General features: G+C 34.8%; 5 protein-coding genes and 1 long non-coding RNA gene across 8 annotated transcripts; 5 read left to right on the forward strand and 1 right to left on the reverse strand.

The window, feature by feature from the left end:
• Positions 1 to 12113: 12113 nt before the first annotated feature.
• On the forward strand, positions 12114 to 36051 carry LOC123525938 (very low-density lipoprotein receptor-like). Of its 3 annotated transcripts, none has more exons than XM_053537778.1 (7): positions 12114 to 12522; positions 19317 to 19448; positions 23127 to 23240; positions 26132 to 26263; positions 26690 to 26803; positions 29151 to 29408; positions 30797 to 36051. In XM_053537778.1, the coding sequence occupies exons 1-7, from the start codon at positions 12450 to 12452 to the stop codon at positions 31435 to 31437; spliced, it is 1464 nt and encodes a 487-aa protein (XP_053393753.1). In that variant the 5' UTR covers positions 12114 to 12449; the 3' UTR covers positions 31438 to 36051. The 3 variants fall into 3 exon arrangements, with proteins under 3 accessions (XP_053393753.1, XP_053393754.1, XP_053393752.1); XM_053537777.1 differs by lacking the exon at positions 12114 to 12522 and adding an exon at positions 13000 to 13319; XM_053537779.1 differs by lacking the exons at positions 12114 to 12522; positions 19317 to 19448 and adding an exon at positions 12998 to 13319.
• An 807-nt stretch (positions 36052 to 36858) lies between these two features.
• Positions 36859 to 38913, forward strand: LOC128555445 (uncharacterized). The gene has a single exon (XM_053537722.1). It carries the CDS (start codon positions 36859 to 36861, stop codon positions 38911 to 38913), a length of 2055 nt encoding a protein of 684 aa, XP_053393697.1.
• A 1317-nt stretch (positions 38914 to 40230) lies between these two features.
• On the forward strand, positions 40231 to 41574 carry LOC128555446 (uncharacterized). The gene has a single exon (XM_053537723.1). It carries the CDS (start codon positions 40231 to 40233, stop codon positions 41572 to 41574), a length of 1344 nt encoding a protein of 447 aa, XP_053393698.1.
• Positions 41575 to 47985: 6411 nt separating this feature from the next.
• On the forward strand, positions 47986 to 64081 carry LOC123523684 (uncharacterized). The gene is made up of 3 exons (XR_008370086.1): positions 47986 to 48110; positions 48578 to 48759; positions 63940 to 64081. It is a non-coding gene; the product is annotated as an uncharacterized LOC123523684 (long non-coding RNA).
• A 15680-nt stretch (positions 64082 to 79761) lies between these two features.
• Positions 79762 to 80518, forward strand: LOC123523683 (uncharacterized). The gene is made up of 2 exons (XM_045301333.2): positions 79762 to 79926; positions 80121 to 80518. The coding sequence occupies exons 1-2, from the start codon at positions 79762 to 79764 to the stop codon at positions 80319 to 80321; spliced, it is 366 nt and encodes a 121-aa protein (XP_045157268.1). The 3' UTR covers positions 80322 to 80518.
• Positions 80519 to 98159: 17641 nt separating this feature from the next.
• Positions 98160 to 104291, reverse strand: LOC123523682 (uncharacterized). The gene is made up of 3 exons (XM_045301332.2): positions 104024 to 104291; positions 103086 to 103226; positions 98160 to 98954 (listed from the first exon to the last, which is right to left on the reverse strand). The coding sequence occupies exons 1-3, from the start codon at positions 104223 to 104225 to the stop codon at positions 98782 to 98784; spliced, it is 516 nt and encodes a 171-aa protein (XP_045157267.1). The 5' UTR covers positions 104226 to 104291; the 3' UTR covers positions 98160 to 98781.
• Between the last annotated feature and the right edge of the window lie 39888 nt (positions 104292 to 144179).

Below are 144179 nucleotides of genomic sequence, written 5' to 3' on the forward strand. Positions count from 1 at the left end.
CTCTCCAATAAACAATGACCCTTGTTTCCTGGAACCATATTGTGATTGTCATTAGCCCCCAACTGTGCAGGTGAAGACAGAAATCCCTTGGCCCATTGCCAAAATCTAGGCCTTTAAGAAGCGCTAATATTTGAAGCAAAGAACATTTGGTGCGAATCAGTCATGCAGTTAAGTCATGTGATATTTGGCGGGTATTTGATGGATAAGCGATGGTCTTTAGTTTTAGGCTAGACTTTACGCTTACAGTTTCTTTCTTTTTTTTTTGTTGTTGTTGTATTTGTTGTATATTGTAAATTTACTTCTAGAGAAAATGGAGGAAGACACGGTGGCAGCTTTAGTTCAAGATAAGATTCAGCTGAACAATGAAGAATTGTCACATGTAATTAATCCATTAACGGTGGCTTATAACAGAGTAGGTTAACCCAAACTAGTTTTAGATTGTAGGCATATAAACCCACATTTATATTTGTTTACAACAAAATTTGAAGATATGAAAGTTGCAGAAAAATTATTTGATTGTGATAGTTATCTTTTTACATTTGATCTTAAAAGCGCATACCATCATTAAGATATATTTGAACAACACAAAACATATTTAGATATTAGCTGGACAGAATATGGGAAAGAAAATTTTTATATGTACAACTCTCTCCCACTTGGTCGTAAATTGTGTTTTAGTTCTTAAAGAGTTTATGTATATACATTAACATCACTTTGATGACTTTATATGAATTAAAAGCCTCGTCTCTTTCATTAATTACTGGAGAATGTCAGAACTTGTTCAGAATTCATTTCTTCGTTGGTTTCTAAAAAGTAACTGCTTACAAATATTCTATGCTTCAGATGTAGTGTCACTGTGTAGAAAATCTTCTGCTGAGTTCTTACGTTAACTGTACCTAACTAAGAACTATTTTTCTGTCAGAAGTAATTGTGCTACCTCGTATAACCGTATATAATTGGTTTAAAAGAATATTAGACAAGATTCTATGGGTTACCTGTTGGCAACCGTAAAATCAAAGTAGGGATGTCATGAAGAACATACATTTAAGCTGGAACAACTGATACGTATTAGACCTTCCTGATTTAAGGTTGCATTTTGGAATATTAACGGACTTAAACGGACATTGGTAAATGTTGACTTTACAGAATACTTGCAACAGTACGATTTATTCTTTTTCAATAAAACCTGGATTTCATCAAACGAAACTTTTAATTTAGATGTACATGGTTATCTGTCCGTTCATATTTGCGGAACTAAGTTTAAGGAATATAGTATAGGACGATTTAGTGGTGGAATATCTGTGTACCCTAAGTCAAAATGGAAAAACTATATTACTGTTATAGATAAACATTATGCTGGTATTATTTGGTTAAAACTGTCTGCGGAGTTATTTGAATTTAATTCTGATGTTTACATAATTATGTCATGTTTATATTCCTCCGCAAGACTCACGTATTTTACAAAGAAATGATTTTGATTTTTATGATCACACAGAAAGAGACATTTTGAAATATGAAACTTTAGGACAGTATTCCTTTCTGGCGATCTTAACAGTAGAACGTCAAACGATTTTAATTATTTGATTTTTGACAAGTATTTAGATCAAAATCAACTAGAGCTGCTTTTGAGAAAAGCGAATGTCTCCCACAACTGCCTAATCATCTAAATAGCAAGTCAGTCTTTAGATACTGTTTACTCACTACAATTCAAGGGCCAGAACTCCAAAATGCCTGAACCGCTTTAGCTCGTTATCGAAGTTGGTCGAGGTCTCATGGTCAAACACCTTTTGTTCAAGTTTGGTGAAGATCGGATGAGAAATGTTCGACTTAGAGTGCGGACAAGAGTAAAAGGGCCGATTTTTGGTAATTCAAGGGCCGTAACTCCAATATGCCTGGACCGATATGGCTAGTTATCAAACTTGGCCGAGGTCTTTTGGTCAAACACATTTTGTTCAAGTTTGGTGAAGATCGGATGAGAAATGTTTGACTTAGAGTGCGGACAATCTTTGTGACACACACACACACACACACACACACACATACATGTAAACGCAACCAATCGGGGATGTAAGCTATAAACCTACCAACTGGGAACTTCTTTATTACTGTAGCTACAGTTATCATATTTCTATGAACTCTTATTCTAATGATCTTAAAATTATCCGAGGCTTTAGATTAAAGCTATCTTCAATTGTTAAGCAATGAGATTTTTCACATTCAGAGCGGGGAATTTTGTGTTTAAACCAACTGAGGTGAATGTGTAACAAACCGGGTGTTTGTGTATAGACGAAATGTGGAATTGTGTGTTTGAACAAAACGGGGAGTTAGTGTAAAGACTTAATGAGGTACAAGTGTATAACTAACCGGGTACGTGTGTAAAGTTGAAACGAGGAACTAGCTATTAAAATGGTGAATGCGGAAGCTCCTGTTACATATCATATATATAAGAAAAGACAACCGAGGGACATAATTTGATTTGATGGGTTTTACGCCATTTAAAAACACTATTTGAGTTAAGTCAGGTGGACAGTTTACCCAACATTCCTGGAAAGATCAAGTACTAGTACTCAAGCTGTCATCTTTCTTACATAAAGAGAGCTAGTCGGTAGCAAGGATTGAACCCATGCCCCGTAATCAGTGAGTACTTAAGAGTGATTTTAAGTCAGCGATTCTAACCACACGAAAACAGAGGCGGTAAGACAATAGAGAAAGTTCTATATTCTGTATGTAGGTACATGTAGCACGTCAATCATTCGACATTCAATCAAAATTGTCTATGTCAAATGTTAACATTAAAATAACTGTTTATGACAAGACATAGAACAATCGAAGAACAAACCAGACTCATGATGCAGAGACATAATAAAGCACAAACAGTATCTGGTTTTATCAGTTGTTTTGTGCTTAAATCACTTCTATTGCCTACAGCTACTTTTGAACTTCGATATTTAAGATTCTTTCACTTGTTTGTAAGTGCAGATGGAATTCGTGGCTCGAGCGATAACGGTTTAGCGCGGTAACGAGGCTCTCTGCCGAGTTACCGCTAAACAGTTACGCCAGAGCCGGATATTTCCATCTGCACCTATACAGTGGTTAGAATCTTTTTTCGTACATACCGCTTTCATGAAATATATAATAAAAATAATATCAATTGAACAGCTTTCCTTTTTAGGAACTTTTTCTTATGGCAGTGGTATTTAAACAAAGGAGGGAATAACCACGTCTGTTAAAACGGAAAGAGTCATGACGTTTCAAAACAAACAACAATGTTAGTTCCGTGTTTTGTTTTACCAGTTGGCAGCGTAACGTTGATGAATTTTGGATAAAATAACGTGATTTGAAACGAGGAAATATACTATCAGGAACCAATAGGATCTGTCAAGGTATTGAATTTTCATTCCGTTTTGTTTTAAAATATAGAATATAAATTACTACACAACTCTTTCACTTATATGTGTTCTATACGTCATTTACAGCAACGAAGAGGTCATCTTACCCACGGGAGTAAGATGGACATTCTCCAGCACGGGTAAAGATACTGGAAATTCCCCGTTAATTTGCAAGAATAGAAGTAATATTGTATGTTTTAGTTCCTTCTTTATGTTTTAACTAAAAACTTTAATTAAGCATTCACAAATTCTCAGGGCGGATACAGGATTTGGTGTAAAGGGGTACAAAATATTTGTCTGTAGGAACATAGGGAGGGTCCCCCGTGGGCATGTCCCATCTCCCATCTCCCATCCACTCCACCGTAACATTTTGGTTAAACAATAGATCCATATGGTGCATTCTTGGCCGTTCTGAGGTGCTTTTTTGGTATTGACAAAAGGAAGGTTTTATGGATAAATCAACCTAAATAAACATGCTAGTATAGTCCATGTTTTAATGACTCGTCAGACTTATTCTGCTTTTGTATCTCGGATGGAATTTCTGAAGCCCCGATTTCTGAGGATTTTATGGGGAGGGTTACTAAGTTTATTAGCGTAAAAATAAAAAAGCTTTAATTAGAGTGAGCCATGCCAAACTAGTCGGACTTTTATTCTGCGAGCGTAAAGCGGCAAGAAAAAAATTGCATGTTTAACCCAAACAAAAGAACAAAATTGGCCTATGTGAGCATAGCGAGCGAGATAAAATGCATATTTATATTTTCACACCAGGAACAATGTTGAATAAACATATGCAAGCGTAGCGAGCCGAGAAAATGCCCCATTCCCTGGGATCCGACTGTAAGGCAGACAATTTATTTTTCTCAATTCTACTCGTTCAAAGACAGAATTTACAGTCAAACTATTAGTGTGGTTCCTTTTAAAATCATTCGGAATTAACGAAATCATGCTTAACAACAAAAACACCGACAACTTATTTGGTAATCTCCCAGTCGGCGTAATATTCAGGTTTATTGTTCAGTTTGTGTGTTCTACATTTAAATGTTGTATTATTATATATACATTGTTATACATTATCTTGATTTAAACTATAGTACCGTTGCTATTTGTTATTGATAAGTTTCAAAATGATTTAGGCATTACAAAATGACGTTTCAGAGTTGGGGTATCAACTCATGACTCAGAACTTGAGACGAGTGACAATCGTAGTAGTATTATAATTTGTATAAGATAGAACCGAAGGCAAACACATGACTCTAAATCAGGAAGGGAATGACAGAACCAAAACATTTATTTTTAATTGCGCTTTTCTCTCCGAAAACAGGGTTAACGAAAACTTGATTTCTTAGAAAAAAGAATTTTTCGCTTAATTTAAATGCAAAGTAAAATTTTAGGTTCGTTATGCAGAAACAGGAAATAAAATATTCCCCCCCCGGGAATTCTAAATTCAAACAAAGCAATGACTCGCAGTCCTGATTTTGCATGAAAATCGTTATTTCTTGCACGGGAAAATAGCAATCAATTTTAAAAGACTCAAAACAAATTTACAGCATTTCCAGTCATAGTTATTTTGTTTCCAAAACTTTTGTCCATATAAAGGTTTTGTTTTTATCTTTTTTAGAAAAACCAGGCTTCAGTAAAACGTTGACTTTACATAGTTTAATCTTTCAAAATTTGTGTAGGTCGTGTATACCCTGTGTCCGAATTCCCACCACTCAGAACGTCTTTTTCCCATTTTTGTGACGATTTTTCCTTTAGAAAGGACATGATTTAATTGCAAACAAATACTTATCTGGAGTTTCGATCACGAAAATGTATATTAAAGTAAAACATTTACAAAGGTAGGAGAATGAAAACTGAAGCAAACAGCTGGAATTTACGCAAAGTTTATCAATCTCTTTTAAAACAAAGTACAGCAGATACGGAATGCCCGTGTCTCAAATATCGTTCTGATCAAGGTAGATTAAAATAAAATCAAATAAGGCAGTTTAGTATTTTAAAATTTATGATATTGTTTTGTTTTATCCCCAAACGTTTATATCGTAAGGATTGTTAGATTAATTATATATTTTTTTTTCCTCAATTGCCTTTAATACAGTTAAATCATACGATATGCCCGTGTTCAAAACTAAAGATAAATATACTGCACCCATCAAAAAATCAGATCAAAAAAATAAAAAAAAACCCCCTTTGGGCGTTTTTTGCTATTTGTGTCCCCCCCAACCGATTTGGAAATTGTCTTGTTTTTGTTCCGGTCAGTTACATGACGTGAAGATGAAATAACCTTTATGTAACAAGAAAAATATCGTTATGTTTTTAAAAGCTTTTATTTCATAAAAAGTCCTTCAATCCGCCATAAAAATAAATTTCTTGTTTCAATTTTGACTATCAAACGATGTCGTATTTGCTATGTTAAGTAGTTGTTAATGTCATACGAAGACCAAGACGTTACTATATTATTGTATTTTCTAATACTTCGGAACTATCTGAGAATACGGGTATTGTTCTATTTCACCAGCATGTCAATTCTATCTTCAATAATTTGCGTTCCTTTACGCGTCCCCAAAATACCACATAATATGCTACGCAGTAACGCACGGTGTGATAAATCACTTGACTTGAATAAAACTGATAATGCAGCTGTGACGTGAGGTCGTTCCCACCCCGTCTGAACAGACAACATTCTTAAAAACGTCTGTTTTGATCAAAATTGCAACTTGCTACGCGACATGACAGCTTGAAGAAATTATCAGCGTGCAGATATAATTTCTATGCTCATTACTCGTACTTATTGTAGGATATGATAGGAATGCTAGTGACAGAGAAACAACTCCTTTTGGTTAATGAGCAATATGCATTGTAAAAATTACTCCTTGGTTATTAGTCAGTAACGGCATGAGAGCCTTTGAGCTTTTCAATACTTAACGTCAATGGTTTTGTGTAAAACTTTATATCTTTTTAAATATGCTAAAAGCGAGTAGTGCTGAGTAAGATGAAGACCGCTTATTAATAATATAGACAATTATCATGACATAAGTTTTAAAATAGTGTGCTTCAGGTTGCAGAATTGGGGACCTATAGTTTCTGTAGGATATATCTTTTCGTTATGTGAACATCAAATTTAACGCTTTATTTTGATTTTTGCATGAGAATTGTTTTGCTGTGATTCCCATGTGTATAGTTGATGGGTCTCACAGGTTTCTATTATTTTTTTTGCAAATGATCCTAAACACGTGCAGCCGCAGCTGTGAATCATTTTATTTGAACACGTTCACGTTAAACTACAATTGATTTCGGACATGTAAACACACTTTAGTAGCCGATGCTTTGTTGAGATAGTTTTCTATCATGAATTCTATACTTGGCGATCGCATATGCAAAAATTGCGCAAAAATAGATGAATTCACGTCTGTGTTAGGTAAATCGCTCACGAGGTGGCTGTGATCTAGGCTTTAGAATTTCCAAGGTTTTAAACAGTTTTTTAAATATGTTATTGGAGTCAGATGCTTGTGTCATTTTCTTTGATGTGTAGCTAGATAAAATCAATCAGATAATGTATAATGTTAGTGATTAATGTGGTCTCTAACATTTGATCGAAAGAGACGCTAGATAGAAATTTAAACTGTATTAGAGACTATTTTGGCTTTGTAGTATTCATAGGCTTCAAACAATTTTAGATATTGCCGTGAGTAACAAGTTAACAGTGCTTATACATGTATATACATTCGTAGGGAGGTAATGAAATAAATATTGCTGTTTCAAATGCTGCACAGGTTTGTGAGAGGTATTTGTATCTTTTTTTACTTTTGGACATTTTTACATCATTTGCGATTTTCTCACATAAGCGATTGCTGAAACAAAATTAAGCGCGGAAAATCGCATGAAAATCTGTGTTAATATTATTGCATGAGTTAGCTCTGTATGATATTGGTTTTGTTATTTTCATGTGTTCTTTAATCGTATTTTAAACGTATGGAGTAGATCCTCTTATGCATTTCTTTGTTGTGTAGTAATATCAATAAGTTAATGTACAACAACAAATGTTGATGTGTTTTTTTACAAATACGAAACTGTATAAATTCTCTGGCTTGCTGTATTATTACTGTTGAATTTTACATAGGTATTTGCTTTTATGAGGCTGAATATATGAACATCTTTGGAGGTAATACTAATTTATTTTTTCAAAGCAGCACGGTAATTCAAAAGGAATTAAGTATTATTTCTAGACCGCGCCTGCTGTGAAGTTGAAAGTTTGTTAAATGCGATGAAATATATATAGAATGTATATTGCATGAGTAGTGTTCCTGTGTATTATAATATTCACGTTTAACATAAGTATAGATCATCCATTCAACCGTCATTAACATTAGAAATAAAAGCGCATAACACAATAAGCCGGACTCTCGCCTCCGCACGCCCGGTACATAATATGTAATACTGTCTTGCTGACTCTCGTTAAAGATATTTAATTGGTAATTGATGAATTAATCAATACATAAACTTTTCACTCGTTAGTTATAAATGACAAAAGCATTATGTTAAAGTTGGTGTAACTAATTTAATTAAAAACCTTTGTGTGTATGTATACGAGTTGTTACGCTCAGGTAAACTGGCAGAGGAGAACTGCAGTAATGCGAACGCGATATACACACCGTTGTAAAATTCGATGTGATGTGTGAGATATGTGTGGACCAGACCGGCCCGTACCGGGGATAAATTTCTATCGCTAAGAATCAGGTCAAATTTTCGGAGGTATGACTAATTTGAAGGTCAGGAATAACGTGGTATTGTTAAAATAAACTGGGGAATTCCCCGGTTCGAGGCGTATCCCCAGTACGTTGGTGTGTATTCATACGAAATTACCCAGTTGGCAGCGTTTACACACACACACACACACACACACACACACACAGAGAGAGAGACTGGAGTAAATCAATATGTCTCCCACACCACTGTGTGGTGGGAGACATAATTACTCATAGATAGTATTTAAATACCACCGCGTGTAAACAAAGATCAGGTGTTAGATTATAGTGGGTGGCGCTTATTGGATACCTGTCGAACAACAAACTTCTTAATAGCCAATGGCAGATTAAGAATGACAATTCAATAGGCGAGTTCACTTTTTGTTCCAGTAGGGGGGTTAGTGTAGTAGACTATTTACTACTGAAACATTCAGATTCAAATAAGGTGTTTAACTTTACCGTACATGACTTTAATGAATTTTCGGATCATGCGTGCATTTCATTTGAATTATTGTTACGTATCTCCAGAAATAATACAGAAAATGAAATTTACTCAGGTTCACATTACTCTGATTCCCCTTCAAGTAAAATTGTATGGGACAGCGATAAGGTACCCTTGTACCGAAACAAGCTAATAAATAATCATAACATGTTAAGTCAGCTGACCAACATGTTAAGTCAGCTGACCAATAATGCGCGGCATGAGCCGATTGACGAAGAAGTACAAGATTTTACACAATTTATTTTCATGAATGCGCATGCCATTTTCGGAACATCCGAGCGTAGTAATAGAAATGATAAAAGTAAACAAACCAGTAAGCCGTGGTTTGATGAAAGCTGCTATAATGCAAAACGTTCGTTTAAAATGCATCGAAACCAGTATAATAGGGATAAAAATGATGAAAATCGTTCAAATTTTGTAAGAACACAGTCACATTATAATAGAATAAAACAGAAGTCCAGACATGCCTACCGGTTAAAAGAAGAATTAAGAATAAACAATTTAGCATCCTCACAACCCCGGAAATTTTGGGAAAATACTAAAAAGACATACAAAAAGAAAACAAATTTTGCAGATTCATTGACAATTGAAAAACTATTTACCCATTTCAAGGATATGTTCGGCGGTACATCCTCGAATGATAATGACCAAGAAATTGGGGAAAATTCTGACTTAAATAATGAGGAAATGGACATTGAAATTTCAGAAAGCGCAATTCGGGAGGCTGTCTTTTCGCAGAATAATAATAAAAGCCTAGGCGTCGATAACATTCCAGCTGAAATCTTTAAAATATATTCACAAATATTATTAAACTGGTTGGACAAATGGTCAAAAATGCACGACAAACTTTCAAAAATATCAGTTTGGTTTCCAGAAAGGTAAATGTATAACTGATTGTATTTTTATTCTTCAAGCAATTATTTCCAAAACACTAAGTGGAAAACAAAGGGTATACTGTGCATTTATTGATTACCAACTGTGCTTTGATTCCATTGATAGACACCATTTATGGCATAAATTAATAAGAGACAATGTCAGTGGAAAATTTGTTAAAGCACTGCGTGCTATGTATTATACAGTTAAGTCATGTATAAGGTATAAATCAATCGTCTCGAACTTTATCTGAAACTGGATTGAAGCAGTAATATGCCGAATGTATAATGACATTTATTGAAAATGTATTCAGATTTGCACTAGAGTCTAGAAGAAACTTGCAATGAAATCGAATGAAAAAAACAACAAAAAAACAAAAACAAAAAACAACAACAACAACAAAACATTATTCCTTTTTGTTTAACCCTTAGCCTGCTGGCGGTGGATTATTCTGCCTTTGCGACCAGTGCAGGTACATCCGTGCAGGCTAATCATGGTCTGCACTGTTCGCTATTCAGTCAGTAAGTTTTCAGTGAACACCCCTTTGAATAATAAATGATACTGTCCATATTGAATTATGGACAAGTCCATTTAAGAAACATAACAGGGTAAGGGTTAATAAATGCATACTGTTTGTTTTATGATTGCATTCATTATTTTTGTCTTGCAAGTTTTCTTGATTAGAAATGTCATAAAATGTTAAGTTCTGCATAAAGATTGTATTGCACACCCCAATATACAATGTAGTAACTTACAAAATAGACATTTATAACCCAAAACCATGGACATCTACCTTTTGATTTTGTTGACAAATGTGTGCAACGTGCAAAATGCACCCTTTTCAGCTGTACCCTGCCCTTTTTAAAGCTCTAGAAAAATCCCTATAAATTCAATTTTTTCCGTTTCAAAGAGTCTGTTCTGTTGATAATTTTTGTTGTGCATCTGCATGATCGATATCAAATATGGATTCTGCAGCATACTCCAAAGTCTCTGTAAAGTCTGTTAAAAACGTTTGCAAAAGGACCAAATATGCAAGATTCCATGACATTATTTGATAGGGCGTATTTTTAGAAGATGAACATGTTCTGATCGGACAGGTTTCCAGCGATAATTTTGATAATTGAAATCGATACACCTGTTGAAGCTATTCATGTTTTTGGGTAGGTGCATAGCTGCATAATATATTCTTGGAGTAGCAGGAGATTGAGTAACAAACCTCCAGCCTAGATGAAGCAAGTCATGAATATCACTAGAAATGTTTTAAAACTTATCCAAAAAGGGAAAAAATAAAACTGTAGAAAATAAGTAGAGAAGGGAGCAGAAACTGTAAAAAAAGAACGTTTCTTAAAGAAATGTGCTGATATTTGGGGCACTTAAAAATAGAAAAAAAAATGCCATTTTGGTGCTTTTATTTTTTTATCATCTCGACTGGAGGATTTGAACACTTTTATTTTTATTTATTTTCTCATCCTACCCAAGATCCTGGGAAAAATCTCTCGAGAACCAAAAAAAAAAAAAAAAATGTGGCCTTAAATGGATAAAATTATATGTTTGCGACATTAGATATTATTTTATTAATAACACTTTGGTCTAAAGGTTTACTAAAATTTAGTAATATTAAACAGTAATTGCAAAGATATTTGAAAATTAGCAAATGGTGCTTAGTGGTTTTGTTCAGTATATATTTACCCTGTGACCTTTAACCCTTATATATGACCATGCAATGTGTTTTTGAAAAGCGAGTCTATGATTTATCAATTGGATACAAGTGTATGGCTGTATGGCTTATTCAAACCTAAAATTGTAAATCATATCAAGTAAACTGTAAAATTATTCATAAATCATTGCACCAGTACCGCAAAATTATGTGGACATATCAGCTTTGACTCCTGACCTTTTGACCTCTTTAATGTGCATATAAAGATCATCATTTTTTTTTGGAGACAACATCCATAGGAACCGGGGATGTTTATACTTTAATAAAGTCTTTGTCTCCAAGCATTAATAATCCGGCCCTCATTAACTTTTTTCCGGAGCAAAAACCACCTATGTATTTCTCATCAAGGAAACCCTTCAGCTGGTATACAGATCACCAGTGCTTTCGTCTAGGTGCCTGTCTGTGTATGCGGCACCTGAGATCTTCCACCATCAATCGCATTATGGCCTAAATTGTATGGTTATGACTTTGAACTTAACAAAACATCTATTGAATGCAACGGAACAAAATATCGGTTTGATTCAGTCTGTGCATGAAGTCTGTTCATAAAACTAATTTATAAATCAAAATGTCTCTTATAATTTTATGAAAAAGGACATGTTTATTTTAACCTTGTTTATCACGCTGTACGGCTGTACGTACGGAAGACATAAACCTGACTAGATCCGACTTGAGTTTATTAATACATGATTCATATTGCGCACTGTAATTTCTGACCTTTTAAAAGACGAAGTACATTATCATTATGATTATGTGCATTTACATCCATAATGATACCGCATATCTATCTTTTGTATGCATTTTGGAATTGTTTAAGGAAACTTAACTGTAGCATGAACTTTACGTCCTTCACATGTTTTGATAAAATCAAGATTCTGATTAAAGCTTAAAGCATCCGGTATTACACAACATCTGGTAACATTTCATTACCGCTTCACAAAAGCAGTTAAAATAATCATTAACACATGAAATCATACGTTTTATATATGTGACACGTCTACTAGTTAAATTATAGTTTGTTTTCTCCAAAATCATCAGTTTTTCTAAAGTCACTCTTATCTAAAATTATTTGTTCTACTTATCTACAAAGTACAAGAGTTTGAGATGAAAATTTCGGATTATATTTTAAAATGAAAATAATCTCATAGCCAGACCAAACGCGTATATGATTTGTAAATGAAAAACATCTTACGAGTTGTAATTTGGATACGTACTTTATAACAAAAATGGAGAAATGTACTAAATTTGTCGGACTGCTTATTCTGTCGATTTGCTTTCGATATGTAACTCTTCTTAGAGGTAAGTGTCTATTTTTTCCATTTCTCTTTAATCAAAGATTTTTACTGCTTGACTGGCGCAGAAGATAAATTGTTTAGTTGTTATATAACTTACACATACTATTTCTACAGATAAATACTACACAGAAATCCCAAAATTGCACAATTTCCTCTAAACGTGCAATAACATGATCGTGAAAGGTCAGTATCAATACATTTGATCTAAACCTGGATGTGTTAATCTTTAAAAATCCAACGTTACACCTTTGAATTTTATTTAAATTTTCTAGATCTTATGGCAACCTGAACTCACTAAATCGCATGTTATTGTAAAATCAATATTGATATATCATGTACGTATTACCCTTTGAAAAGTGCGCGATCCTTAACAGAATGTGAAACCATTTATTTTTCATATGCGTTCATAGAAAAATGTTCAATGTGTACATAAAACATACACGTAGTTTTGTTTGTTTGTTGGGTTTAGAGTCGCACCGACACAATTTTAGGTCATATGGCGACTTACATACATACACGTAGTGTGAACATGTGTGTTCACTGTTGTTTAAAGTATTTGGTTACAAGAGTTTGATGAGAACTTCCGATTATACTTTAAGACAAAAAAAATCTTATTAGTATTTTGTTTAACTATACAAAACGCGCTTGAAATTTAGGTACATGATTTAGAAATGATAACAATACCAGTCAAATTATAATTAATAAAAAAAACGTTCTTTATAACTGAAATGGAGAAATGTTCTATATGTGTCGGACTGCTTATTCTGTCGATTTGTTGTGGATATATAACTCTCCTCGGAGGTAATGATATATTTAGTTTTTCCATTTCACTTTACTATACATGTTTCACAGAAGATACATTTTCTTCATTTTATACAACCTACACATGTCATTTCTAAAGATAAATATTCCGCAGAAACCACAAAATTGCAGTTTCCTCTTAACGTTCAATAACATGATCGCGAAGGTCAGTATGGATACATTTGACCTAAATCTGGATGCTTTTACTTATAAAAATCTAGCGATAACTCATTTGAATTTTATTTAAATTTTCTAGATCTTATGGCTACCTGAACTCACTGAATCGCATGTTATTGTAAAATCAATATTGATACATCATGTAGCCCCTTTTGAAAAATGTGCTTTCCTTAACACATGGTATACTTATTTATCAAACATGTTCAATGTGTCGCAAAAAAACACGTGGTGTTAACATTTGTGCAAATTTGATATAATATTCTGTTTACAGTAATAGGCAATAAAAAGAATCAGTCGTCATCAGGTTTGATAAGCAAATGCAAAGAAAGAGTTTCAATACGCTCATGTGCATTTAACACATAAAAATGGAATATCAAATAATTTCAATGGATACTAGTTCCGATGTGAGCCTTCGTGAATTAGAAATCAAGCCTACAAGAGACACATGTCTAAAACATTCTATAAGAATAGTATAGAAAACACACACACACACACACACACACACACACACACACAAATAAATGTAGATACATAGGATATGATTTTATTTAAATCGTTTTTAACCAATAAATTAGCAAGGCGTGTTTGAACAATTGCATCGGATTCCAAACTTAAACTCAAAGACTTGAAGAACTTAAACACTATTAAACACTCTTTAATAAATCGAAACTACTCATGGAGAACAATTAAAAAGGCGATCGAATAAGCTAACAGTTTACCAAAAAGAAACTCTTCTCAGACCGGTTGCAAACAATTTAAATGAAATCGCACCCTATGTATCTACATTTGAAAAATGAAAGGTAAGGATATATTTCCTGGAAACAAAGAGCATCCCAAAACAGGATAATAGAGCCATGCATCGTCAAGTAGGCATACAACAAAAAGAAGCTGTAACGGAAAAATTGTTGTTGGGGGGTGGGGGTAGATAAAAGGGTCGGGTGTTGGGAGAAGTGAAAAATGCTAGGATGAATATTTACATTCTAAGTAAGACAAAAACACAGTTGGACACCGCCCAAGACACAAACACACACACACACACAAGCAGGAAAAACAACACTCGGACACCGCCCAAGGACGACTGGCGGCCAAAATATGGTGGGCACGACAACTCGCTCATATGAAAAGGAGAGGGCGACGGGGATAGTGGTGAGATAGAGGAAGGAAACGCCAACAACAAACAAGACAACATACGCAACACGAAATACGAGACCGAAAACAAGTTGAAAGTAGGGGCACCGCCTCGGAAGGTCAGTAACCTATATAAAGGAAACTGGGGGCTGAAATGCGTTAAGGGTATGCCAACCTCGCACTTATCCTAGTTTCAACAAGTTAGACTTGTCAGTGTAAATAAAATCAATCCCCGGTGAGAAAGAAAGATTCTAACAGTAGTGACAAAATACCAGATCATATAACGTAAAATATATAAATAGGGTCAATCTAAGGTATGGTTACACCAATGTACTCAACAACTTATTAGAATTCAAAGCATCAAGAGCCTAATATTTAAGGACTGCAAGATAAAAATCCCTCTCCGTCCGTTTTTGTAGGATTTAGGAGAAAAAACATCAAGGTGTCTTACACTTTATTAGTCATTGCACTATCAAATAGAAAGCGTAGCGACTAAATGTAGATGGATCAGTCACCAAACATGCACTGTGCTTAACGATTTTCGCATAATATCCCTTTTGATATTTTTTACTGAGCTCAGTCAGAACAACCAAGTTGAGAACCTGTGAGTTACAAGGAGAAAGTCACCATCATCAAGGCACTAAAGAGACCAAGGATGGAGGAAAATGCTTTTCATCTCCTTGATCGGTCTGAACAAGTGATGATGGTCAGGCTCCGCTCAGAGCACAACAAGCTCAATGCTCACATGTACAAGAAATACAGACTGACATCATCGCCAACTTGTCCATGGAGCATATACTTCAGAGATGTAAAAGGCATGACCAGGAGCGAGCTGCGACTTGGCCGACAGATACCTCAATCCACCAGAAACTGTATGGAGGCATTGAGGATCTGCGGCAAACCGCAAGTTTCATCGAGGCTACTGGTCTGACAGTGTAGTCGCGGACGACAAGAAGAAGAGATATTTTTAACAATTTACAAAATTTGATTAAAGACTCGTACAATTGTATTTTTTTCTCAATAATAAAATCTGATGAAATTTCTGTATTAAAAGATCATTATGATGTATTGAAATGAAATAAAAATATACTAGGTCACAGCTTGTTTCAATTATTTCCCATCCACGAAGACATGGGCATGATTTTGATTGAAAGAAAGGAATACTTGTTCAAGAGACCCAAGGGCTATTTTTGCATATTTTTGTCAATTTTAAGTTGGTACAAATGCCATTTTATCGAGTTTCACATAATATAATTAAATCAAACTCTGCACATACCTTTGGTTATGTCTACCTGATCTTAAACAAAAAGAAAATTGATAGGTCACCATATTATATTTCGCTTAAATCAAATTACATCGAGGTGGGGTGTGGCGGGCATATATACAACGCAGGTTGGTACGAAATACATTATCAATTTTTATTTCTAACAAGGGTGTATATTCAGCCAAACTCTTGACAGTATTCTTTATTTGTCCACAGCTTAAGGCAGAGATATTTAAAAAGAAGATCAAATGGCCCAAGGTCGCTCACTTTAGGAACATTTGGAATAAAGTCGCTGAAAGTGTGTTTGTAGAAACTTTTTTTTCTGGATTTCTTTAGGAAGAAATCATTTCATCATTTCGGCTGCCGCATCCTTTACCTTTAACATATAGATATTAAATGCAATAGGTGTTATCCATTCCATTTAGCCAATCATCCCACTAAGTTGAAAGAGTACAGATTAAAGGCTTCTCGACAAATGCCACGGAAACTCTTTCAGTGTTTGAGCAAATGACTTGGAGATATATCAAATTATCAATCGGCAGATTTCTTACTAAGCAGATTTTAACGTGTTTCTGAAGTATTTTGATGTCATAGAACGATGTAAGTTTCCACCTTTCTCCGAACAAAACCTACAGTTTACGAATACGGATGTACGGTATGGGTACGGTACGGGATTAGAAACAAGCTGTGACTCAATGCAGGGTTGGAACGTCGGTATAAATTACAGACTCCAGTATATGCCGAACTGAAGCAATTTGAACTAAAAGTACTTTAAATGTATATATTTTTTAACCATGGTAATACTAACCATAAACTCTTGTCAGTATATCATACATATTATACACTAGATGCGTTTTGCCGTACGCGACATTAGATAATCACTTCCGGGCATGCACAGAAGACCGCTCCAACTCTGCAATGAGCTACATCGATTTGAAACTACCAAATTGGCACGGTGTTGGGGTAAATGTCGAGCCGTCCGGAAAAACTATCGCGAGCACCTTTAAAATAAGTATTATGTTTAATTTTCCGAATTTTATAAACTAGATCCCCATAGTATACCGGGTGTGTAAGACTAAGTTTTAAAAGCGTTTTAAGGTTTGTATTATATTTCTTTACGACAATAGTGAAAGTCTCCCATAGTTTATGACGTAATAACTTTGAACAAGCCCTTGCAAAACGAATTTTTTGCGAAATATAAACACCGCACTTAATTAACGTTTTCTTTTGCAAATGTTTCCTCAATTAAAACTACCAGTTTTTCTTTTATGAGATTTTTTGGTAATCTGGTATAAAGAGTCGAAAATTGGTAAATACTTATAGTCGGACATTTGTAGTGTTTGGTTAATAACATTTTGATAACCCAAATAATAAAGAGAGGTGTACTTGATAATAATATACCAATTTTAGAGACATGAAACGAAATGTCAAGCCAGTAATATCATTAAGAGCAAAAGACAATCTAATCTTAAAGAAGCTTGCAACAAACTTGAAGAAAATATGAACTCTCACAACATTTTCTGAAATCTATATCCAGACAAATAACAGAGTTTATAAATGCAAAAGACCACCAAACTGCAACCTATGTAACTAGATACGAGTGAGAGTTGTTAATTAAACTTTAATGGAAAAACATTTTATGAAAATGAAAGCATGTCATATGATGTGAAAAATGTACTTTATGTTACGACATGTATGGCTGCAATGAATACTATGCAAACAGGAGACAAATTAAAAAATAGAAGAACAATTCTTTCTCAACAAATTAGAGACCCAGCAGTAAGACAACAACCTGTAAGTTGTCATATAGACAATTGCTGAACAAGAGAACCAAAATTTAAAATATTTCCATTTTATAAAATGAAATGTAACAGTTAATCAGACAATTCACAGGGTATATAAATAAAGTTATTAAGTCATGAACTCCCCTATTTGACGTCACAGTTATGTCCCTTGTTACTTCGACGTCAGAACATTTGAATTACTTCCCCTTCTTCTAGTCCCCTTCTTCTATTGTTGTATATTTAGTATTCAGATATTATCGTTATATGTGTTAAAATCGCACTGTAGAATAATATTTTCGAAATATATGGCCTCCTAAGTATCTATAATTTACATGGTTTCCTAAAATCTTAACAGCTTCTCTACGTATTTATGATGGATGGACTGGGCGTAATAGTTTTGAGCCTGGAAAATGACGTACCTTATTTCATGTATTTAAGATCTATATAACATACGAATATGATGAGCTGGGCATAGCTTTATTTTAAACTGTAAGTTTAAGTATATTTAATTCATACAAACTAATTATCAGGCAATACGATTATCTTAAAATCATTTTTCCATATACATGTACCAGGCAGGTAAATTCCAGGAAAAAGATTATCATTTTTTCTTTGCTATCTTATAATAAGGAATATATACCTTTTAAACTGAAATTATCCGCCTTCAATTTTTCTTTGCAAAATCAAGAACGTATAGTCGTTAAGGTCTACCTTTAGGCAATCAAAAATACCAAAGCTTATGTTATTACCTACTTTCACTTGGAAGCATATAGCGTAAATCAGACATTCATCTTTACAATTAAGCAGCTGTAAAGTTTATATCTGACATCTTTACGGGAAAATGACACTATATACTGATATGAACTACATTCCAGAAGACCACGAACGCATATCCGGCGAATTACTACCTAATCGTACCAAAATGTTGTAGTTCACATCTACACTTTGTTTAGCGATTCATGTATGAAGTGTGTAGTATTTCAAACCTAATGCACAGTACCGTTGATACGAATAATACAAATAACATGATAGTTTGATGTTTACGCAAACTATATGTAATATTTTTTTCGTTTTTCCAAATATGAATTTTGTGTCTACTATACCTTCAAGTCAGACATTTATAACCGGGAACGTTGATATTAACGCAGTTAATGATACTTAATTATCAAGCACTACTCTCGACGAACTTGACTTTTGGAACATCTAAATGTCACAAAATGATCAGCTGAATTTTTTCGCTCGATATCGTGATCGATGCTGACGTCATTCTGCGTTACACATTATTAAGCTGTACATTTCATTGTATGTTAACCGCGGTGGCTGTAAGAGACACTACATTTATTGTAAAGTACTATATCAAATACTGTCGTGAAACACTTGAAAATGTAATATAGAGACACAACATTTTAAACAATTATATCATGGCACTGCAAACAATAAAGTTTGCACTTATCAAATCATCTAACGCAGCCAATATCTTTCAAATCGCTTAATTAACACTTTTAACATTTCTACTGACATTTAGGCATGCACATTAAAACACCTTTACTTGGAAGACTAAACTGCATGGCAGCTAGCGATTTGAATATAACATAGTCATTCGCACACAATGAATTTGATAATCATGCACGTTTTAATCAAAAGCTGAAGACCTGCTTAGAGAGGAATGCCCACCAGGAAAATTGAAATGCAGAGGATCTGGAGTGTGTATTCCAGAGGCATGGAAATGTGACGGTGACCCGGACTGCGGAGACTCATCCGATGAAGAGAATTGTAGTAAGATATAAATCCAAATGATAATGGGTTCGATTCAGTTGTTTAAAAATATTCAACGCGGACAGCAATGACATTAGAAATGAAAACTTGGTGCAGAAACATGTATTTTATTTAATATATTTATTTTCCTGGTGTTTACCAGAAAAAAAAGTTTCAACCAGCTACTTTGTTAGCTCCCCAGAAGTTCCTTATATCAGAATAAATTATGCCATGAATAGGACTTTATTTGTGTAGGTCCACAATACTTTAGTATTCTAGTAAATATGGACTGTTAATGATTTAATAGCTGTTTTGACCATTATCATGCTGGACATGATTGATTCTGCCTTTGCGACCAGTGAAGATCATGATCAGCCTGCACATCCGTGCAGTCTGATCAAGATCTGCACTGTTCGCTATTCAGTCAGCATCCTTTCGGTTAGCACCCCTTTTAACAATTAATGGTGCTGTCCAAATTGAAAGATGGTTTTAGTTCATTATAGTAGCAGGGTTAGAATAGCATTGACACAGTTCAAGTTATATGGCAACTTCACAGCTTAAGTGATGGAAAAAGTCATTGCATTATATCAGGAATCGTACTTGTACCACCGACAATCAACCAATCTGCTGGACATGTGCCTCTCAGGACGAACCGGATGAATTTTCATTTATAGGTTATTATAGGCATATGGATGTGCACTCTTTGAAAAGATATTACTAGCCAGTTCAAACGACTTTAACAGCAGGATATTATGCATTCTCAAAAATAGTAAATTTAATCAGTCATGAAGCATAACAGAGGGAAATAAGCGCAACCGAAAGGTCTTAGTGAATCAGTTTGTCACAAGATTAAAACATGACTGCGAGAAATTTGAGCAACAGATTTGTACTCAGGAAGGTGACATTTACGCAACATGGAAATCTAAGCGCAAGAGTGGGGGTGGGGGATTTGTGAAACATGGAAATCTAAGCGCAAAATGGGTAGATTTGTGCAACATGAAATCTAAGTACATGAGGGGGAGATTTGTGTAACATGGAAATCTAAGCGCAAGAGCGGGGTGGGGGGGGGGGGGGTGAATTGTGCAACATAGAAATCTAAGCGGCGCAAGAGAGGGAGGTTTGCGCAACATGGAAATCTAAGCGGCGCAAGAGGGGGAGATTTGTGCAACATGGAAATCTAAGCGGCGCAAGAGGGGGAGATTTGTGCAACATGGAAATCTAAGCGGCGCAAGAGGGGGAGGTTTGTGCAACATGGAAATCTAAGCGGCGCAAGAGGGGGAGCAAGAGGGGGAGATTTGTGCAACATGGAAATCTAAGCGGCGCAAGAGGGGGAGATTTGTGCAACATGGAAATCTAAGCGGCGCAAGAGGGGGAGGTTTGTGCAACATGGAAATCGTAGGGGCGCAAGAGGGGGAGATTTGTGCAACATGGAAATCTAAGCGGCGCAAGAGGGGGAGATTTGTGCAACATGGAAATCTAAGCGGCGCAAGAGAGGGAGATTTGTGCAACATGGAAATCTAAGCGGCGCAAGAGAGGGAGATTTGTGCAACATGGAAATCTAAGCGGCGCAAGAGGGGAAGATGTGTGCAACACGGAAATCTAAGCACAAGAGGGTGGGGGATTTGTGCAACAGGAAGAACTTAGAAGTGTAAAAGGAAGTTCTTAACATAACAATGAGATCTTAGCGCAGCTTGGAGACTAAAACGTGACAGGAATGGGTTGGTGCAATAAGGGATTGTAGCGCTAAAGTAAATCTACAACACAACACGGAGAATGAAACATTATCTAATGATCTTAGCTTAACGGAGAGAGCTTGACTTAACTGGAGAGTATAGTAAAACAGGAAATTTTAGCAAAAAGGGATATCTGATTGCCACAGGGATATATGAGTTGAACACGGAGAGCTAGTGCAACAGTTTATCTTAGTGGAATAGCAAAGCGGCTAACTTTGTGCAAAAATGGAGAGATCAGCGGGAAAGAGGAACAGCGTAATACTAATACGTATACAGTAGAAAACACATTGACGTGTTCAAACTCTGGCACCATTTTGGTACTTTTCATAAAGTAAGGTCATCGGTGAAACTGTATTTGAACCATTAAAGAGTGTGCTAGCTGGACGAATACGTATGCTAGAGACCAGATGTTTTATATCAGGAAGATATTTGTCAATGAAAAAAGGTACAATAGGAATGAAAGAGTTATCTTCCTCGTCACTAAGACCAATCTCAAGATTTAATAATGATAGGGACAGAAGGCAAAAAGTAAAACAAATAACTTTAAGCAACACTTTCATAATATCTTACTTCAGTGACATTGATATTGGGCATACAAGACGCTAAAACACAAGTGTGTGTCCTTTATCAAAGCCAGCTACCCTGTAAAGTTTGATAATAAAATCAATAGTACTTTAGAAGTACAGCTGAGAACCATGCAATACTGGTAAAACTTTATGCAACACTTTCTGGCAAACGGGACCTTAATATTTGGGATACCTGAACCTTAACGGAATCTTGCCTGTCTTTTTAATAGATGAATCCGTGTGTTGTGTGAGGTTTTATGGCGATAAGGGCAACAGTTAAGAGTCATAACTAAGAACTTGTTATAAAACTTCAGTTGGAAGACAACAGCGACTGCACTTGCAACGCTTAAGCTGACACCAGTTTAATGAAATGACCATCCTTACCCTGCTTGTTTGCCTGTATTACTGGATAAAAAAGTAATAAATCAGTTATTTACGGCGGCCAGGTAGCACAGCAGTACTGACCTTACTGGCATCTTCCTCACATGAATCAGAGGACGAATGACTGTTGACAGTGTCGTCCGTCAGTTATGCGTGTCATTAAGATTACTCAAGAACCGTTCAATGCATTTGGCTCATATTTCAAACAATGATATTAAGAACATAGACAATAGGCACTGTGTAAGAATCTTAAGTCTACCTGTCCCATTTCGATTAACCTCACTTTAGTATATATTATTATTATTATTATTATTATTATTGTCGTTGTTGTTGTTGTTGTTATTATGTCCGTAATACTTCAAACCTATCAAGGAATTTAGTTTTTCACACAATAATAGAGGACATTGATGAGAGAAAGAGCAGTGTGCAGGAACGACAAATAGTTTGCAGAACACTTTGTTTACATAATTATTCCCATGTTTGGAACATAGCTTGATATAGTAGTCGCAACTTGACCGCGATGGTTGACCTTAGGCTGATTATTCATATCGGTTATTTCATTATAGAAATCAAGGGTGCTTAGGGTAGCTGTGTATATTTATATGGAATTAGTTTGTATACAGTGCAGCATCAAAGTATATATATTTTCATTTGAGCAGTTAAAACTTTCCAATACACTTATTTACATTTACACAAATTTATATTTCCCTTTTCTCGTACAGCTCGTGTTTTACGTACACTCCTTTTCAATAATATGTTGTGCCTCATTATGTATTATAATGCAAAGGTCAAACATCGGGGTCAAGTTGCGTCCACTATAGGAGTTGAGGTAAATACTTTGAAAAAGCATTGATAATAAATTGATTAGCTCACCTAAACTTCCGTTCGAATTGTTCACTGTTATGAAATATTTACAGATTTTGGTCACCTTTTACACGAATATTTTCTTCGGCACAGAAAACATCATTGTTATTCATTATTGCTGTTGTCAGGTCATGAGACTATAATTTGTGTTCCAGCCGAGAAGATATGCCTTGAAAATGAAATCATATGCAATGGGCGCTGTGCGCCTATGAGATGGAGGTGTGATGGGGAAATGGATTGCCTTAGTGGAGATGATGAAGCAAATTGCAGTGAGTAAACATTTAACTTAATTTTGGGATATTCCTTATCCGAGCAGTATGGTTTTTATACTTAAACAACCCACTTGCCACTTCCCGTTATGGGTTTGAAAGTAGAATTTTAGTGAGTCAACGGCTGGCTTTAGGATGGTTGGATATTCTAGTAAGACCGTGCCTGAAATTACCTTCGGTACGGATAAGCATTCAGGGTATTTCTCCACTGTAAATATCTAGAAAATAAACATATGACATTTACGTACTTCTGTGAATTGTCCGCACAACTTGTTGACTTTCCACCAAACGTGGAAAAATTCTGTACCAAGGTTAGTCTCACTGTTAGCTATTTAAACTGATATACTACTAATCAATGGTCTTTCGGACCTTTTATATGTATACGTAAGTAAATTGTATTGACTTTTCTATAGCTAATTGTTGGATTTCTTCCAGATTGTACAAGAAGGTTCAGTGTCAAGGCAAGCTTTGCAGCTTCAATTTGAATTTTAGTAGAGTAATAATAAAATCCTTTTTGATGAACTGATGAGATTTGTATGATAGGAATTGTCAGTGCCAAACATAGTTGTGCCTATTTTAAAAGTAAAATGATTGAATTAATTTTGACAAAGTAATTGCCATTAAAATAAGAAATATAAGTATGTTTCCACATCACGTATCAGAATAGTCCAGCTCATACTATCTACTAAGGCGTAAAAAAATTTGTTTGTTTCCGGTATCCCGACCTACCGTAAATTTTTGGCCCGACCCTAAATGTTTTTATGGCCTTGGAGAATATTTTTTTTCAACTTTTTAACAAAAAGTTGAAAAACTGCATTTTTTATGCTTTAAACATGGCCAGTGATGTTAGAAATCAACTTACTGATGCTCTAAAGGCATAACCCCCATATTTGTATTCAATTTTTGACATAAAGTAATTTCCGAAAAGTCTCCCTTAATAAAAAAAAAATCCAAAAATAAAAATTTTCCGACCTACCTACCCTAATTTTTTTGAACATGTTACCGGAAACAAAGAATTTTTTTTAGGCCTACAGAAGATAATGCAACGTTTTTGCAGTTACTTTGTGATGTAGATGGGACTTGTTACTGTAAGGAAAGAAAAGAATACATCAAAGAAATACATTATATATGTAGAAAACTTTATTTGAAAAAAAAACAACAACAACAAAATACATTTATTACCAAAATCCAGTGTTTCATTCTGGTACAAGAAAATAAAATCAACTGGAAACGTGAATTAAATGCTTTTAGATGTCAAGCAGACGAATTATGTGTTTACACGATTACATTACAGTTGACTGCTGACTATCTCATAGCTAGTAATGCTCAACCTTTCCCCACCCCCCGACATTCAAACATAAGATAAACTTCTCGTAAAGCTACTATACCGTATATATCTACAGTATATGGATAAACAGCGTAATGATAAAATGTTCCATAATAATAACAAATAATTATCCTGACACCTTACTCAACTGTTTAAGTAAGTAAAAATTTAAGATTAAGTTTGAGTGCTCAAGCATTATCTGTAATAAACCCTTGTATTGTTTATCAGTTTTCAAGCATTATCTCTACCAATCTCTTCTAAAGTTTACGTGGTTAATTAATTTCCATTGCTTGAGCATTGTTTGTGGTAAAATCTACTACCATTAATGTGATAAAATGATTGTTTGTGCTGAAGCACTAGTATGTAATTAATAAGTATTCCATTGTTTAGGCAATAAATTGATTATCAGTTTCCATGCATGATCTATACTAAACTCTCTTAATATTTACGTAAACATTTAATTTTGTATGATGTTTGGTTATTTACTAATCTGTGTCTCTTTTAAATAACCAATTAATATTCATTTCGCATTTATTGGTTGTACTCAACTGCTCAAACTATTTCAACCACCGGTTCATTATCAGTGCTCAATCATTTTTATCACATTACTTTTCTTTAATCTAGATACTCTTACCAATTAACTTTAAGTGGTCAAGTGTTCTCTGATCTATACTCCCTCATACTCCTCTCCCCAATCACCACTCAAGTAGTTTAGTTATTGTCAGTGTTCAAGCACTACTTGATTTAGATACAATCACCGATTTAGCATAAGTGCTCATGCATCATCTCACTATTCCAGTCACCAATCAATTATCAGTGTCTAGGAATTGTCTGTTATAACCTGGGTTACAGTTATGTCGTCAATTGATTGTCATGGCTAAGCATTGTCTGGACCAAACGTTTGTTCTATTCAAGTAAGCAATTGATAATATATAAATATCATATGGTAGCGTGTGTGACATTGATACTGTCAACTCGAGGACAGAATGTCACCCGAGGCGAGAGCTGACAATATCAATGTCACACACGCTGCCATATATCTATTTATTATTATACCGAACAAAATTAAGTAAATCTACATAAAAGTCAGTCACTGTCGTCTGAATCGCCTGTGTAAATATTGAATAGTGACGTCACTACTATAAGTGTTCAAGGGAGGCAATCATTTCATAAGATAATTGAAGCAGTTATTTTCCCTTACATGACATTCAAAATATCAGCACGGTCACATGACGTGACAGTCACTTTTGCTTGGTCACGTGTCAAAAAAGGTTGAAAATGTTTTTGATTGTCAAAATATCTCTTTCTTGGCTAATGGGATTTTATTATTGTAGACAAAAATGGGGTATAATAATCAGTAATAATGCTCAAGCATTGTCATGTAGTCCAAGTAATCAGCTTGTCATGGCTTAGCACTGTCTCAAATAAACAATCATTTTTGTAATCACCTGAAACTTTCTTGTCTTTATCTATCAAAATTATGACATGCGTGGATGCATTCGTTGTTTTCGATGTCTCTGCATAAATAATCATAATTTGAATGTTTTCATTTCTTATTCAAAAGCTGAATATCTGCGAAGAAAGGAATGTCAAGAAGGACAATGGAAATGTAGTGACACTGGACAATGTATTTCAGAGACCTGGAAATGTGACGGTACTGCAGACTGTGGAGATTCGTCCGATGAAGAGAACTGCGGTAAGCTATACCTAACAGACAATCAAACTGGCATTGACCTAGAAATTAATTCTGCATTTGTGTAGTCTGAATTTTCCCAGTAGTTGCTCCCCTGATATACCATTATTAAACTCGTAAGTAAAAATAGAAATTCGTTATAAAGTTAAGTTGTTGACCGAGATAACGCAAAACATTCATTTAATTTCAGTAAAATTAGCGAACCGTTACAATGCCCCTATATGTTGATTTTATGTCTGTTGCATATTTGGTCAATAAGCTAAAGGAGTATTTTTGCATTATTACTACGCGTGTCCGTTATAAAACCCTTTTTTAAAGCTTTATAAAATAGATTTATGATATGGGCCACTTACCTCTAAATATCTTACCGCGCGGCTATATAATAGGACAAACTGGCTACGGTACTAAAACTTTCGTTCTATGTTTCAGGTCCACTAACATGCGCAGAGAATGAATTCACGTGTAATAGAAGTTGTGTGGACATCAGATGGAGGTGCGATGGAGAAAATGACTGCCCTAGCGGAGAAGATGAAGTCAACTGCAGTGAGTAAATTTCAACTTGATATATGCCCATTACAACCGATTTGTTCACTTTTCTTGCTTTTATTTACTTGTCTTTTACCGCCTTGGAAGGTTCAAAAGCCTATTTGCAAAGGTATTTTTGTCCATGTGAAAATCATATCTGGCTGACTGACTTTGTGGAAGAACAGTTGTTCTACGTAGTACCCTAGTGCTGTACCATCCCTTACATACGACATAGTTTGATCTCTTTCCATCATTAAAAACTGTAGGATTCGCATGTATCCAGGAATGTTTCAGTTTGACGAAGAATGCAGCAAAACTAATTTCTAATTTTTAATGCGGTCAGAACACGCAAACATAGTTCTACTGAAGAAGTCAAATACCTAAATATTCTCATATACTATGATTTTGACATTATGTGATCATTAATAGAAGAAACTGATGGTCATTGTCTTACACAGAGCACTCATTATAAAAACACTTTATTTTCAACATACTTATACTTGTATGCAAATGATGTATTTCTCAAACCCAAACTTTACTACAGTTAATACTAAACAAAAATGCAGTATTAGTACCATAAAGTAAATTAAAAAGAAGCCTAAACATGGGATAAATGCCATATTTTTAGCTAACTTTCAATTAAAAATAATGACTAGTATTTTCGGAAGAAAGTAATAATTGTAACCAGGTTGAATCAAATTCACCTTTTTACTTGGGATAACTGATATCTACGTAGCTAAACCTCAATTAGTGTAAACTATGTTAAATGCTAAATTTTGCAAGTACTTTTCAATCAATATAAGCGTGTTTTCTTTTTTGATAAGAAACGCAAAATAATGTTTGAACTAACAAATCATAGTTTTGTGAGTTATAAAATGCGTAATAAAATCTATTGCCCTGTCACTATATGGAGTGTTGCTTTACCGGTGATAAGAAATGACTTTAAAGCAGTAAATTTTATTGTTGAAATATAAATCAGTCAAAGACAAAAACAATAGACCGGCCATTAATATAAGCGGCCATGTAATAATTTAACCTATACAGGCAAGTTAAATAGTGAATATTTCGATAATACGTTTACTTTTTTTCAAAAGCTACTGTCAAATTCAAATGAATCATATCTATCAATCGCTGAGTCAGCCAATGCATTTATAGTCCGTAAACTTTTTGACAATTCAAAGTGTTTCTTTTAAAGCATGAACATTTTGTATGTCTCCGTAAATTTATGATCGGTGTCCGAAAATAATAGCGACATTGTACAATGTTTGCCTCTTAATGAGGTTCACCTAAGAATGTATCTACCTGGAAATGGTAATATCGACCTAGGGCTTCACAAGGTTGTTGGATCCACATATTGACCTAACACAAACTGCAACAGATTATGAATATTAACAACTCAAGGCATACTTGAGAATAGAGCCATTCATATATAACATTTACAGCGTGTTTGTCATTTTTAATCAGTGTTTTGATCTTAAATTTTACACGACGTTTCATTGCTATGACACCAAATGCTAAGACGTCACTGCTGGAGTTTGTCTCCTCGTACCTGCCATTATGAGTATTCATTGAAATTAATGTGACTGTGTCTAGACCAATGACAATAAATGTAGATTTAATGATAATACTTTTTATAAATCAGTCGGTATATACATAATTAAATTGATATTATGACATATTTACAAATAGCTTTGTGGACAGAGCGTATGGCTACCGACTATAGGGTTATAGGTTCAAGTCTTACGTCCGGCCTTATCAACGTTTTAGCTTTTTATGCGTAACATGGTGGCCATTGCCGTGCAAATTATGACTTTGGTGGTTAATCTATAGAAAGACATTCACTTACATTCAACACTCTTCTTTGTAAATATCAGTAATCCGGCCAACTTTTTATTGTTTATATGCAGTATCATATTCAAACAAAAACAAGAAATCAGCAAATAAATTCGACAACAAAACGACTAAAAGTACAAAAACGTGAATTATGTTAAAATGTATAAATAAGCGCTATATCGATGCAATTTCATGACATTAAATTGAATCTGTGGTAGAGTAGAAGTAATAGATCTTTCTTATACCCCATTGTTGACATTATGTAATTTCAAAAAGAATAAAAGTGATCAGGTAAAATTACGAAAACACCCGAAATCATTTGTAAAGATTAATTATTACCGTTTGAGTACCTATGGACAACAATATCTCTATTGACAATATAATATTTAACATTTATGGCCTGTAACATATGATTGTTTGTTTAGTGTAAAGCATAATAATAATAAAATTATATGTTTTTATATAAATGTTGTCGTTCTTGGTCTTGAATATCGGCTAAACTAATCCCTAGTTTAATACGTTCTACTTACAGAAACAACTTGTTTATCCACTCAATTTCAATGCAAAGACACGTCCAGTTGTATTGACATCAAATGGGTATGTGATGGAGATGCTGACTGTCAAGATTCCAGTGACGAAGGACAAAATTGTTCTGAGCGCAACAGTCCACAAAGACCTGTTTGCTTTCCAACTGAGTTTGAATGCAGAACGTCAGGACATTGTATTCATACCAGCTGGCTATGTGACGGAGATATAGACTGCGCTGATGGGTCTGACGAATCTGATGATTGTATGTATAATACCAACGATATCTTTCATATATTCATTGTGTATGTATAAAGCATGTTGTATCATTGTAGAATTTGCATTTTATTTTTGCACTTGTAAATTTCGCTCTGTAATGTTTGTCGCATATAAATAATTATTCTCTTGTAAGTATAACGTACATTTTGTTAGTTTTGTACATATTCTGTTAAATTAACGTACATTGAAAAGGGGAAGTATACTGTGGAAGTATAATCATAAAGTACCCAGTCTTGGTGGTGAATTGTCTGCCCTTGAAAATCGGAAAAAAACTGAATAATCTGTTTTGAAGGGCAGATAAATCAAGATCAAGCACCGGTTTTTAATACATATTTCCGTTTTAAACTTGATTCTCAGTACACAAAGTTTAAAGGAATTCTGTCCGTAGGAAAAGTTTTGCCTATATACATATAGGAAACTGTCAGATGTGTCTTTAAACAACAACAGGGAATCTAACTAATGCTAACCATAGAAATGCATGAAGTTAAACAAAGCAACTGCAGTTTAGACCAGTTTACTAAATTTACATTGTAAAAGAGCAAGCAGATAAACTAAGCTCTGTAAGTTACAAAAAAGACAACCAGAAAAGCACGGTAAACTAATGTAAACAATCAGGTTAATAAATCAAACTATTGATGTAAATGGTAGAAATGCAATTAGTCATACACAGAAGGGTGTTTCCTTTGCTGAGTGGTTAATGTTCCTATACTGTCCCGCTGTTGGTTAAAAATCTCGCTTTGTTTGTAAATTCCTTTATACGAGGAAGCTCTCCAGCTGACTTACGGAAGGACAGTGGTTCTACCGAATACCTGCCCATTATTAAATAGTGCCTGGAGGTCACATGGAGTCTTCATTCACCATCAAAAGCTGAGAAAACGTCATATTGCCTACAGTTGTTTCGGCGTGATATTACACTTAACGTGAACAAAAAGTAGTAAAATACACAAATTTATATATATATATATATATATATACAACGAAAAGACATATTGACCCAAGTTAAACTATAAAACGGCAAGTAAACGGAACCATTTTATGTCCATTGTAAAATGTACAAGCAGTGAAATCCAACAGATTAATTCATAATTCATTTATAACGTAAAATTTTGAAAAAATGTACACCAGTGTTAAACTTTCACTAAGAAACCTTATATAGTAATATTATGGATATAGAATTATAGCTTTTTGCTTAAGGTTTTCCAGCGACTATGCACGAATGAAAGAAATGGGCTGACAACATTTGTCAGATGTTTCAAGATCGCTTGTGATGCTGTATTAAATCATATTGGCTAAAATCTATGAAGTTAGTTTGTTAGTATTTTTGCTATGTGTAAAATGTATATAAGCCTATACAGATTAGCTTTCTGTTTACAGGTCAAAGTACATGTTGGAGTCACACCTGTCCCAATAATACTCACTGTGACATCAAAGAATTTGCAAATCGAACTATGGTGGTCCATTGTATATGTAACAAAGGTTTTATATTGGTCGAGGAAGGTCATGGGAAACCCGAGCAGTGTAAAGATATCGATGAATGCGAGGATAAGCATGCCTGCTCCCAAATTTGTATCAATACAATTGGAAGCTATAAGTGTGATTGTTATGAGGGATATATCTTTATGCAAGATCCCGAGATGATCGTTTACTGTCTGGATGATAGTAAATCGGCAAATACGACCTTTTCTTCCGCCACGCAAACAACTTACAAAACTGAAAAACCCATCTCGGGGATGACAAGTCCTAATAGTTTAGTAACAGAGGATACGAATATGCAATATCCAGAAAGTACTATGGGAGATTCTGCTTCAACAGAAACAACAAGTGGTCCTACAGATGAGGATGTTATGCACAGCTCAGTAGAAACGGATGCTGGCGAAAAACCAATCCCAGGCGCTACAGGAGGGGAAAGTGATGTTACAGTTTCTGCAGAAAATACCAATAAAGCGACTAGTCTACTGCAAATAAACTGTTTATATTACATTTATTTTGCTTTCCATTTGCTTATTTTACAGTAACTTCTTTAGTAACGTAACGTGTATTTGTTTTTATATGGAAGTTAATATGCATTGTTTGCTGCAAAGCCACATTTGAATCCCAAAATCTGTATAGGATATCTGAAAGAATTGAAACATTTACTGCTCTGTTTTCATCCATCTATTTAAATGTGTGTTATGTTCAAATAATTGAAATACTATAATTCGTGAGCAATTCCTGTTTTAAGAGTGGTGTTCATATAAAATGTAGAAAAATATATGGAATAGACATGACATAATGTTATTAAAACTACGTGTAAAACATTCGTGAAAAATGAAGTTATACTTGTTGTGCTTCCAGCAATAGGCTTTGAAAGCGAACTGCATGGATTCTGACAAGTCTGCGCGAATGCGCAGGCTGATATGGATCCATGCTGGTCGAAAATGCACTATGTTGTTTTTTTCATGGCGCGGCTCATATATGAAACTAAAAATGATAAAGTTGGTGAAAATAGAAGTTAGATATAGTTTGTAAAAATGTAAGAAGAATGTAAATTTTCTGCATCATTTTAAAAGCGTTTACTACCTTCTGCACAATAGTTTTAGCAATTTGTAAGGATATCTCGCAAAATTCTTATGTAAATAAGTTTGTAATACTAGTCACTTTAAGAGTAGTACTCACTTTTTATGGATTCTTGACATAAGTTATTTTTCGCCTAAAATGTGTTGGTTAGTCCTTCGAATATTTCATTCAGTGTCTCAACTAAAAGTTAAATAATTTGATAAGATGATTGTTTGTGAAATTTTTGCACAACACCTTACGCAAGTTTAGGTTGGGTGCGCACCATAAACCGGTTTAAGCTCCCCAATGGTGTTTTTGTCACTGACCGTTCCAAGGCGGTGCCCCACTGTGTTCCTTTGTTTGTTCGTTTTGTCCTCTTGTGTAGGCTTTGTGTGTGCGCGCGTGTATGTGTGTGTGTTCCTTTGTTTGTTCGTTTTGTCCTCGTGTGTTGGCTTTGTGTGTGTGCACGTGTATGTGTATGTGTGTGTGTTTGTGGTGTGCACGTCTGCGTGCTGTAGGTTTCGTTTTGGGGAGGCTGCGATCTCCGATGAACATTCTCAATCTGACCTATCTGCTGTAGTTTTGCTTGGTTGCATTCTACTTTTCCAAATGATCTTTTAGATTTTGTAAACTATCACAAATACAATCAATTTTTCAGTGCCTTGTGACGGCCATAAACAGTCTCGCCATACATGAATTCAGTGTTGTCATAAGTTCTGGACCTTTGGGATCTGCTTTAGCCAGGTGCTGGGAGTGTGAGAGAATGTGTACACTTCATTATAAGAATCAAGTAAACCGAGCCTGCTATTATGTTGTCATATAATGCGTTTAAAAAGACAGATAATAGCTGGTTTAAGTCACACCAACACCTGAACAATAATGATCAAATGGAAATTTTCGAGTGTACATGTTGGCTAAAGACACCATATGCAATCCTGGCATTCATTCTATTACGACGGATCATTGGTAAGCACAGCGGCAAGATACTTGAATTGATCTTGGCCACTTGTAAACTGTTACGCAGTAGCATGAAGTTGATCTCAATCCGGCTGCTGAGGATTGGAATGGAGACTGAACCTGGCCGATGTTCGAACTGTAGTTAAACATTCCTGTAACGAAACTAAGACACTCTACTTCGTAACGTAGCCAGAGTTTAAAACCGTTATTTAGTTCATTTAGTAACATGTTGCAAGTGAATAATAATATTATTCTAGTGTATCTCACTATATTGTCAAACTAGCAAAATACTCAGTCTGTTTGTAAAAATATAAGAACAAAACAATACAGATAACATACCGATATCTTTTTACGGTGTATGTATGCGACGAAGACTTGATAAAAACTTATTACTAGTTACACAGAGTGTTTAAAAAAAAGAAAGACATTTTGTGTTGTAACCTTATAGATAATTTTGAAGCGGATTTATATTTTTATTAATAAAATCTGTAATAAAATGACAGAAATGAAAAAAATCACTCACCGACCTCGCTCGTTTTGTAAACATTAGCGTAGTACCTGCGGTACCCACTGGCACCAGAACAGAAAGAAAATGCCTCTGTACATGTTATACCTTACCCCTAGGTATTCTATAAGAACCATGGTCATAAACGGGAAAATATACTAACCCGTTTCAATCGTAAATTTCTCAACTTAAACGCACAGTTCGGTGAATGGTTACCTAGTATAACGAACAAGCGATAATTTATCTTCCATCGTGCACCAGTCACATTGTCTCAATATTTCATATTGCTGAGATTATCAACATAGTTTATGCTTTCGTCAACGTTACAGAAAAAAACTTGCTTGACCTTCCCTAATGAACATCCGGTTTAGAGGTCACGGCAGTATGCACATTTTTGGCGAAATGTAAACAAACAAAAACAGAATTTAAAAAAATCACATTTTTACAATAAACTCGAAATGATGAATGAAATTCATCTTGTATATGATCTTTAATTTGAACTAGTACATTGGTCTGCATCTGTTCTGTTTATTTTATTCATGTTGCACATTTATGCTGCATTTTCACATTTTAGCGAACACTTGTAGTGAAATGACGATTGACATACATTTTCACATTAACCAATCAGAATGGTTTTGTAATCTAGAACGGAACTTCACCAGGGAAGTTCAGGCAAGTTTTTTGTGTAACGTTGAAATAACTATTAACTCCGCGTTGTTTTTCTAAGATAAGATGTATTGGAGAAATGTGACCGGTACACAATGGAAGATAAATTACCACTTGTTTGATATCCATAGTACACATTTACGGAACTGCGTCTTTCGGTGACGCCGTCTAAATTCGTTTTCGTTACCTATGCCACGTGACTTCAGTTTGCAAATCAAACTACTTGATAACGCATTATAGGTAATTTATCAAAATGGAAGATTTATGCAACACTCTGCCTGATTGGACGAGAGTGTCAATTTCTCTCACTCTGTTGATTGTGCTACGATGAGTGAATGTAGACAAAGCGTTTGTCCTAAACGACGCTGTTCACAGTTTTAAAGCTAACTTTGGCTCAGTATATTTAGCAAGACTATTGATATATCTCAAAATGATAAGTAAGTTTAATAAATATGATAAAAACCTGTTCAATACCAACATATATCAAATTAAAGAGAGAGCTGAATACGGTCTGCGTATCACATGAATAAGGGTGTGATAAGAGTCTTTTATGTAGAGAAGTGCTTTTTAAAAGATTTTCCTTGTTACAATTGTCGTCTGTATATGAAAAGGTTTCTTGCTTTTGTGACATATTCAGGTTGCATATTAAAATGACTACTTGTTTGCTTTGATATATTTGTTATAAATTATTTAACTGATTTATTATATATGAATATTTTTCTTTAGTATGGTATGCAAATATTGAACTCAGTTGAAATCTGTTTTATTATATATATGCTATATAATGACTGAATCTCGTTACCCTGAAATGAAGGTACACTGCATACAGTTTATCAATGTGATATGACTATGAAACAGAAATATTTACAAATGTATGTTTCGCTTGCCCTTCACTTTTTTATAGGTGTGACGTTATTGTCCAAAGATTCATGAATAGCGAATATGCTCTTTGTTATAGCGGGATCAGTTGGCCTATTTTAGAAATAAATAAAAATAATAAATAAAAAAATCCTTTAATTGATTTTTTCTCATGTATTCTAATCAAACTTGATTTGTAGCATCTTTATTAGGCCCGCAGCCAACTTTTTTCAGCTGGGACATTTGAACCCTTTTAGGGGCTGCTAGATCTAAAACTAGAATTGCCTTTATACAGCGTCTCATGAACAGCCTGGTGGATCTTTGTCATACTTGGTCTGGAGCATCATTATAAGGTCCTCTTCCAAATTTATTTATATAGGAACTTGGGCCCTTTTAGTGACCACTATAGCTAAAAGTAGATATGCCTGTCTCTGTCTTCGCATTAACCACTAAAATGTAATTGTTTTTTTTATCAAACTCGATGTGTAACAATATCATAAGGTCTCCTGCTTTTTTGTTACAAATGGGGATAGGGACCAATTTAGCTAAAAATATAAACACGTTTAATGACCTCTTCTCATGAACCGCTTCATGAATCTTCATCAAACTACTGCTGTAATTATTCGTCTAAGGATAAACGAAACAAAATTGCAACCCTACGAAACCGTTGCGAAAAATTAAAAGAGAACCATTTAAATTGTTAAAGTGCGGTGTTTAGTTTTGCAATTAAATTTTGAAAACTGTTAGATGAAAGATGAATGTTAGATGAAAAATTCATAAACTTCTTTCCTTATTACAATAGACAGTTGGCGAAAGCTGTCGCGAAGTACGCGAACTTATTATAAATTTGAACTGTTGCAAAGTATGCAATATTATTCATTTATATGTATCCGCCGGCATGGCGGATGTGTGTTAATTTAATGATTATGTTTACCGGCGGATCAGCGTCGGCGGACTTTTGTTCATGTTTTTCACGCTTTTCATGTGAATTGCATTGTTTGAAATTACTATAAATAGGTGTATTATATTAAAAGAAAAAGGTTATTTTTCAGTTTGGGATTTATAGAAGTAAAAAGGTGTTTAAGAAAATAAAATATGATTTAAATGATATGGATATTTGTTATCATTCAAAAATAGAATAAAATATTATGTAGCATTTAAAAACTGGGGCATTCGCTACATAATTGGCGCCGGAACCCGGGAACAAAGAAACACCGATAATAAGTGCTTGTGATTGTGAATAAAGTGTAAAAAAAAAGGAAAAATGTCGAAAATATCGTATTTAAAAGGCGTTAGGACAAGATTTTTCAACATCTTGAAAACGGAAGTTGAAACTGCACAAGAATATTGCAACGTGATTTAGAATTCAGTGACAAGGATGAATGCATAGAGAGTGCTGAAAAATGTGTAGAGAAAATGACGATATATACTGAGAAACTTGAAATTCAAACGGATAAAATAGCAAGTGCAGTTAGTGAAGAAGAAGCTGATTACACCCAAAGTATACTTGAAGAGGATTGTTCTCTTTGTGAAAAGGTTACGGACAATTGCATTGCACTTAATAAAATGAAAGAAAAAATGTTAATCTAAAGAAGAAAGAAGAAGAGTCTAAAAGAAAAGAAGAAATGGTAAGTGCAAGCCAAATTGTAGAATTACAATATGAATTACAAAATATTGTTGTTAATCAAATGAAACAACAACAAAAGCTAATAGAAATGAACGAGAGAAAAGAACACATGAAATCATCAGTAAAATTACCCAAACTAGACTTACTACCTTACAGTGGAGATAAACTTAAGTGGTTTGAATTTTGGGATTCATCTGGATGTACAATCCATAAAAATAAAATGCTCTCAAACGTCGAGAAGTTTACATATCTAAGGAATAAGTTGTACGGGGAAGCAAACGGGCCATAATGGGTATTGCCCTTACTGAAGAAAATTATGATGTGGCAATCGAAATTCTGAAAGATCGTTTTGGAAATATACAAGAAGTGATTGACTTGCACTATAACCAGATGATAAATTTGTATCCAGCAAGCAACAAAACAGAAAGTTTGAGAATACTTTTGGACAAAGTCGAAAAACATCTTAGAAGTCTAGAAGTGCTTCATCAAAATATCAATCAGGACGTATTTGTTTCAATGATACGTTCAAAACTTCCTCAAGATGTGTTGCTTCAACTAGAAATTCAAAAAGGAACAGTGGATAAGTGGACTGTCTCAACCCTTAGAGACAAACTCAGATGTTATGTAACAGCTCGTGAGAAAGCAGAGAAAAAATCATCAATATCAGATTCAAGTAGAAATCGATCAAATGAGAATTCTCTGAGTCGACATACGCCGAAAGGGAGAGATGGTCACGGAAACAAGTTTCGAGAACCAAGTTTTTTACACAATTCTGGAAAACTAGGTTCTGCCGAGGCTCTAGTTACTACCGAACAAAGGAAGTCAGTAAACACGAAGTTTAACAAATGTCGATATTGTGAAAAGGGACACTGGGGTGACGAATGTCCTACTTTTCGCACTATTGATGAAAGAAAAAAGAAGTTAAAGGGAAGCTGTTATAAGTGTTTGAAAGTGGGACATTCTTCAGATGAATGTAAAGGGAATAAAAGTTGTGTATACTGTAGTGGACTAAACGTTCACCATCGTAGTTTGTGTCCAAACAAATTCAAATCGACAGACGTTTGTGCGGTTAGTTCAGAGACTACAGGCTCTTCTAAGAATAGTGAAATACGTGAGGAAAACGTGCTAATTTCATCTGGTGAAATGGTTTTAATGCAAACAGCAAGAGCGGAAGTGCAAAACCCCAAAGGAACAGCCAGAGAACACGCACGAATACTACTTGATTCTGGATCCCAGAGAACTTACATTACACAGTCATTAGCCAAGAAGCTCGGTGTAGAGAAAGGCAAGGAAGAAGAAATAAAGCTAGTCACATTTGGTTGTGATAAACCGAAGATTATTAAAACATATGCCACACAATTGTGCTTAAAGTTAAAAAATGGAGAGTATATTGAAATCAGTGCAAATATTGTTCCAGTCATAAGTGAGAACATACAGCAAAGACAAATAAACATGTCTACAGATGAAAACTTAAAGCACCTATTGAAAAGTTTAGATATGGCTGATACACTTGAACCAGCAGAAACATCAGCAAATGTAGACTTGCTATTAGGAAACGATTATTACCTGGATATTGTTATGTTACAAAAGATTCAGGTTACATCAGGACTTTACCTACTAGCATCAAAGTTAGGCTGGATACTTACAGGCAGAACAAAGGAAACACGCGAAAATGAAAATGAAACAAACATGCTAATTCTTACACACGGAACAAATATCAGTGCAACAAAGGTGTTTTCAAGTGTCGACTCGATTGTTCCAACAAAGCCAGATTTGGATGACTTTTGGAAGATCGAATCCTTGGGAATTACTAAATGTGAAAATCAAAGTCAAATAAGTGATAAGGTTGCTCTGGCGACATTCAAAGAGACGTTGAGATATAAAAATGGAATGTACTTTGTGACCTGGCCATGGAAAGAAGAAAATCCAGAACTACCGGAAAATAGACATCTTGCATTCTCAAGGTTGAAATCAAATATAGCAAGAATGAAAAACAAGCCTGAGATTCTTGAGAAATACAACACCGTGATACAGGAACAACTTAGCAAAGGTGTAATTGAAAAGGTAGATAACAACACGAAAAATGGAGCGATACATTATATTCCACACCATGCTGTGATTACTCCACAAAAAACTACAACGAAATTACGTGTAGTGTATGATGCATCTGCGAAAGTTAGAAAAGAGAACAAAAGTTTGAACGAATGCTTGTATCGAGGCCCAGTAATACTTAGTGATCTTTGTGGATTATTAATGCGCTTCAGGTTACATAAAGTGGCAGTGGTTTCAGATATAGAGAAGGCCTTTTTACAATCGGGCTACAAGAAAACCAGCGGGACGTGACAAGATTTCTCTGGATAAGAGACATAAAACGGCCTTTTGTAAATAAAGAAAATGTACAGGAGTACAGATTTTGTCGTGTTCCATTTGGTGTTATTTCCAGTCCTTTTTTGTTGGGAGCAACTATTGAAAGTCACTTGGAATCTTATAACAACAGTATTGCCAACAAAATCAAAGTGACATCTACGTGGATAATGTGATTACGGGCACTGACACATGGCAAGAAGCACTTGACTTGTATAGTGTAAGTAAAAGGATATTTAGTGAAGCCTCCATGAATTTAAGAGAATGGGCTTCAAATAGTTCTGACCTATTAGAATCAATTGCATCAGAGGACAAAGCAAAACATTCGGTTATCAAAATATTAGGACATACCTGGGACACTAAAAATGATACACTTAGTGTAAGTGTACCACAGTCCTTGAGTGAAATAAACAGCTTAACAAAAAGAATCATTTTGAAACAGATTGCTTCTGTTTTTGATCCACTGGGGTTGTTAAGTCCAGTTTTGTTAAAAGGAAAAATTCTCTTGCAAACTATATGGAAGAGAAAATTTGACTGGGACGATCCACTAGAAGAAATCGATATTCTTGATACCTGGTCGAGCGTGAAAAAGAACCTAGAAGAGATAACAGCATTCACATTTTCTCGGTCCATGGCAGTGTATACGTGTAGGCAAAATACTGAATACACCTTATTGTGTTTTTGTGATGCATCCGTAGACGCCTACGCTACGTCAATATATCTTCATCAAAAAGGTGAATCAGACACACAAGTGAATCTAGTGTTTGCTAAAAGCAGACTGGCTCCTTTAAAAGAAATAACTATACCCAGATTAGAATTGATGGCTGTTCTTATAGGTGTCCGATGTTTGAAATTTGTGCGTGATCAATTGAAGTTAGATATTAAAAACATGTACGTGTGGACGGATTCTCAGTGTGTTATTCAGTGGATTAAATCATATAAAGATCTGCCCATATTCGTGAGAAACAGAGTTAGTGAAATAAAGGCAGATGAAAAAATAAAGTTTGAATATATTTGAGGAGATCAGAATCCGGCGGACGTAGCTTCTAGAGGTTGTTCCTTAACAAAACTTAGTGTTTTTGAATTATGGTGGAATGGTCCATGGTGGCTTCATGAGCAAGAAAGCACTTGGTTGAAACACAGCGGCAACGTATGTGAAAGAAATTCCTGCGCAAAAGAGGAAATAAATGATTCAGAAAATGTTATGATACAAATTTCTACCCGTGAAAATAAAATTCTTGTGTGTTTTCATCTCCTTTTGAAATCGACAGTGAAAAATATTCTTCTGTTACAAAAATGCTAAGAGTGACAGCTTTGGCTCTAAGATTTATACAAAAAATACGCAAGTTACCTTACACAAATGGAAGCTTGAAAAGTTCTGAAATGAAAACTGCAGAAGAAATGTGGTTACTACATGTTCAAAGAAAACACTTTGCTGATGAATTTGAGTCAATTAGAAGTGCAAAGAAAAACAATCTGCAACAACAATTAGGTCTTTATATTGATGAAGTTGGACTACTGCGATGCAAAGGCAGATTAGAGAATGCGGATATCAGTGAAAATGCCAAACATCCAGTACTTCTGCCAAGAAAAGATCGTTTGACATATCTTTTCATTGACAAAATACACAAAGAAATTCTGCATAGTGGTGTTTCCCAAACGTTAGCAAAAACAAGACAAAGATTCTGGATTCCACATGGTCGAGCAACAATAAAGTCTGTTCTACATATGTGTACAGTGTGTCGCCGCTTTGACGGAGGTCCTTATAAGATGCCGCCGATGCCGTCTTTACCTCCATCTAGAGTGACAGAATGTAGGCCATTTTCACGAACAGGTTTAGATTACTTGGGTCCTATCTATGTGAAATCAAATGATACACCAAAGAAAGTGTGGGTTTGTTTATTCACCTGTCTCGTGACTAGAGCCGTGCATCTTGAAGTCGTGCTTGATATGTCTACTGAAGAATTTTTAAGGTGCCTGAGACGATTTATTTCTCAAAGAGGCACCCCTGTTCAGTTGATCAGTGATAATGGTTCGCATTTCAAAGCTGCCAGTTCAATATTAGATCGAATATGGAACAGAACGCTCCATAGTGATGAAGTTCAAACGTATGCGTCTAACTCCAGAATCACTTGGAATTTCATTACGGAACTTGCTCCGTGGATGGGAGGCTATTACGAGAGACTCGTAGGCATAATAAAAAAAGTGTTTCGAAAAACGTTAGGCCGAAGACTTTTAACACTTATTCAGTTGCAAACATTAGTGAAAGAAGCGGAAGCGGTCGTGAACTCAAGACCTCTTGTCTACGTAGGTGATGACGTAAATTCCAGCATCACATTAACGCCTAGTCATTTTTTAACATTAAACCCAAGTACAGGTATTCCGGAATTGGAAGCAGATGACATGGATTCTGATTTTTTAGCTTGTTATAGTTCAAGTGATCGTCTTCTAGAAATTTGGAAAAAGGGTCAGAAATTGATTAACATGTTCTGGCAAATTTGGCGCAACGATTACCTGTTGAGTCTTCGGGAAAGGACTCAAACACAATTAAAAACTGGGAGAATTCAATCTTCTGATCAACCAAGTATAGGCGACATAGTGTTGCTAAAAGAGGATTTGCCTGAGGAAGTTGGAAGTTAGGAAATATAGTGAATTTAATTCAAAGCCGTGACGGTAAAATTAGATCAGCAAAAGTTAAAGTTTCTTCAGGAAAAGTGCTTGGGCGTCCCCTTAAGCTACTTTTTCCTATTGAGACGTCATCTAGTGCTGGTGAAACATATTTTCATAGTGATAAATGTGGTACTACAGATGAAGCTGGAAAGACATTAAGGACACCCCGAACAGCAGCGGAAAGTGCTAGACAAAAAATAAAGGACCAACTGTCATAAATACAGTTAACGAAACTGTTTATACAGCATATAAAAATCGTAGTTTTAGTTTTATTTTGTTTCGGCGGAGCATATTCAATAAAAATGTACTTCCACAAAATTCTCGTGAACACTGCTTCCTAGAGGAGCAAAGTAAAATTAATTCCCATGCAGTTCACGTGGGCATTTTGTTTCGGCGGAGCATATTCAATAAAAATGTACTTACACGAAATTCTCGTGAATACTGCTTTCTAGCGGAGCAAAGTAAAATTAATTCCCATGCAGTTCACGTGGACATTTTTGTTGCGGCGGAGCATAGTATTATAGTAAAACAATATCATGAAATTCACGTGCAAATCGCTTGGCGGAACAAAAGTATCTATAAATAAAAGACAATAAAGTTTGCACGAGGTTTTCAGAAGATATTTTACATTGAGTAAATCATTGTAAGGCTGTCATTTATAAAAGACATAATTTAAAATTGTCAAAAATGTTTCAGTGCGATACGTGTAATAAATATTACAAAAATATGAGAAATCTAAAACGACACATTAAAGAAAAGCACACAGCAATAGAGTTCTGGAACTGTACAGAAAATAATTGTTCATCGAAATTTATCAGGAGAAGCTATCTCAGCAAACATTTGATATTGACACATAAACATGATGCAGCAACGGCGAGGGAAAAGGCGTGTTGTGCACTTAGAGGGGATATTAAAGAACATGGGTATTATGAAGAAATTAGTGATGATGAAAGCATCTTTAGCTTACTGGCAGAACAAAATGGAGAGCTTGAAGAACGTGACTTTGTTGGAACTGTTAGCGATTATAACTTATCATTACTTCAAGCAGATACAGATGTTGACAACAAAGAGAACAACGACGAAACTGACATGTGTTCCAATCATGATGAATCAGAAGTGAATGAATTACTAGTAGATAAAATTGAAAAAGAGTGTCACCATGGAGAAAGTGAAGTGATTGTTCAGAGTGTATCTGATTCTGTTGATACTGAAGAATTAGGTCAACAGATAAATAATGATAACACATTTCAAAAAATGGATGCTGATGAACTGGATTATAGTGACATCAGCAGTGTTACAGAGGACGTTCGTGACGTCACGAGTACAAATAATAATGACGTCATAAGTGAAACTGATAATAAGATCGACAATGTAGTTGAGTCTGATGATGTCAACAGTGTTCGTGATGTCATTAGTAGAAGTGATGATGCCATTACTAGTGATAGTGATATAAATGAAAGTGATGACTGTATAGTCATAGAAGAAAGGTCTTATGGAGATATAAGTGAAAACAGTGCTGATGAATATCTCAAAGAAGAAGAGATATCCACGGCATTAGTGCCCTCGAATGTCACAACCCGAACACAAACGTTGATATTAACTTTTACGAAGAAAACATATTACATTGGTGATGAAGAAGTGGATTCTGTAATAACAGCTGAACAAGAGTACATAGATGACTTTGAGTAATCTCCGGTATGGGAGTGTCGCGAAGTACGCGAACTTATTATAAATTTGAACTGTTGCAAAGTATGCAATATTATTCATTTATATGTATCCTCCGGCATGGCGGATGTGTGTTAATTTAAGGATTATGTTTACCGGCGGATCAGCGTCGGCGGACTTTTGTTCATGTTTTTCACGCTTTTCATGTGAATTGCATTGTTTGAAATTACTATAAATAGGTGTATTATATTAAAAGAAAAAGGTTATTTTTCAGTTTGGGATTTATAGAAGTAAAAAGGTGTTTAAGAAAATAAAATATGATTTAAATGATACGGATATTTGTTATCATTCAAAAATAGAATAAAATATTATGTAGCATTTAAAAACTGGGGCATTCGCTACAAAAGCCCCGAGAAAAAAATCCGTAGGCATTTTTTAGTACAATACGGTATCATACATTAAAATGTTCGTTGGGGTATATGGAATTCAGCCAGGGTGGATACCAGGCTCAAATATCCCTATTCAAGTTTTCGTGAGGTCCCAAAAGGGGTGCACGTGATAAGAAATAATAATGAAAGTAATATGTTGTTTGAATTACAGGTTAAGGTAAATCCGACTTAAATATATAATAGAGTGGAAAGATTCAATTATATAATATAATTTGACGTACAAATGTAATTTTCAAGTGAAATTAAAGACTAAGAGGCCCTAAATTGGGGGTTCTCCATCAGACGGCACTTACATGATGATGTGACGTTTCCAATATGTTAAAATTTGCGGTACATTGATATTAACATGTAATTAAGAAATGAATGTTTATCCTCTATAGCATCCAGTGCATATATAAACAACTAAGACATATTACATTTTCTTTGAAATTTCATATATAATTCCAGAGGCCCCAAAAGGAGTTACACTCAAAATGAACAATTTTAACCGGACATGCTGCATATCATTTTTTGCCATCAACGTAACATTCAGTTAAGTGTGTGGATATACTCACGCAGTCTTAAAACATTAACTGTACTAAAACTTATTGTGTAAAGTAATTTTATTGTTTTTATTATTGCAGCATGACTTTCTATTGAGGTCTGAGAACACTAAAACCGAGACTTTTTATTGGTACTAACTTTTGAGACACATATAGTCAAATTGCCCAAATATGGAATACTGAACCTATATATACTCAAAAAAGTAAACATGCAATATCACTTTCTGGCAAAAATTTCATTTTTAGCTCACCTGTCACATAGTGACAAGGTGAGCTTTTGTGATCACGCGTCGTCCGTCGTCCGTGCGTCCGTTCGTGCGTTAGTCCGTCCGTCCGTAAACTTTTGCTTGTGACCACTCTAGAGGTCACATTTTTCGTGGGATCTTTGTGAAAGTTGGTCAGAATGTTCATCTTGATGATATCTAGGTCAAGTTCGAAACTGGGTCACGTGCCATCAAAAACTAGGTCAGTAGGTCTAAAAATAGAAAAACCTTGTGACCTCTCTAGAGGCCATATATTTCCAAAGAGCTTCATGAAAATTGGTCAGAATGTTCACCTTGATAATATCTAGGTCAAGTTCGAAACTGGGTCACGTGGGGTTAAAAACTAGGTCAGTAGGTCTAAAAATAGAAAAACCTTGTGACCTTTCTAGAGGCCATATTTTTCATGAGATCTTCATTAATATTGGTCAGAATGTTAACCTTGATGATATCTAGGTCAAGTTTGAAACTGGGTCACGTAGGGTCAAAAACTAGGTCATTAGGTCTAAAAATAGAAAATCCTTTTGACCTCTCTAGAGGCCATATTTCTCAATGGATCTTCATGAAAATTGGTCAGAATGTTTACCTTGATGATATCTAGGATAAGTTTGAAACTTGGTCACGTGGGGTCAAAAACTAGGTCAGTAGATCTAAAAATATAAAAACCTTGTGACCTCTCTAGAGGCCATATTTTTCATGAGAACTTCATGAATATTGGTCAGAATGTTCACCTTGATGATATCTAGGTCAAGTTCGAAACTGGGTTATGTGGGGTCAAAAACTAGGTCAGTAGATCTAAAAATAGAAAAACCTTGTGACCACTCTAGAGGCCATTGTTCTCAATGGATCTTCATGAAAATTGGTCAGAATGTTCACCTTAATGGTATCTAAGTCAAGTTCGAAACTGGGTCACGTGGGGTTAAAAACTAGGTCAGTAGGTCTAAAAATAGAAAAAACTTTGTGACCTCTCTAGAGGCCATATTTCTCAACGGATCTTCATGAAAATTGGTGAGAATGTTCAGCTTGATGATATCTAGGTCAGGTTTGTAACTGGGTCATGTGCGGTCAAAAACTAGGTCAGTAGGTCGAAAAATAGAAAAACCTTGTGACCTCTCTAGAGGCCATATTTTTCACGAGATCTTCATGAAAATTGGTGAGAATGTACACCTTGATGATATCTAGGTCAAGTTTAAAAGTGGTTCACGTGCCTTCAAAAACTAGGCCATTAGGTCAAATAATAGAAAAACCTTGTGACCTCTCTAGAGGCCATATTTTTCAATGGATCTTCATGAAAATTGGTCAGAATTTTTTATCTTGATGATATCTAGGTCACATGTGCTCAAAAGCTAGGTCACTATGTCAAATAATAGAAATAATGAAGTCATACTCAGTTCAACACTGGGTCATGTGGGGATAGGTGAGCGATTCAGGACCATCATGGTCCTCTTGTTTTTTTTCAAAACATTGTGTGTAAATATTTGATGTACATTGGTATACACATTTAATTTGCCTAACTTTTCAAAATTCCAGTGCATTTGAAGAATAGTGAGAGCTATTCCGTTCACTCTGGGGTTGGTGTCGCCTTTGTTGACATCCTCACCTTGGATAAGTTTTGCATGTAAGTTCATATCTTAGCAACCAATAAATGTGTTGGATTAAAACTTTACATAACGCTTTTGTGTCATCTAACCTTTTGAAATAAAAATAATCTTGACTGAGTTTAATACAAAATATGATTCGTTTTCAACCTAAAATATTTGGTAAAAGTTTAGCATGTCCCTAAAAAACAAGGTGTATTTCAGAAACTACATGCATTTGATCAAAATTTTACATAGTGCTTCCAGTCATCAAACCTCGGTAAGTTACCAATATATGGTTTTGTAAGTCATGTCCAGTCATGGTCCTTGTTAAACTTAGAAGTTGTTGAATAGTCAAGCGCAAGGCTTTTGGGCAGCTATTGTTATTAAAATCGTTATCGGACTTTATTCATGGCCAGAACAGGTTTTTTTCAAAAAATATTTTGTTGAAGCAGTGGTATACCATAAGACCTGAGTTAACAATTAAACAGTCCAACAAAAAGCAACGCCGAACGTTTTTATCATACCTAAATATAGAAAGATTTAATGATGTTTATGTGCACATTTTCAAACAAGTAAAAAACCATATTCAAAAGCGTCATCTGAAAATTTGGCAGTATTTTGAAACGAAAAAGTTGCATTATGAATTGTGTCATGGAAAACTTATGTCATATACCTCAACAACAATTTCGGTGTCGCATTTGTATCGGACTAAACAGTATGTTTGACTTTATTTGTTGTTATTGCATTACGCATGACTCATCCAATATTTCTTTTGATTTTTTTATTCATCGCATTCAACGTTATTAATTAAAATGCAATTGACTGATATTGTTTTGCTTTTGGTTTGTTTCAACAACTCAGTTTGATACAGGGAGCTTAAATAGTTAATGTAGCAAAGTCCTTGAACATCAGTACATGTATTTCAAATAGCAAAAGATTGCTTAAACATTGAATTTTGATTTGACAAACTTTCACATTTTTAGGTTGATTATTTTTCAGTTTTCGGTACCTTGTTCTTTGTTTGGCTTGAAAAAAAATAACAAAAATTCGGTCGCTTGATTATAAATAGTCGTGGGACACCGATTTTATCTAAAATTGAGGGTCCCTTTTCACCCTAACTTAAATGGTTATAATGGCTTTTGCTATAACGTTGCTATCACAGTTTTTGTTATGAATATAACATATATTAATTAGGATAGTAATTGATATCTAATAAATTCATAATACAAAATGTAGATTTAAATGTCTGATTAACAAAGTCAATAACATTCTGTTTATTACCCCCTTTATGACTCTGTCAATATAATTACATGTGCAACATTGAAAGAGGTGCTTTTCGAACTATGCAATTATGCATTTTTTTATATTTGGACAGCTATTAAATCAGTTTCTAACATAAATCAAAAAGACTATGGGACTTAAAATACTAAGGGTTACTTACGATATCAAGTCTATGAGATCATCTAACTTTTGCACAACAATTTGCTTGATTATGGAGATTAACAAGCTGAATTCTTGCAAAAGAGATCCAAAATTAGAATGTAATGTATCTGAGTCAGGTTTTTCATCCAGCATACCACATACTGTTTTAATGACTGATCACATGATATTACGACAGAAGTATAATTTGGATACGTTTTCTAATTTTATGCAAATTTAACACTGCAAATTATTTTAAAAAAAAACACTGCAACATTTAGTACAAATCTTAAGACTAAGTATTAATGCTTCCATGGAGTTTCATCTACAAGATAACTGACTGTATTGAAAACAAGTTTTAAACAATCAATTGAAAGGTATTTATATTGTCAAGTTTTTTTTGGGTTTTTTTTTTTGTTTATACATTTACTTGATGTTATCTATTTTGTTTGTTTTTAAATTTTCAAAGACTTCCGTTTCGAAATATATATAGAGAGAGACTTTTAGAAGTTTAGTATTCTAGCTTAATCACTTTCAATAAGTGTAGTGATTCCCCTAGATAGACTGTAGTTCACTTCGGGAACATTGCAGGTAGGTTGCTATGTAATATCTTTCTCATGAAATCATGTTTGAACCCTTAAGTTAATACAGTGGTATTATTATGTTTTAGAGTCATTATTCTAATCATCATCGATCTATTTTTACAAAAAAGAATGCTGTTTACATGTTGAATAAATATTTAGTGTCGTTTTGATTTTCATTATTCCGAATATATATGCTTACCTGTTTATTTACATTGATTTATAATATAGACGGGACAGGTAGAAATGGGATCTGCCGGCGGTTATTGCAGTGCCATGAATGCTAATAAAATGACATAGAAAGACAGTTGTATATCCTTCTAGGGGTGAATTAATATATCTAACAACTACATTTCGTAAAAACTTGTATTTTAGCGAAAATATAGCAATCTACTTTTTCCCTTCCTCGCGGGGGTTTCCTTATTTATCTGTTAGGTTCAAGTCACCCGTTTTCTTAAAATTGTCTTCCAATTGCAGCGCTACTAAACAATTCAAGAGCAATGTATAACATTGTTGTGTTTGTAATGGTGCTTGGGGTGTCCCTAGCCAACAACTGCGGTGATGCGCCAGACACAAATGGTTGCAATGCTTGGGACATTGTTCCTTACAAGCACAAATTTACACCAGCTTGCAACAAGCACGATGTCTGTTATTCATGTGTGAGTATAATTCATTTTATGATGAATTCCAATCCTACTGCGACAACCTAATTCATTGAAACGAATGGTTGCAATGCGCTGAACATTGTTCCGTAGAGGCTTATTTCTGCACAAGCGCACGGCAAGCCTAAGTCTGTTATATGTACTGACATATTACTTCGCAGTTATATTAACAAGAAACATCTTATTGGCATTTTGTTAAAATATATATATATTGATCAAGCATTCATGATTTAAATATTCTAAAAACTGGTTCACTACATCCAGACGGTCGTAATTACTTACACAAAGTTTTGATGTATTTGACAATTTCTGCTGATATAGTAGATATAAAAATGACTACAGGTAAATTGCGTTTGCTTTAGAATCACAAGATTTTCATATACGTTTAGACACTCTTTATTATTCCTTTAGTGAATGACACTTAAAAGTAAATATTAGTTTTACTAAGGTATATAGTGTTTGGAGCCCGGCAACTAAGACATTTCAACTTTCAAATCAATATCACTGATCAGTGTCATCATTTTGGTGTCTCCAGCTATGTTTTTTTTTTCTAAAAGCTAGAAAAATTTGGTCGAACAAGCCACCGAAACTTTGCATTTGCTCGCTTAACCCCAAATATTAATTTACCAATTTATTGAATTATTATTAAGTTATTTTTATTGTTGATACATGTAGGTATGTCCATTTATATATGATCAAGAACGAGAGGTGTTCAAAAAATACCCGGAAATTGCTCTAATATCTTTATTTTTGGTCCTATTTTTCAAAACATTGATAAGAATCTTTTAAATGTAAATGTTTAAACAAAAGATTTCAGAACATGCACATAATTTATCTTACGTCACTATGGCGACAGCACTACCTCTAAAGCGGCCCAACGTCATTATGACACTGTTCTATCACACAATATCAACTAGTTATTATTAGTTATTAAGTGGGTAACTGTTTCTTGACACTAAATGCATTTCCTACACCTTCCTACGAACAAATAATTATTGTTCATATGATATTACTATCGTATTGATGAAATGGGACATCGAATTGTGATGCATCGATCAGTTTCAAGGAGCTCTTTGAAAATAAAATACTCTTTATATCTCTTTGTTAAACTTTTTACAGATTTGACCAGAATACCACTTCTTATCTTTACTCACAATCACATTTGTTATAATATCATGCTGTATTTTTATTCTTGGGTGAAATAAAAGTTGTGTTCTGTTCTGTGCAAAATCTGCAAATTAGATAAAATAATTACGCAGAAAAGTATCAAATCCTAATAAAGAGTAATTTAGGAATGCGGTTCTTCGCGCTTCATATTTTTTACCCAAATATATTTAAAAGAATAATATAGTAGTATAATACATATATTTTACTAATTTCAGGGAGACACGTTCGACGTAAGCTTGTCACGATGTAACGAAGCATTCCTAGATGACATGTATGACATTTGTGGCGGCGGTTGGTTTTGCAGATCGTGGGCTAAAATTTATTACAAAGCTGTTGACATGTTTGGTCATGGTTACAAAAGACCCTCCCACCCTTGGTGTAAACAAGAAACTTGGTTTAGGACTAAATGTATGCCATAAACCTGATGCTGAAAACGCCGACTAGTGACTTTTTATGAAACATTATAAACATTATACATTCGTTATTCTTCGAAATTCTTTGTTCAATAAAGTGAATATGCATTAAACAAACTGTATGAAGTATTTAGTCGACATTGAAAAAAATAAAAAGATTAAATTAATCCAAATAAAACTGTATGCCGGTTTGAATAATTGGTTTTTTATCCTTATTATGGATTTATTGTTACAGTATTCTAGTCATGTCAAAAATCTACCAAGTGTTCATAATCAAACAAATAATCTCCTCATATGTGTGTATATATTACATGTCCATTGTATCAAAAAGAGCTGCAGACTAACATTGTTTCTCAATTATAATAATTCTACTGTCCTTATGCCTTCACACGATCTTTCGAATGGTGAACATTTAAGATCGAGTCACAACTTACACTTTCCATAAGCTGCGTTTGTTTATGTTTTGACGTTGTTTTTTTGTTGTTGTTTTTTGATAGCTGTTAGTCATTGATTAGAGTCGCTTGTTTTGACAGCCGTAAGGAAATTTTGCTATCAGTTTAAAATTGTAAGTTGATAGTTAGACAATAGACATTAAGATTGCTGTCAATGTTATCAAATGGCATAGGAAAAAGACAAGACAAGAACTAAAGTCTGACAGGAAGCCACGTTCAAGGAACCAAGTTGCCCTTACAGCACTCCTAGTCCTATTTGTCTGTATAAAAAGAAAACCTTCTCCTTGTATCATTTTCCAATACTTTTATCGACTAAATTTGTAAAGTTGCATCGAAAGAAGAACCCTATTTTTCAACGATGTTTCAAAACTTATTTAGTAAAATAAAAAACACGTTAAAAGTAACTGTTGAATATTTGGTTATTTGAAGGAAAATCGCCTTATGACAAAGTAACCACTATCTGATAACAGGTGTTCTATAGTTATTTAAGGAACAATAGTGGTATTCACGTTTGTCAAAAGAAAAATACTGTATCTTCACCAGGAAGCTATGCTTCTTACTGACTGGTTGAAATATTAGCCAATAAAGGATATTCTATTTTCTTCATCATTGTTATTTCGGTCGGTTATAGCAAACAGAATCTGACATACTTTTTTTACTTTTTCAATATTATCTTTGAAAGAAATCCTGGTCGTATGACCTCAATTATACTGCTACTTCTTTGCAATTGAAAATGTCGCCCGTACCCATTCTTAACTATCTTAACCATTATAGGTATGCTATCTTTATCTAAGCTTTCTTTAAAAACAAGCTACATTCATTTTGATGGAGGTACATACGATTGCTTCAGTTCGCAATTTAGGGAAAACAGAAACACAATTAACAAACGGACTTATAGTAAACCTTAATACACAAAGTATTACCAAAACTCGACGGTAAGATGGTATATTGCAAACATGGAACTTGAAACATACATCAACAAGGTTCATCGCAAAAATGTTTTAGTGTTCGGTATATATCGGTTATATATTCCGTGTACAGTGCATACAGTAAAAGGGAAAACTGTTTTATATCAATATGTGTTTGTTTTCAAAGCTGAGATGAAAAGTAAAAAAGAACTTTGCAACACAGCCACAGATGTATAGTTGAGATAATTTACTAACAATAAAAGCATAAAAATACAATTTCCAGTCCAGATGTGTATAAAAGGTATAAAAAAGTTGTGAATCCAAACCAGTTAATTTGCACAAAAAAAAATAAAGTTTGTAAACGTATGAATTTTAAAGAACTATGAAGTACTGAATTTGTGCTATTGTCTATTTACTGTTTTGCCTATAAGCAATCCTTAATTTGTGCTACTTATATACCCATTAATTTGTAAACAACATACCCACCTGCTGCTATGTATTCTTATATTACTGAACTTACTATACAATAGCCTAAAACTGTTTACAATTTCTTTCAGCATAAAACAATGGTAATAATGTGGCTAGCTTTTGGTCGAGGATTCAGTGTTGTTATATTTTATGGTTCTTTCAGATCTTGGAACCCATTCAGTATCTATAGAATTCCGCTAAAGCCAATGCTAGGTGGCGTGACGGGTGTTGCACTATCCAGTACTTCTCATGAATAGACTCAGTCAAACCGAGTCTGCTATTATTTTGTTTTGTTGTATTAAATGCATCCAAAAGATATTTTAGATTTTATTTCTACGGCATATAGTATTGCAATATGACATTTACAGTAGGAAGAATTAACTTCTGTATAATGCTTGACTTCTACTATAAATAAGCATGTCAGATGCACACCAGATAAGTAGGGTATTAAAATAAGGCTTTGTCTTATATGCCAATAAACTGCCAAACATCTACTGCAATGTCCTGCAAACCTGAATCACAGTAATGCAGACTTTAGAGAGGAGTTGTGCCACTCAATGTACATTATCAAGGCTACTGCTCACCGCAACAGTCTCCGCTAGAGTCCAGTTACGTCATACGAACGAATACGCAATCGCCAAACAGATAAAGCGGAACAGGCCAATGCCAAGTTTTGATCACACTGTGGCCAGTAATAGTAGATGGACCGCACACTATACGTCAGACTCTGAATCAGCAGACACCATGTATTTTTTTTCATTTGACCTCACCCAACTGTTCAAGAAGGTTACCCGTTGACATCTGAGATGTTGTCATCCTTTCAGAAAAGAATCCTTACATGTTTCGTAAATTTTCTTCATTCAGCCAAGTTAACTGAAAAACTAAAATTCATTTCTGGTTCTCTCCACGTTTGGTAATTTGCGGTCAGAAACAATTCTAGAACTACTGTCAAAACTTGAGAATCTGTCTACGAGTGTCACATCAACTGAAGCATCCATAATTAATGCAGTGTTATTGGATGGGGCTGCAATTTTGAATAGACTGAAAACGGGTCCCACTAAAGCGTTCATTGAGTATTCACCATAGGTACTTCCACCATACATGTAAAGGTTCTTCCAAGAATTCTCAACAGGGTGTGACATCGTATGGGAAATCTACTTGTAGGATATTCTCAAAGCAAGTTGTGATCAGACCACATTCTTCTGTTGTGAAAACTCGAAGAAACCAGCACTACTCTGGGGTTACAGTGTGACATCTGCTATTTCCCAGGGTAATGTAAAATTGCCATTATACGAGTAGTTTAGAAGTTTGTTGTCCTTTCGTATGGCAGAGGGGCCTCCGTAGCCGAGTGGTTAAGACCGCTGACTTAAAATTACTTGCCCTCATCGATAAGGGTTCGAGCCTCACTCGGGGCGTTGAATTCTTCATGTGAGGAAGCAATCCAGCTGGCTTACGGAGGGTCTGTGGCTCGTGATGAAATAATGCACGGAGGGGCACCTGGGGTATTCCTTCCTCATCAAAGCTGAAAAGTCGCCATATGACCTATAATTGTGTCAGTGCGACATTAAACCCAGCAAAATAACAAATAAATTCGTATGACAGAACATGTGCAACATAACTATTGTGTCAATACTGCCATAATGGAGCTGTTAACACATGAGGGACTGCAGATTTGTCTACATTGGCAGCCTTGCTGCGACATACCAAGACAGGGGTATTAATATTATTTTGTAAATGTTTCGTTTATTGCTGGAATGAAACATGTTTAAACTAAAAGGGCATGTTAAATCTAGGACCAGTCAATGACAGAAGGACAACATATACCAACATAAACAATCAGGGCTGTAAATGAATAATTAACCCAATGGCAATTACTATGACCTATTGTAGATATACGAGGTTAGGTGTGTATTTCCGAAGTAAATCCATTCCTTCTGATTATTTGCGGTCATCTTGGACTTCATTGGTCATGTTCATGGACTATTTCACCCCGTGTAAGTATTAAATCTTTTATGAGCATATTTTACAAATCTATATAGCATCATTAAACGTTTCACAATATTCATGCAATATGCTCAACTGAGGAAAGATTTTTATGGGAAAAAAATTATGGCGGCCATCTTGAATTTTATCGGCCATAATAAATATATTTATTCACTGTCAGTTTTACAATTACAAAAAAGAGGGGCGTATTATACAAATATTTATACTAACATGCAATGTTTCAAAATTTTCACACATTATGACCAAGAGACGCACAATTCTTATGGAAAAAATATTATGTGGCTGCCAACTTGAATTTTGTTCGCCATATTAAATTTTTTATCCACTGTTAGTGTTAAATTGCTTGAGGAGTGTACTTCACAAATATATGTTCTACGTGTACCATGCAACGTTTCATAATCTCGCACAATTCGTCCATTTGAAGAACAATTTTCATGAAGAAAATGGTTTTATGGCGGCCATCTTGGATAAGGCCGCCATTTTGGACTTTTTTTCTGTTTGCATATAGAGCTTATCTGTAGCTAAATTGTACTATCTGCTGCATTTGCTTTAAGTTTTTCTTGCTATGTATACAATGCTACAGCATTTGTCACAAAAATGTTAATTATGGCGGCCATCTTGAATTCTGGCGGCCATTTTGAATATCTACAACCTGCTTCCCAGTAAAAAATGAAGGAATATACATCCATCAACAATCAGGCCAGGTTTCATACTTTTCACCGGAAGTGCACAACTGTTTCACAAATTTCTTGCACTATGGTGTATATCTGTAAAGATACTGCCCAAACAGTTTACCACTCTGCCAGTCGTGTTTTATAAGACAGTGAAATTCAATATCATTGAACAATGGCGTGATGTTTTAAGGCAGTTCATATGTAATAAAAGTATTACAATATATATAATTAATATTTTACAGGCATAATTATCTTACGAATATTGCATAAACATAGCTGTTGAACAATCTAATTTCCCATTACATTTAGGTGGTGTTTATAGACAATATGGAAGCGATTTTGTTGTCTTCAATGTTAGCTTCCAAATATATTGCTCGAAAGCTGTCAAGTGATTGTAATCGAGCAATTAAATCTCTTTTATAGTCCTAAAAGTTAAACTCTAGTTTTGAAATAAATGTAGAAATATCTTTGAAAACAGGAAGTGAATGAATACAGTCTAATGTGTTTCCATCAAGATATTTGCTATGAACTATATTCACCCTTACACCGGAGACTTTCGAGGTAATACTAAGCGATTGACCGCTCCTACTTATACACGATATACAATCATATGAAAAACATTCAATATCACGACGTTTGTGTTGTCACGCTAGATAACTCTATATTAGAAAGTTCGGCATCCGAAAGACAATCTAATTTGCATGACATACGCTGTCATGTTGTATGGCGAGACTCTTGTTTAGAGCATGCCCGATGACATAGATAGACTTTATATTTAAAAAATCTGTGACTGTTCTATTCAATTGCACGACAAACTTGATTTAAAATCAAACGTTTGTTCAATTACATGTCCAGTAAATACTGTTAACCAATATAAAATGAGAGACAGCCGTTGCAAAACAGCTGACACGAGGGTGCAATCAAGAAAAACGTAGAGATGCAGATGCAGATACGGACAAGATGTTTGAAGAAGCTGTTTCATTGCAGTTTACTAGGGATGGAACGGAGCTAAAAGTCTGTCAGATATGACCGTCTGAATATCAAATATGGGAACGAAACTCATTCAAAAGATGCCCAAACTACAACCATTGTCACCTAAACCAGACCCGTTTTATGAGAATGTCAAAGGAGCATATATACAGACATGCATACAGACAGGAGTGCTTTGGACTGAGACCTTCCAAATTTTGATGCTATTGGTTTTGGATGGAGCAAGAGTCCAAACTCGAAGAGGCTGGTACCGGTAGCAATCCGGGAAGACAACATCCCTCTCCTTCATCCGTTGTTGATGTGCATCCGAACAACCATTTGCAGCATCTTGCTGGTGTTGTTCTTTAGCTCACCTCGCCTACACAATACTTTGTAAATGCCATCAATCCTGTACCTGTCATTATAGATGGACGAAGGCTATTGATGAAGTACTGAGTGATACAGATAATGACAGAGACTACTAATGAACTGCTATACATACCAATAGTTATTTGGAAAGTCATACTAACTAAATTTCCTGGTCTTTCAGTTCAGCAGACAGAGCAATTTAACTGCGACGTCATCTGAACGTTCTCCTTCACAACAGGTGGTCGTCGGAAAAAATAGTTATCGTAACATTCATGATTCATACAAAATGAATACGATAATTTTCAATGGAATGAAATGGGAGAGGGTAAATATTTTCAAATATATAAATGTGATAATGTATCGTTCAACTGGTGTTGATGTTACTACTGTCTGGTGGAAGAAAACAATTAATGAATTTTATGCTACAAAATTAAATCTTATTTTCTAATTCCTCCAGCCGTAGAGAAAGGATCCGGATGAAAACGCTTCAAAGAAAGACTGTTGAGTGGTTGACTAGATCTGAGGCTGTGATCAAACTCATACTGTTATAGATATAGAACAGTATTTAATCTATATTGTACTAATGGCAACAGCTACAATTTCTATCAATATAAATTATAAAGTAATCGACTATCATATTTTCTATAAATTAAGGCCCCTAAATGTTAAGGCATTAGTGCTCTACACTTCAGACAGTTTGTTGAGTACATTGGTGTAATTAAACTTCAAATTGACACTGTATATATGTTTTACTTTATATAATCTGGTGTTTTATCACTAATACCTGAGCATTTTTTACGTATACTTTCTTGTTTGTTGGTGATGTTTCTTTCCTTTTTTATTTCGTTTATACCCCCTCAACTTTACCTATGGTTGATGTTAGTTGCTCACTATTTATTTTGCCGGCGGTCCCCTAATGTGTGTTTTTTTTGCGGTCTATACTCTACGTTGCATTTCTATGCTTCACTGTGTCTGAAAGGGCGGATGGACTGTTATTAAACTTAAACACTGACTGACTGACTGACTAATGTGTTTTATTCCTGCTTGTCTGTTTGCGTTTCTGTGTGTGGTGTGTGCGGGTGTGTGTGTGTGTGTGTGTGTGTGTGTGTGTGTGTGTGTGTGTTTGCGTGCGTGAGTGCGTGTGTGTGTTCCGTGCACGTCCATTTTTCTAGTCTATTCTGCTCTAGTTTGCGGTGTAGGGAGACTGCGTTTTTTTCCCTTTTGTCTTTCCATGTTGAATATTTACCCCTGTTTTCTTTGTCAAAATATTTATAAACTATCTAAAAAGCTTTATACCTAATTTACGACATTTCCTAAGTTACTAGTAATCCATTTAAAATTTCCACTGTGGTTAAACCACTCGGACATGTCTGGACCATATTGGTGTCCAATGTCTATGATCAGGCGACGTACCTTTTTAGTTTTACGAAAATATTTCAAAAAAAAAGACAGATCGTTTTATATTATGACAAATGTATCATTATGATATGTTTTCTATTGTTATTCATATTTATAGAACCAGTAATTAATGAAAACTTTAAATTACTAGCACAGATCTTAAGACTACAAATAATACTACTTAACCAGATATTCTTCTTCTTCTTCGTGATAACTTAGTGTATATAAAACAAGTTTTAAACAAACAGATTGCAAGCTAGTTCTATTGTCAAGTTTATACATTTACATGATGTTATCTATTTCTTTCTTTCTTTTTTTTTTCTCAAAACTTCCTTTTGGAAAAATATATATAGAGAGATTTTAATAAGTTTGGTATTCCGGCTTAAACGCTTTCAACAAGTGTAGTGATTTCCCATAGACAGACAGGCGATTGTAGTTCTATTCTGGAGCATTGCAGGTAGGTTGTAGTGTTATTTCTTGCTCATGGTATAATTTTGTACCCTAAAATTAGTACAGTTCAATTACATGATAGTTCTGTCTTGATATTTTTATTTCAAAGTAATTATTCTAATCATCATCAATCTATTTGTACAAAATGATTAATAATGCTTTATAATTTGATGTTTTAAAGTTTGTTAGTCTAAGCGAATACTATTTACATCTTAAGTAAATATTAAGTATTGTTTTGATTTACATTATTCAGATTATACATGTTTATCTGTTTTTATTGTTTTAAATTTTGATATTTATATACAGACGGAACATGTAAAAATGAGACCTGCCTGCAGTTATTGCCAGTGCCTAGAATACTAAACAAATGGCATAGAAAGACAGTTGTATATCTTTCTTGGGTTTAATTGATATGTTTAACAGCTGCATTTCTTGAAAACTGTATTTCGTGAAAATATAGTAATCTTCTTTTTACCTTTTTTCACGGAGGATTCCTTATACTTTTTGTGTTAGGTTCAAGTTACACATCTCTTGTTTAAACGTTTTTCTAATCGCAGCACTACTGAACAATTCAAGAGCAATGTATTACATTGTTGTGTTTGTAATGGTGCTTGGGGTGTCCCTGGCGTACAACTGTGGTGATGCACCAGACACGAATGGTTGCAATGCGTGGGACATTGTTCCGTACAAACACACTTTCGCACCGGCTTGCAACAAGCACGATGTCTGCTACTCATGTGTGAGTATATCTTATTCCTCTTCAATAAGATTCTAATTACAACGACTTAACTCATTTGCAACGATCGGTTGCAATGCTTGGGACATTGTTCCGTACATGCACACTTTTGTACCAGTTTGCAACAAGCACTATGTCTGTTACTCATGTGTGAGTATATATAAGTCTTCTTGAATAATTTGCTAATTGCAACGAACTAAATCATTTGCAACGCCTGATTGCAATGCCAGCACAAGCACGTGACAAGCTAAAGGTCTGTTACATGTACTGATATGTGAGTAAAACCAGTTGCTCTTATACGTACTATATGATTTTTTTTAAATTTGTAGTTACACACCAACTTGGAAAATCGTATTAGCATGTCCTCTCAGTTTAACAGTAGAAGTCCCGTATTGTTTGTGTAAACATATTGATATCCTTCAAAGCGGTTCAATACATCCAGACGGCCATAATTCACTTTATTCTTTTTTAATGTATTTGAGAATTTCTGTCGATATGTTAGATACAAACACGACTACAGGTAAATCCTTACTAAAACGCTTTTGTTTCAGAATCAGAAATATCTTTTCAAATTAGGTTAGACAGTTTTATAACTCCTAAAACAAATGACACTTAAAAGTGAATATTAGCTGCTTTACTAGGGTAATAGTTTTTGGAGTCCGGCAACTAAGAAATTTCAACTTCAAACTTGGTGGGAAGCAAATCGATATCACTGATAAGTTTTACTATCTTGGTGTCACTTTCTCCAGCAATGGTTCTTTCCTAAAAGCTATGAAACATGTAGCCGAACAAGCCACCAAAGCTTTGTATTTCTCGTCTACCCCCTAATGTAAATTTGCCAATTTACTTATCTATATATTATGATAAAGTAGAATAAACGTTTTCCGAACAAGTCACCAAAGCTTTGTATTGCTGGTCTAACCCCTATGTTAATTTGCCAATTTACCTATCTATATATGATGAAGTAGAATAAAGTGCTTTGTCCTTAATTTCACAACATTTTAACAATTTGATTGTATTTAAAGTAAGATAATTTATTTTGATCAATATCTAATAAGGAATAAAACAATTGTAGATTGCCAGAATTAAAGCATGCCTACTGATTTTGCTTGGGATTCTAATAACACACACACACACACACCATCCCATCATGAAACGTAGTTGTTAATTTAATATTTTAGGTTTTTGTACCTTGTGTTTCTAGATATTGTTTTGCAGTATCCCTAACCCTCTACCCAAAGATCTTTATTAGTCCCCTACTGGTTGAAAACCAGTTTCGGGTACTATAGGAATGCGCTTTTCCGTCCGTCCGTCATTCTGTCCGTCCGCAATTTCTTGTCCGGTCCATAGCTCTGTCATTCATGAAGGGATTTTAATATTACTTGGAACAAATGTTTTCAATGATGAGACGACGTATCATGCTTAAAATCCGGACCCCCAGCTTAAAGGTCAAGGTCAAAATTGAAGGTCAAAGATCAACAGGGCTTATTTCCTGTCCGGTCCATAACTGCCATCCATGAAGGGATTTTAATATTACTTGGCACAAATGTACCTCATAATAAGATGATGTGTCATGCACAACTTTCAGACCCCTAGCTCAAAGGTCAAGGTCACACTTGGAAGTCAGATGTTAACATGGCATGAACAGGGCCTGTTTCGTGTCCGGTTCATAACTGTGTCATTCATTAAAGGATTTAATATCACTTGGCACAAATGTCCTCCATAATAAGACGACGTGTCTTGCGAAAATTCCGGACCCCTGGCTCAAAGGTCAAGGGCACAATTGGAGGTCGAAGGTCAATAGGGTTTTTTTTCCTGTCCGGTCCAGAACTCTGTCATCCATCAAGGAATTTTATTATTACTTGGCATAAATGTTCCACATGATGAGTCGACATGCATGCGCAACACGCAAAACCCTAGCTTAAATGTCAAGGTCACACTTGGAGATCAAAGTTCAATGGGACATTTTTCCTGTCCGGTGTATAACTTTGTCATGCAAAACAGGATTTGAATATTACTTGGCACAAATGTTCTCCATGATGAGACGGAGTGTCATGCGCAATACCCAAAACCCTACCTTAAAGGTCAAGGTCACACTTGGAGATCAAAGTTCAATGGGACATTTTTCCTGTCCGGTGTATAACTATGTCATGCAAAAAGGATTTGAATATTACTTGGCACAAATGTTCCCCATGATGAGACGGAGTGTCATGCGCAAGAACCTAGTCCCAAGGTCGAAGGTCAAGGTCACACATAGAGGCCAAAGGTCAGATACAAGAATGACTTTGTTTGGAACATTTCTTCTTAATGCATGGAGGGATTTTGATGTAACTTGGCATAAATGCTCACTACCATGAGACGGATTGTTGTGCGCAAGAATCAGGTCCCTAGGTCTAAGGTCAAGATCACACTTAGAGGTCAAATGCCAAATTCAAGAATGACTTTGTCCGGAGCTTTTTTCTTCATGCGTGGAGTGATTTTGATATAACTTGGCACAAATGTTCACCACCATGAGGCACACTTGTTGTTAGAATTATGTTCCTTTGTTCTTACTATAAATAGCTTATATTGTAACTTATTTATTACAAGCTGTAGGGATAAATCGAGACCATTTTTCTGTGGTACAACATGCATGTTACATCCAATTTTAAGGTGTATTTTGATCTATCTCTACCTGGTAAAGAGTTTTGTGTGGACTTACATAGATTTTTTTTTACTATAAATAATAACTTATATGATACCTTTTTGATAATCGGCAAAAAATGCTATATGAAAACAATTATAAGATTTTATATATACAAATTTTAATCTAAGTTTTTTTTGTTATAACTTATTGTATATATAAATCAAGGGTGAAGACTTATTTCAGACACAATTTTATTTATGACGAAGAACATACGATATGCCTTTCCTGGGGATCGATCTCACGACCCCGTGATCCATAGATTTTCGCTCTCCCTATTGAGCTTAGCGGGCTGGTTTGTGTCTGAAAGTGGAATTTAGACAAAGACTATTTTAAAATTTTGTCCGTTTATCTGTATATTAAGACTTGTGTTGTGTAGCATTTCGTTTCGAAAAAATATGTCCCAAGACGTGGGGACTCTGATGTGTTAGTTATGTCTATACCCAGTCACAAAGATTACACTCGGTAAGAACCGCACAGCAATGGGTTGATCGACACGTGGGTGCAGGGCTAAAATCAAATTATATTTAAAAAATAACGCTAAATCATTGCTACATTTAAATGATAATTGTTCTATATCATTATAATATATATATATAGCATTTTGATTTTCCAACATATTTGTTGATAAACTGTAAACGTTTGTCTAGCGTTTCATTCATAAAATACGTATAGACACATACCGGACAATTGTAACCGTGATTACACAACTATTCTATTGTTCTCTGCGGGTAAGTAACCAAAATGAATACCTACATATCATACCTGCGCACGTGTACAGGTATCATACTATACCTGCGCACGTGCATAGGTATCATACCATACCTGAGCACGTGAAAAGAATGTAAGATGAGTTCAAACTGTAATGTTTATTTAATGTCGTGTTATTGTCCGTAAGTATTGACCTGGCACTCATGAATATTCCGTTTATTTTCTGTTTCTGAAACTAAATGGCGATATAAATATTGCGTACGTATTTCTTTATATTTTTCACAATTTCAAATGCGGACAAAACGTTTAGCTTCCAATCGGTATTTTTGGTTCAACTCCTGCGTAGGACCGTTCCCTGCCCCCGCCCCACTCGCCCCCATCCCCAACCCACCCAGTTTTATCACCACACCTAAAAGGTAGAAATATTGCCATACTTATCTATCAAACCTTTAAGTATAAAAGTAACATCGATAACCATATTACACTGAATTTAAAAAAAAAATAATAAAAATGGTCTGAGATTATTTTGAACTCGTGGTAACGTGCATGGCAGTCAGACAGCTACCACTACGCCACCGTGCCATTGGTTATTTATACCTGCGTCATGTAGCATTTACAAATGTATACTTATTTTTTAAATATTTTATATTTCGACCTTTGAAATACGATCGTCATGTTTTCATCTATAACATGCTAGAGATGTATTTACCATTTACGGCTAAGTACTTGAAATCAGACTATACAGAGAGGAGTAGAAGAAGAAGATAATAAGTATAACTATTATTGTTAGATGATGATGATGATGATAATGAAGAAGACGACCACGACCACGACGAAATCGTAAATGCAGAGCCCAAAAATTAAGTTTATTATGAAAAATATATAATGTAACCAAAGTATGAAGCTGCGCATTAAAAAGATTAAACAAAAATCAATAATGAAAAAACTTTTCATTCAGTTAAACAGATAAACAGACGATACCATTTTCGGATACATATTTGTGAAATCACTTCATGAGAATGTGAACTTCTGAATGTGAAATATTGAAGTCAGGGAGAGCGGTTACAGAAACCATACTGGTGCGTTGTTTGTTTTTCTGTAAAATCAAACAAGGAAAAACAAATAATCGGCTAACAAACAAGAGCTGTCGGAGGACAGCAACGCTCGACTATTCAACAGCCTTGTCAGTTGAATGAAAATAAAAATTGAAAAAGGGACATAATTTTGTAAAATATCAAAACATGGTAATGGAAACTGTAAAATGGAAATCAGTCCATGACAATGGATAATTGTGTGAAGTTTCAATCCATTCCCATTAGTGGGCACTGAGATACCAGCTTACATACAAAAACTTAACCAAAAACTGCTAAGTTAAAAAGGGACATAATTTTGTTAAAATGCAAGGTAGAGTTATGAAACCTGAGCATATTCTATATTTAGCCTGGTTTTTTCATATTTACAATTCTTATGACGACCACATCGCGACCACGCCCTCGTGTTTTGAGAGAAATCATATGTCATGGTACGGACTTGGTCACGTAAGGTGTCAGACAGCCGGTTAGCTCAGTCGGTAGGGCACTCGCCCAGTAAGTGAGCCGTCCCGGGTTCGAGCCCAGGTCTGACTGCACATTATTCTCACCCTTTGTCATTCGACGCTATCTTGATGGTTCAGCCAAATGCTTGTTGAAGATCAAGTACTTTAGTCAGATTGATCTACAATAGTAATATGTATAGAAATAATATACTAGTATGTACTTTTTGCTAACTTATTTCAGGGAGACACATTCGGCGTAAGCAAAGATCGATGTAATAAGGCATTCAAGAATGACATGGTTAAAATTTGTAACGGCTGGTGGTGCAGAAGATGGGCTGGAATTTATTACAAAGCTGTTGACTGGTTTGGTCATGGTTACAAAAGACCCTCTCACTCCTGGTGTAGACAAGAAACTTGGTTTAGGACTGAATGTATGCCATAAAACTGATGCTGAAAACGCCGACAAGTGACTTTTTATGAAACATTATACATTCGTTATTCTTCAAAATTCTTTGTTCAATAAAGCGAATATGCATTAAACAATCTGTATCGGTTAAAATAAATACTCTTAATCTGTTTAGTCTACTTTAAAAAGTGAACAGACTACATGAATCCAAATAAAACTTAATACCGTTTTGAATGATTGCTTCTTTACCTTTATTATGGATTTATTGTTATGTTTAACAGCATTTTAGTCATGTCAAAGAATCTACCAATTGTTCAAAATAGTGTTCATGACCTAACCAATAATTTCCTACTCAAAATAGGCGTGTATATGTAAAAAAAAACAAAGAAAAATATCAAACAGGGAGTGCCACGCACCAAAAGCGTAGCCTCCTCAAAACGAACCCCCCAGCACGCAAACGCGTGCACCACACACACACACTCAAAGCTTACACATTAGGACAAAACGAACAACACACACACACACTCAAAGCCAATTGTAAGTTCAATTTGAGAATGAAAACCGTTGTATTAAAATAGCTGTAGATTAACCTGGTTTCTTAATTATAATAATGGTTCAGTTATTACATTCACACGGTCTTTCGAACGGTGAACATTTAAGATCGAGTCAAAACGTACAATTTCCATAAGCAACGTCCGTTTTAATGAAAATGTTTGGATGGGTTGACGAGTTTTGATCGATAAAAGTCGGTTGTATTGACGGCTTTCAGAAAATATTGTTATCAGTTGAAAATGGTAAGTTTGATGGTTAGACAACAGACAATAAGTCTTCACAATTTTCTAATGTACAACTAAATGTAAACTGAAACGAGCCTGTAAGGACATGCGTTTAAAAATAATTTGTGAATACTTCATGATATAAATCAATGTAACATTGCTGTCAATGCTATCAAATGGCATAGGAAAAAAGACAAGACAAGAAGAAATTTCTGACAAGATAGCCACGTTCAAAGAACTCAGTCGCCCATACCGCACTCCTAGTCCTATTTGTCTGTATAAGAAGAAAATATTTTCCTTGTATCTTTTTTCAGTACTTTTCAACGATGTTTCAGAACTTATTTAGTATATAAAACACACGTTAAAACTTTAAAACTAAGTGTTGAATACTTGATTATTTAAAGGAAAATCTTTGAAGTAACCTCTGTCTGATAACAGATGTTTTCGCTTCTATGGTTATCTGAGGAACAATAGTGGTGTTCGCATTAGTAAAAAAAAACATATTGTGTCTTCACCAGGAAGTTATGCTCGTTACTGACTGGTTGAAACATTAGCCAACCAGCGAAATTCTATATTCGTCATCATTGTTATTTCGGTCGGTTATAGGAGTCGAACAAAAGTTGACAGTTTGTATACTTTTTAATGTTATCTCTCAAAAGAAATCTTGATCGTTTGACTGTACTGCTACTTCTTTGATATTGCAAACGTCGTCCGTACCCATACTTAACTTCCTTTAACATACAGATATAATATCTTTATCTAAGCTTCCTTCAAAACAAGCCGCATTTATTTTGATGGAGGTACATAAGATTGCTTCAGTTCGCATATTTAGGAAAAATAGAAACACAATAAACATTGAAGAAACTGTTCAAACAAATGGACTCATGGTTGACTTTAATACACAACGTCTTATCAAAACTCGACGGTTAGATGGCAAATTGTAAACATGGAACTTGAAGCAGCTATCAACAAGGTTCATCATAAAGATATGTTTGTATTTTGGTATCGGCTAGCTTAACGTCGTTTCCCCCCCCCCCCCCCCCCCCCCCCCCCAAGAGTATATCGGTTATATAATGCTCTGCAGGTTTCTGGAATAATTTGTATACTTAAATTATAATTATATAACACTTAATTGTTCTTAGCAAGTACGTAACAGTTTTCACACATGTTGCAGAGATGGATGAGAAATAACTTCAGATGTAGCGTGAACATGTACGTGTAGGAAACTGTTAGAGGACTGCAGATATTCTTTTCACTCCGGTATAGCAAATGTTCTTGTTAATGAACGATTTGGGCATAACATATGTACCAACAAGTTTAATAAATATATCTGTATTTCAGAAGAAAATAATCAAATAGTTTGTTTGATTTCAGTTTACATCCTATGTGTATAATTAACATATCTTAATTCTTTCTTGTTTACTTAATATTGTGATTGCTTGGAAAACAGAAAATGTTGATCGACTCCGTGAGATATTTCATTAATCAGTACCACCTATAATTCACTGAAATACTTTCTGTTTTCTGTTAGTTACAATTCTGGCATATAAACTACATTTTCACTGGATCAAGGAGAAACATCGTGTGCAAACAAGGCAATTCACATGCTGTTAGTACATGATTCTTATTTTTGAAATGCTTTACCAGGGACCTATATATGTATTTCTGCGTACATGTAAATTGACATCTGGCATCTGAGTCTTGTTTATTCTATAATAACCTACTTTTGTAGCATTAGAAAAGATGCAATCCAATCCAAAATATATTTTGCTGTATTAGTAACAAATCCTAAACGCACTACCTCCAACAGGCAATATAGGTACTCGCTTCTTCCCTTTTTGAACTTAGTGCCGATTCGATTTTGTCGTGAATGGGTAGAATTATGTTTAACTAGTGCAATTGCTTGTTTTAGGAATCATATTAATGACTTTGTGAGAAATCAGTCGGTATGTTTTTATCTAATTTCTAGCAGAATTAATATACGTTTTGAAAGCTATTCACTACGTTCGCACTCATCCGGACTCGAAATGTGTTTGTACTCAACATAACTCGAACGTAAATTTTAGTTGTTATTCTTGAAATTGTGTTCCTTTTTTACCAAAGTAATATCCAAAATATAGTGCGTTTTATTTGACCTGGCGGGGTGGAGTTAATCTCTGGCTTATGCAAATAATGGTAATCTCAAACATCGAGCAAAATAGGTAGAGCTATGATGGTAACAGTGTAAGGTAGATGGCTAGTGAACAAGAAATCAGGTTGTCGAATATACCACGTATCTTACACAATAATGCAGTGGACCGTCGCGAAACCACGCCCCGCCAGGTCGATTAAAATGGGCTATAACGAGAAACAAAAGAAAATGTTTAAATCTTCAGTACATGCTTTTGGAAGTGTTGCTGATTTGCTGGCCCCGGTTATGGATATTTATAAGATGTTTACCGTTTCGAACAACAACATAATTGTAAATTAAAATTAATCATATCGGATTGTTAAGTCAACACATATGACATATGAAAACAGTACATTAAGTCGTAATGTCATATTTTATGCAAGAATATCGACAATACACGTTTGTTTTGACCTTCGGTCTCGGTCGCAAACATTCCCGAGGGCTTATGCAGACGTTAACACACAAAGAAACGTGTATTGTACTTACATTAATCATTAATTCAGGTACATTTTCTATCTGGCTCATTGATTTTGCCATTGCTCACGCTACTTTATATAGCACGATAAAAAAAGCTCCATGACATTTATTCTAACGCGCTTTTTATTAAAGCAAATTTAAAATTGAACGAAAGAGAATCAGCCTCAAAAACTGATGCGACTGAAGTAATAGATATATAACTGAGTAAAAGTTATGTAAAGTGTTCGAGTTGTACTAAGGTTTGGTTTCATTTATATACAAAGTGGTACAATAAACTGTCATCTTAAAGTACATTTTGTGTTACATTAAGAATAGTATTTATGTTATATCACTACACTTTAAATTGTACAAACATTTTCCTAAACTGTGGTAAACAAGCTGAATATTTGCAGATGAGACCTTAATCAGAATAAGATTGTTGATTAATCTGGGTCCCAGCGTAATGTGTAATATTCAATCTCAGTTTATAAAACAGATTGTTGGGTTTCACGACGCACCGACTCAATTATAGGTCATCTAGCGACTATACAGAATTGATGGCAGAGGAAGACTCCCAGATGACCCTCAGGACATTATTTTATTACAAGCGGTCACCTGTGTAAAACCATTGACCTTCCGTAAGCCAGATTGATGCCTTTTTACATGAAGGATTCAGCACCCCGAGTTAAGCTCGAACCCACAACGATGAGGGGCAAGTAATTTTAAATTAAGCGACCTTAACTACTCAGCCACAAAGGCCCCTAAAAATGGATCACTTTCTTTTTCAATACAAGCATGAACTGATACGTTTTTCTTCCATACCAGACACGCGTTTCTGGTGATTTTACCAGTGCCGGATAACTCCATATTACATCCCGGGGTGTAAAACAACTCGCATGCTTTAACTGACTTATAAAACAAGAGCTGTCTGTTGACAGCGAGCTCGATTATTCGAAGAATTGATGGAATATGCAGCAATAATAACAGTACCTTGTTCTGAGCTGTATTCTACGGAATCCTGTTCGTGCCACTTTAATTCTCGCCTCACCAACACGCGATAATGCGATGCGATAATTATCGCATTGTCACCTTGTCCAAAAACATAAAAACATATGCCCGCGAGGATTGTTAAATGTATCTTTTTGGACAAGGTGATATAACGATAATTATCGCATTGTCGCGTGTCGCTGAGGTGAGATTTAAAGTGGCACGAATAGGATTCCTTAGTATCCGGCTCCTGTGGATTTTACACGGGCGTTTGCCCGATTTGTGTGATCGAGGCCTGACAAAATAAACTAGCGTCGAAAACAACATCCTAAATAAAGCTGTCGTTATACAAACTCATTTTTTTATGTTATTTCAGTGTTTAATTTGGAGAGATGGATTATATATTTCCTCTCCGTAGAGGTTTATTTGAAAACAATATTTATTTTACGAAGAAATGAATTGTTTGGTGATCTGACCAAAGTAAAAATCTCCCCAAGTCATAGTAACATGTGCATCAAGTCATTTTGAATGTATGGTTATATCTAATATATTTTGGTTATATAGCATCTGCCATAATCCAAGTTTTATAATCAATGGTCGGGACAAGAACGCGAAAATGCCTCATGATAACCAAAGATATTGCATTTAAAACAATATTTAGTGGTATTTGCAATTTTGCTAAGCTCAAAGAAAACATAGGCAGATTTAAAATACGTTTATGACTTGATGTCGCCGTCACTGTGCAGGATATTATGTTTGTTTGTTCGTTTTGGGTTTAACGCCATTTTTCAACAGTATTTCAGTAATGTAACGGCGGGCAGTTAACCTAACCAGTGTTCCTGGATTCTGTACCAGTACAAACCTGTTCTCCACAAGTAACTGCCAACTTCCCCACATGATTCAGAAGTGGAGAACGAATGATTTCAGACACAATGTCTTTTATCATATCGTCTAGGAGAACATACGCCCCGCCCGTGGATCGAACTCACGACCCAGCGATCCGTAGACCAACGCTCTCCCTACTGAGCAGGATACTTTTCCGATAAGTAAGGCAGTCAAATATATATTATTATGATCATTTTTAGAGGTATCTAACAAACGACAAAATTTAAAACGGCGCATAAAATTAATCATTCTACATTCGCTAGCGCAACTGAACACAGATAAACGTAAAGAGGAACATTCGCACAATATATTGCTCTATAAAAAAACTTTCGAAAATAACGTATATTTAAAGCTAAATAATTTTCGGATGATGAAATGAAAATACCACACCCTCTTACTTACAATATAACCTGGTAACTTCACATCAAAAAGGCAGTGGTAGGACTTGTCAGCCCGGTGTCAATATAATGTGACTGGATGTGGTATCGTGTCACGTGTCTACGGCGTGATATTCCAGTGAGGTAGCACGATAGTTGGGCATTGTGCTCACTGCTACAAGCAGAGACCGTCGTTTATGTTACTTGAAAAATGTTGAAAAAGAGACGTTAAACCCGAACACACATGCGCGCGCACGCACACATGCTCGCACGCACGCACACACATACATGCATGCACACACACAAAGGATCATCGGGTTGATATTCCAACATCTAAAAAGGTCTTAATGTTTATGAAGGTACATAGCTTCTACAGTCGCGTTTATTGCATTTCAAACAATATATGTTATCTATGCACTGGCATTTCTTTACATAAATTAATGTCTCGAGACTTTAGGAAAAAGAGTATTCAAAAGTAGTCTGATTACCGAGTAAAAAGACATTTGCGTTTACAGAAATGACTCCAATGGCAATTACTCTAGTGGCAAATACACAGCAGCTTTTCGTTGCATGCTGCGTTTGAAGGTATTAACTTCTGCAGATATACGGAACTCTGATAAGAAAAGCGTTTGAGATTCATTAACTAAAACTCAATTAGATCTATTTCTGAACAATTTCTGTTCAATGTGTTTTGAGTTTAAACCATATTATACTTATTTAAAAGCGTACAAGCTTCTTCTTTCCTAAAGTAAAGTTTTCACACTTACATAGAAGAACATGTAACGAAAAAGCATGTCATATCTGGTTCAAATGAATTGAAAATAATATGTCTCATTGTTACAGTACCTCTCTACCATCTACTTAGCTCAGCGGGGAAAGACACATTTAAAATCAGGAAGTTGTAGGTTGACATCCTGGTCGATTCAAAGAAAAACCAAATGACTGGAAAATATGTTTCATTGTTACAGTACATCTTTGTTATCTACTTAGCTCAACAGGATAAACTATGCACTTTAAATCGGGAAGTGTTGGCTGAGATCCTGGTCGAGTGCTCTACATGGTGATTTATACTGGACACTGTATCAAGTGTCACGTCTAGGTTCATTCGTCGGCCACCTCTGATTCATGCGGGGAAACTTCTTTCAGTCACTTGCAGAGAATATAAGAATTGTATATACGGTAGCTGCTATACTTGTATGCTAAGACTGACGAGTAGGATTCTGATAAGGAATCCAGCAACACTGTTAATTTTAACTGAACACCGTATGTTTATAAAATGCAGTTGAAAAAATTATGGTTAAAGCCGTTAAATCTTCAAAATATTTTCATTATACCGTTTGCACATTGCAAGGTCTAGAATTGCCGAACAATGTATTTTTCCATACTTCTTTACAGCTAAGCATGTTATTTCTATCTGCTTATGATCAGTTTTATATAAAACAAAAAGCTTTATTCTATCACATGCAAAACTAACTCAATTAAGGAAGTAGGATCGTTTTGTATCTAACGTTAGAAATATTATCTAACGTTAGATGTTATCTAACGTTAAGAATGTTTTCATACTATGCAAGCTTGAAGAACATTAGTTGTATTTTATAAAACATACGATATCCCACTAAATGTTAAAGAAATTTTAGGTCTTACCGGTTTCTATAAATATAAGGTGAAATGGTAAAATTGTACATGGTTAGCCTTATTTTGATAATTTAGTATCAAATTTTAGAAAGCTTTTGTTAAAAAGCAATATTCGAAAATATACTTTTCAAAATGGCGGATATCCTGAAAGCAAAAACTTCTGCTTCAGTTGTAGCTTATCATTTTATACATATATATTAGCTTTGTCCTGGGCATCCAGGGTGTCAGCAAATTAGAATAACATGTAAAATCACAAAATTCTTCATTTTTCTGCGAGATAAAGCAAAGTTTGATGAGTTTGAGTTTGCTTTTAGCTACTTACTGCGTTTTTCGTTTTACTAAACAGCTAAAATATCTAAACTCGAGGTTGATTCCATCATGAATGTGTCTCGAGAATGATTAAAGTTATAAGAACTTGTTTCGCAATCGATAATTAAAGAATTAGTATCAACTTAAAATACAACGATGAACATAACGCCTTACAAAATTGAAGAGGCTTATTGTACTCAACTTAATATAATATTTCGAGTAAAATACACACACACATTTAATGCTTTTATCAATTTTTTATTTTGGTTTTCAGTTGTTTATGTAAAGATGATTTGTTTCAACTGTTTAAAATCTAGGAATTGCATATAACAGTCTCAACATTTTGGATATACGTAAAATGGTCCAGCATACAAGAGAACCCCTCACCCAAATGTTTGTATTAATACTATGAATCAATCGATTTTTTTTATCATTCGTAATAACCGCGGATAGCTACGTCTAGCCACGTCTAGCCACGGATTGATACGGATTATTTCTTTAAAATACGGCTTATTTTTTGTATGTTAAGGTAACTGTGCAATGAGATTGAAATTTAGCTGTTACGTAATGTTTGTAATTTTAATGCTAAAAAAAGTAATTGGAGTTTGGTTTTCTAAAGAAATGAAAGATGTTTACATTCAATTTGTTTCACCTTTTTTGTCCTTTTCTTCTGATTTAAATGTGTCTAACTTGCATGAGCATAATAATCCAATATTCTTCTCAACAAGTAAGTTTCTTATTGTATGCTTCTCTATTATCAAATGGGGCCTCAGTGGCCGAGTGGTTAAGGTCGCTGACTTCAATTCACTTGCCCCTCATCGATGTGTGTTCGAGCCTCACTCAGGGCGTTGAATTCTTCATGTGAGGAAGCCATCCAGCTGGCTTACGGAAGGTCGGTGGTTCTACCCAGGTGCCCGCTCGTGATGAAATTATGCAGGGAGGGGCACCTGGGGTCTTCCTCCACCGTCAAAGCTGTATTTAGGTATACTGGATAAACTGTAATAAATCCGTCTTGGTTATTACACAAGCCGAAGCCCCCTAATCTACACTACTTTACATCTACTCATTTTCTTTCTTTTTGAATGGACGATTCCTTGAACAAAATAACTTTTTATTCAGATCCGGTTAATTGAGCAAGCTTTAATGGTGCAAATATAAATTGGATTTATGAACTATCGGTCACAAGGTTAAAAATTTTATCTAACATTATTTTCATTATTTCAAAAATTATCTAAGTTAAACATTAACATGAAATTTGCTTCGAGGTACTTAACTTAATTGATTATTAGAAATTGAAATTATTTTCAACGGAAAGCAAGAAACCGGTTTAATTGGAAGTGGACTTTTTTACAGGTACGTCTTTCATTATTTCTTTTTTAAATCATCATCCAAAATGTTATATCATTTAAATTTAACTGTTACAATTAATCAATTTTCAATTAATTTCACGAGCAATGTAAAAAGTATCAAAGCATTTATATATGATGATAATTTGTATTACTTTGAAGTGTTCAGAATGATACATTTGTTTTTAGTTTTATTTGTGTTGCTAAGCATTGGCTTGCCAAACTTAACCAAATAAGTATGTTTCTTTTTCATTTGACAACAGTCAAAACATAAGACATCAAAATAATTACAATAAGAAAAACAACGAAGCAGAATGGACAACTCTTGCGCACAGTTGTACAATAGCTTGGGAATTCCTTACATAACTATACATCTATTTAGTTGAATGTTGTGAACACAGTTTGTTCTAAAACAAATCTTTAACGTTACGTCTGTCTAAATATAAATAAAGAAAGGGACAAAAATATAATTATGAAAAAAAGCACACACACACACACAAATTAACCTTAATATCCGTTTAAATGCATGGTTTCAGTGAAGTTATTAGTTTAAATCATTTTATTTTGACATCCCTTTGGAGGCCCCACCGAATTATCAGAAAGTGAATTATGCTTTTAGAGAATTTATCTTTTATTTATTCCATAAGGCTATCAGCCCATCATGGCATGTTACAATGTTTCTGTTAATTACATCAAACTAAAAATAATAGTGATGTGGTAGGCACATTTTTATGTAAAGAAAAGAATGCCAACAGGTTTTAGGAATGATACATCTTAAAGTTCTGCATTTTTTGGTAGAAATTTATGACTGAAAGTTTTGCGTTACATGTCAAACGGAAGACACATTAAGGAGGTAGGTTACCTTGTTACAAGGGTAAATTCAAATTAGTTGAACCGCAGCATTTGTTTGTATTTCGTGTGATATGAAGTTTTAACTGCTACAGTCTCAATTTCGTTTGTCTCTGTCCCTTCAAGTTCAATTTTTATCCAGGTTTGAAGAACATGACCCTCCAAAGGTATTTCATATTGAAAGAAGAAGGAAAATACGGATATTTAACACTTTTCAGTGTATTTTAGTTGCATTGATATCCGTAGAAGTCTGCATAATTGATAATTTTACTAGTATGCACGTTAGTTTTCTAATATAAACTTAAAATGTATATGTCGCGGGGCTCGTGTTTCCAGGGTAACGCATTTTCTCTCATTTTTAAACGACTATGTATAAAAATAGGGGGTTTCGACGGCTTCCGTGCCATTCTGTAAATGACGGACATGGAATATTTGGGTAATATTATTAGCAATATACCAAGCACTTTACATGGTACCCTATTTTTCTTAAAGTTTAAAGTAACCATGGCAACAGAGATGTTTAAAATAGCTTATATCTTGCTTTTTGTCGTAATTTCTTATAAAAAATATTGAATAAGATTATCTTTCTAGTTGATGTAGCTTTAAAACATATTATTTCTAACGTAAGTTATATTTTCATGTTATTTGCATTTATTCAAACAAATTTCACAGCTTAGAATACTTACAGCAGTATCCCTTGTCTGGCATTTTTCATGGAAAAATTGTTCAGCATGCTTATATTATTCTCATAGATATAGTTGAAATGAAAATAAAAAGTCGAAGCTGTGTTTCTTAAATAGACCAGTGTCAACGCTTTTGAATTTTACATTTAGATACATAGGTCACGGGCTTCGTTTCCATGGTGACATCAATTCAATTCAAGAAACCACCAATTTCTACTGAAATTTGAACAATTTTAGATCTTAGTTTTAGTATATAAGTAACAAATTATCAACGGAACCTGAAAAATAGGTATTACAAATCAAACTGCTAGATTTTTTATTTGAAAATGGCCGTAACAAATAACCTTTCACCCAACTATATTCCAAAAAACATTGGTTACCATCATCCATTTTCTTACATTCCGCATAACATTTTAATATAACTACATAAAAGAAGCAAAATATTGATTATTATTCAGCGCAAAAGACTCATAAAAATATTTCAGCAAATAATGTTTATTTGAAAATAGTTAAAGTATAGAAAATGCACAGAATTACGTACTTTCAAGATAAAAGCTATTAATTTTGCGCGGTAACTGACACGTAACGTCATGACGTCAATGACGTCATTTTAAGGCAACATTGTTTTGAAGCGTTTCTGCGGCAATTTATTCATTATTTCTGCATTATTAAACCATAAAGCATCAGATCGAAGACAGGTTCATGATTTGTTTTCAGAAGAATGAATATACAAACACATTTAGTTTGTCGTAAACGTCGTCGTAAATCGCCACGTTAGCTTCCGGCTTGGCATGCGCACATACAAATATGAAGGTAACCTACCTCCTTAATATAAATAGACACGTTAAACACTGAATGTGGCTAGGCTACCGATCATACCGAAGCCAAATGTAAGAAAAGCAACATATTTTAAGGCAATGAAACCGTATTAGTGAACCTCCCCATGACCAGGAGCGAGCTACGACTTGGCCGATAGATACATCAGTCCACCAGAAACTGTATGTAGGCATTGAGGATCTGCGGCAAAACACAAGTCTCGAGGCTGCTGGTCCGACAGTGTAGTCGCGGACGAGAAGAAGAAGTGGACCTCTTTTCCTAAGAGTATTCTGTTCTTACCATAAGCATACTTTGACTTATTTTAGGAGGCCGTAGGTTCAAGTCCAACTAGGACCAAACTTTTATAGTTCTTTTTTTTCCAGTAAGTCAAACTTTTATGCAAGGCTTATTACTGATTTAATGTACGAAAAAAAAGAATTTTTTCTTGCTGTTTAAAGTGAATTTTACCTCTTATACAGAAGGGTGCAAGGTTAGACATCTTTGACAATACTGAGTTACATGCTGTGAAATTATAAGTTGCAATTCAGGTGTATATCCAACTATTAATGACATTAGTGATCATTTTGGAACCCAGGTCCATATTCAAAATGTCACTAAAATGTTCAATACCATATAAACGTAGGGTTTGGAACTACAAGCGTGCAGATTTCAATAAACTAAATGAACTTATATCCAATACTGACTGGTCCTTTCTATCATTAGGTTCCTTACACAATGCCAGTTCAATGTTTACTTCGACTTTTTTAGAGCTTGCTAACCAATGTATACCTACAACTTTTGTAACAATTCGACCAAAAGATCGGCCCTGGTATGACAGTGAAATTCGTTGTTATTCGCGAAAGAGAGACCGCCAAAAATCAAAATCTATTCGTACTAAAAAGGAATCTGATTGGAACATTTTTAAAAAAACTTCGCAACAAAGCAAATAACCTAAAGAAACATGCAAAGGAATTATTTTTCAACAATTTAGATACAAATATTTGTGATCTCAAATAATCCGAGGCAATATTGGAATAATAGTGATAAATGTGAAAGCATACCGCCGTTAAAATGTGAAAATGATAATTATGCCTTTTTAGATTTAGAAATAGCAAATTGTTTAAATGATTACTTTGTTTCTATATCAAATATCGATGATTCAGAATCAATCCTTCCTCCTAATATAAGGAAAACCGATAATTTGATAGAAAATATTATTATAACCGAAGTAGAAATATCGGATATTTTACAGTCTCTAAACACAAATAAAGCCAACGGTCCAGATGAAATAAGTCATAAAATGTTAAAGGAAACAGCAAAATCAGTGTGTAAACCTTTATGTTTATTATTTAGCAGATCCCTAAATGAAGGTATATATCCAGACATATGGAAATCTGCTAATGTAATGCCACTTTTTAAAAAAGGGGATAGAAACTTACCCTCGAATTACAGACTTATTTCTCTGATAAGTTGCGTGGGTAAAGTGATGGAACGTGTTGTATATAAACATATATATAATTACTTACACTTTAACAACCTAATTTATAATAATCAGTCAGGATTTTTAGCGGGCAGATCAACAGTTTATCAGCTTATAGACATGTACAACCAAGTAACATATGGTCTAGATAATAAAATCCCAACTTGCATGATCTTCTGTGATATATCAAAAGCGTTCGATAGGGTGTGACACAAAGGTCTTTTATTTAAAATTAAACAATACGGCATTGAAGGAAACTTATGGTCTTGGTTATCTGATTATTTAACATTAAGAAATCAAAAAGTTTTTATCAATTCTAGTTTCTCACAGTCAAAGTCTATAAATGCTGGAGTTCCGCAAGGCTCAGTGTTAGGCCCTTTACTTTTCTTATTCTATGTCAATGATATCGCAGAAAACCTTTTAAGTGTTACGCGACTTTTTGCTGACGATAGCTCACTTGCTGTACATGTTACCTCAAGCAACATTGAATATATTGAAACTACGTTAAATAACGACCTAAGGCAGATAAATCAGCGGGCAAAACAGTGGTTAGTTCAGTTCAGTCCCCAAAAAACTGAAGTTATGTTCTTTTCCTTAGGGTCCTTTAGAAAACCAGAATTATATTTTAATGACATAAAATTAGATTACGTCCAACATCATAAACACCTTGGGTTAACATTAAGTCAGGATTGCAAATGGCACGAACACATAAATAATATTTCTGCATCAGCTTCTAAGGTACTTGGTTCAATGAGGGCACTTAAATTTAGGTTAAAAAAAGTTTCATTAAACCAAATCTATTTATCTTACATGAGACCTATTTTAGAATATGCATCTGTCGTTTGGGATGGCTGCACTGAATATGAAAAACTTTCACTAGAAAGACTTCAGTATGAAGCTGCAAGAATAGTTACAGGTTTAACCAAATCAGTTTCTATCAATAAACTTCTTGTTGAAATAGGATGGGTGTCACTTTCTGATAGGAGAAAAATTCAAAAACTAATTACAATTTTTAAAGGACACAATGATCTATTACCAGATTACTTAAATAGAATTTTTCCAAACATTGTTACAGAAAATGTACCGTACAATCTACGTAATAGTGAAGATTATATTACCATTGCTGGGAGAACCCTGATATACTCAAATTCATTTATCCCATCTTCAATTTTCTTATGGAACAATCTTGAACTTGAAATTCGGAATTCACCATCACTAAGTATTTTCAAAAGTAGATTAAAGAAAAAGTTTCAACCACTGCCGGTTCCTTCTTATTATCTTGTGGGTGAAAGACGTTATTCAGTATATCATGCAAGAATAAGAAACAATAGCAGTAACTTAAACAATGACCTTTTCTTAAATCACCTTCGTGAAAATTCAACATGTCACTGTGGAGCCATATGCGAAGATGCTGAGCATTACTTTTTTCAATGTCCAACTTTTAACGAACAACGCATAAATCTATTTAGGTTGACACGACATTTTCATCCTTTGAACTTGGACTGTTTGTTATTGGGAAAACATGCGCTGTTACCAGAGGAAAATGAAGAACTATTCATCGAAGTTCAAAATTATATAAAACATATTAATCGTTTTGAATAGTGATTGGATGTGTATCATTAATAGTCTTTAATTACATCCCTCGCGGCTCTAAGACTCGTTTTTAGTCCTTGTGGAAACTGGCATCAACTTCTTCAATCTGTCCGAGCTACTTTCTTCTTCTTATAAGGTCTTTAAAAAATCAAAACATAAATGTTGCTCATTTACATTGTATTTTGCTCCTTTAGGTTATGATTGTCAGCCGATCAACTTTTATATGTTTTTTGTTAGGGGAGGGCATTCATTAATGTTACAAGAACTTGTTGCCCAACCCTTTTTGCTTTACTTCTTTATGCTGTGTATATGTTCTGTTATTGTAAATATGTATAGAGCAAATAAAATATGATTAAACTGAAAATTACATGCTGTGAAAGTTCTTTATTTTGCCTTAAATCTATAGGTTACATATTGTGGAAGAAATGTAGGTAGGTTTTACTTCTGTCCCATGGTTATTTTTAATGTAGGGAGCAAACTTAAATACAGTCTCACAGGACTCGGTCATAATTTTTGGGTGTTGGAGGTAACTTTTCTGTCCGGTTAAATCCTTACACTTGAGGTTCCCCAGAGACAAATGTTATCGACAGTTTTATTTTGTGTTTTATTATTGTTTTAACCAATACTTTGAGGTTTCTTTTATCAAAATTATTTTAATAATGAATTGTCTGCGATCGTTTTGTACAGTGGTTATCACTTTCAGATTTGTCTCTGTTTGAACTTGAGGAAATATGTTATCATAAATTATGATGACGAGTAGGCTGGTTCCTTATTCCTTTTTCAAATGACTACTTGGGAAAGGAATAAAGAATAAGGAACCAGCCTACTCGTCATTAAATTGTTCAAAGGTTTAAAGAAAAGGACGTGATAAAAGTTGTTCAGAAATAGCAACACAGTGCGAAACAACGTTATCTTTGAGACTTATCAAGTTGAAGCAGATTTTAAACATTACTATTACGGGTCCACTGCCTTAACACCAATATTCTATATCCACATGTTATATTGATACATAGATGTGCTTTTAAAAGAATCGCTTATGATTATAATGATAAAATTGTATAAAAAGTTACATTTTGTGAAGGTTAATTTTCTTGTTATGCACCTGATTAAAAAGTTATTTCATGACACTGATAGTAAGTACCAAAAGAAGAGCGACTAAGAGACAAAACGAAAAATCTGTATGAAGTAATTGTGAAAAAATTAACTCTCTTTCATATTTCAATGGTCTTTAAAACACTCTTCATTTCAACACTCCAAACTGGAAATGCCAATTTAAATCATTACCTTTCAGAAACATGAAGTTACTCGTCTTTGCTGCGGTTGTTATTATTCTTGAGCAAGTGCTTGCGAAAGAGTGTTCCGAAGCACCGGATGTTGATGGTTGCAGCATTCCAAGCTGGATACCATACAAAGACAGATTCACGCCTGCTTGTTACAAACATGACGTCTGCTACGCATGTGTAAGTTATCATTATCATATTCGTTACTCCCTATTTCTTGATATATATATTATTAATTTCATGGCAGCATGACTGCCATGATATATGTAAGATACTTTTGGCAGAAATGAATGAAATACGAATCAGTATTGATGAAAAGCGTCTTTAAGGTAGATTGTATGCGTGGATTGACTTATTTATGTGTTTAATTCCAGGGAACGGCTTTGGGGATAAGCAGAGTAATATGTGACAGAAGATTCCGATCAAACTGCATTGCCCTTTGCAAAAATAAACGGATCTGTAAGCGTTCAGCTAATTGGTACTACAAGGCGGTCCGATGGTTTGGAGCCTTCGCATACCAGACTACATCCCCTGCCTGGTGCGGTGAAGAATGGGTCTCTGCCTGCATGCTGTAAAGCAGGTGAACATTTTAATCACAAAAGCTTGGTTGATTTTCTATGTTAATTCAGCTTTAAATACATATCTATAACCAATACCAATTAACACAAGTGTTTTGAAGGTTCCTGCTGAATTCAGTATATCGAATTAATTTTGAAGATCCCATATTTGTATTAAGAAACTGACTCGTTTCCTTAACCATAACAAGCTATAATTGCAAAGGGAAATGCTAATTTAAAATGAAAGTAAGTACGATGGTATCTTTAGAATCTTGTAAGCAATCTCTATAATCAAGTTTAGGTAAGTCTCAGTAGTCATCCTAACGTCCCTGTACAGGACAGGGAAGCAAAACGTCAGTTGCTCATAGCATGTAATACAACACGCATTTCTCTCACAAAACAAGACATAAACTGTATTAAAGCATTCACTTCTAATTTTTTCACAACATATGTATGAAGTTAAAAAGCTTTAATTGTCCATTCTCTAAATATATATATTTATAATATCTAGACAAAATTGCGTAGTTATGATCATTAAGTATCTTCATTTAAAAGAAAAGTTTGTGATCAATGAAATGTTGGGCTACCTGTAGTTTTCCACTTTTTCTATTTATCTGCTAGGACATATAGAGCAGAAACATCAAAAGAACATAGTAACTATATTGGTTATTTTCTATTTGGATGTACTAGCATTTTAAGCTAAGATGGGATCTAATGTACTATATGCTAAACTACAGAGCATCTGTAACAGTGTGATAATCTTAAAATATATGATGTAAGATAATTCAAATATTTAAGCTCTGACTGGAGATGGGATTCAAACCCAGGAGCTCTGAAACCTAAGGATACCACTAGATACCACTTCGCTATAACAATAGCGTCTATATAGCTTGGCAGTGTAAGTGCGTACCGGTGCACTGAATTTGTAAAACTTTTAATTTAAAGAGAAAATATAGTCTATTTTTTCCAACATTTTTATAAATCTTAACTGCCAGAATAACTTACTAACTGGCAGTTCCTGCAAATCATACCTATCAGTTCATCTTTTTCTATTTGCCCTTTAAGTAGCAGGCGAACGGCGAACGGCGAAAACAGCGAGCTCTGTCCAAAATTCAGCAATAAATTTACAAGTTTCGAGAGGATCTCAATCAGTAGGAGATTACAGCCACAAACTAAATACCTTTCTGTATCACAAAAAGTTATTCCAATTCGCTGTCAATAAGTTTCACGACTAAGATCGACTGTCATTGCTTCCAAGACATAACGTTCAGCGTTTATATTTTCCTTTTTACCGGTCAATCAAAGTACGCGAAAAACTTTGGTACGGTCTGTACAACATGGTTCTAATGTCTTCTTCAATATAAGTACTTAACATAAGGCACATGCAATAAATTTATGTAAAATGTTCGAAATCTGAGGTATATTTCAAAATCATTTTGACTATGAATACATGGAAAATATTTATGCTAAATTTGCAGTATGGGAAAAATGGCTTTCAAAAGCTCTTGTTTCTATAAATAATTTATTTTCACCACTGCATAAATTCAGTCATGTAGAAAATCATTTAAATACTTGAGTTTAAGTTTTTAGGAGATAGTTCCGCCAAACTCTTACCAGTACCTACTATGAGAGTAGAAATTCAGAAATTTATATATACGCTTATTATCACAATACATAGAAGATGACTCAAATTGTATGAATTTTTTTTTCTTGATGTTTCTTTTTTCTCATTTTAATCTTAGTATATTTGTAGATCTTTATATTTTTACCTGAGACACAGGCAAAGTGTTATCTTTTGCAGTCCACAATTCACATTGTAAAAGGTAAAGGTCTTGTGTTTTGTAGTGTCACCCCTATTGAAAGGGAAGCCAATTTTGCTTATGAGACACCTTTATTGTGCGTACCAATTACCTCCCAACTCCTACCACTATGCCAGACGCCAGGCGGATTATATTCCCCTTTGAAATAAATCCCTCAAGTACCAGATACAAGTAAATTCTTCATAGATAAAAGGGACATCTATACTTAGAATAAAACTTGCACCTATTCATATGCTACTAAAACAGTCAGTTTTTATCGATAATCGGTCTGAAAAAAATGTCAAAGGCCACCGGAGAAATTTGAGCCGAATACATATATATTACATGACGAATGTTTTATTCCCCATTTAAATGACGAAAATATAACTCTTTTTCTTCAATTGGTGAAAATAATGAAATTATCTTTGATTTGCCCTGAACCAATTTCCTGGCCTTCAAGTTCTGAAAAAAAGATTCTGACTTCCAAATGAAGCAAAAAATAAATGTCCGTGCTTGAGAAAAATCCTTGCACTTCCCCTTTACAAGTTAAAATTGTCATTCCCTTAACCAGAAGGAAAAAGACATAAGCTCGTGTGTTTCATTATAAGTTAATGCGATAATGTGTTACAGTGCACATATCAATATCAATTTGATATCAATATCAAACTTAAATAAATGTTACAGTTTGTCCTTTTTACGAAATTTACCTTTTATATCTTAAAGATGATGACCGAAGGACTTCTATTTTCTTTATATATATATACGTTCTTGAAAAGAAACACAATAAGTGTAAAAATAGCCATTTTCGCTTAGAGTATATGCTAGACGTTTGTTCATTTCAACAATTCAGCTCAGATTGAGAGACGCATGTTTACGGATTGCGGGGTTGTGAGTTCGATCCCCTGACAAGGCGTATGTCCTGTGACAATTCGATTTATGGCAATGTGTTTAAAATCATTCGTTCTCCACTACTGAATCATGTGAAGAAGTTTTCACTCAATAGAGGAAGACATGTTAATACTCGCTTACATATTACTTGAAATACTGTTGAATAACGACGATAAACCAAAAACAAATATATCTTCAAAACACACTCTAAGTTGCTTCACTTTAAAATACATTACAGAATGTTCTTCGCTGTTACGCCATGTAATCTGTTCTCCTCGATAACCAGCAAATGTTTCTATTTTATTTATTTTCGAGGCATAATTTATTTTTCATTGTAGTGAAGCATAATTTGCATTATGTACGGGTGTTCAGGAACAATTTTAGAATTATTGGACAATTATCTGACACCATTTGAAGACAAAATACATCTAAATGTGGAAATAATTCAAATTCTGTCTCTGTTTGCCCCCGCAACAGGCTGTGGTCCCTTCTATCATACGGGCATGGGGTATTTAAGAAGACAGTACACTAATGCCTTGTTCACATTTGGCCCGCGATGCGTCTGTGGAGCCCGTAACTGCCCGTGTCCTGTCCATGCGGCCTCCGTGCAGAAGCAGGAGGTGGCGGTGCAATTTTTGTACGTATTCACGGACTCCGCAGCCTCTACAATTCTTTTTAGCGAAAAGCTATACAAATTTGAAAACATCGTAAGCCCGTAGTCATGTGTCAGGTGGCATTGCACAATCTCCGCACGGGTATCGTTAGGAGGCCGCGTTGTCGTTCGCTGCCTGTACTGTACCTGTGAAATCGCACGGATATTTAGCCATCATTGCGCGGCAACCCTACAGCTGTCTCGCCATTGCCGTGCAGCGGCCTTGACATGGCAAAACATTTTCCAGATAACTATACATATTGACCATCTCCAGCATGTCTTCATTATTTATTTTCCTCTTTTAACAAGATTATTTATTTTCCTCTTTTAACACTTCTGTCTAAGCTGCTCAAAAACATCAGGACAGCTGCACCGTCACCGTATTGAAAACTGATAAGCAAAGTAGAAAGTTATACCGAATCTATTGTTTTTATTACCTCCCTTTATAACATTAACGGTAAAAGTTCATGTGCAGTATTAACAGTAGCGCTTTTCTAACCATATAATTTTGTATTACTTCTATTTTGGATAGCAATAAATATGGTAATAATACTGATCATAAAAAAACATCATATAAGCATCAGAGTAGAATTGTCATTCAATCATTCAATTAATAGTTTATACAGAAACATGTTGTTGTTGTTTTTTTTGAGAACGATAAAAATCCTTGCGATGTTTCAAGAAGTTTCCAAGCAATGCACATAAATGATTTAATTCAAGCAGAAAAGCATGTATGACTAATAAAATCATGTCTGTAGAATATAAAAATGATTTTCCGAAGCATTGGAGAAAGCAAACTAAATATATAGTCTTTTGTGCTTTTTTTTAAAGCCTAGACTTCATCTTTTATGATTAATTGTTTTCTGTCTTTGAAGGTTTTTATTTGAAAAGTTACCTTAAATATAGTATAAGTAACGGCAAAAAATTTTGCATATGGACACTAATAATTGAAACGCTGCTTTCAATTACGTATTTGGAATCCTACGGTAAATTAAACATTGCCGAAGAAAGACAGACATATGAATTACGTGCGCGATCATTTTCAGCCGATATAAATTACACAATTATGAATTACATAGAGGATAATTGTTGGTTTCGGTGTAATATCACGTTATAATTTCACCGAGTGGGCACCAAAAGTGATATTTTCACGAGTGGCGCAGCCACGAGTAAAAATAACAACTTTTGGTGTTCACGAGTGAAATTACCGTGATATTACATCGATACCAACAATTTTTCTGTTTATTTTATGTCTAAAACTCTACTTTTGTTGTGTTTATTTCAATAAAATGTCGAAATTTGCGGGAAATTTTATCAGGAAGCATCGCAAAGGTGACGTCATTTTAACGACGTCATCGTCATATTGTTTCCGGCTTTCAGTACGCTCGGTAAACTTTTTGACGTTAATCTGGGTATCAGATTTGATAATTTTCACTGAGTGGCCAGTGAGTTTATCAGGATATAATTCACCGTTATATTTCGATAAACCACCGAAAAACATAAAATAAACAACACCAATAACATGTTGCGGCATTATACATTTATCCCAAATGAAAGCCTGATAACAGAATCAAGGCTTTGAAAGTGAAAAGGGAACATCATTTAGTCAGACACCCATCAGTCTATGAGCACGTTGCACTGACGTAATATCACTGACAAACACTCTGTTTTATGCTGATCGACAACTGAGGGCAAGCTACATTGACAGGCTACAATCTTTTGCAATTAAACTTTTTTTGACTAGTTTCAAAACTGTCAAGTTCTTAAACCATTTTCAGATGAACACTGATCAAAGATAATCTGTTATGTTTTTTATGAGTGAATAAACATAAACAAAACACTTATCACATTTTCTGAAACGTGTTTTTTCGTTATTGTGGAAGAAGCCATAGTTACCAACAGCTATATAAATATGATAACCCCACTATGAGTTACAGACTTAAAGTTAGATATCAGAAAATAAACCGAAGAGAAACAATATTTGTGCAGTTTTAATCTGTTATATCAGAACTGAAACAAGGTAATGTACGTTTTATTTAACACTCAAGTGTTTAGACATGTTGTCAGAACTGTATGTGTTTCTTTTGGTTATAAATGGATATGCCTCGTTACTGAACGACTGTGCAATTTCGGACGAAATTTGTCAAGCATCGGCGATAATTAGGAAACAAGTGTAACGATTACTGAATGCATAAAGGGAAGTAATTCCATTAATATGCAAATTTGTAAACCTGTCAGTTGTCATTGGAGTAAGATGACAGTATATAAGAGCGATAAATCACCTTTGGTGATGAGCTAGCTTTTCACTGACGGGATTTGTGTGGCACTGAAACGTTACAAATGGTGGCAGCGGTGGGATGAAGTCAACTGCCGGACTGGAGTTGCCTTACCCATGTATTTCCTAGGCCAAATCTCGGGACGAGATTTCTCGGAGGGGAAAGTAATGTAACGATTACTGAATGCATAAAAGGAAGTAATTCCATTAATATGCAAATTTGTAAACCTGTCAGTTGTCATTGGAGTAAGATGACAGTATATATGCACATTAAATCACCTTCGGTGATGAGCTAGCTTTTCACCGACGGGATTTGTGTGGCACTAAAACGTTACACAAGAGGAACTGTGTTCTTACATTTCATTTGTACGAAGCAGAACAGTTCTGTCTATACAAAGCCTAGGTATATGGCGTGGGTACAATTTTTATACCCGCGGGTACATTTCCAATTTATACCCGCAGTTATAAATTTATACCTGCAGGTATAATTATATTACTACCTGTGGTACCTGGAAACTTTCGACCCAAATGGTACGCCATATAGGTATGGAAGTTGGGTAGCATGTTGTCAGGAGTGTTCGTGTGATAGCACATGCCTAATACGTAACACGTGCTGCCCGAACTTTATAAACGATGACGACAACACAACTTTGCTTACACTGCAGACACAATCCGTGAACTACCCGGAAAAGACTAAGAATTGTGTAAAGACACATTTTGGAAATTTTCCGAATACCAGTGGATATTTTACGATTACATCATCACCAGACCATTATGAAAGTGACATCATCAAAAGTCACTGCCAATCGGAACTTGATATTTCAAGTACAACATCATGGCTTCATAATATACCTGTTTCTAACACCGTTTCGGGACTCACATATAAAAATAAATACTGTGAAAAATGTAATACGGATGGGAATACATCAACTGTGCAATGGAATATTTGGTAAGAGTGCGGAAGGACAAATTTCGTCTTTCCGTGTTACCTTGTCCGCAGTCCTTTAGAGCTTGCAGTAAATGTCGTATCAAAAAGAGGAATTGCAATATAGCTTTTTATCTTAATACGTCACAAAAAGACAATCTGATGGAACTTCACAACGTTGATACGTTTGTTGACACGTGCAAAGACGCATATCATGGTACAGACATTGAAAAGGTATGCACTACATGTAGTTACTATTGGTCAGTAAAAGTGAAAAGCGGCGCTGTATCATACAAAAACTACGCGTGGACAAGAGTTTCAAGAGCAATGCAGCAGCCCCGGAAATATATATTTTACAGTGGTCCTTACGGTAGAAATAGAAAAGGAGGATATTGCCGACGGCAAAATACATGCACAGATTCGCACATCGCAAATTATTGCAAAATATTTTCCTAATGCGACAGGCTATGTTCATTGCCAGGAAGGATTTATCTATGACTATAAAAGGGTAAGTTATACCTCAAATGTACATGATTAGGTCATCGAAATCTACAATGAAATCTTAAATATAAAATTATGTTAAAACTGGTGACTCGAAATACACAATACTATATTTTTTATCTGTGTTCAATTTATAGAGCACAATCGATCTCATTCAAATTTCGCTTTTCAGTTGTTCACAATTTACGTCGAGTTTGATAAAATGGTGACTTATACGTCCGATCGGCCGGGTGTCTTTTGATGTATTTGTATTATGTATTTGGAATCTATGTATGAACAAGTCACTATTATAATTAACAATTTACTTACATACTTCCTAACCCACTAACTACTATGTGTATTTCTGAGATGTCAGTGAAAGATCTACTGATAAGAATATATGTAAAGATTGTGTTGATTGTGTACATAATTTTAAGCTGTTTCGTCTTTTTTTCTCTTTTGATTCATTCAACTTGACTTATTATTGATAGTTTTGAAATCAAACATACATATGTTAAAACATTTATACCAAAGCAACTTTGCAAAATACATATGAGCCGTGTCATGAGAAAACCAACATAGTGGATTTGCGACTAGCATTGGTCCAGACCAGCCTGTCGCTGTTCGCTTTCAAAGCCTATTGCAATTAGAGAAACCGTTAGCGAACAGCATGGATCCTGACCATGCGCAGGCTGGTCTGGATTCGTGCTGGTAGCAAATGCGCTATGTTGGTTTTCTCATGGTGCGGCTCATATATATCTAATTTTGCACTGAATTCATTTTCACTAATAAAAACATTAATGAGTTCCTTTAAAGTTATATATAAAGCTTATATAACGACATAAAATATTTTCGTTTTTGCGTTAGTGATGAACATGGAATAAATATTATACAGTTACTTCAAAGATGTTTTAGCGATCTTCTTTTTATTGATATGGTGTTCAATCATTCCATCTAGCTTTTTAATATAGTTTTGAAAAATGGATTTACAAATGCCTTTTTTCAATAATTTATTACCTGATATTTCTATTTATTTCAGGATATTTGTCGCTAAGTACTGTGTCCATTATACTTCTTTTGAGAGAAAAAGGAAATGTGTTCCAATGTTTGGAGTAATAAAAGGCGTCTTTTACGAGGTCGGTTTAGAAATTCATATTCCAAATACTCTCAAACACGTTCAGCAAGAAGATTTAGATATGAGTATTTCAAACAGTCTGTACACTTTTCTCCTTGAGCGTTTAGGCGAAGGGGAATTTGAGTTTTATCTATTGAGTAGCCAGACCACCACCGGAAGAATAAATATAACTCAGCCATATTTGATTGCATTTACTATTGCTGGAAGCGCTTACGGAGGAAAATATGCCTCAGTTTTAGGAGTTGTAAATAAGTTTGTACTTCGTGACAAAATGTTTATTATATCCTTACAGATTGGAGAAACAATTGTAAATAAACGTATCGATATTCGTTTCACTTCTTCAATTAATTGGATGCATTTAAAGCCTTTTGGTCCAGAGAGATTTCGTCTCACTAAATCAAGCCTTAGAAGCACAAGCAAACTAGATATTCATAATGGTACTGAAATACACATATCGGAATCATCGTTTTTTTACAGGGTACGTTTGAATGAGAATGAGTTTCGTAAAGTTGCCTCTTACATCCGAGTTGCCGTAACTAAGTCTTGCCTAATCAACCCATCCTATACAGCATTAAATGAAGATGGGTAAACAAATAATTTTAACCTGGGTTAACAGAGCATTTACCAAGATACCAGATATCAACAACAACGTTTTCCTCAATGACAGTGTAGCTAGTTTTATTTTTGTTAAAAGATATAAGGCTAACAGTCAAGGCAAATCCAAAACTGACGTCTATAATATCATCAGCGACGTTCAAAATGACACGCACTTCGGAGCCTCATTGCAGCGATCTATACTGGCAACGCTTTGCACTGTTGGTCTACTTGTCTTTGTGATAGCAGTCAGGTTAATCATTGGAAGCGTACTAAAATACAGTATCATCACAGTAGAATTCAGGCCAACTCGGAATTTGATATGGAGCTTAATGTCAGACAGGAAAGGACTTGCAGACAGACAGTAATAAATGCTTAACAAGATATATATAATAACAGCCAACAAAGCTGTTGAAAGAGCTGCTTATTCAAGCGAAAACAAGTATGTGTCAAATACAAGTCTGACAATTTATTCTCCGGAATCCAATTACTAGATATTCCTATCATGGAAACATAAAAGAGCGATGTCATTGCTCTTATTCCAAAAAGAAAAAGCCCGGCGTTGTGTTGAGAAATGTTAGCGCCAGTGGAGAACGTTTTAGATAGCATTTATTTAGAAGATATACTTTGCGCATTCTTCACTTAAAAAATTGAACCATAACCGCAGTCGCGCAAAATTTTGGTAAAATCTGTAGGAGAAATGTTTGAAGGGGAAATTGAAACGTGTATTTGTTTTATTTGTTTCGCGCTACACAAAAACACAGCTGATAAAAAAAACATGCAGTGCATGTAGTATAATATATACGGTTCTTTCCAAAATATTGTGAAAGTTTTCATTAAAAATATGAAATAGAACTGTATACTTGCTTACATTTCAAAGTTCGAATGATATTATTCTTAATAGTTCTTTGACTTTTCTAGGTACAGATAATCAATAAATTACCATGGTATCTCTATTGCAGTTATACTGTGATCTTATCTATCATATAACATGATGCAAATTATTACATAACCAAATCCGCTAGTCATGAAGGGATTGCGATATTACGTGACACAAAAGTTCTCAATAATGAGACAGCTTATCACACGCAAGACTAGGATCCCTAGCTTCAATGTCAAGGTCATTTTTGATGGTCAAATGTTGTCAAGCTCTACTTCGCGTCCGGTTCGATATAAACAGACACACAATTATGTTCCCATTATGAGACCATGTGTTGTTTGCAAAATCCAGACCCTTAGCACCAAGGTCAATGACATACAAAGAAGTCAAAGTTGCCCCTCGCTGATGTAGGTTTGAGGTTTAATTAGATTCTACATTCGAGAAAGCTATTCAGCTGGCCTACAGAAAGTCGGTCGTTCTACTGAATGATGAATAATGGACAGAGAGGGCACCTGAGGTCTTCCTCTACCACCAAAGCTGAAAAGTCGTCATATGACCTGACTTGTGTCTTTGTGGCATAGACTTTTCGTTTTAACATGCCCTTTGAAATTCAGCGTTTTATCTAGAAAATCACAAAATATCTAACTGATCTTATCACCAGGACAATGGTTCATCATTTATTCAGATGCGCTCTACATGCGTACTGCCGTTCAAGGTCACATTTAAAAGATTTTTACATCATTATTTTTTTTGGTATGTCATAGTTTATACTTGGAAGGATATTCAAATACAATTGCATACCAAAATTGTAGATTTACAGACATATTCACTAATGTGCTCTTCATCAAGTTAAATATAATCGTGTTAAGGTAGAATTTACGTTAGTACATTATAGTTAATTACTCCTTAATCTGCAAAACTGTGTAAGTATGGCAATATGTTTCTTGCAGGAAGACGTTGGTAAGTATGGCAATATGTTTCTTGCAGGAAGACGTTGGTTAACATTGATAGCGCCAATCTCAACAATGCGCATTAATTTCAACCCAACGTGCAATGAAACACATATGATAAACATTAACTGGTTTATTTCAGGTTCATATATAAACCGCGCCAACATAGTGGCTTTGCGACCAGCATGGATCCAGAGCAGCTTGCGCATTCGCGCAGTCTGGTCAGGACCCATGCTGTTCGCTTTCAAAGCCCACTGTAATTAGAGAAACTGTTAGCGATGTGCAGGCTGGTCTGGATCCATGCTGGTCGCAAAGCTACTATGTTGGTTCTCCCATGGCACGGCTCATATGCTGTTAAACAAGTCCATTTGTTTTCAGACATGAAATTGTGTTTAATACCTCATTAAAAGCGGAACTGATGCAAAGTGTATTAAGAGATTTTGGTAGAATGGTAGTTGACAGTCCTACTTGGAAATTTAAAATTCTTTATTGTATGTTACGCTTAAATGAGAGGCAAATGAGGACAAGCAAAATGTTCCCTTATCAATTGCCATATGAGCGGAATTAACCTTACGTTGATTCTCTCAACTTGGAATATTTAGGCCTAAAAAATTCCTTTGTTTCCGGTAATCCGGTAACATGCCAAAAAGAATATGGGGTAGGTAGGTCGGAATTTGTTTCTTTTTTCTTTTTTTTTTTTGATTTTTTTTTAATCAAGGGAGACTTTTCGGAAATAATATTTGTGTCAAAAAATGAATACAAATAAGAGGGTTATGCCTTTAGAGCATCAGTAAGTTGGCATCACTGACCATATTTAAAGTATAGAAAATGCAGTTTTTCAACATTTTATTAAAAAGTTGAAAAACGAAGAATTCTTTTAGGCCATAAGAACATTTAGGGTCGGGCAAAAAAAAATAAGGTTAGGTTGGGATACCGGAAACAAACGATTTTTACGCCTCATTTTGTAACTAATAAAAAGATTATATCATACTCAGCACATCTAGGTAAGAGAATTACCCGTTTTCTGTCAGGACCATTGCCACAATGTTGCAAGATCGCAATTATATTTTGCACTATTGTGTATCCCACAAACATATAAAGGCATAAGCAAATTGCGACCATTTACAATCTTATGGATGATTCAGATTCAGGCCGATATTAATTTAATTAAATATATGTATATGAATGTGACTCCGTCTGCAGTCAGTGCTGAATGTGCGGATGTGGTTTGGGTAGGTCCTGGAGTTTGGCAGCTATAGCATTTGATACTCTTAACAAGAAGGCCCTTTATCGCTCATCAGAGTTTTGCAATCTGAAAATAGTTTTCAACTGAGAAATGCTGAGTAAAAAATTAAACTTGCAGCCATGATCAAGACGGCTTTCACATTTCTAGCAAAAACAAAATACAAAGAATTATTTCTATAAAATTATTTCAAAGCCAATTTGTCCTGTTGTTATGGCAGGATATACTGTGAACATTTCTAGCAAATGGTCACTAAAGAAACATTTGTATATATAACTTTAAAACCAGGATGGTCAAAGTGTCCTCTGTTTAACAAAAAATCAGGGCCTTCGGGTGGTTTATCGTCTAGTTTACCACGGTTCAGAGTTCAGATGCGTACGAATTGAACCACGTGCGACGCTGGCCCAAGTGGTTAAATACTGAAGCATCTGAACGATGAACCGCGGTAAATTAGGGCTGAGTGTTTTCATTCTGACATGCTCATTGACATATGTTAATAAATATTATGCTCTTACCCCGAGGAGTAATGCATCGGACGTCATGCGGCAAGTTCACACCAGATGAACGACAGAAAATTGCTGCTGTGTTAGATGTCTTCTGTTATTGATATAGTTACGGAAATTCTAATGATGACGCATATAGCAAGTTAATAGTAGATATTCCAAAGTATCTCAAATTCAACATCAGGAATTTGTTTATAAAAAGCGCAGTCCCTGCTCTGGAGCTTTCTGCAAATCAGACTTTTCAAAGAACATTTACAAAACAAAACGACTTAATCAACAAAAACATGAAATGGAATTCACCTTCTTTGTTCTGGCTTTTGTACGAAGCTAAAAATATTACACTGTTGTGCTTCATTGATTTATGTGTTAATCCTTTTAATCCGTCGAGCTGTCGGTCTGTCGACCCGTCTACCCGTCAACTTGTCTACCCGTCTACCCGTCAACTTGACTACCTGCCGAACCGTCGACCTGTCAGCCTGTCAACCAGTCAACTTTTCTACCTGTCGAGCAGCCGATCTGTCTACCCGTCGATCCGTCAACCAATCCACATATTCTTTATTTTGACTTGTAATAGTTTGCTTACTTACCATATTTCTGTATAATAAATATTCAAACTTGCCATTCCACCCGTATTCCTGTTTGAAATTGTGTGAAATAGCTAAATAGTTAATGATTTTTTCCGCTGAAAACAAATATAACGATTTATTCATCTATTTTGTTGGGTTTAACGCCGCACCGACACAACTGTAGGTCATATGGTGACTTTCAAGCTTTGATGGTCGAGGAAGATTATTTCATCAAAGCACAGGTCCGCAATTACGTAGTGTACTTTTAAATAGCGTTTTGGTTCGTTGAATATCTGTAGGACTGACGTCACTGTAATGTTCCAACAAAAATGTAACAAGAGGGTCATGAAGACCCTGGATCGCTCACCAGAGTAATATGAGCTACATGTTTCAAATGTCAAACTGATGATTTTTAGAAATTTTTTGGAAGATTTTCCTATGTACAATCAAGTAACCCCTGGGGCGGGGCCAATTTTACCCCGAGGGTCATGATTTGAACAGAATTTGTAGCAGTATACTAGGCAATGTTACATATCAAATATCTAAGATCTAGGCCTTCTGGTTTATTTTTAGCAAATTTATGAAGATTTCCCTATGTACAATCAAGTAACCCCTGGGGCTGGGTCAATTTGACCCTGGGGGGGGGGGGGGTCAAGATTTGAACAACTTTTGTACAGATCCCCTAGGCAATGCTTCATGTCAAATATCTAAGCTCTAGGCCTTCTGGGGTTCTTTTTAGAAAATTTTGAAGATTTTTCTATGTACAATCAAGTAACCCCATGGGGCGGGGTCAATTTGATCCTGGGGGTCATGATTTGAACAAATTTTGTAGAAGTCTACTAGGAAATGCCACATGTCAAATATCTAAGATCTAGACCTTCTGGTTTATTTTTAGAATTTTTTGAAGATTTTCCTATGTAAAATCAAGTGACCCCTGGGGCGGGGTCAATTTTGACCTCGGGGTTCATGATTGAACAAATTTTGTAGAGGTCTACTAGGCAATGCTAAATGTGAAATATCTAAGCTCTATGCCTTCTGGTTTATTTTTAGATTTTCTTTTTTGAAGATTTTCCTATGTAAAATCAAGTGACCCCTGGGGCGGGGTCAATTTTGACCCCGGGGGTCATGATTTGAACAAATTTTGTAGAGGTCTACTAGGCAATGCTACATGTCAAATATCTAAGCTCTAGGCTTTCTGGTTTATTTTTAGAAAATTTTGAAGTTTTTTCTATGTACAATAAAGAAACCCCATGGGGCGGGGTCAATTTTGACCTCGGGGGTCATGATTTGAACAAATTTTGTACAAGTCTGCTAGGCAATGCTACATGTCAAATATCTAAGATCTAGGCCTTCTGGTTTATTTTTAGCAAATTTATGAAGATTTCCCTATGTACAATCAAGTAACCCCTGGGGCTGGGTCAATTTGACCCTGGGGGGGTCAAGATTTGAACAACTTTTGTACAGGTCCCCTAGGCAATGCTTCATGTCAAATATCTAAGCTCTAGGCCTTCTGGGGTTCTTTTTAGAAAATTTTGAAGATTTTTCTATGTACAATCAAGTAACCCCATGGGGCGGGGTCAATTTGATCCTGGGGGTCATGATTTGAACAAATTTTGTAGAAGTCTACTAGGAAATGCCACATGTCAAATATCTAAGATCTAGGCCTTCTGGTTTATTTTTAGAAATTTTTTGAAGATTTTCCTATGTAAAATCAAGTGACCCTGGGGCGGGGTCAATTTTGACCCCGGGGTTCATGATTGAACAAATTTTGTAGAGGTCTACTAGGCGGCAATGCTAAATGTGAAATATCTAAGCTCTATGCCTTCTGGTTTATTTTTAGATATTTTTTTTGAAGATTTTCCTATGTAAAATCAAGTGACCCCTGGGGTGGGGTCAATTTTGACCCCGGGGGTCATGATTTGAACAAATTTTGTAGAGGTCTACTAGGCAATGCTACATGTCAAATATCTAAGCTCTAGGCTTTCTGGTTTATTTTTAGAAAATTTTGAAGTTTTTTCTATGTACAATAAAGAAACCCCATGGGGCGGGGTCAATTTTGACCTCGGGGGTCATGATTTGAACAAATTTTGTACAAGTCTGCTAGGCAATGCTACATGTCAAATATCTAAGATCTAGGCCTTCTGGTTTACTTTTAGAAAATTTTTGAAGATTTTCCTATGTAAAATCAAGTGACCCCTGGAGCGGGGTCAATTTTGACCCCGGGGTTCATGATTTGAACAAATTTTGTAGAGGTCTGTTAGGCAATGCTACATGTCAAATATCTAAGCTCTAGGCTTTCTGGTTTATTTTTAGAAAATTTTGAAGTTTTTTCTATGTACAATAAAGAAACCCCATGGGGCGGGGTCAATTTTGACCTCGGGGGTCATGATTTGAACAAATTTTGTACAAGTCTGCTAGGCAATGCTACATGTCAAATATCTAAGATCTAGGCCTTCTGGTTTATTTTTAGCAAATTTATGAAGATTTCCCTATGTACAATCAAGTAACCCCTGGGGCTGGGTCAATTTGACCCTGGGGGGTCAAGATTTGAACAACTTTTGTACAGATCCCCTTGGCAATGCTTCATGTCAAATATCTAAGCTCTAGGCCTTCTGGGGTTCTTTTTAGAAAATTTTGAAGATTTTTCTATGTACAATCAAGTAACACCATGGGGCGGGGTCAATTTGATCCTGGGGGTCATGATTTGAACAAATTTTGTAGAAGTCTACTAGGAAATGCCACATGTCAAATATCTAAGATCTAGGCCTTCTGGTTTATTTTTAGAAATTTTTTGAAGATTTTCCTATGTAAAATCAAGTGACCCCTGGGGCGGGGTCAATTTTGACCCCGGGGTTCATGATTGAACAAATTTTGTAGAGGTCTACTAGGCAATGCTAAATGTGAAATATCTAAGCTCTATGCCTTCTGGTTTATTTTTAGATTTTTTTTTGAAGATTTTCCTATGTAAAATCAAGTGACCCCTGGGGCGGGGTCAATTTTGACCCCGGGGGTCATGATTTGAACAAATTTCTTAGAGGTCTACTAGGCAATGCTACATGTCAAATATCTAAGCTCTAGGCTTTCTGGTTTATTTTTAGAAAATTTTGAAGTTTTTTCTATGTACAATAAAGAAACCCCATGGGGCGGGATCAATTTTGACCTCGGGGGTCATGATTTGAACAAATTTTGTACAAGTCCGCTAGGCAATGCTACATGTCAAATATCTAAGATCTAGGCCTTCTGGTTTACTTTTAGAAAATTTTTGAAGATTTTCCTATGTAAAATCAAGTGACCCCTGGGGCGGGGTCAATTTTGACCCCGGGGTTCATGATTTGAACAAATTTTGTAGAGGTCTGCTAGGCAATGCTACATGTCAAATATCTAAGCTCTAGGCCTTCTGGTTTATTTTTAGAAAATTTTTGAAGATTTTCCTATGTAAAATCAAGTGACCCCTGGGGCGGGATCAATTTTGATCCTGGGGTCATGATTTGAACAGCTTTAGTAGAAGTCCGTTAGGCAATGCAACATGTCAAATATCTAAGCTCTAGGGCTTCCGGGTTTTGAGAAGAAATTTTTTAAACTTTTTCCTTTCGGTTGCCATGGCAACCAGAGTTCTGCATGGAATTCAATTCTTTGAATAAATTTTGTAGAATTTCACCCAAGGAACTTTCTTGTGAAGTTTGGATGAAATTGGCCTAGCGGTTTATGACGAGATGCCATTTAAAGTAACAAGTTTACGGACGGACGCCGGACGCCGGACGGTGACCTATCCTAATAGCTCATCCTGAGCCTTTGGCTCTGGTGAGCTAAAAACAAACCGTTTAGAAACAGAAATTCGATCATTCGATCAATAGAAGAAAGATTAAAGGAATACTGGTACTAGAGAAAACATTTAATATAGAAAATCGAATATTTTAACAATGAGAGAGATAACATGATATATGAGTACTATAAATTATAATCTTACAATAATTTATAAATAAATATTTTAGTGTAGAAATCTGATCTCGTCCATTCATCCGTTCTTCAAATATAATAGCGCGTAAACGTAACGATATACGAACTGAGGTACACGAAGACGTTAACACTGTTACATTATACTTACATTTTAATAAGACTTTATGTAGGGGAATGCAAAGGAAACTGACAGAAAACATTAAATGGTTCGAATGTACATAAAATCAATAACTGCTGGAGCAAAGGTACGAACTGTTGTTTGTGAATCAGGTAAATACATGTATCATCATGGAAGCTGAAACCTGTTTTCGAATCTTGGGTCCACAGATACAAGAAGTACGAATCTGGGGTCCAAAAATGCGAGAGGTGTGGAAAGTTTTGTGGTGAGTTCTATTTCTACAAGAGTTATGTTGTCCACATTCACAGTTGACCCACTCGCGTCGAAATGATGTTGTTATGCGATGCCTTAATAATTATAATAGGACTGCAATAAATCTATACAATACACTACTGTGTTCCGTTTGGATAATCGTGACTTTTTATTTAATACTAAACCGCGATGCACGATGGAACGATGACGAAAACGTGATGACACGATGGTGAAAACGCGATGGTACGATGATGAAAACGCGATGGTGCGATGATACGATGGTGAAAACGCGATGGTACGATGACGAAAACGCGATATTACATCAACATTTCACCATCGAACCATCGCACCATCGCGATTTCATCATCGTGTCATCGCGTTTTCACCATCGTACCATCGTTGTTTCATCATCGTGCCATCGCGCCATCGCATTTTCGTCCTCGTACCATCGTGCATCGCGGTTTAGTATTAAATAAAAAGTCACGATTGTCCAAACGGAACACCATAATACACCCGTAGCTAAGTATGTCAAAAAGTTTCATACAAAAGTATTAAACAATGAAAATGGTACGGAAGTTGCACTGAAAATTTCAGAACATCCCTGATACAACTTGATTTACGTATGAGCATGTATGTACGTACAGCAAAAAAAATCACACACACACACACACACACACACACACACACACACACCAATCACCCGAAACTACAAGGGCATGAGAAAATCGAGTTTTCCAGGGTTTCGAGTGATCCAAACATACGGTATGTATGAAAAACAATACGAGTCTGTGTACAAGGGTCGTGCAAACGGTCCTGTCATTGAGTTCGGATTTCTTAAATGCTACGTATTTTCAAAATTATTTTATTACAAACGTTCAAAGTATTCCCCTTTTACCGAAACTTATCATTTATAATATAGCTATGAAATGTCAAGTTAATTGCTCGGTGTAATATATGACTGCATGTATTTGAAAAACAGTTTGCACGAAATAAACTGATACTGTTAGCTATTGAAGCGTTTAAAAATACCTGGGATAAAACTACGGAAGCTTATTAGCGACAGAATTTTCTGCAGGAACCTCATAAATGCGCTTGAATCAGTCATGGTGCTCAAACCATCGATGCTCAAACAAGCGGTATATCGCTATTTATTTAATGGTAGACAAAATGATGTTTTAACAAAAATATCAAAAATGTAATAAATTATGTGCACGGTATTTAGACAATTCTTGAGTTGTGACTCCGGTGCGCTACTCCTGCATCATTGTACCCCCCTCTGTCTCTTGTCACACAATAGCAAAACGCTGACTATGCACAGATCTATCATGGAGGCAAAGGACAGCCAGTACGAGTATCCTATATGAACAGCCAATCCAGACAAGTCACTTAACGCCTTAATGACAAAAATCGTTATTCCTATCCCAATAAAGGAACCTGAAAAAGAAACATTAGCTGTTGTTTACTCTAGTGGAATTAAACTAAACGACTGTGTGTCTGCAAACAAACGTCTTGGTACGTGTAAAACCCTTCTGTTGTATGATCTACTGCATTACATTATCAAACGTTGGCGCGCAATGATTCATGAAAAATGTTTGGAGTGTTGTAAAAAATCCTTAATTATTGTTTTAGAATTTCTTATAATAATATTTAGGAACGGTATCAATTAGTCACACAGCCTCATACATTTATATTCGCAGTTTATGTTTCTCTTTTCATCAGTACTAATAGCCTCTCAGAACGCACATAACAGTGTTAAAGATAAGTTTTTGCTTGTTTGTTTTGGGTTGTAACGGCGGACAGATAACCTAATCAGTGTTCCTGGATTCTGTACCAGTACACATAACACCTGTTCTCTGCAAATAACTGCCAACCTCCCCACATGAATCAGAGGTGAAAGACGAATAATTTCAGACACAACGGTTTTTATCCAGTCGTCACGGAGAACACGCCTCGCCCGAAGATCGTACTTACGACCCGAGATCCGTTTGATTTGTGCTCTTCCTACTGAGCTAAGCGGGTTTAATAAAAGTATTTGTTTCAAAGAATCATTTGCAATTGGGTTTTTGTTCAATTATTATAATATAAATACAGGTTCTTAACAAGCGATTAACGTCATTATATTTCTATGGCTGGCTGATGAAATTAAAAAGATATAATACGGTTATTATAACAGTTCGATAGTTGTAGCTCGATCTGGGATGCTGTATTCGGCTCCAGATACACGGTGTATACCCATATCGGATCCCTCTCTGTGGAAAATGAGAAAACGGATCCCTCTTTGTTCGCGCACAGGACACTCTCTGTGCTGAATTATGAACTCCAACGTCAGTCAGCTCGGAAAATCAAATTTTTCGTCCTAAACACATTTTTGTGCATAAAAACATATGGCCCACGGAATGACGTAGCTGTATACCATTGCTTTTTTATCGTTACATTTGTTTTATCAGTTTACACAAGTCCAAACGAAGATGTAAAGTAGACGGAGGGTACTGGCTTGGTTGAACATTGTGCGATGTTTATGAAACTTAAATACAATTTTCTTAAATATAGCAAATATCTGGTACCTTAGATGTGAAGTCATCATGTTTCCTTATAAACGCCCTACTTTCGATTTCGTTGATGCACGGGATCCCTCTCAGTCGGTGCAATTTTGCCTCACAGGATCCCTCTTGACTCTCTGCACCCGGCACGGGAACCTTCTTCGACAAATTTTCTATTGGCACCGGCACCCTCAACTTCAGTGTTAAAATTTTGAGATGGTATTCTTATTGAAAACAACACCTGTTTCTAAGGGTATAGGTCATGGTGTTTTAACTTCCCTAATATGCTTTAAAATTGAAAATAAATCACAATTTTATAGTGGCATATTTCTGCACACGATAACCAGATAAGTTTCGCGGAAATATATCGAGATTTCATGAAAAACAGAAAAAAATTCGCGAAAACATAAAAGCTTTGCACGAAAAGAACTGCAAATATTAAATGGAAAAAGATTGCGTTAGTGCCCACTACTGAGTAGGGAAACCAGATAAGTTTCACGAAAATGGACTAAACTTTCATGAAAAACGGTAAAGTTTTCGTGAAAATAAAATGTTTTCGCGAAAATGATATATTTTACTTTCACGAAAACTTACCGTTTTTCATTAATATTTGGTTGATTTTCGCGAAACTTATCTGGTTTTCTTATGCAGAAGTGGGCACTAACACAAATTTATTCACTTAATATTTGCAGTTCCTTCCGAGAAAAGCTTTTATGTTTTCGCGGAAAGCTTATATGTTTTCGCGAAATTCTTTATGTTTTTCTTGAAAACTCGATACATTTTCGCAAAACTTATCTGGTTATCGTATGCAGAAATATGCCACCATACAATTTCACATTTATTTTATTATCAAATTTACTTATACCTACGGAAGAGCAATAGTGCCAGGTGTATGCCATTTATTAACTCGAAATTTCTAGTTACTAACTCGAAAATTATCTCGATATTTCGAGTTATTAAGTCGAAATTTCGAGTTACTATATTGAGATTTCGAGTTACTAAGTCAAAATTTCGAGTTACTATCTCGAAAGTTCGAATTATTTATCTTGAAATTTCGAGTCACGAACTACAATTGTTTACGTTGATGTATAGGTCCTGGCCAAGATAAGGTACCTTGTGTAGTCATTGGGTTGCCCTACAGGGTCATATGGCAGCGTTTGCTTACAGAAAATATCTCTATTTAAACAATGTTTCTTTATTTATTGATTTTGTTGGGTGTACATAAAGTCGCACCGACACAGGCGACTTCTCAGCTTTTGGAGGAAGACCTCAGGTGCCTAAACCATGCTTAAGTCTGGAAGGTTTCCGACCTAGTTTGAGCCCATATGTCAATGAAGTATAGACATACCTAAATGAAAGTGTCATTATGAGTCCAACCAAGGTTGGGTACCTTGACAGACCTTAATTTTGAGAAGAGGTCATCGAAGTGACCGGGAAGTATTCAAACTTAGAATGTTTCACTATTTTGACCATGTCTGGAAGGTTTTCGACCTAGTTCGAGCCCCTAACACATGTATATATTATACATGTAAATGAGGGTATATATCCTGGATACAGTTTGAAATCTGGAGTAGCTTTAGATGCTATAGTAGGTCATGCATTGATGTATTGTAGTATATGCTCAAGTCCCTACAAGTTTGGTACAATATGTGGATGTGTATAGATGATTCCATTTTGAAGCGTCAAAAGTCGTCCATTACATTTTTGGCCTTTGACTGACGGACGGACGTTCAAATTTTGCTGATAAAAGGGCTAGATAGTAACTTGAAATTTCGAGTTAATAAAAAAACGCACCTGGCACTAATACTCTTCCGTAGATATATATCTTTTAAACGCGAATTTGTATAATTTGATTTGATACAAAAAGAGGGGCCATTCATGCATAACTAGTCTGAAAAGGTTCAGCGACACATCTGTACTTATCATAACAAACCCCCGTCCGCCCGGGCACACAAGTCTGTACCGAAAACATCGGGCGATATATGACCATTTTGTGTCGATTCGCCGTAAAAACCAACTCACATACATTGACGCCTGACTTTCATATCGGATGCGTGGCATTAACTTTTTTTATTTAGTTCAGTAATGTCAATCTTATTCAGACTATTGAAAAAAATATAGTGCAGTTACATTACATTGTATGCGTATGTAGTAAAAAGGTTATCTTTGCACCGATAAATATGCACTCGATCGTTCTTTAGCGGAAGAATATTGCGCTCCTATGGCCGTACTATCTATTTCCGCTGCAAAACTTGTGCATAGCTAATAAACTATAATTACTGTTTTGCTTTTAAATACGAACACCATTTCATAACTCTAACATTGAAGGTAACTGAGAGGGCACCTGTGCCGATAGAAAAATAATTGTGTCTGAGAGGGTTCCCGTAACGTGTGTGTATCTAGAGAGTCAAGAGGGATCCTGTGAGGCAAAACTGAGCCGACTGAGAGGGATCCTGTGCATTAACGAAATCGAAAGTAGAGCGTTTTTAAGGAAATATGATGAAAATATCCACATATTGTGTATTTACAAATAAGATAGGATCAACGGCTTCACATCTAAGGTACTAGATATTTGCTATATTCAACAAAAGTCGTATATTAGTTTTATAAACATCGCACGATGTTCATCCAAGCCAGTACCTCCGGCTATATGCCATCTTCGTTTGGACTTGTGTCAACTGATAAGACAAATGTAACAATAAAAAAGCCATGGTATATAGCTACGCCATTCCGTGGGCCATATGTTTTTATGCATACAAATGTGTTTAGGACGAAAAATTTGATTTTCCAAGCTGACTTGACGTTGGAGTTCATTGTTCAGCACAGAGAGTGTCCTGTGCGCGCAAAGAGAGGGATCCGTTTCTCATTTTCTACAGAGAGGGATCCGATATGGGTATACACCGTGAGATACGAAATACGAAATTTAAACGATACAAAGAATACGACTATTTCATATTTAATTGTGAAACACAGGCCGCCTTTTATACAAAATTTATATAGGTATATAATAAAATATGTTACTTACCCCCGATACTACTTATGCCTCTATTCGCTTTTACAAGTCCGCTGCTATCTACTGACAGTAAAAGCGCAATTGAAATTAGTAGTGAAATTACTATACAGGCTAGGCCTAGTGTCCCCAGTACTTGAACAACGATAAACCAACCTGGAAATATATGCAGATACTTTTTTTTTTCAGATAAATCGCCTTATGACTACATTTTAAAAGTGCTTTCGGTTATTCAATACGCGCCATATAATTCTGATATAAATTATTCTAGCCATCTCGCGATGGCACGGTGACAACGTCCATAAACAACAACATATCTGGGCCCACTTTTTGAAAACTTTAACGGGCGATTAAGCTAACGGTCAATTAACTTTTAGAGTTATATTTGGACATTTTAGAAAACCTAAAAAAAAACAAAAAACGTATGAGTTAATGATTATAAACACTGAAATGTCTTTACAGTAAAATTATAACGTCGTACTAGTGTTTCCCACCAAGACTAGTATTTTGAATCAAAATTTAACAGGCAGTTAAAGTTTCGAACAACTGGGCCCGCTCAACATTCGGTGACACCACAACGTTTCGGATATAATGCTGATTAATATGATCATCGAAAAAGGATCAGTGTATATCATAGATGGAAGAAAGATTATATTTGTGTGACATCATTACTCTTTTAAACCTTAAATTCACAGAGCTTTAAAAAGTTGTAAAAGGAGATAATTACGTATTTGACATTTTCTTCAAAAATACAGTTGTCCCGAATATCATGGTTTTATGTGTAAAACTATAAAAGCATATAGTAAATATATAACCATACTATCTGCAAAGACGCTAGAAAATGATCGTGTGTTATAAGCACGCACTGTATGTCAGTTTTACATCCCACAACTAAAGCTTTCTTCTTTTGCATTCACGTTTTTGGTTTTCTAAGTAATTTGAAAGAGACTAACCTTGACCTTTAAATGCACTTTCTTCACATACAGCTACGCCTAGCAAATCCATACATGACTGCCACAAACCAGTCCGATGACCTATGGCCCCTTCGTATGAGAGTATTATCCAGTTCGGTGTAGAAAATCCGACAGCGTGCAAAATGACAGCTACTAAAGTCAGAATCAGTGCAATTTTGAAATACACAGACGATTTCGCCATTTTGTTTTCATGCTTAACAGGTAGAGAAACGCCTGGCTTTATCCCAGGTAAACGTTTGTTTTTGAAGCACGATTACTGTTTCTATTACGATAACATCTGCCATGAATATAAAACACGGGTACAGAAATAGAATAATTATCGTACGGTGTCAGGTTGTAGTTATGGTGATAAATTTGACATGGTGTAGTGATATTACAAATTTCGCAGGGAAGGACATTAAAACCTTGATTTCTGTATTTCTGGTTGTTTTATTTCACCATTGAATTTTTTTTCTTTACAATTTTGACCGCGGAATAAAGTGTAAATTAAGTTCAAACACACAATATAGCCAAGTTCCCCCGTATCTTTGTATTTATACGTCTGTTAATCAGAAAGCAATTGGTTTGTCTTCGTTACACCCCTCATCTAAATGTGAAAATCATATTCCGACCGGAATTCACTCACACGCTGTTGCATCAGATTCGTTTGGACAAGTTATTCATCTGAAGCTATGATAACAGATAATGAAAATAAACTGAAGTAATTGATGTTCCGATTTACGCTTGAATATTCATATTCATATTTGCATAACTTGTTGGCAACCGGATAAGGGATATATCCTGTGTTGAAATCCATAACAGGCTGAGCTTGCAGACTGCCCTTAACTTATGAATTTTGAATTTAGACATTTATTATACCGAATAACTAAAAAAAAAATAATACGCAAGTGAAATCGTCACATTATAACTGTGAATTAATATGTAGATTTATAGATGTTTATAGATGTACAGATTATGGTTGCTCAATGTAGAAATAATATATTTATGGGTTGAATGCAACATGCCCATCTATTTATTTAGTTGATAAACTTACGTGTTTATACTTACCCTTTTCTTGCTATATACATTTTGCAGCTGGTATTGCGTTCTTGGAAGTGACCTACACGTCCATGGGACCAGGTGATTATACATACCTGTATATATGTTATGTTTTGTGTCAGTATGAACATCACATATCTCATAAATGATCTTATATACCTATTCCATAAATATAAGCATTACTTATACAATTTTCTATAAAACCCATATTTTACTGACTACTATTTGCCGAATAATTCATAATGGACAACCAAACGTGAGTGGTCTCAAAATGACACAAGTTAACTTTAAACCTAGGAGTTAAGGTAAAATCAATATTTTTTGTAAACTAGCATAGCTACTTGAATCTTGCTGTCATTATTTGTTTGCACTATGACGTCTTGTTTTGTTTACATTTAAATATCATCAGCCATAAAATGCACAATGCATTGTATTTTGAAGGAATCACAAAACACTAAACTCATTTATTTAGGTTATGAACTGGTTTTAGTCAGAAATACTAAGCATTTTGTTCGATCCTTTAAGAAAACCATATCAAGACATTTCCGCTTTTATCCTTTTTCTTGTTCAATCCGTTATTTTGTATGTAGATCAAATGATCCTCTAACAAGGTGCTTAAAACCTTTGCTTTTAGCTTTTACGCACGAATTCAACATCACTTTTATCCAAACATTGGTACATACTTCCTTTCTCCAAGAAATACTATAGACAGAGAATATGGCGATATAAATTCTGAAAAAAAAAAGACAAGAGCTATCACTATTGGTGTCAAAGAGACAAATGCCCACGAAGCATGCCCCTGAGTGCTACAGCCGTCTGCGCAATAAAAACACACACCATTTCATGACCTTGACCTTGATCATAGAGACCCGGGTCAGATACATGTCACGCCCTCTCAATATGGTTAAATTATTGTGTCAAATTAATTTAATTTTATTTTATCATTTTATCCCTTGAAAAATGGCAGAGTTATGGATCAAACAAGAAACGTCTTTAACCTCTAAGTTGACCTTGACCTTAGAGCTAGAGTTCTGGATCTTGCGCATGACACGTCGTCTCATTATGGGGAACATTTATGCCAAGTAGTTTCGAAAGCCCTTCATCAATGGCAGAGTTTTGGACAAGACACGAAATAGACCCTGTTAACCTTTGACTTCTAAGTCTGACCTTGACCTTGAAGCTTGGGCTCTGGGTCTTGCGCATGACGTCATCTTAATATGATAAACATTTATGCCAAGTTATTTCAAAAGTCCGTCATGGATGGCAGAGTTATAGACCGGACACGAAATAGACCATGTTAACCTTTAACCTCTAAGTGTGACCTTGACCTTGGAGCTAGGGGTTCTGGATCTTGCGTATGACACGTCGTCTCATTGTGATGAACATTTATGCCATGTTATTCCAAAATCCCTTTATGGATGGCAGTGTTACAGCCCGGACAAAAATTAACACGGGCGCACGTACGCACGCACGCACGGACAGTGCGGATTTAATATGCGGATTTTCGGGGGCATAAAAAGAAAATATAAAATAATGGGTAAATGATTTGTGTATTAGTTTTTAACGATTGCGTGACCTTATTCAAAAAATAGGGCATTTTATGTGTTACGCTATAAATAACGTAGAAATAAAAATAAACTACGACACGTGTTATTCTGCTTGAAAATTGTTTGGAAACGGTAATACAAAATTTAAGAGCTTTGGCATTGCAGATATTGTGATTATCTTTGCATGGGCAAAGTCGGTTTTTCACAGCTTGTTTTAGTCAGGACTGCGATGGCCCTACTTTTGTACTTATATGCGTCTCTTTCGGTCTTCTGCCAGAATAGAAGAACAAATCGTGGCAGCCAGGTATAGTCAAAATATAGTCAATAGCAAATTTAGTCTAATGTCTAATAAAATACTACAAATACATGACACGAGGCTGGCTTTTTATTAGGAAACATTTTCTAAGTTTTTTTTTCTTTTCAATTATTCCCAGGTATACATTTACCTTTATAGAAAATTTGCAAATGGTTTCTTTTTCAGTGTGGGCCACTAACTATTCTTATTATACTTGTTATGTATAGGGATTATGTTACAATTACAAACAGGGGATGTCTGCAGTTGGTTCGGGCATGAACTCGCAGGAATTGTTGTTTACTAAGCATGTTAATTACGCGTGAATAAAGCATCTATACCAGTACTAAACAAAATTAAAAAGTCACATTTTATGTCTGCGTGGTTTGCAATTGGTTCGATCAAGAACTCACAAGAGTCTTATTTACTAAGTATGTTAATTAAACAAGACAGTAAAAAATGGCATGTGCAATCAGATACTTGATACTTTGTTTTTTACATTTTAAGAGACATGTTGCTCCTTAAATAAAACTTCGGTTTGTCTAAATTATCACTGGAGCTTAAATGATAGCATCCAAGAAGAAGTATAAAGGACACAGCACGTGTCAGCATCTACTATTTACAGGTCGATCTGTCAGATAATAGGTAATGTAAAGATTTTTTTCCACAACTAAGTTAAGAACTACGATGAAAAGTTAATATACAAGCTGCAAAACACTGGAGCTCGCAAGAACGTATTTGAAGGTTTACTATAACCATCACTAAAGCAAAAACGAAAATAATATATTCTGTTCTGACAGATAAATTTAAAGCTACTTGTTCATGTTTTTGTTTGTAAAAAGTGCAGTCCCTGCAAAATTAGGTATAAACATATTTTTGCAGTATGTTTTGACAGATGCTGATTTTGATAATATTTCTGTAAAATACAGACACTGTATACAGAAAGATTAAAAATAAGAATAAAATATACAATACTTCTTTGAAATGGTATCCACAATCAACAATATACAAGTTTAACAATTTTAAGTTTAATTTTAAGTACCATTTTTCACTGACAAATCAGTGAAATGATTGTAGTCGTATTTTCAACCAAATCAAGAATACCTTTAATTAAACTAGCTGTTGTAAACTTTTAGTAGAGTAAACCAACCTGTCGACATAATATTACTCTGGATCGAGGGATGTTTGTTTACTGTCCAAATCTAAACATAATCACAAGAAACGCGGCAATGCCATGAAACCAGGTTTTCAACACTTTTCATAAGAATAAACAAGAGTGCCAGAATGTCACAATATACGCCCGTCACAGCAAATTTCTTTACTCTAGCACCTGTATTTGCAGATGTAATTTTAATTTTGTGGTTGTTTAGTAATCATTGTAATTCTTTTGTTTTTCTAAGTCCACAAAAAAACTCCTTACCAGGTAGAGATACCTTAAAATACACCTAAAATTAGAAAGTAACAACTATGTTGTACCACAGAAAAGTGGTCTTGGTTTTTCCCTACGGTCAATTAGAAATCCTTACCAGGTAGAGATTGGTCAAAATACACCTCAAAATTGGATGTAACATGCATGTTGTACTACAGAAAAGTGGTATCGATTTTTCCCTACGTCTAGTAATGAAAAAGTTACAATATAAGCTATTTATAGTAACAACAAAGGGAAGTAATTCTAAAGAAGGGAACTGCGCAAGACACTTCGTCTCATGATGGTGTATAATTGTGCCAAGTTACATCAAAATCCCTCTATGCATGAAGAAGATATGCTCCGGACAAAGTTTTCATTCTTGTATCCTTTGACCTCTAAGTGTGACCTTGACCTTAGACCTAGGGACCTGGTTCTTGCGCATGATACTGCGTCTCATGATGGTGAACAATTGTGCCAACTTTCATCAAAATCCCTCCATGCATGTAGAAGATATGCTAACCCTAACCCTAACCTAACCCTAACCCTATTTTTAGTAACAATGACCTTGACCCCAGAAACCCCAAAATCAATCCCAAGCTACAACTTTATATAAGTTTTCTATATACCAAGTTTCATCATGATAGCTCATTCCTAAGTTAAGTTATTGACCGGAAACCCTTTTTCTATTTTAAGTAACAGTGACCTTGGCCTTGACCCCAGAAACCCCAAAATCAATCCCAGCCTTTGTCTTGATATAAGCTACATACATACCAAGTTTTATTCAAATATCTTTACCGAAACAAAAGTTATTGACCGGAAACCCTTTTTCTATTTTAAGTAACAGTGACCTTGACCTTGACCCCAGAAACCAAAATCAATCCCAGCCTTTGTCTTGATATAAGCTACATACATACCAAGTTTTATTTATATATCTTTACCGAAACAAAAGTTATTGACCGGAAACACCAGTTTGACGCCGCCGCCGCCGCCACCGCCGCCGCCGCCCGCCCGCCCGACCGACATCTACCCCAATCTAATAACTCAGGTTTTCGTTGAAAACCTGGTTAATAACACAATACCTACAAAAAAATAGTTTTACTTAATATCTAGCTTCTTTATGTTTGAATGTCCTAATTATTCAACTATTTAATCCTGGCTACACATGGATGCCCCAAAAGAGCTCCTGCATTCTAAAATGAAATAATTAACATTTTCATATGCATATTTCAAGAATTCAATCATGATTTCACATATACCCAAAATAAACCAATGAACAAAAGCAAAACAAAAGACTTATTATTCCAAGTGGGAATTTGAGTAGCCAATTATAGAATTATTGTATATATATTTGTATTTATCTCACAGAAGATCGTAGATATCGGTTAACTAGGATTCAACTTGAGGTTTAAGTAATAAATAAGTCCTTGCATCGCCTAACTCATTGGGAAAGAGTTGTGCAATAATTCATTACGTGTATGTGTGTTTGTGCATTTTTTCGACAATATTATTATTTTCTATGTCTGCTAAAAGAGACATCGCAAAATCTACTTTCACTCTCTTTACACTGTTGTCATTGTAAAGCATACAGGCGCAGCTTTTATACGTTTAACAAGAAATATCTTTAAAAATGATGGTCGGCGAATTGTAATAAGGAAAGAAATTTATGAATTTTTCATCTAACATTCATCTTTCATCTAACATTTTTTCAAATTGCAAAACTAAACACCGCACTTTAACAATTTGAATGGTTCTCTTTTAATTTTTCGCAAAGGTTTCGTAGGGTTGCAATTTTGTTTCGTTTATCCTTAGACGAATAATTACAGCAGTAGTTTGATGAAGGTTCATGAGAAGAGGTCATTAAACGTGTTTATATTTTTAGCTAAATTAGTCCCTATCCCCTTTTGTAACATAATAGCAGGAGACCTTACGATATTGTTATACATCGAGTTTGATAAAAATCCATTACATTTTAGTGGTTAATGCGAAAAAAGGCATATCTACTTTTAGCTATAGTGGTCCCTAATAGGGCCCAAGTTCCTATATAAATAAATTTGGAAGAGGACCTTATAATGATGCTCCAGACCAAGTCTGACAAAGATCCACCAAGCTGTTCATGAGACGCTGTATAAAGGCATTTCTAGTTTTAGCTCTAGCAGCCCCTAAAAGGGGTTAAATGTCCCAGCTGAACAAAGTTGGCTGCGGGCCTAATAAAGATGCTACAAATCAAGTTTGATTAGAATACATGAGAAAAAATCAAAGGATTTTTTTTTATTTATTATCTTTATTTATTTCTAAAATAGGCCAACTGATCCCGCTTTAACAAATGCATATTCGCTATTCATAAATCTTTGGACAATGACGTCACACTTATAAAAAGTGAAGCTCAAGCAAAACATACAATTGTAATTATGTCATTATTTCTGTTTCATAAGCAAAGTTTGACCGTAGTCATATCACATAGATAAATTGTATGCAGCGTACCTTCATTTCAGTGTAATGAGATTCAGTCATTATATAGCATATATATGAAAAAAAAACAGATTTCAACTGAGTTCAATATTTGCATGCCGTACTAAAGAAAAATATTCATATATAATAAATCAGTTAAATAATTTATAACAAATATATCAAAGCAAACAAGTACTCATTTTAATATGCAATCTGAATAAGTCACAAAAGCAAGAAACCTTTTCATATACAGACGACAATTGTAACAAGGAAAATCTTTTAAAAAGCACTTCTCTACATAAAATACTCTTATCACACCCTTATTCATGTGATACGCAGACCGTATTCAGCTCTTTCTTAAATTTGATATATGTTGGTATTTGAACAGGTTTTTATCATATTTATTAAACTTACTTATCATTTTGAGATATATCAATATTCTTGCTAAATAGACTGAGCCAAAGTTAGCTTTAAAACTGTGAACAGCGTCGTTTAGGATAAACGCTTAGTCTACATTTCACTCAGCGTAGCACAATCAACAGAGTGAACGAAATTAACACTCTCGTCCAATCAGGCAGAGCGTTGCATAAATCTTCCATTTTGATAAATTATCTATAATGCGTTATCAAGTAGTTTGATTTGCAAACTGAAGTCACGTGGCATAGGTATAACGAAAACGAATTTAGACGGCGTCGCCGAAAAACGCTATTGTTTAGTTTAGCTGGCAACGAGTAAGTAGTACATACCTTCTCGAAATAAGCATTGTGATCTGCGTCTCTGCACGTGTCAACAAACTTATCAATATTGCGTGACTGAAGTTGCGTCAGGTAGTCCTTGTTTAGTGCATTAACAAGAAAATATATTGCAACCCTTCTTGATGTACACAGCAAGTTTAATTATTATTTCAGGCAAGAGTTGATAAAACCACCGAGCTTCCGCAAGCCAGCATGGCTTCCTCAAATTAAAAAATATGACCCCCAAGTTCGAAATCAGACAACTTAACCGGCGTCAGATATGACCATTAAATATGTATTACCGTTTGACAGACTTCCAAAATGTATTTTTACACATTCATTTCTTTCTTTTGGTAGACCTATTGGTTGTCTCTGCATTGTGTGCAAATTCATGTATATCTGTTAATATAGAAGTTTCGTACATGTTTAGCAATATGGTATGTTCAGTCCATACTTCAGTATACACGAAAAGAGGAATGATTTTCTTTGTACAAAGCGATATATACATCAATAACTCTCATCGCCGATATCTACGAAAGACCCGTGGTGGCATTTCAACTTCATTATTTCACGCGTTCTGCTTCATGATTTCACGATTTCCACTTCATGAATTCACGATTTCTGCTTCCTGATTTCACGATTTCCACTTCATGAATTCACGAATTCACGATTTCACGATAAAACTTCACGATTTCGCGATTTCACGATTTCCACTTCACGAATTCACGATTTCACAATTTCACAATTTCCACTTCATGAATTGACGATTCGCGATTTCCACTTCACGAATTCACGATTTCACAATTTCCACTCCATGAATTCACGATTTCACGAATTCACGATTTCACCATTAAACTTCACGAATTCACGATTTCTTGATTTCACGAATTCACGATTTCACCATTAAATCTCACGATTTCACGAATTCCACTTCAAGAATTCACGATTTCACGATTTCATAATTATAGTACAATTTCAACTTTTCGCGATTTTATTAGTCACATGACTAATGTATGACGTAGAAAACCGTTGGTGATATTCGCTACATGTAAGATGGCGTGTTATATAATTGTACAACCAGGTTTAGGTACTGAAAGTGAAAACTGGCCGAAAATGCCTCAACTGATGAGGAAATAGACTTACAAACAATATATTTAGAATGCATTATTGCTTAAAATGTGAAATTGTTCCAGTCCCTTTTTTCGGTTTAAGTAAGCTCCTCATCTTTGTGCTATTAAAGGAAGCTATTGCCACCTGCTGTGTAAATGGTATGCAAACTGAGTTGATCAAGAGTACGGCCTTACTACGAGTGCCGTTTCAAACGTAAAAAAGCGGCTTAGACGTTACAGGCGTGGAAAGGATATACATACAAAATATAAATTCAATCCATGCAAGCATTCTCTTTTAAATGAACAGAAACCAATGTGTCTATGGACGGAAAAACGGATTCCAAAATAACGGACTGACGGACGGACAACTGCAAGGCTTAATGCTCCGTCGCCATAAATTGCATAATAAACCTACTTATATTTTGGAATTGTCTAAAACAGTAAGCTACTTGGGCATCTTATTTTGTTCATACATGTTTTGGTGTTGAAAGTACCCAATACTGTGTTAGTACAGGCACCGATATCCCTCCCCAACCTCCACATAGACGTATGCAGGAGTATCAACTCATCCTCTGTAACCCAGACCATTCATTACGTTTACACTTCATTGAATGGAGAGTAACGGAATGGATTGGCCAAATAGAACAAGTGAAATCAAGAAATCATGAAATCGTGAAGCTTAATGGTGAAATCGTGAAATCGTGAATTCAAGAAGTGGAAATCGTGAAATCAAGAAATCGTGAAAAAAAAAATTCGTGAAATCGTGAATTCGTGAAGTGGAAATCGTGAAATTGTGAAATTGTGAAATCGTGAATTCGTGAAGTGGAAATCGTGAAATCGCGAAATCGTGAAGTTGTTTTTTTTTTCGTGAAGTTGTTGTTTTTTTTCGTGAAGTGGAAATCGTGAAATTGTGAAATCGTGAATTCGTGATGTGGAAATCGTGAAATCGTAAAGTTTTATCGTGGAATCGTGGAATCGTGAATTCGTGAATTCATGAAGTGGAAATCGTGAAATCAGGAAGCAGAAATCAATCGTGAATTTGTGAATTCATGAAGTGGAAATCGTGAAATCAAGAAATCGTGAATTCGTGAATTAGTGAAGTGGAAGTCGTAAAATCAGGAAGCAGAAATAGTGAATTCGTGAATTCATGAAGTGGAAATTGTGAAATCATGAATCAGAAATCGTGAAATAATGAAGTTGAAATGTCACCACGGGTCTTCTCATTAGTATTATTCGTTCGTTAACGACGCATATCAGATCAACACGGTTTTCTCTACAATTACAGTATGGTATATATTTTGAATATTAACACTGTTTATAAAGATTAGAATAACAGGTGAAGAAAAAGATATCGAATAACTAATTATCTCAAAACGTGATACGTCTTTCTTCTTTAATTGTTTAGAAAATGAAGATAAAGATGAAACGTCTAGTACGGCCGACTGAAGTCCGATTCTCAGAAAATCCAAACGGTAAACTTTTGGTATTTCAATAAAAGTCCAATAAAAACATTTAAAGGGTTTATTTGTTTTTATCGCATCTCAGGGTCAACTTTGAGTTGTTTATTCACATTATAACGTAAATAGACATTAATTTTGTGTGTTTATGATTAATATTAAAAGCATTAGGTATGTGTTTTGTCTCAATTTGCTTATTTTGAAAATGTTTAAGGGACTGTATTTGGAATTTAGCATAATGTATGTTTCTATAGTCATATGCTCGTTATGCATAAACAGATGTTCTTGTAGTTTACACACTAGCTGCCAAATTATAGGACTAATACCGTTGAATTTGTAGTTACTTTTAAGATTAAATTTCATTAGTATTACCACGAAAGAAAAGGCCCCGTGGATGAGTGGTCAAGTTTGACTCTGAATCAGTAGTTTATAAAATCGAGCACTGCTCGAATTGTCATGTGAGGAAGCCGTCCATTTTGCTTTCGGAAGGTAAGAGGTTCTCCTCAGGCGACCACCTATGCCCGAGTAAATCTGCAATAGCGTTATTTTCAGCCCCATTAAAAAGGCAACTTATTTACATTTAACAAATAAACTACTGTTGGTCTGTCATAGGTTGTACGAAAACTTAGTAATTAGAGAAGTATTACGAAAAACATGTATATTGAAGATGACATGAGCATAGTAAATATTTTATGACGGAGCTCATTATTACAAGGAAGGACTGACCAAAATAGCATTCGCTTTGTCTATGAACAGATGTAACAGATGCGTGCAGTACTTCTCCAGATGGAGAGACATTACGATACGCTTCAAAGCCTGATATAATAGTTACCAATATATAGACAGAGACCATGCACAGCAATTATAAATCATTGAATAAAGTAATAAAAGATGGACATGCCAATTGAAGGGTGTGGTATGTACGTTTCCATTCAGTTAAAAACTGGTTAAGTCAGTAAGCCATTATTACCAGAAAAATAGAACAGATATTGTTGGTACTAGAAGACAAGAGACAAGAAATGAACGAACAGTAATTTTATCCGAAAATAAATTTCGAATAAATACAAACTTTGGCCAGAGCAAAGAAAAGAGCGAAAGTTCTTAGAAAAGAATTATGAGAAACAAGAGACGGAAATAAATCTTGCCTAAATGCGTAAATGGTTAAATAAACGAACTCTATTGCAATGCAAGCACTTCAGCACTACTTATTCTTCCTGTCTCGATAGCTAAATGTAGTTCATACATTCGCGGGAATGAATGTCCCTTAAAATGAGGATGGGACTTGTATTCTTAACAAAATGATCCCTTTGCACTTCACTTAGCTTAAGATATTGTTTACTAATAGTTTTACATTACAAAACAGTACAAAATAACTGTACTAAAGTACATGTAAAATAAAACTCATTCCTAAATATTATATCCAAATCTTTGTTTTACTCAACATTTAATTTTTACATAGCTCGGAATGATTGTTGATACAGGCATATAAAAATTCTTGAAGAACATAACACAGCATGTAATTCACATTTCAATTTCACACTAAAAGTGAAAATGTGTTATGTTTAATATTTACTGATAATCATTGTTGTTTTCTTTCAACAATTCAACGGTGACGTCAAATTTTACACTTCAAACAGTTCATATAGCGTTACAAATATTTGGACAGAAACAGCTTTGTTAACTTACCTGGCGTTTAATCTTACTTAACATGCAGTTTATAGACTTGCATGAGACTTGGTATAGACAGTTGGCGAAAGCCCCAAATGAAAAATCCGTAGGTATTTTTAGTACAATATGGTATCATAAATCAAAATGTTCGTTTGGCGATCTGAAGTACCCCATCCCACCCCCCCCCCCCCCCCCCCACACACACACATTTGTTAAAAAAATGCGTTACATTCGTGTTAACATGTAATTAAGAAATGAATGTTTATCTTCTATAATATCCAGTTCAAATAGAAACCTTGGACACATTCCATTTTCTTTGAATTTACATATATAGTTCATGCGGCCCCAAAGGGTGTTACAATTAAAATGAACATTTTTATCTGGGCATGCGGCATATCATTTTTGCGATCAATATACATGTGACATTTAATAAAGTGGATATATACTCAAGCACTCTTATTATAAAACATCAACTGTACTAAAACTGATTGTTCAAACTAATTTTAATGTTTTTTACTATTGCAGCATCACTTTCTATTCAGGTCTGAGAACACTAAAACCGAGACTTTCGCAAAACGCATTGATACTAGTGGAAGAAATATCATATAATAAGTAACTCTGAGAACTTCAGGAATAGCAGAGCCAATATATTACACATACATATCCTTTTACTGCATTTCATTTTCCTTATTTTCATTTAATTGTTACTACAATTAGTCTAAATAAGAGTGCTTAAAATATCTGTTTAATGATACTAAGTTTTGAGACAAATATAGCCACATTGCCCAAATATTGGATACTGAATTGATATATACACTCAAAAAAGTAAAAACGCAACATCACTTTTGGCAAATATTTCATTTTTGCAAAAATGTGTGTGTGAATATCTGATGTTCATTGGTACACATTTAAAATTGCCCCAAATTTTCAAAATTCCAGTGCATTCGAAGAATAGTGAGAGCTATTCTGTTAACTTTTGTATCACCTAACCTATTGAAATAAAAGTGTCCGATAAATCTTGGCTGAATTTAATACAAATTATGGTTCTTTTTCAAACTAGAATTTTTTTTTAAAGTTTAGCATGTACCTAAATAACAAGCTGTACTTCAGTAACTGCAGGTATTTGATTAAACGTTACATAGTGCTTCTGGTCATCAAACCACAGGCAATAATCAGGATGAAAAATAATGTTTAAGGTTTGCGTTAAAAAGGATTTTAAGGCAAAGATACTTACTGTTAAAAGACACTAACGACTAGCGGACTGTCTTTTGGACAGCTATTGTTATTCAATAGTTATCGGCTTTTATCCACGGCCAGAACAGTGTTTTTCAAAAATATTTTGTTGAAGCAGTGGTAAGCCACAAGACCAATTGACATTCAGTTGTTATGAAATGATGGAGTCACCAGATGTATACTGCAATATAGAAAACATTACACGCAAATGTTTGTAATCGCGTCAACTTTACACGCAACAGTGTTTTGCAACGTATAAAACCTTACGGATATTTGGTATTTCTTACTGATGATCGAATTTCTGTATATCGAAATGTAATTAATACGAGTTTCTATAGATTACAACAGAGGCGCCATATGCTCGTGTAACAAAGGTCATACTTAGACTGTCAAAAAGGATGGATGTTGCGTTTTTACTTTTTGAGAGTATTTTTAGAGCATGAGGCTAGACATAAAAATCTCAAGGACGAATATTCATTCAGAAAATCTACGTTCGAAGAAAGACCCCACCCCCTCAAACAAAAACCGCATATTAGAGATTGTATGGTTGTGAACATGATTGACATTACACTTAATTTACATTAACAAAGTAAAATAGTAAAATATATAGACAACGAGAAAGAAAAGAACACATAAAGGAACAAAGCAAAACAGAACTTGCTTGGAACTAAAAAAAAGTATAATTATAGTTAAATGTGCTATTAACCCTTCTAATTTTACAGAGTTACATAACAGTGCGAATAAAAGTCGTGATGGCAAAGTACGTACAACTATTAAAACATGTACTGTTCTTTTAACCAGAGCAAAATAGGCTTCTGGAGCAAAATAAGCCTAGAGGTGAAAAAAATACCATTAACGTCTTTTTTAATGTTGAGCTGACATACTTGAGGGTTCTCAAGTTGAAATGTTGCCCTGATCAACACGAAGGAGCCAGGGAAATCGTTTCATGCAGTCACTTTTACATAAGAATGCTTATTCTCAGGAATTTTTACAAGTATAACCATCATTAATAATACATAATAAAATGTATGTACTTATTCTATTATCAAAATTGTCCAAATCAAAACTGTCTTTTTTCATTAAAAACAAACAGATTGCACAGGTTCTGGATATTCTTGTTCCTATAGCATGAAAAGAAGTGGGTAAAGGGGACGAATATCAGTCTATTTTACAATCTGTTGCTGCAAAATGAAGAATACTGCTGCTTACCGCATTTTTGAAAATATTAGTATTTTCTAGCCCCATTTGTAGCTATATCATAAACTCCAAATACCAAAAACGTAGCTGGTTATGAAAATAGGCGCTACGTGTTCACATGAACATTAGTGATCCTTTTCAGGTAATGAAATACTTGCAATAATAAAATGTAGCTATCAGCTGTGCAGTGTCATTGTGATATTTACTGAAGTGGACACACCCCAGTCATGTGAAATGTGGTTTTAAAGTCAGTGGTACATGAAGCGCTGACCTCCAGGTTGAGCAGCGGAAACATGACAAACGCTCCCCTGATACCAAAGTGGTTAAAAACGTTGACTTGTCTCTCTGACTAGCTAAATCAAATGGTCTGATTGCTACATGGGTATATTCCAATGAAATGTTGCAAGTCATTTTCACTAAAACATCAGATGAATAAAGAAACCGTTGAATACAGACTTGCTATATGAAAAAGGCACACGTTTAAGATTAATCTGGTCTTGGAACAATATTCATACTTTGGCGTATTTCACTTACACCCTATTAATGCGATGTGAATACTCAAATACATAACGAATGATGATTCATAAATCGTTATATACTAAACATATTTCGGCAATAATTCTGTTAACTAATAACTACTTGTTAATCTAAATGATAATGAAATGTGGATAATTAAAAACCCATTGAAGCCTCAAAATTGTTTTTCTTTGGTAAAATTAACTACATAAGAACAAATATTAAATTTTTGAAAAAAAATATTCTGGTACATTTTATGGTTTACAACATATGAAAAAGAGGGCATTTATCAGAAATGTTCGACGAACTTTAAAATTTTCTATCAATTATTCTACAATAAACATGTCCCCATAGTGATGCCTTTTTTATTTTTTGTGTAGTAGAATGCCTGTTACTCACCTGAACCATAGATACCCAACCTTACGATCGTGGAGATTTTAAAAATAATGTGAAAAACAATATACTTATAAATTATGCGTTACCTATCTAAAATTTCAATTTTTTTTTAAACCTGTAGGGGCCTCAATTTTTAAAATAATTAGTGTGATGAACATGTCTAAACTAGATACACATTTCATCAAATAATGATAAAATGAAATTTCCCTTAAAATGGAGAAAAAAATAAGTGCCCCTTTAAAATGAATTTTTCAGCCTGGTATCTACCCTGGTTGAACAGAAGAAACAATAACAAACGTTTTTGAGGTATGATACTATATTGTACTAAACAATGCCTACGGATCTGTTAACCAGGCCTCTCTTCCCAGTTAGCAAACTGTAGTACTCTGCTGTCAGTTTTCCTGCCTTCACATCTAGTCTGATGACATTTACAAACCTCGACAGCAAACATAATATATATTAGCTGTTTGACATAGTTCATAGAAATTAACCCACTTACCAGTCACATATATCTCTGCCACGCGCGCGTATTTTCTGCTTTTTGTTACAGCGGTAGATTTTGCTCACTTAATCCTTACAGCATACTACCATACGTTCCCCACCCCACTGTTTATATTTTGCCCTACAAAACAAAAGATATAAATCTATATTCAATACGTTTGGAAGCATAGAAAGCACCTTATCTAAAGTAACATGTTTTTAAAAAGATGTCAATATCAAATTGTTTTTAGCGGAATTACAAGCAAATTGATAAAAAGTAGGGATTTAATTATCTAATGAGTTTACCTTATCTTTAATCACACCCTAAATAATCTCAGTTTTCAAACCATTACAATTTAGGTATATTGTTATTTTTTTATCTGTTTTTGGTTTTGGACACACAGGGAAAAGTCTCAACACAGATATATTTAGCTTGTCAAATATTAGTATTGAACGTCTTTCCTTTCTTATTAACTGCAGTTACTGGAAGATGTCCAATATTATGCTTATTTCTCCAAATTAATAAAAAAAACACAAAAGAAACTCTTTATCTACCTTTTCTAATTTTAGGTCACTTGTCGGGTACCCCTAGACATGGATATATTTTTTCTGGCCTCAAATATTAGAAACTTTCTTTATCTTGTCTTATCAACAGTTGTAGCTTAAAATATTTGTAACACAGTTTCGGGAACAAGAACAATGTCTTTAGTGGTCAATGTTGTAGATTAGATGTACATGTAACATCATAAGCATTTCAGCTGGGTGTTCCAGTGGTGCTTGATAAGGTTTTTACTGTTATAGCGTCGTGAGGACATTTCTGTTTGCTTATCAAATATTATACAATCGCTGACTCTTAAGCCGTTGGACATGATTCGATATTCACCGGTATCACATCATGTTCAATGGCAAAAGAGTCAATAAATGTTTTATTATATGGGTTCAGGGTTATGAGCACTTGTACAATATTCCAAATTTCACAGAAAACTTTATGAAACTTCAATTCTATTTTTAGAAAATTATGTTTAATGGGGAAAACTCACTTACCATTAAACATGAAATATATTTTGAAAGATGATGAGCGATTTCGAACAATGAAATTTAGGTTATTTTAGAGTATATATTAATTGCAATTGTTTTGAGAAAACTGCGATGCTATATTCCACATTCTAATATGACTAGTAATCATCACAACGATATTATGTTGACGTCATGTCGACGTGATATTTAGCGTCATGTATGCATCTTGAAATAGCGCATTCAAGTTTGATCAAATACTTTACTTAATAGCATATTTAAAACGAAATGTCACTTTGTACAATTGTCTTGATTAATTTACACACATAACGAGTTGATTTTTCGCTTTGCAGAATAGTTCACCATTATTTTCGCCCAAAAAAGAACTCTTCCGCAAGACGTAATTATTTAAAAGTATTTAAGTGACCCTAGAATAAAATACTGTTCTTTGCTGTTTTATGAAGAAGAAAAAAAGCATCAATGTATCGGTCAGTTAACAAAATATTGTGCAAAGAAGTGGGTTTTTAGCAGGCTTTTGAAAGCAGCTAGCAAGTCAGCTTCCCTGTTCTTTACGGAAAGGGAGTTTCAAAGCTTTGGAGCAGTGCACGAAAAGCTGCGATTGCCATACATCATGGTTTTAGTTTTTAGCATAACCAGTGACAGCGAGTCTTGTGATCTTAGATTTCTGACCGGTTTATACACTTCTATCTTATCCCTAATATAGGCAGTGGATTGATTGTGCAAAGCTTTAAAGGTGTAGGTCAGAACCTTGTACTGCATCCTGTATTTCACTGGCAACCAATGGAGCTCCTTCAAGACTGGTGTTTTATGATTGCGACGGGGTGTCTTAGTTATGACGCGAGATGCCGTGTTCTGGACATACTGCAACTTGTTAAGTGTGCTGTTTGGGATACCACTAAACAAGGCATTATAGTAGTCTTACTATGAAGTTACCAGGCTGTTGATAAGGGTCTTTCTGGCATCACTGGTAAGATACCGTCTGATGTGACCTATTCTGCGTAGTTGTGCATATCAAGTCCGGCACACAGAGTTGACTTGTTGTTCCATATCCATACTGTTGTATATTGCGCCAAGATTCCTAACACATTTTGTAGACTTTATCACAGAGTCACCGACCCGACCTTCACAGAGACGTCATCAGTGTACTTGGAGTTACGCTTTGATGTGAATAGCATTAACTCCGTTTGATCAGCATTGAGCTTCAGCATGTTGCAATGCATCCACGAGCCAATTTCAGCCAGACAGCTCTCGATGCGGCGCAAAGCCTCACTTCTAGCCACAGCCTCTATCGGCTTAAAGGATAGGTATAATTGAGAGTCATCGGCGTGGAAATGATGAAGAAGTCCATGACGTCTGCATATGGCACCCACGGGTTTAATGTACATGATATAGTTCTTTGGACCAAGCACTGATTCCTGGGGCACACTGTATTTCATCAACATAGGCGCCGACAACTCACCATCAACGCACACAGTTTGATAACGGTCACTAAGATATTATGACATCCATGCAAGTGCTTTGTCTGTGACTCCAAAATTATGTTCGAGTCGATGTAACAGTGTTTGGTGGTCAATCGTGTCGAAAGCTGCAGACAGATCGAGGACTGTTACAGAATTTTGGTCGAGAAATGTGAGCTTTTATCAAAAACGACTCAGTTGAATGAAACTTTCTGTAAGCAGACTGTAGTCCCTCATGTAGCTTATTGTCACTCAAGTGCCGCTCAAGACGCGCATCTACTACCTTTTCTAAGATTTTTTAAATGAAAGGGAGGTTAGACACATGCCTGTAGTTTTTGAGAATGTTTGGTTCAAGACCTGGTTTCTTAAGCAGGTGTCTTATCCTAGCACTTTTAAACTCTTTGGTACATAACCTAATTCCACTGATGTATTTATGATGTTTGTTATGAACGGCAAGAGCTCATTGAGACATTTCTTCAAAAGCCATGTTGGTAAAGGGTCAAGTTCACAGGATTTGTTTGGAGATTTTTGTATGATTTGTTTTACCTCTTCTATCGTTGCAGGAGCAAAATCAATAAGACAGTTTGCTACTTCCTGGTGTTCTGAACAATGCAAGTCTACTGAATCACAATCAGATTGGCTATGCGATATAATGTCATTCCTAATGTTTTCAATTTTCTCGGAGAAAAACTCACTAAATTTCTGAGCAAGTTCCTTTGATGATAAGTTAGAGGGATGGGGAGCATCATGGCTGTTTCCTAGTAGATGTTTGGTTATCTTGGCCAAACTTTTGTTTTAAGTGCCACACGACTTCACCTTATCTGAGAAGTAGTCGGTTCTGGTCTGAATTAGGAGTTTTTTCACGGTAGCACATTGGTCTCTATAAAGTTGATGGTCGATTGTTAGTTTGGATTTACGCCATGCGCTCAAGCTCTTGCGTTTTAAGTGTTTAGCCTCATGAAATTCGTCTGTAAACCACGGACAGCTAGGTCGAAGAACGATAGTTTTTGTGCGTAAGGGAGCATGTTTATCTATCGGTAAGGATAATCATTTTGAATATGCATTTACTAGCTGATCCACGTCTGTGCCCTCTGGAAACGTATTTAGTGCAAGGGACGCTGAGATGTCTTGTTTGAAAGAACTTACGTCAATAGAGCGTAATTTCCAATAAGAAACTGGCTTCCGTATCGGAGCTGGTTTTGTGGCACATGCGTTGAAGTGAATTGCATAGTGATCCTGTGACATTTTACCAGTATTGTCACAAAGACCTAGATCGATGACCTCGACACATGATAATATTTTGCTGTCGTTCCTGGTTATAACAACATCTAATTTATGTCCGCGGGCATGGGTTGGTCCGTTTACATGTTGATGCATACCACATTACTGAAGTACACTTTTAAATCTAACAGCATCTCGGTCTGATGGAATATCAAGATGGAAATTCATGTCTCCCAACACTAATGATGTCTTTATCAACTGTAGCATACCTGCCCAGGAAAGTAGGCCATTCCTCCTCTAGAAACACGCTAGTCTTTAAACCATTTTGTTTTGTAGGTGGTGGTCTATATATCACTGCCACTCGTGCAGAAAATCCATTGATACTCAAATTACAATCCATGTATTCAAATTGTTTAAAATCTTTGTCACGACCAGATGCAACAACACGAAGAGTAAGTGCAAATTTATGTATGACAGCCATACCCACTCCACGGCTACCGCTGCACCGTGCAACATTTTTAATTGGATATCCATTTGGTACAAGTTCGCCAATACACGTTTTTTCCAGGGTTATTCCGAGCCAAGTCTCAGTGAGTGCTACCAAATCAAAATCATTTGAAACTATATAAATAACACAGAGAAATTGTCTTATTTTTGACAGATCTTGGGTTGAAACTGCATACATGAATTCTTTTCTCACTTCTTCCTGTTGTAATGTATTTACATCTAATTTTAGTAACATTTTTGGTATTTTGCTGCTGAATTTCAAGATTTTGGCTATCCATACAATTTGAACTGTTTATACAGATTTCATTTCGTGGTCGAACTATAATTGTGATTGCTTCAGGCAGTACTTGTAAATTATACAAATGGACCCCTACATTGACATCCCATACTGACTTAACTTTATGTTTACCCCCTCTTGTACCTCTGTATTTTAAAATACCTAACTGTTTTATTGTTGTTTTATTTTTGTAAGAAGAGTAACATCTGGCCGATAATTCCTCCGGGCATACTTTCCAATATCAAGTAGTTCACGTCTATTGTATTGGTGTTTGACACGAAAAGCTACAAATGATAACTGGTCAATCATTTTGTGTAAAGAGAAATCGATTGAAATTATTATGAAAAAAAGAAGGCATGAATAAACTGAAAAAAATACAAACAAAATGCAAGTATTTCACAAAGCTATTTACGTCAATCATCTCACAGTCAACTAATACACATTCAAGGCAACTTCCACATATATATGTGTAGTAATTCTCGAGAAATAATCAAATATATGTCAGCGAAATGAAATACAGCCTACACTTGGCGCAATAACATAACGGTATGGAGACATGCATATCTGGTGGTCATCCGCTAGCGTATTTAACTACCACCTGCCCATAGGTATGTTCCCAGATAAGCATGTTTCTTGCGCCTATAATGCTTCTTGTGTTTGTTTTAAATGTTTATTGCCTTTGTTTTATCAATAAAAATGCTTTGTAATTTGTACGTCTACGAGGGAGTTGCTGGTCAGTTCCCTCCAAATCTAATTTGGAGTGATATAGTTTTTTTTGAAACCATTTTCTAGCTATACACGATCGTGTCGCATTTCTTTTCAAATTTTTATAGCAGTTTTTAGAGCTATGGGTCAAGATCAGCAAATCCAGCATAGCTTTAATTCCGACTGTTTGAGTTATCTCTCTTTTTATAGCTTTGTATGTAATATGTTCTCAATGTTTTCATCATGTTGTTGTAGTCGGTTCAAAAGCTCTTCAGGGCTTATGATGTAATGTTGCCTTTTTGCCGACTTCAAATAAAACTTATCTTATCTTTATCTTATCTTACTGTTGGTAAACAATCCTTCTGTATTTTTTACCAAAACTGACATTACTAAACAGACATGATGAAAATAAAACTGGAATATCCCCAATAGTACACATCATTTAATCGGACATATTCCGAAATTATGTTGGACAAAGTGGTTAGCGTCAAGAATCACATATATACTACAATGGTGAAAAGACTAATATGATATAGCAAATAAATAGCAATAATACACTATATAATTTTTTAGTAGCATGCGTTTTCGATGATAATTATATTATCGGCAAAAATTATTGCAGCAAAATGACGTATTAGTATGTCCTACATTATTAATATCATCACATAATATGGCCATTCTTAATAGCAATATGTAAATTCATGTCTTCTATCTATATACATGTTTTTCTATAAGCATGTAATTGTCTGTTTAATGCAATAAACTATATATTTGAGTTGAATTGAGAATTATATTAGAGTGACAAAAATACTCACCTCTAGAAATATAAGCATCGACTCAAGCGTCCGCTGAGGTTGATATTCATACTTCGAGTGTGAACATTCTTATATCACCCTCTAAGGGAAACAATACTGAAAACATATAAAGGGTTTAAACATTTATTGGCAGGACAACATAATTGATTTAATAAGTTCGTTTAATAATATTCAATCAGATATGGAAGCTAATATCACATGCGCAGAAAACCAGATTAGCGCACAGTAAATCTATTATCACTCGTATATAAACTAAAATAGCTCTTATTAGATTAATGAGGAAAATAATATTATACTAAATCTCAATCCAATGAGAAATTTATATCGAACATTTATAGAGTTATGTTACTGTTAAAGAAATATAATTTATGTATATGGAGTATATACAGAGAATATCTCTTTGCTTCAGTGTAAGATTAAATTTAGTATCTTTGACGGAGTGTACATCAGATACAGTTTTCCAAGCGGGGTAACAATGGTTGAAAAAGTGAAATACGGTGCCCACGAGTATACATTTATTGAATGCATGGCCGGCAAATAGCCAAAACTATTGCCAGAGGTGCAAAAGAGCAAGGGCAAAGTAAGTTGTAAGTTATTGACATGCAAACCATCCAATACAATGAATGGCGCATCAATGGAATACATTATTTTCTAAATCGAAAAGTGTATGTTAAAATTGTTTGATAGAAGTTGGTTTTACAAATGTTTTGTAAATGTGTACGTATAAATTGGACAAAATGTTCTAAATTACTGCATCCTTTAAGTTATTATATAATAGAAAACTAACGTACCTGTATCAATATTCAACTTGTCTAACATGAATGTAATGAAAGCATCAAAATAGTTACAAAAATGATTACTTCAAGTCAAATTTACACATGTTATCATTTTCTTTGGGAATAAGGAATATAAGGAATAAGGAACATACTTATATCCATATTTTCAAGTTTCCCCCTTTAAGCTTTTTTTAATGAAAATGAACTAATTTCGGGATATTGTGAGCTAAATTAGTTAGTAGTTTCCTAAGGTAAGCTCTCTCCGAGGGATTTTAGGTATACGTGATCTCTGAAATGATGCCGCTTATGGGTTGAAAGCCATGCAGCAAATAGACTGTGCTAAAAGTAAGATAACTGACAAGATCGAAGGGAGGGTTTAGATAACATTTTTAGAAGGAAATATACTTGCTTTGACGCAGCACATTGATATAGTATCCACGGGATATGAATATGCAAGTTAACACATCTGTCAAGTTTATACAAAGCTTTGTATTTTATTGTTACACATGTAAAGTTGAGTGGCGGTAATATATGTTGGCATTTTAAAATTGTATAGTGATCGAGTATGACTTTTTGGCAAGTTTGTTCATCAATCTTTGTTCGAGACGCTGGCGTTGGTATTAGTTTATACTACTAGTAATTTATTTTAGCTCGATTGTGATGAAAGCTTTAAGCTTATTTGAATCACTCTCGAGACTGATTCCTGGAAAAGCCAGTACTGGTGTCATATGAGAAGGCGTAGTCAAGATTCCAATGGGGTTCGAACCCACGACCTCTGGATTAAGCGGCCGACACCTTAACCGCTAGAGCACCCTCCTTTCGTTTGTATTGAAAGAACATGTACGAAATACAATGTTCAAGAACGGACACAAAATTCAGTGATACAGAAACTAGATAGAGCCCTGCATGTTTATTCGAGTTAACATGAGCTACCTACTGCACGAATATTCGAGTTAAACACGCACTACGAACTATATAAGGAAAGTAAACACTAGAAAGTATTCCATGACTATATTTTTCGCTCTTTGATAGCCGTACGCTTTCTGATAGTACTGGTTGCTTTTGAAAAGTAGACCGTATTAAGCTCAAGTTCACATGGAAGTCTGAAATCATAAATGTTTATCTATGTGATACATAAGAAATGCGACATGGTTTCATTGAATACACAATCATTTACATTTTTGTATATAGTCATTTGACCTTCTAGAAATAGTAAGTACGCAACGCAAGATTTTCAAAAATCGCCCTCTAAACTTCTGAAATAGGCCGGAGTAGGGGAATGAAGATTCAAATTATGCGAACTAAAATATAACTTTTTATGCCTTAAAGACTTTACATAAAAGTCATATATATGTGATACATAAACCATGCGACATGTTTCCATTGAATGCACAATTACTTACATTTTTGTATATTTAAGAAAAAATAAGTTTCCAAGTATGGTTTGTCGTAGAATGACCTGTGTTTTGAGTTCTTATGCGTAAGAATATATCACGAAGGCCGTAGGCCTGAGTGATATTTGTTTCGCATAAGAATGAAAAACTCTGGTTCTTCTACAATAAATCACACTCGGGAACTCGCTATTTCGATTCTGACACGACAAACTAGTATCAACAGTGTTAGAAAAAAATTGTAACTATTGTAACTACATTTTACGACTTGAACTACACTTGGTGCTACGCATCTGGATCATTCTATACATAGAGGATGATGCCGCTACTGTGCACGCGCAAGGGTTATCGCGTTATCGCACAATTCCTATGTGTATATACGTCATTTGCTGGTCATGTTAGAATATGATCTGACCTACGAGAAGTAGTCTGTATGCAGCGCAGAATTTTGAAAATCGCCTTCTTAACTTCTGATAGGCCGGAGTAATTAGGAATATAATTTAGTATTTGTATTTTTCAGCCAACTTCAGTTAAGGCGAACAAAAAAAAGACTTTCTTTCTTTAATACACTAAGATTATCACTTATGCATATTTTCACTATGGTAGAAAATGTAATATGCTATATATCCGATTTTTTATTTCCTATTGAGCTACACATTAAAAAAGATATCTCTAACTTTCACGATATAACGTATCAAATTATCTGTCATCAGGTTCAATTTCTAATGGGTTCGGCACTTCAAGAACCTCAAGAGATCGAATTGCCAAATTCGAGAGAAGGTTTCGCGCAATCTAGAGAGGGATCTAACACTTAAAGAGAAAGGTTTGTCACTTCAAGAGTATTGTCCAAATGAAAAGAGCTTTACAAAATTGCCTCTGCAAATTTATGTTGAAAGTACAGATGTACCTATCCAACGGAGAAAGAAGCGGAACTTTAACAGGGGACAGTCAGAGCAACAATGGCCATGGTACAACGAACATTTAATGGATTTGTTGCTGAATGAAAAAACACCTTCTTTGACCAATCTGCATTGTGTATCTGTAGAGAACAAAATATTTTTGTATAGTATTTCAATGCAACTCTCTATGTCATCAAATTTCTTTAGAATGCTAACTTCAGCCTTTTCCCTCAAAATCTCAGTTTGCCAAATGTTTTATATTTTGTGTTTTATGGTTATGAAAGTTATTAACAAATGTTATGTTTTAGTACTTTAACAATTAACATGAACATTAACATTTCAGATTTTTAAATGTACCAAGCTAGATCTTTTACTTAGACAAATATGGCTGCATTTAAAATGATGTACATTTTTCAATTATACAAAAGGAAAAACTGAATACAGAAAGATACTTATCATTGACGAGTTATTAAACACAGATTTTGAACGCTAGAAGGTTACGCAGTGATTTTATCTAAATTAAATATTTGGAGCGTTATAATGTTATGTAGTAGTATTATCTAAATTACAAATTGGAGCATTGGAAATGTTTCGTAATGATATAATAAAAATTACAGATTTGGAATATTAGACTATTACGTAGTGATATATTCATACCGAAGAATATTCCTCCGGCCAATAATCGATAGCGGTCAGATTTTCTATATAGAAATAAGAAGGGCATGTACACATTTTACTTAATAACAAAATTACTAAAAATAAGAAACCTTAGGTGCAAACATATTACCAAAGTTCAACATTTGATTCATCACAAGGTTTTTTTAAATTAAATTTTATCTTAATTTTTGATTCGTTCTTCGCATGAAGTTTGATGCCATCATTTCGTCATTTTTTCCCTTCTTTGTTTCCATATAAAATGTGCAAAAATCTCATACATGCGTTTCTTCAAAGCATTTTTTGTATAAAACCATTGATATGAAAGCTTAGGTGCAAGAACTTTCCTACTCTCATTGAATTTATCTTTTGAATGATATTTATTTCAATTTTGTGAAATAAAAATTTGATTCGTTCTCAGACGGTTTATTTCCACTAATTTCGAAGAAAAATTAACTTCAGCGCGAAGTTGTTGTTGTAGCGTCATAAGCAGACGATATTATAGTATACCGCGTGAACATGCGGTATTGTGATCAAAAGGTTAAAGTAATGATTTAATCATTTAATGTAATTTTGCTTCGCGAGTAATTCATTTTGTGTTAATATCACAAATTAACAATATAAGATAAATATTGCATTTTAATATTTCGGTTCTAAAAAGTAAGAGTTGGCATTTCTTCTTATGTTGTTGTTCTCACCTTATTTCATATACATTTAAATATCAAGTGTCAGTTATGCCAGTTATGTCAATTAAACATTAAAAGAGATAGCTTTCCTATCGACCCTTGGGTCACAAATGCAAACTGTCGTAAAAAGGTAAAATACGGAATTTTTTGTACATATTTTACTTATTAATTTTTAGTAAATAAATTCAAGGTCCGCCTTGATCAAATTAAAGCTGTAAAATATGTCCGGAGCATTTTTTGTGTACAAGAATGTTTTTGCAATGTAAATAATATCTGCATTTAAAACAGAATTGAATTTTACTTCAGTAACTTAATGATATATTTTTGTTTTCGTGAAAATTTTGCCTGGTTTCATGATCTTTTCAGTTATCATAAATGTGGTCGTGATTAACTTACTTTCATAATTTATTGTACATGTTCAATTCAAGATAATTTTACATGAAACAAATTTCTATACTGTAATCCTATTGAATGATAATTTATAGAAGTAATAAAATGTTGTATGCATCACGCATAAATCCTTTTTATTGGACCTGTAATAAAACTTGCTAATTACCTCTAAATAAGGAACGTTAAAACAACACAGACGATTATAACACTGATAAGGCTATAATTGCGTTTTAAATTTAATACGGGTATTTTATTTTTGTAATTACAAGGTAAAATTATCATGCGATTTTAATCTTTTGCATATTTTTTATTTCGCAAACAGTTTTCATATATTGGTGGAATATGTGTAGTTATATTAAAATGAATAATAGAGAGTTTGAGATTTCAAACTTCGCCTTCCCCTTCAACGTCTCTCATATATATTTTGGGTAAAACGATATGCGTGTATTTTATTTATATCACACGTTGCTACTAAAGTTTTCCATGTAATATCACGTAAGCCTAAGACTTCTCTTTATTATTATGCGAAATAAAAAGCTTAGTTTCAGGATTTCTGCTTATTAAGTTATTTGATTATCCATATATATAATTAGACTAAATTTGATGCGAAACACTATCAATAGGTATAAGAATAATGAAGTTTTGCATGGCTAATGATTTTAACTAAATACATTGAATTGAACCTGGAAGTATGAAGTTATCAACTGATTTTGAGAAACTTTGAGATTTTGTTCAAACTTTAACTTCTACGGCATATTTGTGTCCCCAGGCGGTATAGATTATACCAGATGGTCCTTTTTGTCGTATAAAGACGTTTTGAACAAATGGATGTCAGACTATAAAAATCTGTTTAATTGTAATAATACAAATGTATATGATGATGCGCATTTGCAGTATGTTGAAAATTGTTTAAATGGTAACAATATGTTTCCGAAACGTGACTGTTATACTTTAAATGAACCAGTCAATAGGGACGATGTTTATAAAGCGATATTTCATCTGAAACTTGGCAAGGCAACTGGCTTTGATGAGATTTCAGCTGAGGTTATCCGTAATGGAACTTGCATCGACTTGCTGTTCAAAATTGTTAATTATGCTTTTGAAAATGGCATTGTGCCTAATGACTGGTCCAAAGGTATAATAAACCCTATTCCTAAGGGAAACACAAATCCATTTGATCCTTTAGAATACAGACCAATAACCTTGTTGTCTATTCCTTACAAAGTGTATGCACATATTTTGAACAAAAGACTTATGTCTTGGGTTGAAGAAAATAAAATATTATGTGAGGAACAGAATGGTTTCCGTAGTCAGAGAAGTTGCTTAGATCATGTATATTTGTTACATTCATTGCTGAATAACCGTAAATCAGTGAAAAAAGAGTCCTTTGCCTGTTTTGTTGATGCACGAAAGGCGTTCGATACAGTGAATAGAAGTTGCTTATGGTATAAACTTATGCAAATTGGTATACACGGTAAATTTTTAAATGCAGTACAGTCTCTTTATGCATCTGTATCATGTGCAGTACGTGTCAATAACGACTTAACAGACTGGTTTAATGTTAATGTTGGTGTAAAGCAGGGTTGTGTTCTTTCGCCGACAATGTTTTCTATATATATTAATGATCTGGCAGTAGAAATCAAGAATCTGAACTGTGGAATTAATGTTGACGACGTTATGATCTCAATCCTGCTCTATGCCGATGACATAGTATTGTTGGCTGAAAATGAAATTGACATGCAATGTATGCTTAACACTGTGTCTTCCTGGTGCCGTAAATGGAGGCTCACTGTAAATGAAAGCAAAACTAAAGTTGTGCATTTTAGACAACAGTCCAAAACTGTATCCAACTTTCAGTTCATGATGGGTGAACTTAATATAGGTACGGCATCTGAATATAAATATCTTGGTTTTTGGTTTAACGAACATTTAGACTTGGAAAAGTCTGTGAAGGAGGTTGCAAAATCTGCAAGCAGGGCTCTTGGAGCCATATATTTGAAATTTGTTAATGTTGGTGGTATGTCAAACAATGTATATAAGAAGTTAGTTGAAACCGTTGTCGAGCCTGTTCTCTTCTACTGTGCGGGAGTTTGGGGTTATCGTAAGTTCCCATGTGTCGAGTCTGTGCTTAACAAGGCTAAGCGAATGTACCTAGGTGTAACGAAAAACGCCCCAAACCTTGCCGTTAGTGGAGATTTAGGCTGGGCATCTGTAGATACTAAACAGAAGATTGAAGTTGTACGCCTGTGGTGTCGGCTGAGAAATCTTCCAGAAGATAGACTAGTTAGACAAATGCATTTTCTGTATGTTAATAAACCAAAATCATGGGAGAAACGGGCTCAAAAAATGTTCAATGTATTAGGTATAAGTGATTTCACCATGGTCGATAAGCCTTGTAAGACTAGTTGTATTAAAAAAGCTAAAGATAAGTTGTTTAACAATGATATGACTTCTTGGAGTACTAATTTGCAAAGTCAGGGTACAGTTGAAAATGGTAAAAAACTTAGAACTTACAGAGTGTATAAGGCAGATTATTGTATTGAGAATTATGTATTGCTAAATTTGCACAGGGACCAACGCCGTGTTCTAGCTAAATTTAGGGCATGTAATCTACCACTTGCTATTGAAACTGGTCGCTACACCAAACCTAAAACTCCTGTAAATGAAAGACTTTGTAAATACTGTGATAATAGTTGTGTAGAAGATGAAACTCACTTCCTTGTTAATTGTGAATTTTATAGTGACCTTAGATACAACTTGTTTATGATGGCACAATCACTGTTTCCTGATTTCAATGACCTAAACTCTGAAAGTAAGCTAGTAAAGCTCATGAATACTAGAGAGTTACAGTTTACCTTAGCAAATACTCTTTTATCAATGTGTAGAAGAAGAAAAGATGCTAAAGTGTAGCAACACTTTGTTTTAAATTAAGATACATATAATTAGCTCGATTTTTTATGAAGAAAATGTTGAGCTATTGCACTCGCCCCAGTGTCGGTGCTGTCGCTGGTTAAAGTTTGTGATAAAGTCAAATATCTCTGTTACTATCATAGCTATTGACTTTAAACTTAAAATAATTATTCATTAGCACAGTCTACACCATGAGAGACAACTTCAATAGCTCAGACTTGAATTTTGACAGATTAATGTCCCTTTTTAGCTTAGAATTTTTTTGGTTAAAAATTTTGATAAAACCAAATTTTTCTGTTATTATTAAAGCTTTTGAGTTGAAACTTGAAATAGGTCCTTATTATCGCAGTCTACGCCAGGAGAAACAATCCACATAACTCTGTTTGAACTTTGACAGATCTATGCCCCTTTTTCACTTAGATATTTTGGTTATAGTTTTACTTAACGTCCAATCCCTCTGTTGCTATTAAAGCTATTGACCTGAAACTTGAAGTGGTTTTTTTTTTTTTTTTTTTTTTTTTTTTTTTTTTTTTTTAATGTCAAAGCTGCATAATAAGAAACAATCCACATAACACTGTTCAGAATTTTGACAGATTTATGCCCCTTTTGCTGGCTAGGCTCTAATTCAGAGCTAAACAGAAAAGTCGAGCGTGCTGTCTTACGGACAGTTCTTGATTTTAAGTTGTAACTGAATTTTAATCCATTGATGTGCTACTAACACAGTAGTTTGTAGCATTACTTACGCTTTATGTTATCGTAGGATACATATAACCTTTTAGTTTTAATTGCATTTTAGTCCTTGGATTTGCTACTCGCTCGGCAGTTTGTCTATCTTACCATCATATTAATTTAATACATATCCCACTGATTTACAGGCAGTGGCATGGACTGTTTTTCACTATGTAGATCAGATTGCCGGTGTTAAGTGAATCCATCAGGATGATATGAAATATGTGAATTCTTGTAACATACAACTACATTAGCCAAGCTATATGAAAACTAACTTGTGGGTCTTTTCGTCTGGTGTTAGCCTATGTCTGTTTGGCCATTGAAAATGTTGGCCCTGCTTAATCCAGGTTGTTGTGCCCCAATTATTAGTTTTCTCGCAAACAATCTTAAATGGTTATTTTTAGTTTTAATAAGTCATTTTATCTTGTTTTATGGTACTAAATTGTTGAAAAACGATATTGATGTGAAAGCTGTGTGATCTGAGAAGACTGATTGTCAGATAATGCACCCTTTTCTGGTTTAAAGGAAATGCAAATAAGACGTTAAATAATAATCAGTAGTTTATATATGCTTAACATTTAATTAGTACACTTATATCATTAAGCAGGTTTCTTTTAGTATGTTTTTGATTCTGTAGAGAAAAATCAGTCCAGTTCTTCATTCCATGAGTAACAGATACAGACTCTTAAAGTTTAATGATAATTCTTTCGTCTGTGCTTTTTCGTCTGTGCTTATCAGACAGTCAGTCCCTTTTAACTTACATGTAGAAAACTTTTTACTTTTTTATATGGGAAGATCACTGTTAGGTCAATGGATAGTTTCGATGCTGTTGAGTTTGATTTGCCCGTCGATGCTTTGGTTATGTCACTGCTTTTGTGGTGGTGGCATGGGCGCCTTGGGGTAAATGATGGTCAACAATATGGATACTTCCAAACTAAACATCTTGATGTACAAATACATGTTTTATACTGTTTTAGTGTCTCATAAGTCAGTAATGGCTGGATGTAAAACTGTTTTAACGTGACTGTTTTATACATTATGTAAAAATGCTATGAATGTTTTACATGTGACACTTTAATAAAATATAAAGTTGTAAGTTGTAAAAGTTGTATAAAGTGAAGTTTTGAACGTCCGAAGATGTGATATCACGAAAGTCGAAACTTCATTCTTTTTACATCTACTCTGTCCACATACTCGGCATCAAAGACTGAAATCTGGATGGAGGCACATGGCATGACAGTCATTTTACTTGAAAAATAAATAATTACGCGCGATTATCATTTGGTGGAACATTTTATTTTTACATCCAAATAAAATCAGTCTGTTTCTGTCGGACACTTAATACGATAATTGCGTTTTAATCATAATCATAAAATGGTACTAGTAAGACGGAAATTCTTCTGAAGTATCATACAATTTCAGATCTATGATATCATGATGAAAGACGTTTCCTGTTAGCCGTATGGGATAACTCCATTCTTTAAATGCACGGAATCAGAGCCTGGCAGAGGGTCATTGTGGGTTAATTCCCCCTTTGTTTCTTACATGTTACAAAGAAAGTCGGTCTTGAAACTCGGTGTGACCCTACCGTACCCCTACCCCCCCCCCCCCCCCCCCCCCCCCCCCCCCCCCTTAAATTGGGTGACCCCCTCTTTAATGTTGGTGTCCCTCTACCCAAAATTCCTGGATCCGCAGATGATTTACTTATAAAATAGAATATTAAAATCATATTGTGCTGTCTGAGAGTTTGGCATTATACAGAGTCATACAGAGTGTCATTATCACTTTGATATGATCATTATAGGTTATTAACTTTGTATGTTGATATATGCACGAGTTCTGCAGCGGTAATATTGCGCGACTTTAGGAGCGCAATATTGTCTGCGAAAGAACGAGTGCATATATCCACATACAAAGTTGATAACCTTTTTATTACATATCCACTATCAAATGATTATTTTATATCTAAATTATCGTTCTGTCACGAAAGACAGGAAAAATACAGAAAAAAAATTCTCCAAAAACGCAGTTAACAAATCAAACTGACGCGCATTAATATTTTCCGCGGAAATATCGTCAACTTGTTGTCGCAACGTGCGCGTGGACGCCATGGACGTCACGCGATTCTTTCCATTACAACGTTAAGAAACCATTCCACGTCCTATATTAGTCCAACTCATGACGTAATTATAACTTTCATTTCATTTCCGTCTGATAAATTACTACATGCCAGTATCTAATAGGTCAGATTAATCAAAGTGTAAAAGTAAACAAAATGTTGCATAAATTGCAAATTAAATAAACACACAATAGCAACAAAAATTCTAAAGAAACGAGATCCGCAATGGACGCACCGTCAGGGGAGGTAACTAGAGTCACGGACTGGGACTAGTCCGATATGAAAGCGTTTAACGTCATGATATGGAAAAATATTGCACGATCGCGGTCTGTTGAAACCCAATGGAAAATAATTTTAGGTATGTAATAATCATTTTTATTTCCTCTCATGTATGATTTACAGTCGTGCATTGTATACTGACTATACTGACATAATTTTATATAAAACCTAAATGTTTGGAGCAACACTAAAGATTTTTACATTGTTCACATTGTTTTATCGTCTGATTTTTTTGGTAATCGCTCTAATATCCATGCGATGATTATATTAATTGAAATGTTTTTTATTTAATTATCATTTCTTCATTTCTAAAGCCGCTTGTATATTTCCTGCCCTTTCGGACAATTGGTATCAAAATGCACGAAAAAAACGATCATAATTACGGACAAATTGAATGGGCGGATTAAAAGAAGTAAGGTCCATTCTAATGTTTGAAATCTCAAGGAATTTTAATCGAACTTCAACTTTATACGTTAACTTCGCAAGAGACGTTGAAGGGGAAGGCGAAGGTTGAAATCTCAAACTCTCTAATGTCTGCTTGGATACGGCAAAATACCTGTACCACGCTGATTGCCACTATCTTTTTTTTTTTTTAAATTTTACAAACATACCATAATTTTCGATTCATTAAATGGTACCTGATGTGTAAAAGACACATATTATACTTAAAGACAGCGTTATTTAAAACAATGTAAAATCAGATCATATTTCTTAAATATATAATGTCAGATTTTATTTTTCAACGACAACGTATTTTATAGATGGGAGACGCCGTAAAAATATCAATGCTAGTGCTATATAAATATAAAAGGATGTGTCTATGGGTACGAACCTCCTTTTTTCTAGAGATTAAGGGTCATTTACATTTCAGATTTAGTTGAAAATGAAAAAAAAAATAAATAAATAAAAGACTTCATCGATATTTGCCTTTAACTTGAATCTAAATGGTTTACAGATAGCAATGTTCAGCCGATTTGTTACATTGTTTTTCGAAAACATGTTAAAATATACATTCTTCTTATAAATATAAGAATATGTATGAAAATAATTTTATATGAAAATATGGTTTTTATTGCTGATAGATATGGTCTATTGATATAAAAATTAATTTAATTATTATAAAATAACATGTTAAAAATGCTATGGTTCAGAAAATTACATATTAAACATTCTTTTGATAAAAATGACTTCTTTTATTTCTAATGAAAAATCCCTTTTCCATAATTTGTAACTCCAGTGATAATTCAAACTTGTTTAATTATCTTATGAAAAACCTTCTCTTTTATTACACTTGATATTGAAATAAACATCCAGGTGACAATACCCGGAGTCAGTAGATATCGACATCGCAATACCGGTCACCTGTTACCAATATATGTTACCAATACCAAATAGCTGTTGTCTCCCCTGATATCGATTTTCTGCAATATCGGTCATGAGGTCAATTCTTCCTCATGGTTCAAATCACAAATTTAGAGCATTAGAATGTTACATCGTGATATTATTTAAATCACACATTTCGAGCATTAGAATGTTTTGTAGTGATATTAACAAGTGTCGAACGTTACTACTACGTAGTGTCATTACTTAAATCACAGATTTCGAACGTTAGAACGTTAGAATGCTACGTAATAATATTATCTAAATCATAGTTCTAAGATTGCTCGAATTAATTACCAGTTAAGCAAAGAAAATTCAAGCTTTGTATTTTCTACGATAAACAACGGTTGACTCGCGGATCGTTAAGAGAGCATTAAGATGTCAATGGTGACGACAAATTGCCAAATGACGTCCGGTTCATTACAACTCGAATAAATAAAGCCCAGCGTTATTGTTATCAAAAAGTTTCAATGAACATGTAAGAATGAAAATAATCAATGCATTCTTGTGGTTATTACATGGTTAATCGTTCAGATGCTTGAATTTTAAAACCACGCATCTGAACTCTGAACCGAGATAGTTAGACGAAAAAACGCTCGAAGGCTTTGATTATTTGTTAATTATAGGGCGTTAGAATGTTATATAGTGATATCATCTAAATAACAGATAAAGAGCGTTAGAATGTTAAGAAGTGGTATTATACAAATCACAGATTCGGAGCGTTAGAATGTTACGGACTGTCTGAAAAATACCTGTTAGTGAAGCTTTTTCCAGATCTTTTTATAATATAATAGTGTTCTCTGTTAGATTATCTTGACATTGTGAGTTCATCTCGTCGTTTTTGAAAAAGTATGAAGTCATTTTGGAAAAAAATATGCTGATTATCGCTATAGATTCTTTTATATTGTTTAAAAGTTAAAGTACAAAATATATACATCTCGTTGAACTTTTAATCTATTTATCATAAACATAATAAAAAATATCTTGCACAAATCTCTACTTTTCTATTAACTTCCCTGCGTTTGGCGAAAATGGGCTTGGACCTTTTTTTAGCAGCAAAATACAACAAATCAGCACAAATTGATTAAATCAACACAAAGTAGCAGCAAAAAAAATAAACATAGCTCAAATAACGGGATATCTCACTTATCCATCTTTTATTCAAGCACTTGTATGGAACAGAATTAGGGCAAATACTGCATTGTGCTTTTGTACATCATCCAATCTTGCTATTCACAGAATATGCATTTGTGATTCTCATGTTTACATACTTCCTTCTGACATCTCATTATGCATTGTTACATGACCATTTGTGCACCTTATGTCTGACATTCATACTTCTTAATTGTTTCATTTTAATAACATGGTTACTTCTTCATTTTACTATGACATTATCTTGCTTTCGGTCATGTTGCAATGTGACATGTATCACTCGGTGTATTAGCTTGTGGTTAACATAGACACACTATCCCCATGTGTTTAAGTTGTCTGTGTGCTGATGAAATGGACAGAAGTGGCTCCTGGACGGGTTGAATGTGCTTACTCGTATGCATGAACAGCTAACAAAGTTTAAGAGATGCGAGCACACACAGTCTCCATTGTCACTATGCAGAATGCAGCATAGCATTATTAGCATTAGCCATAATGTAAATCTCTGATTATGATACCAGAGGGCACTTTTAACTCCGTGCTCGGAAGCTTCCGCTAAACCGCGGAAAAAATAAGACACACCGCATTTGACTATATGTCGGGTTATCGGACCAACCCTGTTTGATTTGTCTAGGCGTCCGGTAATCAAGTTCTAAAAGGACTGTGTCTTATCAAACATGTACGCATGTTATTTATAGCATTAAGTCAATTGAGATACCATTCGTTTCTAAAAGTAGTATCAAAGTGTTATAATATCCATCGGCTTTTTGACAGGCAACTACGTTTACTATCCTTTTTAATTGTTAATTATGTTATATAAGAGTACTTAAGGAGGCACCACAAAATAATTGTATTATTTTGTATTTCCATGACGGTAAATATGCATGATTTGCATGAAAAATATTAGATATACAAGAATTTAGTTTCAAATTGACAGTGACATATATTAGGCCAAGACAATGTGTTTAATGTCTTAACATTTTATTTAATTAATGTAGTAATATGTACATAAATCAGTGTATTTAGTTAAATTTCAATTACATTTTGTCTTTACAGTGTAAGAATTCATCTATATTCTTAAAACTATGCTGAAAATAGATTGACTGAATAGGTTTGCAGATAAAGTTGTGAAAACACAATTATTCAGGTAGGGCCTAAATTATCCACCTGAAAACTTGCAGTATAGCTGTATATTACCTGTATTATAAGAATGATTTTCATGAATTTTTTTTTGGCGAAAAAAGCAGGTCAATAGGTCGTGATGGGTCTTTAAAGACGCACCACAACATTACTGTATTCTTTTGTATTTCCATGATGGTAATTACATATGATTTGCATGAAAAAATATTAGATATACAAGAATTTAGTTTCCAACTGACAGTGACATATATTAGGCCAAGACAATGTGTTTAATATCTTAACATTTTATTGAATTAATGTAGCAATATGTACATAAATCAGTGTATTTAGTTAAATTTCAATCACATTTTTTTGTGGGCAGCGAAGCGTGCCACAGCTTTACTATACCACAAGTTTACAGACGATACGCTTATCCGAAACCGAACAACAAGTAGTGCCATGTCCCCCATAAATTTTATGTACTTGAAGTCCGTTTAGCTTTCAGAAAGCTTCTGAGATTAAACTTTATCAAAAAAAATGCATTACTTAAGTACATATTTGTCGCAATCTATATTCTATAACAAAAACAAAGCGAATGAAAATGAACATGCTTGCTTTGATCACTTGACCAAAAGAATTCTCCATCACGTGACCAAAATAAACTATAAATAACCTACAAAAATAGTACAGTGCTTAGCACTATCCGCGTAGATCTATAATCTGTATTTAAACCAAGTTGCGTCTTTTGTAAACATTTTAAATTAAAACTCAGTTCCTGCTAGAAAAGTTAATCGAAATTATTATAACAACACCAAAGAGTTTGGTTTGGTCACATGATCAGAAAACATCTAACTATCACGGCGTGCGTTCTGTTTCGATATGATACTGAATGATAAAATTGCACCCGTGTACCTGTCGAAGTTTGTAGCATAAAAATGGGTTTATGGAAAGATATATTGCATGAAATCAACGGAAGAGGTGTTATCTTATTTATTTTTCATAGAGAAAGATACGATCCTTTCATAATATTTACGTAAATAATTTTAATTTGCTCGACTTAGGAAAATAATTGTAGCCGTAACAGAGGGGGCGAAAAATCCGTACCTGTTTCCCGAAAATACGAACATATGCACTTCTGTTTGGTTTAAGTTCACATTCTAGCTTGTGTTTGTGATTGACATATCATTAAAAGTATAATTTATTCGAAAGAAACATTATTTCTAACAAGTACGCCTTTTAATCGCCGGTGGATTCGAGGTGTTTATGTGCCCAAATATTCACGTACTGGCGTACGATTTCTTCTCGGATAATTATACAATAGCGTGATTCGGAAGACTGAAAATTTTCAATCTTCAATATTTGCATTTCTAACAATAAAATTCGTAAAAAGGTTCTTTGGAAGCTAAAATTCAACCAAGAAGAATAATAGCAGACTTGATTGAGCCTGTTCATGAGAGGTAATGAAATGTGCAACACCTCTTACGCCTAGTACCGGCTTGAACGGAACTCTATTACACATATGTTAAATGGACTCCAAAATCCCAAAGGACCAGAAAATATAACAACACTAAAACATGCATGTTGTCATGATTATGAGGTATATTACATTAATCTACAGCTGAAAAATGACTGAATGCAACCTGAAGATCATGATGTGAGATGCTACTGGAGACAGTAATTGTTGTTTTGGTTGTTTTGAAATTGAATGAAACATTTAATTTCATTGTAAATATTCCTTTATGGTTGCTTTTAGTTTAAGAACTATTAAGTGTCTTTTATCTATGTAATTTATGTATAATATATTCATAGCCTGCTTTTACCAAGATGAAATCTCATTAAATTTTGAAAAAAATAAAAAATCACTTGTCACAGGGGCCTGAACATGGAAACCCGTTTCTGATCAATAACCTGAGAACCACTTGACCCAGAATGTTGAAACTTGATTGGACATTTAGAGTAGATAACCCCTATTGATTTTTGAATCACTTGATCAAAAGTTAAGGTCACAGGAATCAGAACTTTAAAAACAAATGACTTTAGAATCATTTGACACAGAACCTTCAATCACGATGATAGGACTTACGGAGTAGATTACCCTAAATGTTTCTGGGGTCACTTGACTTAAGGGAAAGGTCACAGAGGCCTGAAGATTGAAAAAAAAACTCTTTCTGGATCAATAACTTGAGAATCACTTCACCCAGAAGGTTCAAACTTCATAAGATGATTGCACATGCAGAGTTGATGACCCCTGTTGAATTTGGGCTCACTCGATCAAAGATCAAGGTCACATGGGCCTGAACATGGAAAACGGTTTACTTGAGAACCACTTGATCCAGAATTTTGAAACTTCATAGGGTGACTGGGCATGCCAAGTAGACGATCTCTATTGCAGGCAACCATTAGTGTCTCTTTTCTTTCGCTCCTATCCTCTATTGACCTCTTGCCTATTACGACTATGCCTTGGGGGAGACATGGGCATCTTTTAATTTGAAAATTAATTGCCCTTCTTCGGTTTGATGATGGATGTTGGTCGGTCTGTAGACTAATCGGTTTCCGGATGATAACTGGAGAACGCTTGGGCATAGATCATGAGATCGGGAGATTTGTCATGACCAGCAGATAACACCAATTGATTTTGAGTTCAGTAGGTCAAAGGTCAAGATCACATTGACAATAGAACTTTTTTGCCAGAAAACTAGATTATGCTTCGGTCTAAGATCACATTTGATATGGAGGTCATTTAAGACTGGTAAATGACCAATAAGTATTGACTTAAAGTCAATACGTTAAATGTCCAGTGGGCAAGGTCAAAATAATTTCTGTTCCTTGTCAGTTACTTCATGCAAGTGTCTACAAGCTCTTGTTATAACTAGAATCTCCAAACATCACATAATTATCAATAAGTTCATGACCTTTGCTCACATTTAATGTTATTCCCCTTATTCCAGTAAAAGCAGTGTTTTCCCATTGATTTGTTAAGAATGCTTATAATTCAAAGAAGATTTTGAGCAAGATTAACCAAACCTCACAAAAATTTCAATAAGCACATGAGCTTTGCTCATATATTATTTTATCCCCTTTGACAAAGTAAAAGCAGACTTTTACCCCTTGATATGGTAAAAAAGGTTGAAAATGCTTATTCATCAAAAGTAGTTTAACTAGAGTCACCAAACTTAAGCTTAATGTTCATGCCCATTACCAGAAGCTGTCAACCGCTGCCCACTGTATTTAGTTTAATTTCAATCACATTTTGTTTCTACAGTGTAAGAATTAATCTATATTCTTAAAACTATGCTGAAAAGAGATTATCCGAGAATGTTTGCAGATGAAGTTGCGAAAACACATTTATTCAGGAAGGGCCTAAATTGTCCACCTGAAAACTTGTAGTTTAGCTGTATATTACCTGTATTACAAGAATGATTTTCATGAAGTTTTTGGTGTGAAAAAAAGTAGGTCTCTAGGTCGTGGTGGGTCTTTAAAAAGTTTCGGTACTGCGGGTAATACAGCGTTGGCCGGGTAATATTTTAGTCACAAGTTCAAACCAGGCTGGCGGTACATTTTTAGCTCACCTGTCACTTTGTGACAAGGTGAGCTTTTGTGATCGCGCAGCGTCCGTCGTCCGTCGTGCATGCGTCCGTGCGAAAACTTTTGCTTGTGACCACTCTAGAGGTCACATTTTTCATGGGATCTTTATGAAAGTTGGTCAGAATGTTTACCTTGATAATATCTAGGTCAAGTTCGAAACTGGATAACGTGCGGTCAAAAACTAGGTCAGTAGGTCTAAAAATAGAAAAACTTTGTGGCCTCTCTAGAGGCCATATTTCTCAATGGATCTTTATGAAAATTGGTCGGAGTATTAACCTTAATGATATCTAGGTTAAGTTTGAAACTCGGTTACGTGTGTTTAAAAACTAGGTCAGTAGGTCTAAAATTAGAAAAACCTTGTGACCTCTCTAGAGGCCATATTTTTCACGAGATCTTCATGAAAATTGGTTAGAATGTTTATCTTGATGATATCTAGATTAAGTTGGAAACTGGGTCATGTGCGATCAAAAACTAGGTCAGTAGGTCTAAAAATAGAAAAACCTTGTGATGTCTCTAGAGGCCGTATTTC

This window comes from Mercenaria mercenaria, chromosome 3 (genome assembly GCF_021730395.1).
Source record: "Mercenaria mercenaria strain notata chromosome 3, MADL_Memer_1, whole genome shotgun sequence".
NCBI classification, from domain to species: Eukaryota; Metazoa; Mollusca; class Bivalvia; order Venerida; family Veneridae; genus Mercenaria; species Mercenaria mercenaria.

What these genes read in the sequence shown, in the direction of transcription:
- LOC123525938 (XM_053537778.1), top strand. Translation starts at nt 12,450, where the DNA reads ATGGAGAAATGTACTAAATTTGTCGGACTGCTTATTCTGTCGATTTGC. An exon ending in ATCCGATGAAGAGAATTGTA is followed by an intron (nt 19,449 to 23,126) that starts GTAAGATATAAA and finishes TTTGTGTTCCAG; the next exon opens with CCGAGAAGATATGCCTTGAA. An exon ending in AGATGATGAAGCAAATTGCA is followed by an intron (nt 23,241 to 26,131) that starts GTGAGTAAACAT and finishes CTTATTCAAAAG; the next exon opens with CTGAATATCTGCGAAGAAAG.
- LOC128555445 (XM_053537722.1), top strand. Translation starts at nt 36,859, where the DNA reads ATGGGTATTGCCCTTACTGAAGAAAATTATGATGTGGCAATCGAAATT.
- LOC128555446 (XM_053537723.1), top strand. Translation starts at nt 40,231, where the DNA reads ATGCTAAGAGTGACAGCTTTGGCTCTAAGATTTATACAAAAAATACGC.
- LOC123523683 (XM_045301333.2), top strand. Translation starts at nt 79,762, where the DNA reads ATGAAGTTACTCGTCTTTGCTGCGGTTGTTATTATTCTTGAGCAAGTG. An exon ending in ATGACGTCTGCTACGCATGT is followed by an intron (nt 79,927 to 80,120) that starts GTAAGTTATCAT and finishes GTTTAATTCCAG; the next exon opens with GGAACGGCTTTGGGGATAAG.
- LOC123523682 (XM_045301332.2), bottom strand. Translation starts at nt 104,225, where the DNA reads ATGGCGAAATCGTCTGTGTATTTCAAAATTGCACTGATTCTGACTTTA. An exon ending in AAGTGCATTTAAAGGTCAAG is followed by an intron (nt 103,227 to 104,023) that starts GTTAGTCTCTTT and finishes ATATATTTCCAG; the next exon opens with GTTGGTTTATCGTTGTTCAA. An exon ending in AGGCATAAGTAGTATCGGGG is followed by an intron (nt 98,955 to 103,085) that starts GTAAGTAACATA and finishes TTTCTTTTTCAG; the next exon opens with GTTCCTTTATTGGGATAGGA.